This window comes from Equus asinus, chromosome 1 (genome assembly GCF_041296235.1).
Source record: "Equus asinus isolate D_3611 breed Donkey chromosome 1, EquAss-T2T_v2, whole genome shotgun sequence".
NCBI classification, from domain to species: domain Eukaryota; kingdom Metazoa; phylum Chordata; class Mammalia; order Perissodactyla; family Equidae; genus Equus; species Equus asinus.
Genome location: NC_091790.1, coordinates 137,677,378 through 137,786,419, shown reverse-complemented (window position 1 = coordinate 137,786,419; position 109,042 = coordinate 137,677,378). Strand labels below are relative to the sequence as shown.

The window sequence follows — 109,042 nt, the reverse complement described above, 5'->3', positions numbered from 1 at the left end:
TTCTCACTCTCCACTTCTGCGTCCTGGGGTTCGCCAGTTCAGATACCAGACATGGACCTATCACCGCTTATCAAGCCATGCTGTGTCAGGTGTCCCACATATAAAGTGGAGGAAGATGGGCACAGATGTTAGCTTAGGGCTAATCTTCCTCAAAAAAAAAATTTTTTTTTCTTGTGATGAGAATTTTCAGACCTACTCTTAAAACTTTGAAATATGCAATATAGTATTATTAACTATAGATCTCTTCTGACTTGAAAAACCCCTTCTCCCCCTTCCCAAAGCTGTCTCTTTCATCTGTGTCCTTGATTATATGGATACCATTTCATTCAAGAACCTGGCCTCATATGTTTCCCTTCTTTATTTCTACCTTCAATTTTCCCTCTTCACTGTTTGCCCCGTATTCAAGCTCAAATCCTTCCTATGTAAAGCACCTTCCTTAACTCACCACACAATCTCTCTTCTCCCTTAACCATCAAACTTCTTGAGAGAACAGTCTACGATTACTGTTCCCATTTTTTTGGACTATTTATTCATTTTTTAAACACTTGAAAACTGACTTGTACTTATTACTTTACCTAAACCACTTTTTCATATGTCAACCACATCCTAAATTATCAAATCCCATGTCTTTATCTTAGCTTTATCCTTCTTGATTGTGCAGCATTGTTGAAATATTTGCTTTCTTAAAATCCTCTCTTTTTGACTTCCATGCCACTATATCCTCTGGCTCTCTTCTTCCCTTTCCCATGTGTCTCCAAGAAGAATCCTCTTGCTTTTTCAAACCCCTTAGATAAAAATGCTTTTTAGAGTTCTCTCCTTTTCCTGCTTTTTTTGGAAACCTACATGACAAGTTGGCTTCAACTATCATACTGCATCCATGCATGTAACCTGATTGCTTTCATGTGCTCCAGACCTCTTTCACATATTCAGCTTCACTAATTATCTCAGGGTACCCGAGACTCAATGTCTGGAAACCAGTTTTACTTTCCTTCCAAACCCATGCATCTTGTTGTTTACCATTTAGCTCACTGACACCACTATCCTTCAAGTCACTCCTGCTATTTATTTTTACTGAGATAATGTTGGTTTGTAACATTGTATAAATTTCGGGTATACGTCATTATATTTCCATTTCTGTGTGGACTACATCATGTTCACCACCCAAAGACTAATTACCATCCATTACCATACACATGTGCCCTTTTATTTTTTTCCACTCTTCCCTCTCCCCCTTCCCCTCTGGTAACCACCAATCTAATCTCCATATCTATGTGTGTGTTTGTTGTTGTTATCGTCCACTTATGAGAGAAATCATACTGTATTTGACTCTCCAGCTGACTTATTTTGCTTACCATAATACCCTCAAGTTCCATCCATATTGTCACAAGTGGCAAGATTTTGTCTTTTTTATGGCTGAGTAGTAGTCCATTGATGGGCATTTAGGTTGTTTCCAAGACTCGGCTATTGTGAATAATGCTGCAATGAGCATAGGGCTGCAAATATCTTTTCCGCTTAGTGTTTTCGTGTTCTTTGGATAAATACCCAGAAGTGGAATAGCTGGATTGTACAGTAGTTCTATTCTTAGTTTTCTGAGGAATCTCCATACTGTTTTCCACAGGGCCTGTACCAGTTTATGTTCCCACCCACAGTGTATGAGAGTTCTCTTTTCTCTACATCCTCTCCAACATTTGTTATTTCTTGTCTTTTTAATAATAGCCATTAACGGGGCTGGTCCCGTGGCCGAGTGGTTAAGTTTGCGTGCTCTGCTTCAGTGGCCCAGGGTTTCGCCAGGTCAGATCCGGGGCACAGACATGGCACCACTCATCAGACCATGTTGAGGCAGCGTCCCACATACCACAACTAGAAGCACCCATAACTAAAACATACAATGATGTACTGTGGGGATTTGGGGAGAAAAAGCAAAAAAAATAAAAGATAAAATAAAAAAATAATAGCCATTCTGACGGGCATGAGGTGATATCTCATTGTAGTTTTGATTTGCATTTCCCTAATCATTAGTGATGATGAACATCTTCTCATGTGCCTGTTGGCCATTCGTTTATCTTCTATGGAAAAATTTCTTTTCAGATGCTTGGCCTATTTTCCAATAGAGTTGTTTTGTTGTTGTTATTGAGCTGTATGAGTTCTTTATATATTTTGGAGGTTAACTCCTTATCAGATATATGATTTGCAAATATCTTCTCCCAATTGTTAAGTTGTCTTTTCATTTTGTTGATGGTTTCCTTTGTTATGCAGAAGCTGTTTAATTTGATATAGTCCCATTTGTTTATTTTTTCTTTTGTTTCCTTTGCCTGGTGAGCTATAGTATTCAAAAAGATACTGTTAAGACCGATGTTGAAGAGCATACTGCCTACGTTTTCTTCTAGGACTTTTATGACTTCAGGTCTCACATTCAAGTCTTTAATCTGTTTTGAGTTAATTTTTGTGTATGGTGTAAGATAATGGTCTACTTTCATTCTTTGCATGTGGCTATCCAATTTTCCCAACACCATTTATTTAAGAGACTTTCCTTTCTCCATTGTATGTTCTTGGCTCCCTTGTTGAAAATTAGCTGTCCGTAGATGTGTGGGTTTGTTTCTGGGTTCTCGATTCTGTTCCATTGATCTGTGTGTCTGTTTTTGTCCTAGTACCATGTTGTTTTGATTACTATAGCTTTGTAGTATATTTTTAAATCAGGGAGTGTGATACCTCCAGCTTTGTTTTTTTTCTTCTCAGGATTCCTTTGGCTATTTGGAGTTTTTTGTTGTTCCATGTAAATTTTAGGATTCTTTGTTCGATTTCCATGAAAAATGTCATTGAGACTTTGATAGGGATTACATTGAATCTGTAGATTGCTTTAGGAAATATGGACATTTTAACTATGTTAATTCTTCCAATCCATGAGCATGGATTATCTTTCCATTTCTTTGTGTCTTCTTCAATTTCTTTCAACAATGTTTTGTAGTTTTCAGTGTACAGATCTTTCACCTCTTTGTTTAAGTTTATTCGTAGGTATTTTATTCTTTTTGTTGCAACTATAAATGAGATTATGTTCTTGATTTCTCTTTCTGCTATTTCATTGTTAGTCGTAGAAATAAATGTTGATTTTTCTTGTATGTTGATTTGTACCCTGTAACTTTACTGTATTTGTTTATTATTTCTAATAGTTTTCTGGTGGATTCTTTAGGATTTTCTCTATATAAAATCATCTCTTCTGCAAATAGTGAGTTTTATTTCTTCCTTTCCAATTTGGATCCCTTTTATTTCTTTTTCTTGTCTGATTGCTCTGGCTAGGACTTCCAATACTATGTTAAATAAGAGTGGCAATAGTGGGCATCCTTGTCTTATTCCTGTTTCCATTTTTCACCATTGAATATGATGTTAGCTGCAGGTTTGTCATATATGGCCTTTATTATGTTGAGGTACTTTCTTTCTACACTCATTTTATTCAGAGTTTTTATTATAAATGAATGCTTATCTTGTCAAATGCTTTCTCTACATCTATTGAGATGATCATGTGATTTTTATTCTTCATTTTGTTAATGTGATGTATCATGTTGATTGATTTGCGGATGTTGAACCATCCCTGCATCCCTGGAATAAATCCCGCTTGATAATGGTGTCTGATCTTATTGTTGTACTTGATGTGCTAGCATTTTGTTGAGGATTTTTTGCATCTATGTTCATCAGTGGTATTAGCCTGTAATTTTCTTTTTTTGTGTTGTCCTTTTCTGGTTTTCATATCAGGGTAGTGTTGGCCTCATAAAATGAGTTAAGAAGTTTCTCCTCCTCTTCAATTTTTTAGAAGAATTTGAGAAGGAAAGGTATCAAGTCTTCTTTGAATGTTTGGTAGAATTCACCAGGGAAGAGATCTGGTCCTGGACATTTATTTTTTGGGACGTTTTTGATTACTGTTCTGATCTCCTTACTAGTGATCGGTCTATTCAGATTTTCTATTTCTTCTTGATTCAGTCTTGTAGTTTGTATGATTCTAAGAGTGTATCCATTTCTTCTAGATTATCCAATTTGTTGATGTATAGCTTTTCATAGTGTTCTCTTATAGTCCTTTGTATTTCTGTGGTGGCTGGGTGTCTGCTGTAATTTCTTCTCTTTCATTTCTGATTTTACTGATTTGAGTCTTCTCTCTTTTTTTCTTGCTGAGTCTAGCTGAAGGTTTGTCAATTTTGTTTATCTTTTCAGGCAACCACCTCTTGGTTTCATTGATTTTTTTCCCTGTTTTTATCTTAGTCTCTATTTCATTTATTTCCATGTGATTTTTATAATTTCCTTTCTCCTACTGATTTTGGGCTCTGTTTGTTCTTCTTTTTGTATTTCTTCTAGATGCATTGTTAGATTGTTCATTTGAGATTTTTCTTGTTTCTTCATGTAGGGCTGTATTACTATAAACTTCCCTCTTAGTACTGCTTTTGCCATCTCCCATAAATTTTGGTATGTTGTATTTTCATTTTCATCTGTTTTGAGGTATTTTTTGATTTCTCCTTTGATTTATTCATTGACCCAATTGTTGTTCAGTAGTAGTTTGTTTGATCTCCACATATTTGTGGTTTTTCCATATTTTTCTTGCAGTTGATTTCTAATTTCATAGCATTGTGGTCGGAAAAGATGCTTGGTATTATTCCTGCTAATCTTTGACTCATCTTCTTTCTCCTCTGTCTTATCTAAAGTATGAGTTTTTAATGGAGGGTGTGTTCATATGATGAGCCATTGGATAGTAAGGACAAAGTACTAAAAGTTCTATTTATAGTTAATTCCTGTTACAAAATGATTGAAGAAGACAATTAAGGCAATACCAAAAAACTTTATTTAACACTTCATGAAGTAGATAGTCTCCTTTTGGAGAAATGAAAAAATGGGGCTTTCTAGGATAATGAATAAAGAACAAGGAAGAGAAAAATAGAAAATATCAGATTGGTTGGAGCCACATAGTCAACCTCATTTGGAATGAGAAGAAACAAGGATGTAAGTATAGATCCCAGGGTTGGCTTGGTGTTTGAGGATTGGCTGACTGGATACACTGCATTTCTGGTCAAGTGGAACATTTACAGGGACACAAAAGTTATCTAAGCTTTGGTTTGCTGATGTGGCACCCCGGGGAAGGAATGGTGCTGTCTTGGGCCAGAAAGTCATTTCAACGTTCCTAATTATAATAAAATAAGGCTTCATTAATGTTTAATATGAGGACTTCCCCTGGTACTCTGATTTGGTCTATATGTAGAATCATGTCAAGTGCACTTGAAGAAGAATCCTGAGGGGAGAGTGGGAATTCACACTTGTGGAGAGATTGACAGTGGCTCACTTATTTGTTGACTTTCAGCATAGTGCTCCTATGAGCCTATCAAATGGATTCACAGATTATATTATCTACTGTCACTTAAGCTCACAAAATGGAAAGTGACTTTAAAACATGCTATGGGGAATGTGAATTGAAGATGACTCTAATCACACAAGCACTAGCAAATCAGGAGAGTATACAGAATGGAAGCTTCTACTCCTAATAAAATCTCTTCATCAGCTACATTACATGGTTTAAAAAAAGTATGTGTATACATCAGATACATCTGGATTTATATCTATCTATATATATCTGATGTATACACAGTTTATGTATCGTTTACAACATACATATATATGGACAATTTAAATATGCAAGAAATACGAAAAAAATTTTGAAATTATCAAGATAGTTTAAGAATTTACACCCACGCATTGAAAACTGTGGATCTTGCTGTAAGTATATGGTGCTTTGATATGAGAGTTACTTCTGATATGAAGCCATCAAAATTAATGAGATACTTATAAATTAAGCATCCAAACATGAATTAAACCTCTCTCTTTAAGAGCAAAAAAAGTTTGTGAGTGTGTATGAATGTTTCAGATTACATCTATTAGTTCATTAGTAGAGGAGTACGTATTTTATAATTAAATATCAGAAGTTAGAGGAGTGCGTGCTCTAATTTCAACTGGTATCAATACACAGTCAGAAACCTAGAATCACTTGGGAATTCCCATATCCTTTTTCTTCTGTCTTCCTCAAAGCTCTTCCCTTCTCAGAATGCTCTGGTTTAGGCTCCAACCTGACCATTGCAAACAGGTTTCTACTGGCCTCCTTGCCTCTAATTTCTCACTTTTTCAATCTCTTTTGCTCCTAATTGCTGCTGGAATTATTTGTCTAAGGCTTATATTTGATCTCATCATTTCCCTGCTTAGGAACTTTGGTGGTTCCCTATTGGAACAAAATGAATTCCCAGACTTGTAACATGTTTAAAGTTCTCTGTGTTCAGCCTAAATCTCAGCTTCTTTTCTTCAGCTCTCATTTCATCCAGTCATGATAAACTACAAGCCAGGAACATTAGTCATCTGTCATTTTCCTCTTACTATTCCCTTAGCTTGAAATATTTTTTCCCCCACACCTCATATTCTACTTGTTTAAAATGTTCATTTTTTTCTCCATCCAGCTTTATTGAGGTGTAATTGACAAATAAAATTGTTTATATATTATCGTGTACAATGTGATTTGATATATGCATACTTTGTGAAATGATTACCACAATCAGAAAAACTCTCTCCTTTAAAGACCTGCTTCATTTTGTCTCTTCCGTGAAGTAAGCCCCATGGCTCCTTATGGGGAAATAACTCTTTCCCTCTTCTGATTTCTCATAGTACTTTGTTTCTGTCTATGCTTAAGTATGCATTCAACACAGGCACCATCCAATCAGAACAAATATCTTTCTTACTTGTGCAGAGTGTGTGCATTGGGAAATATCAGTTCTGTCTTTTGGGATATGTCCCACTGTGCCTTATAATCTATTTAGTTATTGTATTTATCATCCTATTTTTCATTCCCCTCCCTCCAGATTTTATGTATTGGGGCATAGGGAGTTAGTACTTTTTGTATTATTTGTAGGGAAAACTTGCAAAAGACTTAAAAATGGACTAAGATATTATGGTTGCCTTCAATGGAAAACTGGGCCTTGTCCAGATTACCTGGTTCTATTGGGTCTCTGAATCTTTTATTGTCTTTAAATTATTCTACATTGCTGTAAATTATATAATACTTAGAGTAATGCAAATGATTCTTGTCCACGGAAATGCAAATTGTATCTCATTGGGATTCAGTTGATTATTGCCTGGATGTTGAATAGTTTTGAAGTTTTACATTTGTTAAGCAAACTTATTCCACCATTCTTAATGCCCATATATGTGTGGTTCTTTGAATTCTCCTTTGAACCAGTTGTAATATCTTACTGGTTCCCTCATTAATTAATGCGTTAAATAAAAGCTTTGACACATGTTCATTTTATATCTGTATGAAAGTCATGCTATATCCTTTTCTAAAAATTATCTTTTAATATATGACTGTGCCTTGAATTTAATAAATATTAATATTTCTTAAATTCAGATTAAAGATCATTCCTGAAGAGCACTGGAGACATTTGAGACACTTTTCTTAGAATTTTTAAGATTACTGGGTAGAGAAATATTTCCCAAACTGAATTTTGGCTGGTCTGAACAAGTGAACTATTTCACATAGAAGATTGAAAGCCTGTTTTTGTCGCAATGAATTTGAACATTGGCCTTTGGATTCTTTGATCAGGTTAAGTATATCCAAAACAAATGAAACAAAAACCAAATTTCTGATTTGTATTTACTCAAATATTCAAAAACTGATACAAAAGAATAAGAAATTCTGATGTATTACTCAATTATTTTATTATGTGTTAGTTTTTTTTTTTTAAAGATTTTATTTTTTCCTTTTTCTCCCCAAAGCCCCCGCTACATAGTTGTATATTCTTCATTGTGGGTTCTTCCAGTTGTGGTATGTGGGACGCTGCCTCAGCGTGGTTTGATGAGCAGTGCCATGTCCACGCCCAGGATTCGAACCAACGAAACACTGGGCCACCAGCAGCGGAGCGCGCGAACTTAATCACTCGGCCACGGGGCCAGCCCCTGTGTTAGTTTTTTTTAATCTGGAAGATTTTACCTTGAAAAAAATTACGCAGAAATCTTCTCAGTAATCATTTGGAAGTTGTATACAGTAAAAGTTTCATTCATGATATAATAGTCTTCAATATAAGAAACATCCTGAATGTGCCTTATATTCACACCTGTCCTTCTTTTCGCCAGATTGGAAAGTGCTTAACAGTCAACCTTAGGTCTCTGGTCCTTTGTCTAAATTCTCTGCTTTTCCTGACTGTATTTGTTTCTCCCACCTTTTCAGCTTCTCTTCTGTCTCCTTTTCTTCTGCTACCAATTGTAGTGTTTCTCAAATATCCGCACTTCTGAGAAAGCTCTTTACTTCCTACCCTAGTAGCCTCATTCTCTACTGGTTTGGACAAAGGTGCAAGCAGAGGAGATGATAAAAAGTAGACAGATTGGAGACAGATTTTAGAAGTAAAATCGACAGAACTTGCTGGCGGAGTGCATGTGGGAGATAAGGGAGAAGGACAATCAAATGTGACCTCTGTTTCTGGCTTGAGCAACTGGTGGCTTCAGGCAAAGACTTACTGAAGTGGGAAAGAATAGAGTGGGGACAAACTGAGCAAGAGTATCATAACATTTCTTCAGTTTCTTCTTGTTTACATTGAAGCAATATGTTTAAAAATTAAAATCCAGAAAATATAATACATATTACATTTTCATTTGTGAAATTCTGCCCCACCCCCCACCATCCTCAATACCCTTTCTCTAGGACAGAAAAATGCATCTCCCATTCCATTCCCAAGTTGCACACTGTTTTTTCCAGGTGAAATCAACAGTAAAAAAATGAAGGGGGAGAGGGATGGTAGTGTGGCAATTGTTTTGCCCTGGATCTTCCTCAAAGGCTAAGACAGATTCTCCTTTCTGTAGAAGAGTTGCTTTAAATTAGCTGGAAATTCACAGTTCACTGCTTTTAAAAGGCGCTGTGTCCCTTAGGGAAGGCGAATGTGACTATCTCCCATTGTTTCTAAGGTAAAGGATGTTAACCGTTGATCAGATCAGACTCCAGCAACTTGAGACTCCAGCAACTTGAAAGGAGGAAAAAAATTCTAAATGACCTGCCTGGTTTCACAGCCTTCTGGCCCAAATGGTACTGACATTTTCATTAAGCAGGTTAAGGAAAACAATAGAGGTTAATTAACTTAGTGGTGTTTCAGGTGAAATGGCTGAAACTGCCCTAGGTCCCAGTGAAGTCTAATGTTGTTAGCAGCATCTTGGCCTTCCGCTTTATCCTATATCACCTTTGAATGTCTGTAAACAAATTAGGATTGCTTTTTGTGTAGGGCTGTGTAGCTCATAGGGATGTGTGAAAATGTATTAGGTAATGTCTGTAGAACACTTTAAATGATTTATTCTTTAGCCAGTTTTTCCTAAGGGATACTTTGTCTCACACACTTCTAATTGCCATCTAGGTAGGTGATAAAGAGCAATCTTCAACCAAACACTTAGTGGGTTGCAGGAGATGACTCATAGATCTTTTACTCCAAGCACACAGAACGGGTACTTACATTTCCCATCAAGAAATTCTGCCTTTCTAACTAGCATATTATTTTTTTGCTGACATTTAGATATCATTTTTGGTTTGCAGAAGTGGCAGGTATAACTTTATGGTGGTTAGAAAAAAGTTTTTACTACGGGGGTAGAATAATGTAGTAAAAAGAGCGTAGGTTTTGAAAGAAGAACATTCAGGTTTGACATCTGGCTCCACCATTTACTAGCTCAATAATGTGGCAAATCATTTTACCTGTTGAACTTCAACTTTCTTACTTGTAAAATGAAGATAATAACACCTATCACTCAAGGTTGTTTTCATGACTGAGTAATGTATAGTTTTTGACACTTTGACGCTCTATAAAAGAGTTTTTCTTTCTTCCTTCAAAGTTCATTGTCACTGGTAAATTCACCAGCAGTTGTTCTTAAATTTGTTCCCTACCAGTCAATATCTACCAGTTAACATAGGTCACAGAGAACAGGTGTTTAATTAATGGAAAGTAGCCAAGTCAAGCACAGATTGCTTTAGGTAATTAAATAATTCTTAGTTTGGTCTGTTAAACAATATTGAAAGGTCCTGCCACCACCTTTTTTGCCTTATTTCCAAGTTTTAAATAATTTTGCTTAAGTTCACTCTTTTGATCATAAATAACTTCTAGAAATTATTTTTGATCACACACACAAAAGGCTGCTTTCATTTTGTTTTGGCCTGATTGTTTACACAGTTCAGCAAGAGGTATTAGCTAACCATATATGCCTCCTTGAGCTTTTGGTGGTATTGAGCAACTATAGAGGCCAAAGAATTAAATTTCCCTGAGTGATTTCATTAAAGCATATAGGATTCAATAACTTAAAAGCATCTATTATTTATTTTTTTCTTATCCCAGGATTAGGAAACCAAGCCCAAGAAAATCTCTCCACCAAGATTTCACTTTCATTGCTTATAGATTCCAGTGAATTCCTTTCTACCTGAAGTCCCAAATACCCTGAGGTTCCCAGCCAGCCAGTAAGTGATGTTGCTTATGACCTGTGAGGCTTTAACTGTAAAACAGGTACCAGTTATCTTGGGTGGGACTTGTAGTCATTGCTTTCACACATAAAATACAACACTTGCTCCTTAATGATGGGATTTCCATATCTGATTAAATGTCATTTATTTTCAAATAGGACTCTCAGGTGTGACCTTGTATGACCGCATCAAAATTGAAGACAATAAAATTCTCTGTTGATGTGCAATATATAATTTTTTTAAAAAGATTTGATACCTGGTGAAAGGAAGAGAGGCTTCTTACTGACCCTGAATAGGTAACTTTATTTCCATGTAAGGTATGGAGACTTAGTAAAGGTATTTGGTTTTAAATTCTAAAGGAGGCGCTGAGAATTAGAAGCCATTTTAAAAGTTTCTTTTGATGTTGAGAGTTACATTTGATGTTAAAAGTTAGAGCTCAATTACCAAGTAAAAGAAAGGACTTGATACAAACAAAAGAAAATAGACAATTAACAAATAAATGCCAACAGTATTCCAAACCTAATAAATATAATTAAATTTCCTTTATCAGTTCATTTAGTTTTATGTATTGATTTCTTATTCCGCTGCATCTTGGGTCATCAGGCTACTTTCTGAACTAAAAAGAGTCCTGGAAATCTCAACTTGTTCCTACATTTGTCTCACATTTGTGCAAACAATGGTATCTTTATGGTCCAAAGGTGTTACTCATGAGCCTATTCACTGAAATATCAACAACTAAAAGCACATGGTATAGTCCTTTCCATGAAATTCTGAGATTGTCCTTCTTTGTTGAAGATGAAAGTTTTAACCTGTGAGCCTTTTGGCAAGCATCAGAAATCACCTGTCAATGACACTAAATGATTGTAATTAATTTATTGGGGTAACCAACAATGTCAAAACCAAAGGCAGTAAAATTCTCTGTTGAGTGCAGCACATAACTGTTTTTGTAAAAATTTAATCAATGTTTCCCTGGGAGTAAGAATGTGTTATGGACAGTGAGATCACGGACAAATCTCCAGGGTCTTCCGATTCACTCTGTAATGTGTACAATCTCAGAAAAATATATATGAGTAAGATTTTATCTATAAAATTTACCCCTTAATTTGACCACTTTTTTTGATCCGTTCTTACAATAGTCTTTCACTAATCAAGAGATAAAGAACATGTCAAGAAAACAATTATTTTGGGTGCCACTACTTTTATAAGACAAAAGTATAAATCTTCATGAATTTCCACTGGCCCAGTGGGAAATTTCAAAGAAGTTTTATGTGTAAAGAAAATCCTGAAAATTTTATTTTTCTGAATCTAGGATATGATCATGGGAAAGAAAAATCAAAAGAGTTGTCAGTGCTTGATCTTAGATTGCCTCTGAAGACAGGGTCAGGTGTGCCTGAGAAACAATAAATTGGTACCTATTAATCAAAGTGATAATACAATATTCTAAATAACAGGAAGAAAGTAACACAATTGAAAAGAATCTTAGCTCTTTCAGAAATGAGGAATTTTATGTTTTTGTTGCTTAGTAATCAAGGACTTGACAAAGTCAGCAGAAGACATAGAAAACTATTCTGGTGGGATATAGAGTTTCCACCATGCAGAGGGATCACACAGAATGGAAAAGAATAACTATTTACTATCCCTTGTTAAGAAAAGACCAAATAGGGGCCAGCCTGGTGGCATACTGGTTAAGTTCGTGTGCTCTACTTCGGCTTCCTTGGGTTTGCAGGTTCAGATACCGGGCATGGACTTACACACTGCTTATCAAGCCACATTGTGGCAGTGGCCCATGTACAAAATAGGGGAAGATTGGCTCAGATGTTAGCTCAGCAGAAATCTTAAGCAAAAAGAGGAAGGTTGGCAACAGATGTTAGCTCAGGGTCAACCTTCTTCACCGAAAAAGAAAAAAAAAGACCAAATAGTGTAAGATAAATTGTCATTTTAATATATAGAAGACCAGATTCTAGTTTTCCATTAATATTATATTTAGCAGTAAAAGGATTTATGAGCTCCCCACCCTACTTTTTAAATTATCTTGCAAGTAAACCCAACAAGACTGAGTGAACTTTGTCAAAATTTGAATACATTTCATTGCTTATTTTCAGATTCACCATTTGCAGTGTGAGGCAAATACAATTTTTTTTTTTTGCCATTCTATAACTTTCTATATCTATTCAAGTTTTGTCTTATATATAATGGAATATTAGCCATAAAAAACAATGAAATCTTGCCATTTGTGACAATATAGATAGACCTAAAGGGTTTTATGCTAACTAAAATAAATCAGATGGAGAAAGACAAATACTGTATGATTTCACTTATATGTGGAATCTAAAAAGCAAAACAAAGAAAACAAAACAGAAACAAACTCATAGATACAGAGAACAAACTGGCGGTTGACAGATGGGAGGGGTGGGAGGTATGGGTGAAATAGGTGAAGGAGGTTAAGAGGTACAAACTTCCAGTTATAAAATAAACAAATTGTAGGATGTAATGTACAGCACAGAGGATATAATCAATAATATTATAATAACTTTGCATTGTGACAGATGGAAACTAGACCTGGCTGTGGTGATTGTTTAGTAATGTATACCAGTGTTGAATCACTATGTGCTACACCTGAAACTAACATAATATTGTATGTCAATTAAACTTCAATAATAAAAAGGATTTATCTTACACAATCCTTTTTCACATTCTGGAAGAACCAGGCTTTTTTCTTTAAGACAAAACTACTCTCGTTTCCTTGAAAACAAAAATACATTGCATTACCCTGCATTCATGATTGTGCTTTTCTGCCATTATTGTTTCAGTATAGTCCTTGATTACCTATATGAATTGTAACTTTCAGTCAAATTAACTAGTTTGTATCTCATGGAGAATACTGGAATGGAGTGTAGAAGTATCTATCATACCCAATTTAGTAAATTATCAAAACTCATGAATACACACATAAAACCCTCTAGAGTCACACACATCCACTTTTCACCTTTTTCAATTAGCAAAATGAACACAAAAATGAACATGACCAACAAATATATCTACTGTAAGAAGGAAAAGCATATATATTAGAAATATATTGAACTAATTTTGCTTAGGAATTACCTAGATGTCCAAGGTTATGCATTAAATAACTTGATTTAAGAATAGTCCAAGTTTTAAAGTTAAATAAGGATCTTGGTGATGTTAAGTTGATCTACTACAACTTAGGAAATTATCTATCAGAATTATACTTTAAGAATTTAGACCATTTGTATTCACATAGCTTAATGATTAGGACTGAGAACTGAGATCCCCTGTATCAATTTGACTTAATGCTTGTTCCAGGAAACTCTTGCCCAGAAATATAAAGCTATAAACCAGTGAACAATTTCACTATTTGCTTCAGGAAACTCCTGAAAAGCAATTTACCCATACAGTTTGTTCATTCGGTCAAACAGCTCTATCTCCTATCAGGATAACAGATTGCTCCCTTGGCCAGATAGGTAGCTTAAAAAAACGTTTACTTATCAAGACTCGTGTCAAGAAGCTGGCCTTGCTACGTTCCTCAATCCTAAACTATTATGTCAAGGACTGTCCCCCATCTCAATTAGTTTTCTGTCTTGACAAATCTACCTTCAACTACTTCAGCCCAGATCCCCAAGCCCTATAATTATCCTCCCCATCCTCCCCATTTTGAGACATTACTAGGATCTTTCAAGGGGGTGCTCTCCCTTACTGCAGTAGGCCTAATAAACCTAGCTTTGGTTGATCGACAGAAACTGTGAGTTAATAAATGTGCATTGCCTCAAGCTGAGGAGTTTGTGGTAGTATTGTTACACAGCAATAGCAAGCTAATACAACCACACTGATAAGACCAGGGAAGAATCATATAGCTGTTTTCAAACCAAAAGTTATCAAACCAGCCTAGTTTGTAAAAGATTCAAATTTGTTATATGAACTTGTGTTTACCAAACTGCTTCTGATCTTGTGGTTTCTATAAGAATTTTTTAAGCCTAGTTTTACAGTCCAATTTCTTTATTTCTTGAGAAATTTGGGAATATTAGACTTAGGTAAGTGCTTATTTTTCTTTATAAACCAATTAGAATGGAGCTATTTGGATTTGAGGGACTTCTAATTTAATTTATTTATATACTCCAGAGGTAGGAAAACATCAAACACACAATGAGAGGTAAAGGTTTTTCTTAGTTACAGATACACAGACTTGCTGAGAGCTTGCAACTTTAGTTCAACAACCTCAATCAGAGGTTAACAGTAAACGCAGAATCATAAAAACTCACCATAGTTGATCTCAAAGAGACATTGTAGCTTCAGTGAGCATAAAATGTTTTCTTGACTGAGTTGAGTACACATATAGTCGGAGACAAACAGCAAAAAAAAAGACTAGCAAACCAGATTCTTTATCATCTCTCACTTAACAGATATCCATTATATCCTGAGAGAGATCACCCAATGATCAGATCATAGAACCAGATTCTCAAATTCCGCTGTCACCAATGAGGAATAACTTGCTGGATGTGCACAACCAGACTTACATATACACAGGGTGCATCCTTAACTATGAAATCAAAACTGTCCCAGTGGTCCGAGGTACCTGCTGGTCCACGAGTCCAGCTGTGCAGTCAGACAAGACATGAACAGATGAATAGTCTTGGCCAAGAATCAGAAAACAAAAACAAAATCTCCCACGGTGTACTCAGAAAACAGGATTTAGGCTGTTTTAGTATCAAAGAGTGTACATGGGGAGTAAACACCCATGTATGGCCAAGGGGCCATATTACCGAAGACCTTGAATGTTAAGAAGTCGCAGTGTATTATTGTTGAATACGTTAAAATATACTTCTTTTTAAAAAGATAAAATCATAACTTTCATACCAATAAAAAACGAATGGATGTTAAAGATTTTATTTAACTCATTAATGGGGAAACTACTGAGGTATTACAAGTTTAGGGAGAATTTAAAAAAAAGGCAAATTTACATTTACAAATCAGCAGTATTGAAATCAATGTGCAAATGGAGGTAAAACTGGCCTCATGGGGGCAGGTGGGAAGAGAAGAAAGTTAATGGACCAGACAAAATTTACACAATTATAGACAATAATTATTGTGAATGATTGTCAGTTATCTACAACTTACAGAGTTGTGAAATAACTCAAGGACAATGAAAAACTAGAATCAGATACCTGGACGGGTACGATCTAAATAATACACACTTTTTTACACGGAAGCTTAATTTTTCCCCCATAATGAGCTTGACTGGCTTGAAAACGGGAAAGTGAGAGGACAGGTTTGAGGACTGCTGTAGGGGTAGAAACTGCACAGTCTGGTAGTCGCTTAGACGTAGTAAGTGGGAAGGAGGATTCAAAGATCATCCAATACAAGTGCGGCAGTTGCCAAAATGTTTAGTGGTTGCTTCCTGTGGGCTAGGTTAGTGACCTGTATGGTATTGGGGGCAATAAAGGGAAAAGCAGGGAAATGTTTTAAGAAGGGATCATTTTAGAAACTCAAGTTCTGTGATGGTTAAAAGAAGTCTTGGTGGGAGGACATTGCCATTGTCTCCATCATCATTAGACCCTCCTTTTTAAGGCCACCTCAGATAAATAATCATGCAACCTAAGTGAAAAGAGTAAGCTTGCTCTGCCTGGCAGCTCCTGGCTTTCCCTTTTGGAATTGACTTAGTATATATCACCTTTTTTGATGCATTTGATTAGGAATCATTTGTGGACCTACAGAAAAAATTCAGGAGAGAATTTAGGAAAGTCCTGAAAGGAACTGAGGGAGACATTGCTCAGTACTTTTCTTTTTCCCTGGTGTGCATTTGATAAGAGAATATTCTGAGCTAAAAAAAAAGATGTAGGGAGAGGAACTGAAGAGATATCCTCTCTTCTAGAAGTTTGGGTGAGAAGGAATTATGTAACCAGGGATCTTTTTCATATTAAAGATATAAAGAACACTAGGTTCTTTGTTTGTAGCTATATTACTGTTTGTTTAGCTTCAGGTCCTCTGAAACTCAGTTTCATATTAAAGATCTGCTCTAAACTAGTCAACTTGCTCTTCTGGTTTCCCAATATGTCAAAATTTCATCTTAAATTAATAATCTCTGTTTACCCCACATATGGATATAAGGTACTACATTTTTTTGTTTCTTCTTTGAGAAAGAAAAGAAGGAAGGGAGGGAGGAAGGAAAGGAGAGAAAGCCGAGGGACGACAGGAATAGAGGAAGAAGAGAGAGACAGAGAAAAGGGGAAAAAAGCCTTGATTCTAGCTCCACTTTGGTCACTAGATTGTTACAGAAGAGTTAGTCTGGACACTCCTGAGAACCTAGGATCCCCTTTATCCTGTTCTGAGCACAGAACAGTAATAAACTGTTAGTAATAAAACCCTCAAACTACCACTTTTCTTAAACTCTGTTATTCTTTCATTTATACTATCTGTCGATAAATATTATTCAGTGCCTCATGTGCCAAGCCCTAAACTAGAGGCTGGGGATATGATTGTGAATTAAGACTTCCTTGCTGTCTTTAAACATTTGCTCTGGTGGGAGGTGCTAAGAAATAAACAGACATAAGTAAAATAAAACGTAATACAGGACAGTAAGTAAAAGAGACCTTTTTTTGTTGCTTCTAAATTGATGGCTAGAAGCCAAATCTGAGGTTAAAGAATGCGTTGAGTGCTCTGGATTCTAAAGTCAACAGCAAAGAATTGGAGACAGACATCCCCTCAAGGCTTGTGGTTGCTTAAGTAATTCTCCCAAAAGTCAGGCCAGCTCCCCTTTCTTCATTCCTATGCAGTCTCTCTGAGAGGGAATTAGAGAGGAGAGAGAGAGAGAATCAGCCTCCTAAAGTGACACGGCTTGGTATTTTCGTCTCCTCTATTGGTGGAGCTACGGAGGTATCTCCTGAAAGTCACGTGAGTGTTTGTTAATCCCCAAAGCCAAGAGAGGGGAGCTGCAAGAGAGCCATCCTTAGAGATCGGGGGTATCAGCCAGAAAGCGAGACTGCGTCTTGTTTTTTTATTGGATCTTCTGCTTATACATGTCCTTGCTGATCTGTCTCCATGCCATTTTAACACACAGGAAAAAAAATTGGAAACAAACGGCAGAAGAGAGAGAGAGGGTGTGGCCTGTCCTTGAACCTTTGCACGGCAAATATATGAGAATGTTCCAGTTCAAATAGACACTACAAACTGTCACTGGCCCTGAACTGGCCCCTGGTACCTCAGTTGGTGAGTAGGTCTTGATACCAAGAGCTTTGTGGTGACTGCTAAGGTGACTGCTAAGCTGCTGTGGGAAGTTTGGAAGAAGCTAGTCAGCGTGAGATTGTCTGTCAGAGATCCCTCAGGGTTTTCTGAAGGACCAGCAGTTGGAGGCTTGCTGCAAGGTGAACATCAAAGGCCATGTATTGTTACTCAGAGAAGTCTCAATGACCAAGAGAGAACCCCTGGCAGGCAGCCAGTTACATAAGATGTTGGCTATCTTTCATATTCTTTTCCTTTTCATCCCCAATTCCAGAAACCCTAATATTGGAAGGAATGGAGAGGAAGTGTGAAGGAGGATGTTGGGAAGAAACATCCTGAGAAAGAGAATGAGACTAAAGGTTAAAAATGATCCAGACTGAGCAGCCCAGTGGCACAACCTGGTTAAGTTTGCATGTTCCACTTTAGCAGCCCAGGGTTGGGATGCCAGGTGAGGACCTACTCACCGCTTATCAAGCCATGCTGTGGCAGGCATCCCACATATAAAACAGAGGAAAATGGGCATGGATGTTAGTTCAGGGCCAATCTTCCTCAGCAAGGCAAAAAAAAAAAAAAAAGGGAGAATTGGCAGCAGATGTTAGCTCAGGGCTAATCTTCCTAAAAAAAAAAAAATGATCTAGACTGGATTTTTAACAACTGAAAGTGACCCAACTGCTTTGAGAGCTGCCTAAGTTAGTGTTCAGAGGCAGGAGAGGAAAACTGAACAGAGCAAAGCTGAACGCACTGACTGGGGAAAAATTAAAACCATTTCATGTTTGTTCCTCCAAAGAGTTCAAACTGTAAGTAAACTGATTACAAAGAAGTGGGGAAATGTTTTGTTGGTGTTAATGCTATGAAGCAAATGGAGTAATAAGTAGACAGTAACTATGAAGATGGGAGTGGGTAGAAGGCTATTTTAGCTGTGGTGGTCTGGGAAGCCTCTTTGGGTTGAGAACTTTCATGATGAGAAAGAGCCACTCTCTCATTCCAAACTCAGAGGCAAAGATGCCCCAAGGTAAGATTGAGAAAGAAGGTCAGTGTGGATGCAGTTGGGTTAGTGAGGCAGGTGGCGATAGAAGATACTTCTGGCATAGTGGCAGAGGTCAAGTAACAGAAGGCTCTGAAGGCCATGGCAAAATATTTTGATGGCAACTTTGCTGTCTTCAAAAAAATTTTCAAGTATTTTCTTGGCCCTAGCTGCCTTGTAGAAGGCTCTGGATTTGTTAACCTAATTCTATTACTAGATCACATGTAGCACATAATTCTAAATTCTGGTCTCAGAGGTAAGAAACTACTAAGACGTATTTGTTTTCTTATGACCTCATTGCTACTACTGTATCAAGATAGTTATAAAAAATTCATTCATTTATTCATTTTTATCTCAACTCTGCAGACCTGAGGGTTAAATTCTTGCCCATTATGGGGGTGCACGTAATTAAGGAGTTATAATTGACATCCAGATTCTAGATGATATATCTGTTTGCTGTAAGATTGAAATGATGGGTTGCAGTGTTGTTGTAAATAGGTCATATTAGTCATGCCCAAAGAAAGGAGAACAAACAATTAATTTGTTAGCATATAGAAAATGTGTGAAAAATATTGAAAGCATGGCAGCCAAAAGTTCTATTCTTTGATATTTATGATTTAAACTCCAGAACAGGAAAACTTTCCTCTTGGACTTATCTTTATACTCCAGAGATGGAAATCTCTGGCAGGACTAGTATGCGCTGTCACTCATTAGAGCCCGCTTCTTCCACAACCATGTTAAAGAATGCACAGACCGAGAGGGACATGTGCTCAAACCTCTCGCAGCAATGTGCCTAGTTCTTCTCTAATGTGAATTACAAACCTCTCAGCACAGTCCTTAAACTTCTTCCTTCGACACTTATGCAAATAGTCACTCTGAATCCAACATGATACCTTTTAGTTAATCGTGGAACATTAGGTATTGGAGCTGTCTCATGGAAGAAACTGAGAGAAAAATTTCTGTTCAGTATGGAAATAACTCTATAAAGCTCATGATAAATGAAGGCTTATGAATAGTATATCAGTTATTGCAGTGATCGTTATAGCAGTATATTTCCTTGGGTTCTTATGGGAAATTACTTTCTTTGGCACATTCTTGGGAATTATTTCCTGTGTTCCATTAGCTCTGCGGGATGACATCCTAAGATGACGGATGCAGTTCTATTGTTTTGTTAGAGTGCTCTATAACTGCTCTTAGAGCTCCTTGTTTGAATGCATATTATATTCTCTTTGAATAATATCTGAGAATATGATTCATAGTTTAATCTTAATGTTTTCCAAAAAAATCACCTAATGAACAAGAAGGGAACCTGTTCTGGTGGAAGCAGTAATAAACAGCAGAGCATGTAATTCTTGTTCGAGTCCTGATTCCACTAAGAAAGTGACCTATAGCAAGTTACTTTAGCAATAGTGTCTGTTTCTTCATCGATACCTTTATTTTTAAAGTCTCCTTCAGTTTGTGTTTTCTATTATCCTGAGATTTTCAGCATTTAGTGAATATTAACTCTGTAACTTAAAATGCTGTTGGGGAGTCAAAATTAAAGCACAGAAATCATGGCAAAATATATAACCGAGTACTGACTTATACAGTGTGTTAGTAAGGGATATTGGTTGTAAGCAACCGAAGTCCATTGGCTAAATTAAGCAAAAACTGAAGTTGTTTCAAAATATATCAGAGGCTCTCAGAATCAGTTGGAGGCTAGGTAGGGGAGCAGGCTGGGGAATGGGGAGGCTTCCAGGAAGCTGTGAAGAGCAGAGAAGCAGGAAGTACAGCCACCATATCATGGCTGGAACAGTGCGGTCAGGATTCTGCTGTTATGTTGACGCTGCTGTATATGACTGTGAATCATTCGTTTTGTTCTTGCCTCACTTGCTCAGACTCAAAATGTAGAGGAGAACATTCAATAGGCTGATGGTAGGTCACTTGCCCACCCTCTGGCTGGACTTAGAGATAGGAGCCTGACAGGGCAGGCACCTACAATTACTCTTCAACTACGACCATACAGAAAGAGGGGAAATCATTCCCTAGAAGGATGTTAGAGTGCTCTTAAGAAGTAGAATGGCTAATGACAAACGTCCACTATATATTAAATTGCAGAGACTAGAGAAGCTAGTTCTGTTTTTACTGGAATTATTGAAAGACTTCATGAAAAAGGGTGGATAAATAGAAGTTGAGATGAGGTTGATGAAGGGAGATTAAAAATGCTACATGAAAGAAAGAAAGAAGAAGAAAACAAAGAAAAATGTATCTAAACCACCAAAATTAACTGTGTGGGACTTTCAATATTGTTTCTAATCAGCTACATTGCATCTTTAGTTCTCAGAGGAACTTTATGGTCACTGGTGGCAAAGAGACAGTGTAACTCTTGGCATAGACTATACTTGCAAAATTGTATCTTCTAGTCAGAGATCACTATCACTCTTTGCCCAAAGGCATCCTGAAAATGCACATTTTCCAGGACACCGAGGACTTTATGTTTCCTCAGTCTCCCTACCCGTTCAGAAGATACATCATCCCCTACATTATAGAAACAATAAACACAAAAATAAATTTTGAAAGAGCTAATATAAGAGGTAAGAAATTATACACTTTTTTTTGAGGAAGATTGTCCCTGAGCTAACATCCACTACCAATCTTCCTCTGTTTTTCGTATGTGGGACACTGCCACAGCATGGCTCGATGAGCGGTGTGTAGGTCTGCACCTGGGATCCAAAACTGTGAACCCCAGGCTGCCAAAGTAGAGCACATGAACTTAACTACTCTGCCACCAGGCCAGCACGCAAGAAATTGTATGCTTTTGTTACAGATACCATTTATTATTTGTGTAACACTTTTTTCCCTCCCTTTTCATCAAGATATTATTAATGAATTGGCTTAGGGTGGTTTATATGGTGATATTTCAGCAGCCATCCCTTGATTAACTAGTTTCAAAGGTTATTAATGATCAATAGGACTATACATAGGACTTCTGTGGCTGATATTCAAGTTAAATTTTGATTCTCTTTCACCCATAATGTAGTTAGAACTGAGTCTTATAGATCTTATTTCATTTTTCACAGAAAAAAACACACCTTTTTATGGTAGCAACATGAGAACAAATGAAGATCCCCACGTGTCTCTGTCTCAGCACAATTTCAAATAAACACATAAAACCTACTTCAAATATAACACTTTCTTGCATATAAATTTGGGGATTCCTCTGTTCTAAGTGTGCATATTAGGGACTCAATAAATATCTGTTGATTTAATTCAAAATACATCTGGGAACTGATAGAGAAGTGCTTCTTCATGTTGGCTGTCATGAAATTACATTACTATTGTTTGCGGTAGTCCTGTAAAGTAGAGCTCTCACTTTCCCCCAGAAACAGTAGGAAAAGCAAACAACTCTCTAGGTAACATGGGCAAACATGAATAAAATATTTTTACAGTATCCTACCTTGATGATGGATTTGCAAATCTGTCTGCCTTCAGATGTTCAAGACAGAGAAAAATTGCACAAGACAAAAATCTTGTAATTCCTTATCAAAAATGGTGAAAGTAAACATGTATAATAAATTGGAACAAGGCTGTATGTCTGCAATATTTTTTAAAAATTTTATTGAGGTCATAATAGTTTATAACATTGTGAAATTTCAGCTGTACAGTATTATTTGTCAGTCACCATATAAATGTGCCCCTTTACCTCTTATGCCCACCCCCCAACCCCCTTCCCATCTGGTAACCACTAATCTGTTCTTTTTATCCGTATGTTGGTTTATTTTCTATTTGGTTTGCCAATATTTTGTTGTGGATTTCTGCATCTATCTTCATCAGTGATATTGGCCTGTAGTTTTCCTCTTTTGTGTTGTCCTTGTCTGGCTTTGGAATCAAGGAGATGTCGGCCTCATAAAATCTGCCAGGAAGTGTTCTGTTTTCCAACTTTTTGGAATAGTTTGAGAAGGATAGGTGCTAAATCTTCTTTGAGTGTTTGGTAGAATTCACCAGAGAAGCCATCTGGTCCTGGACTTTTATTTTTTGGGAAGTTTTTGATTACTGTTTCAATCTCTTGTGATTTGTTTATTCAGATTCTTTATTTCTTGTTTATTTAGTTTTGGGAGGTTGTATGAGTCTAAGAATTTACCCATTTCTTCTAGATTGTCCAGTTTGCTGGCACATAGTTTTTCATAGTATTCTCTTAGAATCCTTTGTATTTCTGTGGTATCCATTGTAATTTCTTCTCTTTCATTTCTAATTTTATTTATTTGACTCTTCTCTCTTTTTTTCTTAGTGAGTCTGGCTAATGGCTTGTCAATTTTGTTTATCTTCTCAAAGAAGCAGCTCTTAGTTTCATTGATCCTTTCTACTATTTTTTTTTTTTTGGTTTGAATTTCTTTTACTTCTGCTCTAATTTTTATTATTTTCCTCCTTCTGCTAAGTTTTGACTTTGTTTGTTCTTTTTCTAATTCTGTCAGGTGTAGTTTAAGATTTCTTTTTGAGATTTTTCTTGTTTGTTAAGGTGGGCCTGAATTGCTATGAATTTCCCTCTTAGGACCAGTTTTGCTGCATCTCATATGAGTTTGTATGGTGTATTTTCATTTTCATTTGTCTCCAGATATTTTTTGATTTCTCCTTTAATTTCTTCAACAATCCATTGGTTGTTCAGTAGCATATTATTTAGTCTCCACATCTTTGTCCCTTTCCCAGTTTTTTTCTTGTAGTTGATTTCTAGTTTTATAGCCTTAGGGTCAGAAAAGATGCTGGTTATGACTTCAATCTTCTTAAATTTATTGAGACCTGCCTTGTATCCTGACATATGGTCTATCTTTGATAATATTCTGTGCGCACTTGAGAAGAATGTGTATTCTGCTGTTTTTGAATGGAGCATTCTATGTGTATCTATTAAGTCCATCTGGTCTAGTCTTTCATTTTGTTCCACTATTTCTTTGTTAACTTTCTATCTGGATGATCTATGCATTGATGTAAGTGGGGTATTAAGGTCCCATGCTATTATTGTGTTGTTGTTAGTATCTACTTTTAGGTTTATTAATAGTTGCCGTATGTACTTTGGTGCTCCTGTGTTGGGTGCATACATATTTATAGTGTTATGTCTTCTTGGTGGAGTGTCCCTTTCCCATGTATTTCAGACTACCAATTCAGTTTGGTGGCTCTCTATGATGGCTTTCTCAGTTTTCTCTTTATTTACCATTTGTGTCTCTGTTCTGATTATTTGTTTAGTGGTTACCATGAAGTTTGTATTAAAAAATCTCATAGATGAGATTGTCCATTTTCTGATAGCCTCTCATTTCCTTTGTATAAGCCAATTCCATCTCTTTCTTCTTACCATTCTAAGTTATTGTTGTCACAACTTATTCCATGTTGTGTTGTGAGTTTGTGGTTAAAATGACAAGATTATAGTTATTTTTGATATTTTCATTCCCCTTATCTTTAATATTATAATTAAGTGTTTGCTAACCTGTTCTGACAGAGAGCAGCAATTTTCTGATTTTGTCTGCCTATTTATCTCCTTGCTCAAGGCTTTGTAAACTCTTTTTTTAATTTCAGGTATGAGGGCCTTCTTGATCATTTCTTGTAGACGGAGTCTTGTGCCAATGAACTCCCTTAGCTTTTGTTTATCTGGGGATGTTTTTATTTCTCCAACGTATCTGAAGGATATTTTCACTAGACAGAGTATTCTTGGCTGAAAGTTTTTGTCTTTCAGAATTTTGAATATATCATCCCACTCTTTCCTAGTCTGTTAGGTTTCTGCTGAGAAATCCACAGAAAGTCTAATAGGGGTTCCTTTGCAAGTTATTTTCTTCTACCTTGCTGCCCTTAATATTTTTTCTGTCATTGACTTTTGCCAGTTTTATTACTATCTGCCTTGCAGAAGATCTTTTTATGTTGATATAATTAGGAGTTCTAGTAGCTTCTTTTACTGGAATTTCTAGCTCTTTCCCCAGGCTTGGGAAGTTCTCACCTATTATTACTACTATTTTTGTTTTTGGAGGAAGATTAGCCCTGAGCTGACATCTGCTGCCAATCCTCCTCTTTTTGCTGAGGAAGACTGGCCCTGAGCTAACATCTGCGCCCATCTTCCTCTACTTTATATGTGGGACACCTACCACAGCATGGCTTGCCAAGCAGTGGCATGTCCGCACCTGGGATCCAAACCAGCGAACTCCTGGCCGCCAAAGTGGAACCTGTGAACTTAACTGCTGTGCCACTGGGCCAGCCCCTCACCTATTATTTCTTTGAGCAAGCTTTCTGCTCCATTCCCCCCCTCTTCTCCCTGTAGAATACCTATAATCCTTATGTTGCCTTTCCTAATTGAGTCAGATATTTCTTCATTTCGTTTTAATCTTAGTTTTCTCTCCTCCATGTGAAGCATTTCTGTATTTCTGTCCTCCAGACTGCTAATTCTATCCCCTGTAATATCAGCTCTGTTATTCGGGGAGTCCAGATTTTTCTTTATCTCATCCATTGTGTTTTTCATCTCCAACATTTCTGATTGATTTTTCTTTTTAGTTTCAATCTCTTGTGAAGAATTCCCTCTGTTCATTAATATTGTCCCTGATTTCATTAAACCATCTATCTGAATTTTCTGTAACTTGTTGTTTTTTTTTATGATAGCTATTTTGAATTCTCTGTCATTTAGATTGTAAATTTCTGCACCTTCAGGATTGATTTGTGGGTGCTTGTCATTTTCCTTCTGGTCTTGAGTAATAACGTATTTCTTCATATTGTTTGATGTTGTGGATTTGTGCATGTGCATAGTGATAGTATCTGGTCACAGATTCCAACTGCTGTCACTTGGGGAGAGGGGTCAGGAGCTGTGTATTCTGAGCCTGCTGTGATCTCTGGCATCTGTGTGTGTCCTTTGGAATCTATGCTGACAGGACCTGTCTGCAGTTGCCAGCTCACTTGCTCACAACTGCTACTTTTCTAACATATGCATGGGTACTCTGGTCAACTACCTGAGATGGAGCGCTTTGTAGGGGAGGGGTGCTTTCTTTTGCATGCTTGATCCCAGGTATGTTCTTGCTCTGCCTTTGCTATCTGCTCTCCAGGGGTACTGGCTTGACGAAGACACTCCTGCAATAGCTTGGCCCCCTGTGTGGAGCTTTCCCATGGGCTGTGAGGGAACTTGGAGAGTGAAGGCCTTCCCACAGAAACCTGCCCTTTCCCCCTCTTTTCTCAGAGCTGTGCATGGGTTTCTGCCAGGGTGAGGGAGAGGAGATCCTCTTACCTCCTTCCACTTCCTCTCAGGGGGTCCAGCACCTCCACCTTCAGACGTGTGGCCTCTGGGTCTCTCAGATGTCTATTGTGTTGTGTGAATGTCCTCTGTTGTTTTATGAATGTACATTTCATTGTATCTTATGGGGGAGAGTCTAAGGTAAGAGCTCACTCCACCATGATGCTGATGTCACATCTCCCAAGTAACAGTGTGGAGTAAATGAATCAATAGAAATTCTTCCTTGCAGACAAATGTGCTAGATTGTATACCTGGATTCAATATTCCATACAGGTGTGGAATTGCAGACTTGGAATTGAGTTGGAGGACAGCTAATCTAACTTTTCCTTTCCAGACCTGGTGACTTTGGACATGGTTCTCAAATGTCCCTGGTATGGACTCAAGCTTCCTGTTCTTTGTTGTGGCTGTGCCAAAGGAGACAGGGTATTGTGCAGGACCTGCCTGGAGTCTCAGTCTCCTCTTCTCTGTCACAAATCAACAGCCTCAGCTCCGTTCCACAGGGTGTTTCTGGCAGCATAAATCTCCTTCTTTGTTCGTGGAGAAAAAAGGTGGTGCAAATGCTCACACAGCCAGCTCCTCAAGTCCAGCAGTGATCTCCAATCTAGAATATTTTTTAAGTGATGTTTCTTATGTATTAGCTTTGTGTTCTTGGTGGTGAGGGGAAGGTAATGATTATTGACTTTCCCTTCTTTACATTTTTCTTGCTGAAAGTGACAATTGACATAAGTGGGATGAGAAAACAAGAAAAGTGTGTTTTTCCCCCAATTAAATGTGAAGAATATATTCTGCTTGTGGCAAATTCCTATGCATAAGGCTGATTAGGATGCCAAAAATTAATGAAAATTAACACTGGTGCATGGAAGAAATAGATATGTGAAGACAGACCCAATCTGTGAGAGGTGTGTTGTTAGGGCCAAGGCAGCAGCTGTCTTTTTAGACACCCCACAGAACCCTGTGAGGGGGCTTTATTTTGGTGAATTTATTGCAGTAGATGATCTGGCCCTGAGCTTGTCTAGGCTTGAAGTCCTGAAGCTTTAGTTGACTCATGAGAATGAATGCATTTCTCAGTGACAATTTCATGGAAACCAAGCTCACAATGTTGATATCCAAAACTGAGTGACAATTTATTGATTTGTAATGGAAAATATAGTTGTCACATTAGCCAGAGAACTATAGTCTATAACCAATCCATTCTCTTTCTGTGGATACATGAACATGAGATGTCAAATTATAACCTGAAGCTTACTTGATGAACATGAAATCAGAACAAAGGGAATTGGTTAAATAAACATTCTTTAATTGCTATTGCATTCAGGACACTGTCAATTTTACTGTCCTGAGAGCTTTTCTTCTCTCTTTTATATCTCTTCTTATTGGTTACTGCACACTAGGCTTAACCATTTAAGGTCCATCTTCCCTTGTTTCCCAGTCTTATGGAAAACTGTAATCCTTCAGGTACTGACTTCAGGAGAATTTTGCTTTTAACCTTTACCATAACAAGGTATCATTTATACAGTAAAGTATAAATTAAGATTCCAAGCACAGTTTTAAACATGTGTATATAGGCAGCACACAGAAGTCACAAATATTCTCAGAAGGCTGAGAGTTTTACAAGGTTGAGTAATACTGAATTTCTAAAAAAATAAATTGACTGTTATCCTCTATGAAAGAAAGCTAGAAGGGGTTGTCCAATTGCAGACCAAGAGAGAGACACTAACTCTGAAGGGCAGAGAAGTTCTGTCTCTAAAGAAAGTGTTCTGTGGCAAGAATACATCATGCCTCTTTACAAGCTGGATGAAATATCCATAAACACTGTCCATGTAACTCTCCTTGCAGGCCAGCCCCCACATACCTTAGTAGCTGCAAAGGAGGCATCCTGAATTGTGCAAACTATGGTGGAACTACTATGAGGAAAAAAGTAAATTCTGCTGTGGATTGTGTCTGGTTGGCCTCTGGACTGTTAGAAAAGTTATATTTAGTATGCAGTTTCAAGTTTCTTACCCCATACTCACTTTAATTTTCCCTTACCTCTTTAGTAAAGTCTGATGTGAAGGCAAATGAGAAAGTAGAGGAAAGAACTTGAGAATTGCTCAGTGTCCAGTTCCACATTGCCATCCCCAGATGCAGAGATCCTTGCGGAGCAGCATCTACCAAGGAGGCCTGCAGTCTAGGCATTCTAGGCCATCAGTGACACTTGGGTACATTTTGAGAGGTAAACTAGAGTAGACCTAAACCCAAACTACCAGGATTCATTTGTATTACAAATAAAAATAATGTCTGTTCCCTCCATTACAAAAAGCACATTTTAAAAGGATTTTGTCCTGACTTTGTTGGTTCCCAGTCCACTGTTTTTGTAGATGGGATTTCCTGAAGATGTTCGAGGGAAAACAATTGATTAAAGAGGAGTCTCTCTTTGAGGGGAAGCAAGGATAGTCCAGTTTGAAGGAGAATTCCTGCCTCAAGTAAGGGAGAGGAGAATGAGCTTATACATCTGAGAAGAGAGGCTAGAAGGAGGGCACCTGTTTGTCGGGAGGCAAATTTTCCCAAATGCAGTGGGAAGAGCACATGCTTTGAAGTCACACAGACCCAGGTTTGAATCCCATCTTATTACTTACTAATAGAGTGATTGTGGGCAAGCTACTCAGCTTCTCTGCTTTATTCTCACCAGTGTAATGAGGGAAGAAGACATCTAAGTCACAGCATTTATTATACCATGAAACGAGATCACATGAACCAAGTACCCATCAAGGTGCCTAGACCACTGTGATGTTCAATTGCTAGTTTCCTTCTTCATCTTAACCCATGATGTTTAATTGTAACCAGGTGACAAAAGAGGACTTTCAGGATAATAACCTTTTCTTCCTAGTTGATTGAAAGGTTCTCTTCCCTTAATGTGATTGCCCTGGTAAAACCCAGAGAACAGCTCTTTCACGCCTTGTCTGCAGACATCCCTGCCCGCCATTTCCTTCCCTGATTCACTTAGTGTACTTGCCCTTGCTGTCATCACCCGTAAGAGAGGAGATTGGCTCAGTTCCGCAATGGGGAGAATATTTCACTGTCCCATAACTGCAGTAATGGCCCTTCTGCCCTTGGGGAGAGAGATAATAGGGGCCACTGAGTTATTTGAAAGTTTCATCTATGTAGTTTTGCCCTTTTCCACTTTTGCGCATTTGATCTTAAGCTTTTTTTTCTTCTAATACTTGATGGCGTCCAAGGCTGGGGTCTGGAGGTGGTTTATTTATTGTTATATTCTCCTTTGTTTTTTAGATCTTTCAATATGCGTCTGGCTAACTTAGCTTTTTCATTTGTTTAGAATTAAGTAACTTCTTGGAGCCTTTGTTTCTTAGGCTTCTTTACTTTCTTTATGTGCTCTGAATAACATAAATACAATATTACAGTGAACCAACATTTCCACCAAGGAGAATCAAATCTAATCTTACTAAACTTGTTTTTCAAATGTAAGAGCCAATGCTGTGATTGCCTGGGGGCCTAGGGCATGAAATGAGAATAGGAAAACAAGAGTATTAAATAAGGTAGATTGTTTTCCAACAGGAATATAGACATATAATTAAAATGATTTTCAACCTTACAGAGACAGCTTAGATTTGACTATATCCGGGATGGCAAGGGACACAAAGAATGCCTTGTTCTTTGACTAACAATGAAAACATCTTATTTAAAAAAAAATACATTTTCAACAGTAATATCCTAGACTGCAAAGCCAATCACCCACACAGAAGATATTTGGACAGAGTATGGTTACTGTATACTATAAAGAAATCTAATTTGGAAAAAGTTGATCGCTTGATTTTCAAATACAAGGTAATAATTTGCTGCATTTAATATAGAGGCCTCAAAGAAGCCATTGTATGTTTGTGGTTGAATTTAAGTTACAGAAAATTCTGGTAAAGTGTTTCAAGTTGTATTTAATACACTGAGTGAATCAGAGGTGAGAAATGTTCTAAATCAATAATCAGCATTCTAATGTGACTTTTATATAATTCCTCAAGAGGAGATCTCAGAGACCCAATGCAATGTGACTTCTAGTCAAGCCCAGACAACTTGCCACCTCGTTGTCTCAGGAGACACGATGAACACATGGGAATGACAAAAGGCTACCCGCTTGGGAGTCTATTGATTTTCACACGTTATTTTCCCTTCTGCTTGCCTCCCCAACCAATTTCTCACTCCCTGCTATTTCTTTCACTGGATGGCAGAGACAAAAAAATGTGTTTATTGGTACATGTTGGTGGATATTGTACATATTGGTAATTTGAGTAAGGTTTTCTATTTCTGTTCACAGTGTCAGAGTGCACACAGAGCAGGGAGTTTTTCTATAGTTCAGATGGTCCCTTTGGCCAGAAACTGACTGATATCCAGCTGAATCTAGAAATTGTTACTTAGGATGAACTTTAAATGTGTTGCTTTACAGAAAATTAGGACTTAAATTAGATTTCAGAGAGCTAGCATAGCAAGGTAGTTAAGGAAGAAGCTCTGGAACAGAATCTTGATCCTACATCTTATTAGCTATGTAACTTTTGGTGAATTACTTAGCCTCTTTGTGCCTCAGTTTCCTCAATAGTAAAATGAGGCTAATCATAGTGTCTACTTGCTAGACTTATTGTGGATCAAATATGTTGATAGGTAAAGCATCTGCACCACGCCTGGTGCATGATAAATGCAATTTAGGTGTTTGCTATCACAGGTCCACAATCCCCTATTTGCAGTTCTAAAATTTAAAAGCTGGAAAAAGGATGGCACATATTGTAGTGAACTCATTAAGTGGTAAGATCTGACATGAACTAATCTGGGACAATTTAAGACTTTGTTTATTCTACTTTGTGTCAATATTCACATGTATGCTTGAAGACTTATTATGTGTTTGATTAAGAGCTACTATCAGACCTCCCTAGGGTTGATATATGAGATATCTACAACTTTCTTCCATCCAAGACATTCTGAACTCCAAAAGATGTCAGGTCTCAAGAGATTTGCAAAGAGATTGTTGATCTGTGTTGCTGTTATTTCATCTGATAGGGTAGTAGAGCCATCTTGTTTTTTATTTGTGGACACAAAACAAACAGTTTGAAAATCTGGATGCTTCATAACACAATGGGATTATATAACATGGTGATCCACCAAGGTTGGTGAATGGATGTTCTGGTTAATCAGATCTTATGATTAGTACAGAGTTGATATATGTGATTATCCATGGATTATAAATTTTTAGAATATGTATCAAGTATTGTCAACCCGAAGACTCCTTTACTAAGTATAGCCTATAATTTTTGAGCACATTCTTTGTGCCAAATACTGTACTAAGTAGTTTACATGAATTTTCATTTAATTTTCAAAATATCCCAGTAAAGTGAATTTTATAATCCTCTCATTTTACACACAAATAAATCGAGAGTTCATGTAGATAGTCAGTGAAACTCAAACCCAAGTCTGGGCGCTCAAAAACCTGTGCCCTTATGTGTGAATTGATTCTTCTTTAATGATTCAAAAATTGTGACCCATGACATTATTGTGTTCTAAAAACATCATTAAGAACACTAATAATAATAATAGTTAGCATTTATTATGTCTTTACTATATGTCATTTTACCAAGAGTAGAATCATAACTCAGCTGTGAGCAAGTGCCAGTTAAAGGGGGTTAATTAAAAACATCTCAACAAACATTGTGTCATTATATTTATTCAGTTTCATTAGATTCATTACTTTGTGGTTAATGATTCAGGATGAAAGATGAATAAAAGCTTTTTAGGAGACTATGATCCCAGGGAAAGTGGTTGCTCTGGGGGTTAATATATGTATCTTTAACTTTTTACCTCAGTTTAGAGTTAATAATGTGCTAGTTCATATAAAATGTAAAAACCTTTCAACCATATAGGTCTATTACTTCTCAATCAATTCTTTAAATAGTAATTTACACATTTGTTCACATCTACATACATGATAGGTCCCGCAAGAAAACTTTATAATTTTTAACCTAAATGCCTAGAAGTATTTTAAAGAGATTAAATAGGAAAATATATGTTGTATTAGCTGAGATATTTACATTTCCAAGTATTTTCATTCCTTCCTGAAGATCTGAGGTTTCATCTGAAATCATTTCCCTTTAACCTGAAGAATTTTATTTAGCATTTCAGCAGATTTACTAGCTGACAAATTTTCTTAGTTTTTTAAAATTTGAAGGCATTATTTCACCTTCGTTCTTGCAAGGTAGATTTGCTGCATATGGAATTCTGGGTTGGCACTTTTTTTCTTTCAACATCTTGAAGATGTTGTTTCATGAAATTCTGGCCTCCATAGTTTCAGATGGAAAGTCTGTGATCATTTGAACCACTGTTCCCCTGTGTAATAATGTCATTTTTTTCCTGACTGCTTTTAACATTTTAATATATATATATAGTATCCTGGACATTGTCAGTGTTATGTTGTACATTCTGTTATAGTCTTCTAAAAGTTCTGACTTTTTTGTTTATTTTAGTAGGAAATAAACTTGATTGGAACTCAAACTTTAAACTCTGTCTCTTGTGTGGCAGCTAAAATCATAGTTAAGTTCTTACATCTTTGTCTGAATTTTTCTGACACATGCATGAGTTGAGAGTCAGAGATTAAAAATATGCATTAAGGAGCTGGCCCAGTGGTGTAGTGGTTAAGTTTGTGTGCTTCACTTCAGTGGCCTGGGGTTCACTGGTTCAGATCCTGGGCGTGGACCTACACACTGCTCATCAAGCCATGCTGTGATGGCATCCCACGTATATTGATTTCTAGCTTAATGACATATTAGTCAAATAATTTATTCTGATTCAATCCTTTCAAATTTATGTGAGATCATATGGTCTATTTTGATAAATGATTCATACACACCTGAAAAGAATGTGAATCCTGTTGTGTTAGATGGAGTTTTCTATTTAGTTCAATTAGGTCAAGTGTGGTAACTGTGTTATTCAATTCTTCTATATCCTTATTAATATCTTTGTCTGCTGTCATTATTACTAAATTTTGTTAACATGTCCAACTATTATTGTGGATTATCTGTTTCTCCTTTTAGCTCTTTCAGTTATTGATTTACATACTTTGACACTCTGTTACTAGGTGCATGCAAATATAGATTATTATAGTCCAGTTTTGAATTGACTATTTTTATTTATTTTATTTTATTTTTTTGGTGGAAAAGATTGGCTCTGAGCTAACATCCATGCCAATCTTCCTCTACTTTTCTTTTGTTTTTATTTGGGATGCTGCCACAGCATGGCTTGATGAGTGGCGTGCAGATCCGCACCTGGGATCCAAACCTGTGAACCCCGGGCCACTGAAGCAGATCACGCAGACTTAACCACTATGCCACTGGGCTGGCCCCTTTTTCTTTTGTGAGAAAGATTGGCCCTGATCTAACAGCCATTGCCAGTCTTCCTTTTTTTGCTGAGGAAGGCTTGCCCTGAGCTAACATCTGTGCCCATCTCCCTCTATTTTGTATATGGGATGCTGCTGCAGCATGGCTTGATGAGCAGTGTGTAGGTCCACACCTGGGATCCAAAGTGGTGAACCCTGGGCTGCCTAAGCAGAGCATGCGAACTTAACCACTATGCCACTGAGCTGGCCCCCTTGAATTGACTATTTCTTTAAATTACATTTCCATGTCTTTTTTAATTTCTTCTTATTTTTTCCTTAAAGTTTACTTTATTTGATTTTAGTATAGCTACTATACTTCTCTTTTGGTTAGTGTTTGCCTATCACTCTTTTTCCATACATTTCTTTGAAATTTTGTTTCTCTATGTTTAAGGAGGGTGTCTAGTAAGCAATACACAGATTTTAAAAAATCTGTTTTGAATAATTTTGTCCTTTCATTGGAGTATATAGCCCATTTATGTTTAATATAATTACTATTATATTTGTGTTTACATTTACTATATTAGGCTTGATTTTAATTTACTTCCTCTTGCCTTTGTCTCCCTCTTTTCCTCCTTTCCTAACTTTATTTGAATTAGTAAGTATATTTTGTTATTCTCTTTCTGCTTTTATTAGCTTGGTAGTAAAACATTTAAAAATATTCTTTTGTGGTTAATGTATAGATTATAACATGCACCCTTGAATTATTACTGTCTACATTAAGTTAGAATTTACCTTGAATTAGTACTTTTCCTACTTTCTGGACAATGCAAGGATCTCACAAACATTCTGATTCTATTAACTCTCACCTTTTGTGCTGTTGCTGTGATATCTATTAATTTCCATATATTTTAAATCACAGAAAATACTTTTTGCAAATCACATATGTGATAAGGGTTAATATCCAAAATGTATAAAAAAACTTATGCAACTCAACAACAACAAAACAAACAACCCAATTAAAAAATGGGCAAAGGATCCAAACAGACATTTTGCCAAAGAAGATATACAGATGGCCAACAGGCACATGAAAAGATGTTCAGTATTACTAATTATTAGGGAAGTGTAAATCAAAACTACAGTGAGATATCACCTCACAGCCATCAGAATGGCTACTATTAAAGACACAAGAGATAACAAGTGTTGGAGAGGGTGTGGAGAAAAAGGAACTCTCATACACTGCTGGTGGGAATGTAAACTGGTACAGCCACGAGGGAAAACAGTATGGAGATTCCTCAAGAAGATACAAGTAGAACTACCATATGATCCAGCTATTCCACTTTTGGGTATTTATCCAAAGAACATGAAAACACTACGTTGAAAAGGTATTTGCACCCCTATGTTCATTGCAGCATTATTAACAATAGCCAAGACTTGGAAACAACCTAAATGCCCATCAGTGGATGAATGGATAAAGAAGATGTGGTATATATACACAATAGAATACTACTCAGCCATAAAAAAAGATGAAATCTTGCCATTTGTCACAACATGAATGGACCTTGAGGGTATCACGCTAAGTGACATATGTCAGATGGAGAAAGTCAAATATGGTGTGACTTCACTCATAAGTGGAAGATAAAGAAACAACAGCAACAAACAAACACATAGATATAGAGATTAGATTGGTGGTTTCCAGAGGGGCAGATGGGGAGGGAGGAGGGTGAAAGGGGTAATAAGCACTTGTGTATGATGATGGATGGTAATTAGTCTTAGGGTGGTGAACATGATGTAGCCCACACAGAAACTGAAATATAATGATGTACGCTTGAAATTTATGTAATGTTATAAACCAATGTTACCTTAACAAAAAAATAAATAGAATGCTAAAAAAAAAGTATGATAAACATCAATGTGTAGTTGTAATTTAAGGACAGCAATTATACGTAATTACACAAAATGAAAAATTCCTTAAACTCTAATAAGTAACTTGTAAATTATTTACAAAATTCAAAAAATCAACAAATGTTACTTTAGATTTACTTACATTCGGAACTTTTGGTGCTTTTCCTTAATTCCTATATCACAAAACTTCTATATGGATCACTTTCTTCCTAATCGAAAAACACTTGCTAGTATTTCTTTTAGCTAATATCTACGTTGAATTCTCTCATTTTTGTTTTCATTTTTGAATTTTAATTTAATTAAGTTTACAGTAGCTTTATTGAGATATAATTCATATACCACAAAATTCACCCTTTTAAAGTATGACAATTCAGCAGTTTTTATTATATTCACAGAGTTGTAAATATACTAATTTTATTATATTTACAGACTTTTAAATATTGTCTAAATTTAGAATATTTTCACGACCCCTGAAAGAAACTCTGTACCCATTATCAGTCAGTCTATGTTTCATTTCCTCCCCAGCCCTTGGTAACTGATAATCTACTTTCTGTCACTTTGATTTTGCCAACTTTCAAAATTTAGTATACATAGAATCACACAAAATATGACCAATGTGTGGCTTCTTTCACCCAGCATGGTATTTTCAAAATTTATCCATGTGTAGCATGTAGAAGTAATTCATTTCTTTTTAACCAAATGCTCTTCTATTGTATAGATATACCATCTTTTATATTGACACATCAGTTGGTGGACATTGGGAGTTTCTACTTTTTGGCAGTTATGAATAATGCTGCTATGATCGTTCATGTACACATTTTGCTGTGGACATATGTTTTCAATTCTCTTGGATATGTATACCTAGGAGTGGAATTACTGGGTCATATATTTAGTACCAAGTTTAACTTTTTGAGGAACTGCCAAACTTTTTTCCAAAAGTGGTTGCAAAATTTTATAATGTCACCAGAAATGTATGAGGGTTCCAATTTCTCCACATACTCACCAAAACAAGTTATAGTCTGTCTTTTTATTTTAGTGATATTAACGGCTAGGAGATGGTTTCTCATTGTGATTTTGATTTGCATTTGAGTGATGATTTTGAGCATCAGGTGCTTATCAGTCATTTGTATATTTCCTTTGGAGCTGTATCTATTGAAATCATTTGCCCATTTTTAAATTGGGTTATTTGTCTTTTTATTCTTAACTTGTAAATGTTATTTATATATATTCTGGATGTGTCCCTTATGAGATACATGATGCTAATTTTTTCTCCCATTCTGTGAGTTGTTTTTTTCATTTTCTTGATGATGTTCTTTGAAGTGCAAACATTATAATTTGATAAAATCCAATTTATCTATTTTTTTCCTTTTGTCTCTTGTACTTTTGGTAGGATATCTAGAAATCATTGACAAATCTAAGATCTGGAAGATTTACACCTATGTTTCCCTCTAAAGTTTTGTAGCTTTAGCTTTAGATTTAGGGCTGCAATCCACTTTGAGTATATTTTGAGTTAGAGGTTCAACTTTATTCTTTTGCATGTGGCTATGAGGTACCACTTTTAAAATGACTATTCTTTTCCCATCGAATTGTCCCCATTGAATTTTCTTTCTGACTTTCCATGTGGATGTTTTCTAGTTTCTCTCTTCCAGTTTACTAAACTTTGTTTTTGTCTTATCTTTTAAAGTCACGTATTGGATTCTTAATTTCAATTATTGTTTTTTCAACTATACACTTTCTACTTCATTCTTTTTAGTAGATTCCTGTTTTCTTATAAATGCTCCATTATTTTCTCTATTTTGATGAATATATTAAACATTGTTATTTTAAAGTCTCTAATTATAACTCCAATATCTGGGTTACCTTTAGTTCTATTTCTTTTTCTTTTTCTTTTTCTTTTTTTTTTTTTGAGAAAGATCAGCCCTGAGCAAACATCTGCTGCCAATCCTCCTCTTTTTGCTGAGGAAGACTGGCCCTGCGCTAATATCCATGCCCATCTTCCTCTACTTTACTTTTTATTTATTTATTTTTTTGAGGAAGATTAGCCCTGAGCTGACTGCTGCCAATCCACCTCTTTTCACTGAGGAAGACTGGCCCTGCGCTAATATCCATGCCCATCTTCCTCTACTTTACTTTTTATTTATTTATTTTTTTGAGGAAGGTTAGCCCTGAGCTGACTGCTGCCGATCCACCTCTTTTCACTGAGGAAGATTGGCGCTGCGCTAACATCCATGCCCACCTCCCTCTACTTTTTTTATATGTGGGACGCCTACCACAGCATTGGCTTGACAAGTGGTGCCATGTCTGCACCCGGGATCCGAGCCAGCGAATCCCGGGCTTTCAAAGCTAAACGTGCGAACTTAATCGCTGAGCCACCGGGCCGTCCCCCATTTAGTTCTATTTCTATTCTCAAGTTTTTCCTAACTTTTTTGTTATATGTTCCAATTTCTTGTTTTCTCTGGTAATATTTGATGGACTATTGCACATCCTGAATGGAAAATTGTAGAGGTCCTAGATGATGATGCCATTCCCTAAAGACAATTTAATTTCATTTTGACAGGAAGGTAGTGATATGGCAGATCATCCTGATTAGTCAAGAGTGGAGTCTTTACTTTGATGGGACTCGTCTAGTTCTAATTTGCCTTCATTCCTAGAGCATAGCTCTTATTTCTAGGGTATAGCCTTTCAATGGTCTTAAGTGGAATCATGAGGTGTTCCTTACATCCCCTCTATTCTAGTGAGCCCTGAATTATAATCCACCCATCCTCAAGACCATACTGCCAAATCTTTGCCTATCTCTTTATTATTATCACTACCTTTGGCTAGTTTTCCAGGAGTGTTGCTTTGTGTACGCGCAGTTTTGGAGATGGCAAACTCTTTGCAGGGAAATTGCATGCAGAATTTCAGGCTCATTTTTATGCTTTTTCCCTTCTTCCTCAAGCCTTAACCCCTTTGGCTGCCCTCAACTCCAAATTCTCTCTCTTCAGCCCAGTGAGAGTGCTGCCAACCAAGTTCGTCTTTCTGTCTAGCTTCTGTTTCTCTCTGCGGCAAATCTGCAGGTGCCTTGTGGGAAAACGCAGCGCAGAGGCTCCCCTCAGTGTGCTTACCTTCTCTCCAGGGCTGCTGTTTCTCAGGTCCTGCCTGCCGTCAGGACTCCCTGATGTCAAAATGTTGTTTCATGCATTTTATGGTTGATTTTGGCAAAAGGATTATTCTGATATATGCTTTTCTGTAATAGCTGGAAGCAGTTTCCCCAGCTTTCTTTGGAAAAATATACAAAGAAATCCCTACGTTTCACTGTAATGTAATTCTCTCATATCAACAAGTAATATTTTTTTAAAAAAACCAGATACTTTCCTGGTATTATAATTTAGTGTTTTATTTGTGACCAAAAGACTCGGGATCAAATAAATCCCAAGGAGAACCCCCCAAAATTATATATCAGTGCTATAAAATTTACACAAAGATGTGATAATTTGAAATTGTAAAAGCAGGCTGGGTTTCTTTGTGCTATATATAAAAGACCTCAGCATATGTGATATGTAATATATTAAAGGAAAACTTTATTGTGCCAGTATTTTGTCTATAGTTAATATGTCAGTTACCTTTGGCATTTGATTCACTATATTTTTGTTTGTCTTAGAATGCAAAAAATATTTCAAGAATGACAATTTGTGTGGCCCAGGTCTCTTTAAAACATCTCTAATAGAGTTTGAACTCCTTGCCACATTTTTTTCTCAGTAAGTTTTCTTGAGAATTAACCAAATACTTTGTTGATCTTAGTTCTACCCAGAAACATTGCAGCACGTAGAAAAATATTTATTGACATTGCTGTTGATGACCATCAAGGTGTTTCTTCCACTGAGCATTATTTTTAATGTAATGATTGACAAAATATTTCTCTCTGTCTTTAGCTTTGCCTAAGTTTTTGCAAACTATATCTACTAAGTATCAGAACAGGAACTTAGCATTTCTGCCTACTCACTGTCATTGATACTTTGACAATTATCAAAAGCCTTGACATTTTATTATAATCCACATGAATGATAAACATTTCCTCTAAAACAGACCCTTCAACTTGACTTATAGAATTGCAGAAAGAGCTGTGACAGTTTAAAAATTGTATTCAAGTAATATTTGTAATGGGAAATTTAAGACTTTAGAATAAGCAAAGGAGATTACTGTCTATATATTTAATGCAATGCTAGAGCCTTTGGGGATTATCTGAACCCTTAGGGATATGCAACTTTGTCTCTGACTGAGCTGTTTTACTACTCTGCACAGAGTAAAGTTAAGTTGTAGAAAATGGACAGCAATGCAAATAATTCTTGTCTATAGACATGCAAAGAAATTCTATCTAATGGAGGGAAAACATTTTCCCTTCTGTAGAAAAGTGAATTTCGCAAATTCATCTCAATTTTCCAGTTTCATAAGTGTGTCTTCCTTGAGGTCTCCTTGTGAACCCATTGAAATAGGCCCCTCATTTAATTAATGGGATAACTAACATCTTTGACATGTGTTAATTTTACATTTGTATGAGAGTCATGATTTTATCTTCTTTTGAAAATTATCATCTAACATAATGCTTCCTGGGGCTCAGTCACTTATGGAAACTCTTAAGGAAGGGATGAATTCAGGTGTGGATGGAATTAAGGCAGATTTGAATGGGTGGAATGATGGTCCGTGAAAGTGCTTCCTTCCTCTCCAGGCTTAAGATATAAGCCCACTCAACGTAGGAAATAGGGCTAGAAGATCATAGAGGTTGCTCCAGGGTTTGTTGTTGTAGTTTGTTTGTTTTAGTAGTGCCTATACAAAACCTGTTTTTATATTAAATCTGTTACATATGCTGTAGTCATTTTTAATGTGATATGCTGTTCCACTTTTTATTTCAAAGTCTGTAGATTGGTTCCTAAACTAAAACTACCCACACTTCTGATAGCAACTATCAATATAAGAGGTGTTGGAATACTAGGGGCATGAATTATTATATGTTCGCAAATCATTCTGACATAAGACAGTCTCTTAGGCCACTTATGAAATAAAATCTTCTTCAGTTCTCTACCCCTTCCCCTGAAGCAGAAATGCAAGGAGTGGTTTCCCCATCATGACTACCACACTAGTTGTCCAGGATTTCACCTCTTCTGTCTTGGGTTTAGGGTCCTGAAGTATCACCATCAGGAGGGAGATTTCCTCCATGGGTTATTCAGACAGGGCTTCAGAAGCTCTATAACCCACAAGGCATCATCACTGCTCAAATCAATAGCGAAGTACAGGGTTCTAATTAAGCCCTTTCTCGTTCTGAAAGTGCAAATCAACTGGGGTAGTAACACTCTCACTCAAGGTTCCTGCGTACTCATCTACCCTTCACCATCTGGGCCCTGAAATAGTGCTCTTGGCAGTGGTTCTTAACTAGGTCTACCCGCTTATTTTGTCCCAGACAGCAAGCTCTCTTCTTGGGCTCCAAAGCTCCTGGGTGCCTTCTGTTCCCACCTTTCATTTACTCATCTCTTTCCAACTTCCTTTTAGCCAGGGATGGGGGGAAGGTGTTGGGATAATCCACTCCTTTCTATCCAGACTTCCATCACAGGTACTTTCTCTTCCTCAAATTTAGTTCTCTTGTTTTTTCCCCCACAATATACTTTGGTGTCTCCTTACCCTTAATGGCTGAATCATTAACAACCAAAATATTAGTTCTTTTTCTTAATATTCAAACCCTGCCCATATGCAAGGGAAAATATTTGCATTCCATTATTCTCTGCATGAAAGAAAAGAAAGAAACAATTAAATAGTTTGTTTGCATTTTATGGTAGTCATAAAATTGGAATTCTGCAGAAAAATACTTGATTGGGAAGCTTTAGGAGGTAGAAAAAAGACATTGGAGCTGAAAAGCTTGCCTCATTACTCTTTACTCTTAGGTTCAGAATGTGGAAGAAATACTGTACCGGTCTACAATCCCTGTAGAAACTACTTGAGGTCTGGTGTATGTTTTGGAGTTCAAAAATTTTTACATTTCAGAATAATAACATAAATTCATATACCATGTTATCATATAACTTCTTCTAGAGGGGCCTAGGATAGCACTGCTTACTTAAAAATGTTAATTATTTTTGCCACCAACATATGAATATTCACACTCTGTGGAATAAAGTCTTTCAAAGGCTTCTTGTCAATTCAGAAGAGCTTTTGCTACTGAATGATTTCAGATGAGATCATATTTTGTTGGTGAATGAATTTAAAAGTTACTTTAGATTTTCAGAGCTTCCTGGGTGTTGCAATTGCGAGTAAGAGATTTGGACTTACATTTCCTCAATTTTAAGTGCCATCAATTATAAAATGCACTATCCATGTAATGATGGTTTTGAAAGCCAAATAAATAAATGTTCTATTTATGGTTATTTCATATGTTTTTACCTTTTTTTTGCTATCTTAGTTGTATATATCTAATTTCATTGTGTTGTGGGCAATGAACATGGTGTGCATAGTATCATTTTTTTTGTATTTGGTTGAAACTTCCTTTGTGGGCAGCACACGGTTATTTATTGTAAATTTCTTATTTATGTTAGAAAAGAATGTTTATTCTCTGAGAGTGCATGTGTATGTATTCATATATATATGTATACATATCTACACATACAGTAGTGTGTGTGTATGTATGTGTATAAGTATATACATAGAAACATGTATATATTTATATCTATTAACAAATGTTGTGTTATTTACACATTGTCCACACTTATTTTGAATCTGATTGATCTTTTGCTATCTGAGAGGCATCTTAAAGATTCCTACTATAATTGTATAATTATAGTTTCTCTTTGGAGTTCTGAATATTTTTTTCTTTCTGATAAATGTTATATTGATTGGCGATTAACATTTTATGGCTTTTTATATGACTGAAGTCATTCCCTCATTTCTAATGACTTTTGCCTTAAATTCTTTTTTTATCTGACACTATCAAGTGTCTTGATAGTGCCTGGTAGAATTTGCCTGGTATGTTTTTTCCTACTTTTTAAAACCTGCCCCCATGTCATTTTGTTTAAGGTGTGTCTTATGTCTATAACACTAAATTTTTAAATAAAGGCTTAGTTTAAATTTATTTTGAGAATTTAGTCCATTCATATTATTATAATTACTGATATGTTTAGAATTATTTCTGCTCTCATCTTGAATTTTCAATTTATTATGTCTCATTTTTTTCCCCTGATTTTCTTTTATGTTACATTAAATAAGGGGTTTTCCATTTTTTCTTCCTGTTAAATTTTTCCCCCAAACTTCGAAATAAGGCAGAATAAAGTATATCCTTTCATGTCATACTAGGGGACACAAAGGACGATCCATAGATTGCTTTATAATCTAGGGAAATGTACCAGTGCTTAACTTTGCTCTTTACTATTTGACTAGAGTCTGGACACTTTGAAGTTACATGTTAATTTATAGATTTGTGTCTATTATAAATGATAACTCTCCCCATTTTTTTTTTACATTTAGATATTTTATTTAACTAATCCCCATTTTTTTTTTGCCCCGTAGTATACTTTGTATTACTAAAGTATACTTTTCAAAAACGTAAAATCGTGACTCTCATAAAAAATGGTTACTTGTCAAAGATTTTATTCAACTTATTTATTAATGAGGGAACCAGTAAGATATTAAGACAAGTTCAGAGAACTTTTAAGGAGCTATGTATTTATACCTATTTAATTAAATGTTATTAGAATAAACCTTCTGGGTGAAATAGCAAACTGGTTAATGTTCTACAGGGCAATAAACCATAACTTTGAGGTTATATTTTCTAACAAAAATTATTTACATTTCCACTGGAAAAAAAAGTGCAAGTTAATATGTAAATTAAATATGCATTTGTAAATTCACTAAATATGTAAACTCACACAGTCTGGGACCTTTAATCAATAATAAACAGTGAATCAAACAAAGTATATTTCTCTCTATTGGGGTTTGATAAACTACAGCCTGCAGGGCAATCTGACCCACTATGGGCCAAATTCAACCATTCCTATTAGTTTGTTATCTATGGCTGGTTTTGTGTGACAACAGCAGGGTTGAATAGTTGTGACAGAGACCCGGTGACCTGTAACATCAAGAATATATACTCTGTGGTCCTTTACAGAAAAAGCTTGCAGAGCCCTGATTTAAATTATCCCTGGGTAGATCTTGGCTCTTTGTTGACACTGAAAGGATGTGCTACCTTATTTCCAAGTTTTGGATAATTTTTCTTAATAGTATCCAACGGATCGATTTTATTCTAACATTTTCAAAATGTTTAAAAATAAAAGTTTATAAATGTTTATGTTCTTTCTGTATTTCTGAGTCACGTTTTTTTTTTTGTAAAGAATTTTTTTTTTCCTCCTCAAAGCCCCGCGGTACATAGTTGTATATTCTTCGTTGTGGGTCCTTCTAGTTGTGGCACGTGGGATGCCGCCTCAGCGTGGTTTAATGAGCAGTGCCATGTCGGCGCCCAGGATTCGAACCAACGAAACACTGGGCCGCCTGCAGCGGAGCGCGTGAACTTAACCACTCGGCCACGGGGCCAGCCCCTGTGAGTCATGTTTTTAACTTTTTAAAAACTATAGATTGATGCTTCCATTTTTCTCTGTTATCCTCACATTTTTAGCATATACTTAAACTTATATTTTATGAAGTTACTTAGTGTCTCAATTTCCCCCTTACTGCTTAAAAGACGAGAATCTAGGGTTGTTACATCCTTTTTTTTTTCTTTTTTACTCACCTGTAGTCCCTAACTACTGCCTCACTAAGACTAATTTTTCTATCATTTGCGATTGTAGTTCCAGTTTTTCATTGAAGTCAAGTTTTAAAAATAATCATTACTTGGGGGCCAGCCCTGTGGCACAGAGATTAAGTTCACATGTTCCGCCTCAGCAGCCTGGGGTTTGCCAGTTTAGATTCCCGGGTGTGGACCTACACACTGCTTATCCAGCCATGCTGTGGCAGGTGTCCCACATATGAAATAGAGGAAGATGGGCATGGATGTTTGCTCAGGGCCAGTCTTCCTCAGCAAAAAGAGCAGATGTTAGCTCAGGGTTGATCTTCCTCAAAAAAAAAAAAATCTTTACTTGTATGGATATAACCATGATGATTTACTAGCCCTCTATGCTTCTCACATATCACTAATTCCTTCTAATCTATTTGGGGTTGTTTGGTGTTTTGCTATTAGCAATTATTTCAAGGACGGCCAATGAACGGTAAACTGAGTTCTACGTACAGAAGTGTCTCATTTCACTTTTTGGTATAAATTTGGCTGAATACAGATTTCTGTTTTCAAAGTTATATTCTTTTAATATTCAGATAATGTTAAACTCAAATTGACACTGAGGTAAGATTACAATCCAATCCACAGAGTCCGTTCAGATTTTGTCAAATATCCCAACAATGTGTATATGTATTTGCATTTTCCCCCCTTTATTGTTCAGGATAAGATGTATTTAATTGTCATGTGATTTTAGTCTCCTTCAGTCTGAAGCAATTCCTCAGTCTGTCTCTGTCTTTTATGATCTTGAGAGTTTGAAAGAATATAGGACATTTGTTTTTAGGATGTCCTTCCTGGTCTAATTGATGTTTCTTTGTGTTCAGACTTACACCTAGCATACTGGGTAGGAATACCACAGAAATGATGCTGTGCTCTTCTCAGTTTCTAATATCTGGAGGTACATAGTGTCTACCTGACCCTCTTCTGATGATGCTGACCTTGATCATGTTGGTTTCCACAAGATTTCTCCATTATAATGTCATCATTTTCTCCTTTGTAATTGTTAGGTATATTGGAAGAAGATATTAGATTATACTGATAGCCGGTTCATCAAACTCAGGAGACTTAGCATCTCTTGACTATGCCCATCTAGATCAGTTACTTCTATAATGGTTTCTATAGGGTAATTTTCTATTTCCGTCTTTCAGCATTGGTTAACAGGATTTCTACTAAGGAAGAGCTTGCTTTCAGCACCCTTATATGTATGTGTGTATCAACACAGGAATTTCTATTTTGTTCACTGGGTTGTAATCAATTCCTATCATTATTTTAATGTTTAAATTGTTCAAGATTTGGCCAGGGGGGAGTCCTTCAAAGCTGGCTTCTGTGACATTGTGACATGCCCAGTTATTCTTTAAGTACCTTCTTACATTCTGGCACACCAAGATATTCCAGGGTCATCTTGCACACTTTCTTGCTCCCATCCTGAATTCAGTTATTTCCTCAAGGATCTTGAGTTCCTTTTAAAGGAAGATAGAATTTTGAAACTAAAATCTGGGCACTCACTTGTGTCCATTGTTCAATGACACTGAAGAGGAGGAGAAATAGAAGGGTTTTCTTCTTATCCTTCATGTCTGAAATTTTACTCTGATGTTTCTAGACTTGGATTTTTTCTCATTGAATGATTTTTCTGTTAGCACTTGGCGAGCTCTTTCAACAAAGGAATCTTGTCATTTAATTCTTAGAAATTCTTTGCCTTTATTTCTCCAACCATAGCTATTTTTTTTTTGTCTTTCTTATTCTCTTATGGGAATTCTTTAAGTCAGACATTAGAACTGCTGAGTCTATTTGCTATGTCTCTTAAAATTCTCTCTAGAGTTTACACCTCATTACCACTGTTTTACGTTCTGAAAAAATTCCTCAGCAATGTATTCCAGCTCACCAATTTACTCTGCAGTAGATCCAATATATTTTTCAGTCTATTTATTAAGTTCTATATTTTAATGAGTGTATCTTTCATTTTTAAAAGCTTTAACTGGTTATTTTTATTACTACTTATTCTTGTTTCATAACCACTTGTTCTTGTTTTTATGTATTTGATTAAGTTCCCTGCTTTATCTCTCCTACAGAATTAAATATTCTTTGAAGACACTTCTATTAACTCAGTTCCTCAGGTGTAAGTTCTTTCTTGTGAATTGAGGGCCTGAGTTTGTTGACAATCTTTTATGGTATTGCCGTGGGATTAGTAAATCTTATTTAGACATTCATCTTCTGTAACAGAATTCCCCTGCATATATGCTGGGCTGTGGCAGTCTCCTGCATGGTATCCTAATTGACACCCAGTGGGGATGACGTAGTTCTCCTGATACAACATGATGTGGCTATAGCAAGGGCAGGATTTTCTTTCAGGATGCGTGTCCTGACTTCTTAGCACAGCAGCTGTGACATGCTCCAGATGTAAAGGCCCCAAAGATTTCCTTTCAATAATGACCCCCAATTATGATAGCTTCCAACACAGTGGATGACTCTTAATCTTATGGCTGTGATTTTGGCTCACTGCTATGGCTGTCAGTCTTTCATTCAATGACACCTCACTGTTTCATGCCCACCAAAAGTTTCCTTTCTCTCAAGACCCTTCCTTCCTTCCTTCTTTTTCTTCCTTCCTTCCTCCCTCCCTTCCTTTCTTCCTTCCTTTCTTTCTTTCTTTCTTTCTTTCTTTATTTCTTTCTTTCTTTCTTTCTTTCTCTGGTTTTATGTGTGAGGAAGTGATATCAGCATGTGTTAGTCTGCATCTTGAAACCAGAATCTATAAATAAAATTTAGTACCTGTATGTTAATAAATTTATGTAAACAATTACATTTTATCTTTCTTTTCATAAAGATTCAATCTAACTCTTCTCCATATTTGGAGTCTTAGGGCTCTTTGAATCATTCTCTCCCATGGGCAGTCATATACTATAAATGGAAAATACTTCCTAGAAGACAAACTTCTTTAACACATTTGGGTTCGATATGCTGATAGTATAACACGGGAGAGCACTGGGATTTTGTCTGCATTTCCTATTTGATTAAACTCATACTTTCTTTTTATTTTTAATTGAATTACGTATTTCTGGAAGTTAAATGGCTTCTCTTGAAAGTCAGCCAAAGATTTTGACAGATAGCTCTTTGGGGCACCAATCTCTCCTAGCTTTGAAAATTTGATGATCTATTAAAAAGATCTGGCAATTTCTATTGCGTTTGTTGCTTTGCCTGATTCTGCCAGGTAATCTTTACCTTTTCTTATCACAATATTGTTTCATTTCAGTGCTGTTTCATGATGTAATCATTTTGAAAGAATTTTAAGTTAAAAATTGGAATCTGAATTTAAGTCAACAAGCAGCTGCAAAGTGTGGGACACCTAATGCCAAAAACGGGATCACAACTCCATGGCAAGATTCCTCCTTTACTTGGGTAAGTTTGTCTGTGGGCAGGCAATGCCAGCTGTATCACAACTTACTCCTGAAAGTTTCTTTGGACACAAAGTGTGAAAAAAGTATGCTTTAGTCAAGGAAATATGATATTTTTGTTAAATATCTAATATACTATATTAAAGAGTAGAAACAAAAAGGTTATGGTAAAAAGAAGCAACTCAATTGGTCTCTGTATCAGATAGATCTCCTCTGATTGCATGGGAAAATAAAGTTAACTCCAAATAGCTTAAGAAAAATAATATATTGGCTCTTGTAACAGAAAATCTAGGGGTTTAATACAGGACTCAAATAATATCATCAGGACTTAGTTTTGCCATCTCTCTCCAGTCTGTTATTCCCTGTGTTGGCTTCAAGTTCAAGCCAGCTCTTGGCCTAACTTCTCCAAGGTTCAAGTCCAGAGAAAAAGAGAGAAACTGCCTTCTCTAGCAGTTTCCGCACAAATCCTTGGAGCCATTGTAATGTGACCAACTTGAGTCATGTGGTCCTTGACTCAATCTTTAGGGGATCTGTTGCTCTGACTAGCCAGGGACCTGGATGGTTTGCCACTCAAAATACACAGATTGAGAGTTGGGGGTGAATAAATAGTTTGCTAAGGAAAACTGTAATTTAACTTAAAGAATCAGGAGACGGATACTGGGTAGTCAAGAACAACCACAAAATGTTTTAAAGATATGATTGGATATGGAAGATACAGAGAGAACAGGCTGAAAACTCCCAACTGTAGAGAGTCTGAAGGTGGCTGTGTTTCTATTTGATTACAGAATTTATTAATTTATAAAAATTTTTAAAGGTCTCTAATTAGTCTTCTGTCATCAATCTTACATAATAATTCTATTCTTATATATAGACTAAGGAAAATTTATTTAGGATCAAACTGAAAAAAAAAGAAAGGAAAGAAATATATGGGAGTAAAATAGAAAAAGTAAATGTTTCCTTAATTGATCCAAGTGCACCTTAGACTCTTTTTATTTATTATGATGACCCGGAAAGCTTTAATAATTACATTGCTCCACTTAGTTCTGGTGAGTAGGGAACAGTAGTAAAAAAATTCTGTTTGCTAGAAAACTAAGGGTAAACCAAACTGTATTGTTTGTTGTTCCCATAAATCCTGGATACGGAGTGCTGCTGCTGGTCAGAACCCAATTTTTCCTGTTTACTGAGCCATTTGGTAGCATAAATACATGTAAAATGTGCTTATAGAATGGTATTCTAGCCTCAGAGCTGATGTATTACACCTTCTTCTGAGATCTTAAACGGATAACAATGGAACAGCAAGAAAATCAGGAGCTACTTCCTTTTTTAACCAACAACTCTCTTCGCTTTTCCCTGCCACTCTGCCCCCACACTCACACCGTGGGACCAGATAAACCGCAGAACTGATTTGTTCTTCCCTCGGGTCATAAGATTGTAACTATGCTCCAGGATTATCTGTCTTTCAGTTTCACTAAGGCTTTTGCAGTAATAAATGTAAGGTGTGGTCTATCTTAAGAGTATGTGCATGATAAAAGGAAATGCTGGAGGACTCTAAAGAAGCCCTAGGAGCAGTCCCTGCAACTGTGGAAAGGGAGCTTCTTTGGGGGAGGTGTCCTTCCTCCACATTTTCGGTGGAGTGGCTAACACAAACCAGGTGTTGTTCAGTGTATAGATTTAACCTAGCCGCCTCAGAGCGCATCCCCTTCTGGGCATGTGTGTGTGAGTGACCTGAAGATGCTCCTAGAATCCTTCCCTCCTCCAGCTCATGAGAGAATGAATAAATAAAGACTTGGCAGCCGTCTCACAGAGGCTGCTGACACCTGCTCTGGACAAATCCCAAGCAGTGTGCTTTCTATCTTCATTGCATGCTCTGCACGAAGGACTAAACTTTGTTTATCCTCCATCCAGCTAAAGAGATTATATTTCATGGCCAGCTGGTTCCTTTTGAGGCAGAATTTGTCCCCTTAAATATAGTACGTACTTGTCTAGGTAAATGTTTAAGTTGTTTAACAAAGGACATAAAACTACTTTTTCTTGGTAGCTTTTTTTCACTTTTCATTAGTCTAATAGGAATTATTCATGTTTGTTGACAAAGTTTTTGATTTGCTCCCGCTCTCAGAACAGTATGGAAAGACCAAATATTTTATTAGTGTAGAAGGAACTCTTTCTACTTTATCATTATTCAGAGCACTGTCCTCTTGAGGCTGTGAATAAGATCATGATAGATCTAGAGTTATTGGCTTTCAATTAATGTACACAGTCTCAACTAATTTTGGGGAGAGGTTTTTGTCCTTTTGGTGTATTTCCCTTTGATGGTATATAGTACTTTCCATACTCACCTTGCTCACGATAGCCTTGTGTGCTTAGAATAAAAATCTTAAGTCACAGTGAAAAATCGTAAGCAGTATATCTGTTTCTAAAGATCCATAAACATCTCCCAAAGCCCCGCAGTAAATAAGCATAGCATCTATTGCAGCACCTTGCACACAATATGCATTCTGTCTAGCTTATTATTTGAGTGAAAAGACGTAAACAGTTTTGAATTATCTGTGTTGCTATTCCCAAATCAAAAATGGATCGAAATATCAGCTCTTTTCATAAATCTTCCATTATGGGTTATTTTGATGTTCATGCTGCTCATTTTCACGGAGCCCTAGCCTGCCAACGTGGGCTGGATCCTCAGGAATGCAGTGGACTCAGATGTGACAAAGCTTCAGACTGTTTCATTATGGCCAGCTTACCTGGTTTCACATAAAAAAGGGAGCCTGGAAGTGTGAGTCCCTGAAGATCAGAAAGCAGCCACCATGAACTAAGCTAAATGAGACACCTCTGATTTTTTGGGCATGACTGAGAAACTGATGATGCCACAGCTGTGTAGGGAGAATGCGTCGCAGAACGGAGTCAGGCTGTCTAGGTTCAAGAACCAGATCTTTCCAATTCCTAATGTGTCCTTTTGGATAAACTATTGAACATCTCTAAGCCTCAGTTCCCTCACTTCTAAAATGGAGATAATAATAGCATCTAACTCACAGGGTTGATGTGAGGATTAAATGAGATCATGCTACTAAGAGAGCATGGGTCAGAGCCCGGCACCGAATAAGCAATAAATGTTAGCTGTTAAGTCCTGTCTGTCTGCCGTAGCTACTCCTTGACTGTCAACTACTAACGCTCTTGGAATCTGCAGTGCTCGTTCTGGCACTTGATCATGGGTTAATTCATCTATCATCACCTGTTGAGGTGATTTTAATCCCCCTCAGATTGCTGAATGTGGCTCACATAGGGTTTAAGAGGGAGAACTTCCCATTTTAGTGCTGCTCATATTAAACAGTAAATGATAAATATTTACTCAAAGCTCTAGGTCAATACCAAAAAAGCTAAAGGAATCTTGTGTTCTGTTAATGGAAAAAAACTGTCCAGCTTATAGAAACCCTGCTTTATTCCTTAGTGCTAGAATATTGAGTTTGAATATGGGAATCTACACTGTGAGAACGACATTGACAACAAGAAGCAGGTCAAGGATGGTCTGAAAAGCAGGAGAAATGGTTGAAAAGACTGGATGCTACAGGGGATGAGAATGTCTCTTTCTTTGGTGGTAGGTGCTGTTGGAGAGGTTTGCAGTTTTTAGATTTCTAGATACAGTCAAGCTTTAATATGAGTCCCGGAGCCTGGACTGAGGGTAGTTACCATCCAGACGCACCACACTTTAGAATCCTTACTCTTGCAGCTACTGTGGCTTTGTTCCTAGGTCAGCTTTATTGTCCTCGTTTTTTTTTTTTTTTTTTTTTAGGAAGATTAGCCCTGAGCTAACATTTACCACCAATCCTCCTCATTTTTGCTGAGGAAGACTGACCCTGAGCTAACATCCAGGCCCATCTTCCTCTACTTTATGTGTGGGATGCCTACCACAGCATGGCCCGCCAAGTGGTGCCGTGTCTGCACCCGGGATCCGAACCAGTGAACCCCAGGCCAACGAAGCGGAACATGTGCACTTAACTGCTGTGCCACCGGCCCGGTCCCCTGACCATTTTGTTTTCCCCCAAATAGTTGTCCCTAGAGGCTCCTCAGTCTTTATGAGCTTGAGGGAGTGCCTACCACTTTGCCAGAGGGTCTCAATACTGCTGAATCCTGAGTCAAACTCTTGCTATGCCCTGCTCCCCTGGGCTTAGGAAGTTCCAGAGCTGTGGAATAGAAACAGGTGGGAAATTGGAATTAAAATTGCAGATAACCAAGGGACTAGGATTCATGGCCGGTAAGAGAGGACTGGGTTGGACAGAGAGGATTCAAAGCCCCATCTGTCTCAGCGCATGCAGTTGTTTTGAAGAAAAACTCTACAACTTTGCTGCTAAGACTCCTCTCAATTTTAGCCTGCCTCACACTTCAAAGATTCCCTCTCTCTCTCAGGTAATTTTGCCCTCTCTCTCTCAGGTAATTTTGCTATTTAGTTTATTTTGAGTTACCAGTGCAAAAAAGAGTATGGTGAGCCAGCCCTCATGCCCTAGTGGCTAAAGTTTGGCACTTTCGCTTTGGCAGCCCAGGTTTGTTTCCCAGTCATGGAACCACACCACTTGTCTGTTAGTTGCCATGCTGTGGCCACGGCTCACATAGAAGAACTAGAAGGACTTACAGCTAGAATATACAACCACACACTGGGGCTTTGGGGAGGGAAAAAAGAGAGGATGATTGGCAACAGATGTTAGCTCAGGGCGAATCTATCCCTGAAAAAAAAAGAGTGTGATTTCTCTACAAAATAAAAGAAATTGCCATATTTATAGTATGTTTGATTTGGAGACTGAGTATATAAATATGTAGATCAAAACTATCAGTGAAAGTGCCAAGAACTGCTTTCTTTCATGATCTGATGTTTGGGATTATTGAATTTCACTCTTAAAAAACCAATTACTTTGATTTTATGTTCATTTTTGTTTCTAAAATCAGAGATAAGTGCAATTTCAGACTGCTATTTGCAAGTACTTCCCTGTGTGGATTCTCCTGCCCTCGCAAGCCTTCTACCGGCCCCACTGCCTGTAACTCTAGTGGTGGCTAAGCTACGTGTTTTGATGTTTTGCTGATAATTCACATTTGCTGTTTTCCCATCACAATTACATTCTCCATTACTTTCATTTTGTTTTGTTTTTTAGCAATAGTTGTAATTCATGTAGTCGTAGGATATTTGTTTGATGTAAACTCTTAGTCCTATCTGGAAATATTTAAAACACTGTGATCTTTGGAAGAACACGAGGAATGATATTTTAACACAAAGCTTTTATTTTCACCGAGCCCACATTAAGCCAAGGTAATTTTGTTCCATTTTGTGCAATGTTCTCACTTGTGATTATTCCTGCAGGTTTCTCCTTTTCTTTTTTTAATGACAACAACTAAAGGGCAACAAACAGCTGCTGGAGTTACGGTTGTCAGACATTTTAGATAGTTTTCTTCTTTGCATGAAACAGTCCTATTGAAAATACCAGGTCGTGTATATGTTGAGATTGCCACCCGCTGGTGAAATAGAGAATTTCCATTTTAATGAGTAATTTAAGAAAACATATTTGTTTTCTGTTTCCAGAGTATGAGTTTGTACGTTTAGGTTCTTTAAAATTTCAGACTTCATTAGAAAAACAACAAATTTCATTGCTATGAAACAATTTAGAGCTCCATTGGAAAAATTAAAAAGTCATCATTATGAAATCACTTAAAAACCTTTATTTACCTGTCTTGTAGCCTCGACAAAGGGGGGAAGTGAAAAAAAATCATGGAATTAAATATGCCAAAGCGCGGTCAGCGGTTGCTGTTGAATACTAAGATTAAGAGGGAGCAAAATAATTTTTGTTGCTTCTTTACACCTTTATTTAGTCACATTCTTTTTTTTGTCCACAGAAAGCTTGTATTGCTTTAAAAGAAAATATAAATCTGAAGAGGAAAAATAACTATATGTGTGTATATGGATCAAAATGTAAGTCTTCAATAACAGGACTTTATGGGGTGTTAAAAAAAGCACCGCCCTAAATCAGTGCCACATTAAACTAGACACACACAAAAGGAGCAAAGGCGCGGAGATTGAACTGCAGCTTTCATCACTCCACTGGCACAAATTTTAAATTCAAATGCATACAGAAGAATTTATTATGTGATAAAGATGCCATTTCAAATTCACGTGCAAGGATGCTTGGTTACCTCACATCATTTGCCAAATAAATTCCAGATGTGAAAAATTAAAAATATAAAATGAAACAAATTAAAAACATATAAATAAATATTTAGGTTTAGCATAAAAGCAAAGGAAAAAATTGTAAAGGAAAATGTTGAAAACTTCTGTGTATGAATATTGCCATAAAAGCAAATGATAAACTGGGAAAAATACTTGTACATAGACAACTGACAAAATAAGTAAGACATTTTTTAAAAAGTCTATGAGCATTTGAAAAAGAAAGTTTCATCTTATTACTAATCAAAGGATTGCACATTTTTTTAAGATGAAAAATTCAGCTATACAATTGACAATATTTTAAAAAATTTATTACACTCAATGTTGTCAAAAGTACTTTGTAGTATAGAACTATTCTGTTATTTAAAATTATTTCTTTAAAAGATATTCAATAACATAGAAAAATGTTCATATCAAATTCAGATTACAAATAGAGTTTAAATAATAATCCAGATTTATCTCTCTCTCTCTCCAGAAGGATATTACTCGAAAGTTTTAATAGTGACTATTTGTATTACCAGAGTTATTGATGATAATTTCCTTCTTCATTCATTTCTGTATTTTTTAACTTTTTGAAAATGAAACATTGCAAACGTATAAAATGCTCATTAAAATTCCTTTAAAATTAGGGTATAAAATAATACATGTAGTTTGATTATTATTTTACTAAAAATAAAAGTGTGCGTGTATATACGCTGCTCTCTATTTGTAATTCATATATGTAGATTAAAATTATTTCAGAGTTGTGATAGTGGTTATTTGTATGGTCATTTCTATGGTTATAGGTGATTATTTTCTTCATCATTCATTTTATAATTATTTTACTACTGATAAACATAAATATGCATTATATATATTAAGAATCATCTTTAGGAAGATATTTAATGACATGGAAAAATGTTCATGAAGACTTTAGTTATAAAGAGGGAAAAGTATGTGCAGTAGATGCAGTTTGTTGACAATTTGATAGAAGTAGAAGCATGTATCTATTTTATTCATACATGTATATAAACAGATTTTTAAAAACTTGGAAGGGCATGTTCTAAAGTTTTAATTGTGATTATTTATAATACTATGGATCTAGTTGATAGTTTTCTTCTTTATTCATTTTAACTTTTTCAACAAGAAACAATAAAGTCTGTATATATATATCAAATATATACATCAAGTTTTATATTTTAAATATGTGCAGTTTACTTGGTGCTGATTATACCTCAATAAAGCTGTTAAAAATATATAGTATAAAACTGTGCTGTCTAATAAAAAGTGGAAACTCTCATCTTTTCTTTCTGAAAAGAAAATATTTTAAAAATGCAGTTTTCACTTTTTATTAGTTCAGTATTCATGTCATCCCATTTGTAGGTATGTAGAATACTCAAGACATTTAAAAATATTTCTTCACTGGCATTTGGCAAGTAATGAATTAGCATGTTAAACCAGTTTACACAAATTTGGATCTGCACATTCATTTCTATGGTGGGAGGGTGGGGAGAGTGGGGTAGAGTATTTCCACTTATCAGGATATGTTAGTCCCGAAGAGGAAACTAATGTCATGTGCAAGGAGTCAACTACTTGTGGAAACATTTAGCTGTTTTTTCATCAAAAGAAGATGATTTCTTGTGATTAACAAACAAACAGGCAAGTCAACATGATTCAACTTTTCAGAAGGAAACCACTTACTCAGATATTAGAGTATCTCATTAACACATCCTTGGCTTCAGCAGTAATTTTATTGATTATGTGAACTGTTAAATAGTCTATCTGCAATGCGAATGTAGCTTTAAAATTAAAAACCTGACATCAACTTATTTGCCTTAAGCAACTTCAGAACTAAATTAGATAAAATCCTTGATCTGAGGCAACCAGCCTTTTCTGATAAAGCTTTCAAATATCCATCATATTAAAAGAGTGTCGCTAGGTACATGAAAGATGATGCTAGACAAAAAATGACACTGTCTCAATCATTTTTTAATAAAGGAAAATATACAGATCTCCTGTGTAGCTGCACACTGGCTGACTGGTGGGCAAAACTAATATGTGTCCAGACATACAGTGATATATCTGCTAGTCTTGCTGAGCCATGTGGAGACCTTTTGCACAGATGCTCCTGGGTGACAGCTGGCTGTTTAGTCTGTTCCGCCTTACTTGCAAGGCTAGCACTCTACCCAAGCAGCTAATTTTAAAATAGTAATGCATGGCACAGGCCTCAAGAATGAATGAAAATACTCATCCCCGAGGCATGTCATGAGTTGATTATAATAAAAATTGCTTAATTATTTATTGGTAGTTGCTTTATAAATTACTCACTGTGGTTTTGCTGAAGGGTATAAACTGTGAGATGGGAAAGAAGAGCTAGAGAGAGGAAATTGTCAGGGGACACTGTGGGTAAGAGTTTCGTATACCACACAGCAGCCTTTTGACTTTATCCTGTTAAGTGCTGTGGAAACAGAAATCTTTTAACAGGGGATTGAAAGGTCAGATTTGTATTTTCCCTGTATGATGGAAGATGGATTTGAGGGGGGACGGGAAAAGAGGCAGGAAGCAGTTAAGGTGAAAGACCATGAAAGCCTGAAAAGCTGTGGTACAGGTGAAAAGGAGGGGAAGAAGCACCAAAATATTTAAAAGGTAAAGCATGTAGGAAGAACAGTTAGCAGGATTTGGTAGTTGAGTGAATCTGGGGGCCAGACGTAAAGCAGAGGGAAGAAGTGAGTTTTCTTCTTTACATAACTGAGTAGATAGTAACACCCTTAACTGATATTGAAATCGCAGGTGCTGAGGCTGATTAGAAGGGGAAACGTAAGTGGCCGGTTGACCTACTTTCCTAATGGATACATGCAGTCACTTAGAAATTTACAAGAGATTTACAATTTACAATTGTATGGACAGACATACAATAAACAATGACAGTAAAATTACGGCCAAAGCCCTCCAACTAAATCACAAAGTCCAGGAAAACATAAGAACCTATTCATGAAGCTGATGTCAGGGACATGGACAAAGACGGAACAATTAGATTGCATTAATTGTTTTTGTTATGTTGCAATGGGAATGATTTCACTTGATGTGATAATGAGCTGTGTTATAATGGGCATTCGCCTCGTATCTCACCTATTCATTCACTAGAATGAGGTTTTATTTTTTTTCCTTTTACAAAGTAAACACACAATAAGATCAAATAAATTTTGATGATTGCCAACAGATGGTGAGGGGCTCAACCTTAGACCATCTGATCTTTCACTTTTCAGTTCTTTCCGGCTGTTCTTTCGACTTAATTACCTTCCCCTCACTTCCTAATCCCTTCCCTGTAATTGTACACCGAGACTGGGTCTAGCACTCTCTATTAATTTTCCACAGCCTACACTGCTTTCTGATAAGATATTCCTTCTTTGTAGCCCTGTTGCTAATGGATCTAAACAGTCTGGTTTTAGCAGAACCTTTCAATCCTACTTGAACCGTGCCTTTGCTCAATTTATTAATTCAGTTTAATGCCGAGAATTTAAAACTTGCTCTTACAGTTTGATCTCATTTTGCATCTGACACAATGGATCAACCACCAGTAATTTTACATAATCGAAGAACTAATTTAACTGACCTGTCTTTTAAATCCTTCTCATGTGAGACATTTATTTTTTTCAATCACTAAAACAGACTTACTAGAGTGATATATGTGTTTCAGTGAGAAATTTCCTTTATTACATGAACGCGTCTATGCATCTTTTATGAATGAAGCAAAGTATTGCTGTAATAGGTATTTTAATGATATTTAGGGAAGCGCCTAAAGGGTAGGAATTTGTGGAAGCTCTGCAGGCAGCTCCTGAGGTAATTTACTGCAGATTCTGTATGTATATTTATATAATCCATATCTAGACAGAACCTTTTTTATTCTTTTGACAAGTACATTTAACGTCTGGTTCAATATAAGGCTGTTTCCACGTGCTGTTCAATGCTTTACCGATGGACTAATAGAATTCTGTTGACTGAAACTTCCTGCATTATAGACGTGTACTCATGTTTCTGTCGTGTTTAGCGATAGTTTAACCAAGTGCTTGTTCTTTTGGTACAGAAGTTGCACACCCAAAACTATATATTGATAAGCATTTGTAATAAAATAAGACTTACTTTTAAAGATATCGTCTATGTTTTGTGAATGCCATTTAAAAATAATCAGTATTTTTTTCTGATAATGGAAGTAATAAATGTTCACTTAAAATTTTTTGAAAAATCCACAAAGATAAAAGAAAAAACCTGACACCCATAATCTCATCAGAGAGGATGGCTATTGAAATTTTTGCATACCTTTCTGAATTTTTTATGTGTATCCCTATAAAATGAAAAATTTCAAACAAACTTGGACTTATATCGTATATAATGATTTATACAGATCAATCACTACACACAATTAACTTACATGAATTTTACTCTGCTTATGTGAGGAAGAGAATAATTTAAATAGATTTTTAAAATTTCCCCTTCATTTTGTTCATGAGTTTATGCCTTGGAATAATCAGGAGATGGGGAATAGGAATTTGCTGTTTCCTCAGTCAATCTCAATGAGCCTCTGGCAACAGTGACTGTGATTTTAACAGTAAAAATGCATATTCTTTCTACAACATGGTCAAAACTCAAGCCAACTGCTTTGATGCTCAATCACAGAAAGTTAGTTATTCTAATACTAAAAAGAAATACTATGTTGAAATTATGGTATTTGGTGTCCAACCTGGAGATTTTCAAGGGTAATGTTAACTATAGAAGGTTTTTTTTATCATGTGCTGATTTTGAAACCTATCTCCTGCAAGAGACGTGCCTTCATTGTAATCTACTTGTTTTAGTCTGTAGTTATTAATATTTTCCCATATTATTAAGTACTCTCTGAGAATGCTTTTAATAACTGCATTGCAATCCATCATATGGATGTGCCATATCTACTTTAACCAATCCACTATTTTTAGACATTTGGTTAATTTCCAATGTTTTGCTATAAATAAGGCTATGACAACTGTTGCACCGGAGATGCAAGGTGATGGTCCGCCATTAATTTTGCGCATGTACCTACTGCTAAGAATTTCTGAGAATTCTAATTCTAAGGAATTAGAATAGCAAGTTAAAAAAAATTGCCAATTAATAGCAGATCTGAAAGGACAAACATGTAGAATAGGAATGAGCCAGATTAGTGGTGAAGCCCCCGAGGAAGTCACCCATTTCCGCTCCTGAGATCTCTAAAGCCACCTTAAATAGAGAGCCACCTTCCAGCTCCAGTTTCAGCGAGCTGTTTACCTTTCCCACTCTCATTTCTCAATGTTTGTCCCTGTCTCTCCAGCTTCCTTGAGTGGATCTCTATTATTTACAGTTAAGTGAACCTGAAGAAACAGAATGATTCTGAGGAAAAGTACCTATGATACAAGTTTAAAACTATCTCACTTACAATTCCATATATATCCCAGCAGTCATTTTTATAGTTAATTTTTTCATTTAATAATTTGTTAAGCATAAAATCATGGAACATGCAGTCTATATTGGGCTAGGTGGTAAAGAACATATAGAGATGAGTTAGACAATCTCTGTCATCTAGAAGCATATAGTTCAATCACACTTTTCTACACAGCATCGTCTTTCATTACTGCAGATTGTCAGATCAATGATGACCAACTTGTTGCTAGGCAACTTGAAAGACAGGAATACAGAAATGATGCAGCTTCATTCTGATATGAATTCTTCTTCGAAATGTTTGTCTAGAACTGTGAAGGGTCTGAAATTTTCTCTGCTTTAAAGCTAAGACATTAGAATGCCACAGTTTAATAGACACTGGCAGTAGATGTGTGACTTCAACGTTAGAGACAAAGGACTTTATTATTCACCACATGGCAAGCAATAGAAGCTTAATGTTTGCTTCTGGTCCCCTTGTCTGCAAGTCCCATGAGGGCAAAGTACAGCAAGCCAGGTGGATGTGTCACAACTGAAGAACACCGAGCACAGGGAACCCAAATCTTTTACAATGGGCTGCAAGCAAACCTGCCTGACATTTGCCCTGGAAGGAAACATTAACTTTATTATACTGGTAGTAACCTGCCCTACACTCCAAGAAGACACACTATCTCTCTTTGTCAAGGCTCTTCACTATCACTACACAAATATCCTTGAAAAGATAGTGCAGAACAAAGGCTGTTGGTGCCTTTGCTTGAGTGATGTTTCACAGAAATGCCAAGGCCCGTGGAGAATTGTCTCCCAAAAGTGTTCTTTCTCTGGATACTTTTTTAAACTATCCAAACTTTTATTTATTTATTTGTTTATTTATTTATTTATTTATTTTATTTTTTTTTTAAAGATTTTATTTTTTCCTTTCTCTCCCCAAATCTCCCTGGTACATAGTTGTATATTCTTCACTGTGGGTCCTTCTAGTTGTGGCATGTGGGACGCTGCCTCAGCGTGGCTTGATGAGCAGTGCCATGTCCGCGCCCAGGATTCGAACCAACGAAACACTGGGCCGCCTGCAGCAGAGCATGAGAACTTAACCACTCGGCCACGGGGCCAGCCTCAAAACTATCCAAACTTTTGATTCTTTTTTTTTTTTTTTTTAAAGCTTTTATTTTTTCCTTTTTCTCCCCAAAGCCCCCCCGGTACATAGTTGTATATTCTTGGTTGTGGGTCCTTCTAGTTGTGGTATGTGGGACGCCGACTCAGCGTGGCCTGACGAGCAGTGTCATGTCCGCGCCCAGGATTCGAACCAATGAAACACTGGGCCGCCAGCAGCGGAGCGCGCGAACTTAACCACTCGGCCACGAAGCCAGCCCCCAAACTTTTGATTCTTATTTCTACTAACTTTGAGTATCTACCTACTCTAAGATTGTCCTATGTTCCTTCGTTTTTGCCATATCCTGTTTACTAGGTATATTAGTTAAAACTTTTTTTTTTGTTTTATGTAATAGAAGCCAATTTTCTCCAGCTTAAGCAAAAAAGAGAGTTAGCGGAAGGACATTGGATTATTTCATAATTCAACGAACAACCCAAAACCTAGTACTGTGCTGAGTCTTCAGCAGCAGGAGTTCCTAGTCATCTCTAGAGTGCTGTCATTAGCATGCCTCCACTGCCGCGGCTCCCAATCTGTGAGTCTCCACTCAAGTTTTAAATTCTCAGAAGAGAAGAGTCAATGGCCCAGCCTGGTTGAGGCTCTGCCTCTGTCTTTTCAGTCATGCCCAGGGGGCCAGGGCCATGAAAACACAGATCTGGTAAATCGCGCCTGCTCCCAAATTAGGAGGGGGAGTTTCCTGGGAGCTTTGGAAGCCCTCCCAATTGCTTTCTACTGTATCTAGATTTGTTCTGATCGATATTCTATTGCTTATAAGAGAAATACAGTTATTGTTTTCAGGAGCATAATTCCATTTCTTTTTTAAAAATCAATTAAATAGAGTTTTGCTTTTTGTGTCACTTTCTTGGCCATCTTCTGCCATTTCTCAAAATTTTTTTTGGAGTCATTTCGTGAACTGATCTAAGCCAAGTTAGTGATTCAAGAGTTTTGGGTAAAGATAGGTAGCCTCTGATGGTTGAAGATAGACTGAACTCTGTTTGATCTTCTCAATCTTGCTATTATGTGGTATGCTACAAGGATAGTAAAGCTTAGCCCAAATTTCGTTAATATTAAATGTTTATTAGTTAGTCATACATCTTCAAGACCATTACTTCAACAATGAAAATTTATTTTTCACATCTTTGATGCTTCTTAATATACTCCCTGGTGTAGATTCCACTGATGCTATTTGAAATACCAGAGTAGCCACCTCTCATGCTGTGGATTTTCCTAATTAGGATATTTCCAAGGTTACTTAGTAAGCTCTGGTGTGTGGACTAGTATTACCTTATTGTCTGCAGGCACATATGTACATGAGACCTCATGTGAAAGTATTTTTAAAGTAAATTACCAGACAGACAATATAATAGGTCAGAATTTAGGCATTTAGTCATGCACTCATGCTAATTTTCATACTCCTTTGCAATTAACATTCCTCCTGACTGGATTAATTGGGTTTGCAATAAGTAATCACATTTATAATACTGCAACTGTTCCCAAATTAATTGCTCACGTGTTCAATGAGCCATTACATGTTCTCATTTAAAGCAGCTTAGAGAGCCCATGATTTTAGAGCTGTGGTCCTAAACATTTTGAGGAGAAGGGCACAGAATCATGCAAGAATATGTCAGTAATGTGATGACAGCAACAAGCCAGTGGTTCTCAAACTTTGAGAGTACCTGAGAATCACCTCAGCGTCCTCCTTGAACGTGCGGATACCTTGGCTCCACCCCAGCGATTCTGGTTAGGGAGATATCGTATGGGGTCTGGGAAAACTTTGAGAAGTATTGTTCTCTCTCTTTCTAGAAAAAGGCACATATGCAGGTACTTCCAACTTTACCAGTAATTTTAAGGGAGGGTTTCAGAACCCTGTGGCTTTAGTCTAGTACAATTTTTCTCAAGATTGGTTGCATATTACAATTACCAAGAAAGTTTTAAACAATATTTCAGACCAATTATATCATAATATGAGTGGTATAGGGTGACTAAACTGTTTGCCCGGTTTGTTCCCTAACCTAGAATGGAGACTAGAGATTTTTCGAAATGTATCAATCTATTTGACTGCATTAGACTCACTTGACAGATACCTAGCAAAAGTGATCATAGAAAGAAACCCGGTTACCCTATAAATCTTATAAAGTGCACAGTTTAATTTGTGTATTGGTGAGAATGCACATCATTTTTGGCATTGATTTGTCCTTCTCTCTTCAAAGGTTCAAAGGATTTAGTGGACTTTGTTCTCTGGTTGATAAATAGCCTTCCCAAGCTTGAGAGAGAAAAAGCAAGACTCTTTTTATAATTTATAGTGGCAAGGTGAGTGTTTATTGTGATATTTTAGTTGAAGAAAATCTCAGAAAACATGTGGAGTTTCAAATTGACCATAAGTTTACTATATTTTATAGTGTGCCCAGTAATAACTAAAAGTAAATATTCATTATGAGTAAGGCAGAGAAATGGCTAAATGAGCAATTTTCTAGATGGCATCTGAGGAAGATCTTTTCTCATTCTTGATTAGGAGCACCGCTTATCATGATGAGCAAAGTAGTAGATGGAAACTTTAGTTACACTGATAAAGTTTTTGAAATTATATTCGACTTCTACATTATAAAGGAAAGGAGACCTATAATCAGTGATAGAAAAACCAAGTTGGAAATAACTATAATCAAAGCTTCTTCTATATTTCTTTGAAGTGGATCCTCTTATAATATTACTCATATGGACATTCAAAGCACTGGCAATAATAGGTGATTTAATGGTGTTTAAAGCCCTTGAGTAAATTCACATAGGCCGAGACATTTCCCTGAGGACATGGATTTAATAATTATGATCATTTCTTGTGCTGATAACTCTTGAGCTAGCATTTCCACTACCAGAGACAAAGTTTTAGAAAATTAAATTGTAAAAATTAAGTGTCAGAAGTTTGGCTAATTCAACGTGTGTGAATTACGGTCCACTTGTGTGGAAGAACTGGCTTCCAAGTAGGCACAAGGGCCATTTCTAAGCTCCGAAAGCTTTCTCTCCAAAACTGGATGCACCGTGTGACATAGGGTAGAGACCAGTTGAATGCAAATTTGGGGTTATTTTGGTCAGAAATTTCCTTTAAGAAAACAACAACAAAAAAAGAATGTGATTCCAGGAGGGCACGGACACTATCTCTCTTATTTACCACTGAATCCAAATATTTTTCACATAATAGACACCATAAATATTTAGTAAAATCTTGAAAAAAAAACAAATTTTCTTTTTTTAGATGGAATTGTTAAGGTGGAATTTTTTGTTTTCTTTGTGAAAAAATGAAAAGATGTTCAAGCTTTGATAAAAGCTAGGTACTTTTTTATTGGATTTTGGAGAAGAACTCACCAAAATTGCGAGAGTTTGGAAGTTTGCTGGAATCTATTTGAAGTAGAAGAAATTGAAGTGTAATTGAATTGTAGATGTGCTCTCATTTTAGGCCACTGTTGTCAGAGAAGCTAGTACTTGTGGAAAGGTGATTACTTTTCTTAGCTATGGAGTTAAATGCTTTTAGGGAAGACACAGCCTTGTGGGGATAAAGACTGCAATGGTGCTGAATGCCAACTCTCCACCAACCCTACAAGCTGCTCTGCATTCCTATTTCTGATCCTAACAGTCCAGTGGGTAGTGTCACCATTATCCCCATTTCACAGAGGAGGAAATGGTGGAGACAGGATTCAAAACAGATAGCTCTGCTTCTTAAGCTCCTGTTCTTTCTGTCACATCCTCTTGTTTCTGTTCTATATAATTCCTAAAACTCCTTGCTTAAATCCTGAAGGATTATTCACTACATTTTGGGGCAGCATTTGTAGCATTGGACAGCTCTACTCATCCAATAGGCCATTCTCCTTTTACGATTATGTTTGCCTCCTTGTGACATTCATTTACCAGCTCCATGGGAGAGATATAAAGAATAGGTTAGAGAAGGTAAGAAAAAATAGGGAGCCTGGGGGGCATGAAGGTAGACTGCTTAGGAGGCTGGAGAGAAAGCTCTGTGTCTGGGGCAGACAGGAAAAAGCACAGGAAGCTCTTCCATTTTCTTCCTGGAAATTTGAGTTTTCTTTCTCCGAGGGTGTGCGTGTGGCCGTTAGAAGACTGGGGTGTTCTATTATCCAGTCAGCAGAGGGAGCAGTGAACTTGCCATCCTGTGGGGAGAAAATCCGGCCCCCATTCCATGAAGTGGTTTATGAGTGGGTGTTCTTATCCTGCTTGGAATTAAAAAATTCCACTTTAAAAAATTGTTTCTGTTTTTATTTCATGGTGTTTATGGTTAATTAAGTCATTGGACTCCAAGAACCATGCTGCACTAGAAAATAATACTCACTTTGGTAATAAAGTAGTGCATTTTGTGTTTAAAGATAAATGTGTAGTGAATTGCTTTTAAAGATACCCTTCTACAATCCACCAGGCTTGCTAGTTCTGGACGAAATTACTCTTATACCTTAGGCTCAGAATAATAGCCCTGCTTGGGAGCAGCCAGGTGAGGAGGAGACATTCGATTCCTGAGGTGATTTGAGGCTCCCTGAAAAACATGTTCTGATTCTTGTCCTTACAACCTTTTATGGCACCAGGAATTGCAACATCCTTTAGGTGAAACTTTCTTTACAAAAACAATATAACTAACATATACGTATTTTACCTAAAAGTAATAACTCATTAATCGATCTCCATTATTGAATTTGTCCTTATTTGAAAAGTTTCTGTGGACAGGTGCATTTTGATGTTGTAAGGTACAGGCTGGGTCATCAGACATCTGCTAAGCCTTGTTAAAGTGTAGGGCAGAGGGCCACCTCAGGAAAGTGGAAGAAGGAAAGACAAACCTCTATTTTAATTTGGATCGATGCTAGTTGGTTCTCTCATGTCGTAGGATAGGAGAAGCAGCATGTTCTGAGTATGAGACCCAAGATGAGATATGAAAGTCATAGTTCGGAAAAGTCCAGGGTTTAATGGTAAGATTTCTTTTGTGCAGTAGATCATAACATCTTTTTTGGTCACAGACCCCTTGGAGAATCTCATGAAAGTTATAGACTCTTTCTCAAGAAAAATGCACATATACACAAAATTTAGCCCTCTATTTCAGGAACTCATTGAAGTTGCACCTTCCCGGAAGTCCATTGTGAATCCTTGTTTGGAGCAGTCGTCTCTAAAATGGGGAGTGGGAGATGCTTGCACTCCAGGGTGTGTGCAAAACGATCCGCTGGAGTATGGAACTTTTTATTTGTATTTATTTTCTGTCTTTTAAAGTTTTTTTTCCGTGAGGTTGTGTATCGCACATAGTATATGAATACCATAGTATACGTATAACATTTATATATAAATGGGTTCATGAAATTAGTTGTAAGACCCCATATTTTTACTGATAGGGAAGCACAACTCAAAATTGATAGATTACCGATTTAGAGAGTGGTGCTAATTATATTTAAACTCTAGGCTGTCCCCTCCCTAAATTGGAGGGCCAGGCATAGGATATTAAGCCAAGAGTTGACTACCGGTGACTGAGAATTTTGGACCTAATGATGACTAGCAACATTTGCCCACACTTCACTAAGTACACTCACACATGCCCCATTTGGTCCTCCTGGTGGTTCCATGAGATAGGTAGAGCAGGTATGCTAACGGAAATCTCTGAGAGCAAGGATGTTAACCAGATTCTCAGATAACTTAAGAGACTTTCCCAAGGGCCCTTAGCTAGTCAGTGGTGGAGCTGGTGCTCATAACCTTGGCTGCTGACCACAAATTATGAGCTCATTTCATTGAACCACAGGGATAAGTCAATTGTTATGGGCTGTCTATGGTCCCACTGCTGCAGTTACTAGTGCTCCCTGAGGACACTGAGTTGTTGAACCCCTGGCTGATCCAGGCACAGGGATAGAAAACATATTTTAGTTACTTGATCAGGGGGCCAGGAAGCTGAGCTAACAATTCAGCATTAGCTCCCTCCTGTTGGTGCTGTAATACCAACATATTTCAAAACAGATAGAGGGCTCTGGAAGGGTTTAGATACATCTATGCACAAAAAAGATTTACAATGGGTTATTAAATGGGAATTTTGAGGCTGGCTCCGTGGGAAGTGCCAACCACTCTTTCTCCCAAATTTCCCTTGGTGCCACTGTCAAGGGAAAGTACTCATCTAGATGGATTGTTGTTCTGACCCAAAACGACATTTCCAACTTTTCTTATATATAATCCAATTTCTGAACTTCCTTTTCAGTGATATCAAGTGGAATAGCAGAAAAAATTCTTTTGGCATTAAAGATAATAAATGTGTTCAGCATTGCTCAGGTGTCTTTGCTCTTTGCCAGTGCATTAGCTGTATTGATTTTAGAATTTTAAATGACCCTTTTACCAGACTTGATTAATGTCTCCTCCCCTCATCTTGGCTACCTGCTCCTTCCCTCTCTCATGTGCAATTGTCTTCCCTCTCACACTGGCACATGTTAGAGGCGGCCGACTTTCCCAGGACCAAGGGTCAGGACATGTGCTGAGGAGGGTCTCTTGGGCCCGGAGATTAGCATCTAAAGAGGGGGCTAGTTGTGCAAGGGTCAAGCGTTCAGTACTTTGCCCAGGCCCTGGGAACACTCGCAGCGGATCTCCTGCCTAGGTAAGTACCAGACTGTTCTAATATGTGGTTTCCAAAGAAGCTTTAGCCAGAAAGAGGGCTTGAAGGTGAAATGAGATCTCTGGCAAGAACTGGTCTGCTCAATCCAAATATCACAGTTACTGCATGAGGCTAAGATTAATTTCCTGAGATTCCCTCTCATTAATTAATAGTGTCCTCTGCCATCCTCAGGGGACACTTTGTTTAAAATTCTGTTCACACATTATTTTATTCTCTCTGCAACTCAACTACGAGATCCCTGAGGATGAGGCTGCCTGGTATGGCTTTGTACACCCTTGGGACATGGTGAATGATGACTCTTAGGCTAGGCTTTTCCTTCTCTTCCAGACGATAAATGGGCAGGGGGTTGACCACCTTTTCCTTGGAGACAACCGCTCCTCAACCAGAATTGTGTTCACGTGTTGACCGCTTATTTCTTTTCACAAATTTGAAGAGTAAATTTGTTGTAAATGATAAAAGTAATATAAATATATTACAGCAAATTTGGACACTTTAGGTGTGAGAATCATTCCTGTCGTTACTACACGAATGCAGCTACTCAGCACTTTTATACGCATCTTTAATATATTTCTAAGGACAGTGTACTTGAATATTATATTTTGAAGATTGTAATATTCCATTCTAAGCATTTTTTCTTTTGTTTAATCATCCTCATAAATGTTATTAGGATGTCAAACTTTATTTCACTATATTCCTATTATTATCTCTTAGAAACAACATTATTTATTCCTCATTGGTATTTACTGGATATACCATCATTTATTTTCTTATTGTTGTCTATCAGCTATACCACTATTTATTTACCTATTTTCTCATAGTCTCACACAGATGATTAAATTATTATTAAGTGACTATTGGTTTAGGAATTTGGATTAGGAATTTGAATCCTATTTGGATTCAGTTGGCAAAGATCATTATTATTATCATCTAGCATAGTATTTGGCTCTATAGTTGGCACTCAAGTAATGTTGGTTTTCTTCTTTCTTCTTCTCTTTCTCTCTTCTTTATACCAACCTTATGATTATTTCTTGTACTGCAAGCCTGAGGGCATGGCATATATTTAATCCAGAGATTTCTAACGTTATCATGTAAGTTTGCCCTGGCGATTTCAATTTCTAATTTGTGGGCAGTATTGTTATTCTGATCCCAGGGGTTTACTTTTCTTTATATAATTTGGTCAGGTACTTTGATTCATTCTTACCAGACACAGAATGTTAGAGCCGCAGAGGATTGTGGAAATCACCTTAGCCAATGATTTCCAATGGGCTGCACATCAGAATTTTGCAGGGTGCTTAAGAATACTGATTCCTTACTAAATCTTAATTTGGTGGATGAGGACTGGGAATCTGCATTTTAACAAGCATCCCAGTGTTCTGATTCAGGCGGCAGAAGGACCATAATTTGAAGTTGCCATTTGGCTAGTAGACTTTGCTAACTTTTTAAAGTTAATGTTAGATTTTCATCATGTTCAGTCTTTTGCTTTTAAAACTAATTGAATCTTGAGGCGACTTAGAATAGGAGGCAAATCTTACAATCACAATTCTATTCTGCAACAGGAAATAAGCTTTAAATGAATCTTAACATTTTACTTGACACATTACTATGTTTAAGTGTATTAAAGATGTCATTGAAAGGTGCAGGGGAGGAAAATGAACTTGATTTGGCAGGTAGGTGTTCACAGTACTATTATCTACAACTGTCTATGCTGATTGACAGCACACACATTACCTCTTAACAGGCATTGTACTCTCTTGCATTAGATTTAAGTGTACGGCATTTTTACTGAATATTGGAAACTGTTTTAGTTAATAGTATTAATTGTGCATAGACCAACTTTCAGCCACTCTTTCAATGTGCTTAATGGATAATAAACCAAAAGGTTCCGTGGACCTCTGCTCAGAGTAAATTTAGGTCAACACTGTCATGTTGCTTAAGCATTATGCATTTTGAGTAGGGCAAATGTTTAGTAGTTCAGAGAGGGAGTCTTACCGGTATCGTAGGCATGGAAACTGAAACTCAGAAAGGCGAAGCGCTCCAAGTCACTCAGCCACAAGGAGCAGAGTCAGAGTCGGAGCTCACATCTTCTGGGTCCTGGTTTTCTGCTCTTTCTACCATATCAAACTGCCTTTTTTGCATAGTTTCTATCTAACAAGAAACACTTGGTCTAATAGCTGGTAGAAATGCTATAATCCATCTTTATATTGCAAAGAGCATTGAAGTAAGGAATTCTACTCAATATTTTCTTTTGGAAAACCAAACATGCTTTATTTCATTTTTTTCACAATTTATTTAAACATCTCACATATACAAAATAGGTACAATTTAATTTTTCTGCTTGTCTGAGAAACAAGGCTTCTTTGGAACCATGGGAAAGGATGAAAATGAGACTGGAGAAGAACAAATGCTGAATTTAAAGAAGAGGACAATGTTGGGCAAATGCTCTGCACACTTTTATTTGGGGTTAAGATGTAAAATACTGATGCTCAATCAAATAAAAAAAATACACAATACAACTCAATACAGAGCAGTATTTCTTCTCAATTCTTCTAGCACCATCAACATTCTTCAAGTATCTGAAATACTATTAATTAGCACCTTTGTATTTTGAACAAAACAAAACAAGTACCTCAGCTCATCTTGGTCTAGGTCAGCACCTAATGGTGTGGATCACACTCACAGGAAAGTGTTTTGAGGTAGTTTAAACCTTTGGAAGTTTGGGTTTTAAACTTCCCTCTGTGGAAGATATTCAAAAGCCACAAGTGGTGCAAATGTTCATGGTTTTTATTTTATTTTTCAATTTTCATTTTGGTTTTCTTACAAAGGTTGACATTTTCCACAACAGGTGTAAGAGTGCTGAAAAAAATTCCAAATCTTTTGGGGAAGGGGAGAGGAAGAGGGGATTAATTAAATTGTATTGCACAAGGCTCTGATCGATCCTTCTCCTTCTCTTTCGCCCGCAATTTAAGCAAGTAGATGTGCAGAAGAAATGGAAGGATTCAGCTTTCAGTTAAAAAAGAAGAAAAAGAAATGGCAAAGAGAGAAAGTTTTTTCAGATTTCTTTTTTTTTAATTTAGGTTGAGTTCATTTATTTGAAACAGACTGGGCCAATGTCCAAACCGAATTCTTGGTCAGCGCCACCGATGTCCAAAAGTGCAATGTCAAGGATGGGCAGGCGAGATGGCTTATTTGTTTTGTATTCAATGATTGTCTTTCCCCATTCATTTGTCTTTCTCTGTTTAAAAAAAGAGAAGAAAAAATATGCATAAAGCAGCACTATTTCCAAATCTAATATATTATATAATACTAAATTATTATTAAATACAATACAATTGCATTTATTATATTATATTATTACAAACTATGTAACTCTATACTATAGTATATTATATAATATTATTATATAATAATATATTATAATATCATTAATATATAATATTGTATATTATTTAATGTTATGTAATGAACATTAGATATCATGAAAACCACTTTTTGGCTTATGTCATTCTGAAGATATGTGTCCCAGATCAACAAGCTCATCTTTGAAAAACCAGCATTAGGAGTATCTTTAGGGTGAGAGGTTTCCTATCAGTCTAATTTTAAAATAAACATTTCAATACATATGCCAGGTGATTTATTTCTATATTTCATTTTCCAGATGTGTGTGTATGGGGTGGGGAGAGTTGGGTGGGTATGCATGCTGCTATTAGTAAATTTTACTTTTTCTTCAATCTATAGCATATCGTAGAGAAAGCATAAAGAAAAATTAAATGTAGGCCATACTAATAAGGAAAATAAAGTACACATAATTATAAATTTTGGCTTGGGCCCTTTTAACCTCAACTAATTTTAAGTTATGGGCACACATCATCATTTAAGAAACTCATGTTAAAAGACACACAACTAATACATGGACATAGTATATATTTTAGGATTTCAGATAGTTTCTTAAGGCAAGATCTGATAAGAATACTCTGGATCTACTATCTGAATTTAAATAAATACCTTTATGAAGAAAGATCAAATAAGTTAGATCTCTCTCATTCATCTGTTCATTTAATGGTCCAAGCTAGAACTCCACCTCTCCCAATTCCCCAAATAAATGCTATTCCCATATTTCACTTTTACTTACAGAGCAGCCATCTACAAGAACAGTATAAGTGAACCTGCTGTTGCCCTCAGCAACAAGTTCAACATCATTGGAGCCTTGCAGAGTGACAGCCTTTTTCAGATTGCCAGTTTCCTCATCCAAGTAGGCAATGCTGTTCTTGCAGTGGTAGGTGATGTTTTGAGAGGCATGGTTAGCCAGCAGGCGCATGAAGGCAAGTTGGGTAGCCATTTCCTTGGTGGTTACTCCTTCAACATTATATTCAAACTACAGAGAATAAGATGGAAATTCTAGTTAAATGGAGAAGGACTCAGATACTAAGAGTCAAATTAAAAAAAAAGTCTGGATAAGGAGGAACAATGGACTCAGATCTGAACCTTCTGAAAAAAGGTACGATTCAAGGAAACTCAATTCACTTGGCTTTGAAGTATTAGGTACCGAGAAGGAACACAGGAACTACCTGGTTGAGACAAGGTCATCTCAAAAAGGTACCTGTTTCAATAAGCTTTCATATGTACGCTACTTCTTTAGAATAAGAGAGCAAGGAGATAGAGATTTCGACCTCTTTCTTTTTCTGTAATTCTCACCAGTAGGCATTCAATGAAGTTGGTGAAAACATTTGATTAAAAATTCAGAAAGGCTCATGTTCTGAAAATCCATATGCATGGGTATGGGGCTACATGCTGGCAGGACTCCTACACACTAAGTGACATGAGTTGGTTTCTCCAGTGATTATCAGTTAAGTCAAATCTGAAATAATAACTTTGAATTGTATGGATATGTCCAATCAATCCATCGTTAATGTGCAATCCTGGATAGAACTGGGATCCAAGAAAAGAGCAGGCTCTTTAAATAAGCCTATTTTGACAGGGGATTAAAATGTAGATAATTATAAAGCAACCAAACCTAACAACATATTATTTAGTAAGAGAAGGAATGTTGGTAGGATTCCTCACCTGTGTACCACCATTGATAGTTTCTCCTAACCAGATGTGCTTCTTGGCCTTGGAACTTCTGTACCAGTTCTTGGCTGGGATGTTTTCAGGTTGAGCCCGGATGCAGGTTTCACCAGTAGAGAAATCACAGTATACTTTGATAGCATCCATAGTGCATCCTTGATTAGGGTCAATCCAGTAGTAACCTTTTAAGAAAACAAGACTCAGATCATAAAACCTCTCATTAAGTGGAGCCTAGGTTTTAATAACTACTAGTCAAAGATTTTGATTCCCATAAATAACATTTTTGATTGTACTGCTATATTGTCTAGCCTACTTTTAACAGAAAGAGTGGCTATTTTCAAGATTAGACAGTTCCTCCTCTCCTCTCCTCTACAAAAAATCAAATCAGGGGACATACTACCACGAAAAGGGCAAAACCATATATTAAGAGAAGCTTGCGAATGGGTGCCAGTTGGGAGAAGAAAATGCTTTGATTTCACATAACGCAATTTTTACCCAAATACCTTTTCATTCTAAATGTCACTGGCAACTGATTTTGAAAAGCTCAACATGTGAGAAGGGTCAGTCTGGCTTGGACACCTTGACCTACCGCTGCTCCACTCTGGGTGGCTAAGTCTCAAGTCACGGCATGTGCGAGCTGGGTTCTTTCTAGAGCCTTCGGGAGTAAGAAGGGTCTCGATCTGGTTGTTGAGAGATTTCAGAGTAGCGTCAACTTCATAATCCTTAGGCCTGAGAGAAGGTGGTGAGCGAGGCTGGTCAGCCCTGTAGAAGTCTCCATCATAACCAAAGTCATAACCACCACCACTTGGGCCAGGAGGGCCAGGAGGGCCAGGGGGACCAGGAGGGCCCTGCAAAGGTGAAAGTGAGAAAGAAGAGGCTTTGTATTTGGTTACGGCGAGACACATCAATGACAGCAGGTTTTCAGTTGAGCGTCACACAAAAGCATGTTCTAATAAGTGAAAAAGAATCAAGTTCATGTAAATAAACAACTTGCTCCCAGGCATACTTGCAGGGATGGGCTTAAGCAGCTCATTACATACAGACAATTTTTATATATTTTAGAAAACATGGAAGTGGAGAACTACTTTAATGTGCTGTCATAATTATCTTGTTTAGTATGAAGAAAATATTCCTTGAGTTAGTGATGCCCTTTATTATTTCCCAAAATCATACTTACAGCGGGACCTTGGCTACCCTGAGAGCCACGAACACCAGCAGGTCCAACTGTACCAGGCTGTCCACTGCGACCATCTTTGCCGACAGGGCCAGTAGGACCAGCAGGGCCCTAGGGAAGAAGGACATCAAGCCTGTGTGAGTCAGCAAAAACCCCACGAGGGAGCAGAGGCTGGGGTTTGCTGCCTGTAGCAGGCTCTGTTTCAGAGAGAAAGTCTCAGATTGACTTACCCTAGGACCAGCGGGACCCACAGAGCCAGGAGCACCTTGATCACCGTGTTGACCCTTTAATGAGAGAACAGGAAAATCACACTTTCAGAACATGTGTCAATAAATAGATTTTTGGAAACTGAATGGAAAACTTTAGTTTCAATGGGCTCTGGATTGAGAAAATTGAAAATGTAAAATGGGGCTCTTTTCTCCCATTATGTCTATTACATTCAATTATTTTTTCTACAAGTAATTTCAGCAGTGCAATATTAGTCATTCTTCTAATTATATTTATTTTAAGTGGGGTTGAAGGACATTGTTGCCAAGAGATTTTAATATCTGTATATTTCTATCTCCTGTGACCTTCACCTTTTCATGTTGGGATGAAATAGCATTATCTCCGAGAGATGGAGTTAGCCAGAAAATGGGAAATGGATATAATGCAGGACATTTTAAAACAACAGCAGTGAAAATTTGAGGAAGATCATTCTGAGTTGAAGGTCTTTAGGATCCGTATACATGCTGGATGTCCACATCTTACTTACAGCAAGACCAGGAAGACCTTGCAATCCATTGTGTCCCTTTATGCCAGGAAGACCTCTGGGCCCCTTATCACCAGGCTCTCCCTTGTCACCTCGAACACCTTGTGGGCCCTGTAAAGAAAGAGGACAGATAGGACATTTACCTTCTTTAAAAAATGACACTCACTTCCCCACAAATATTGTTTAATCTGTTTATAAAGATAACTTAAGACATTCAAAAGTCTAAAAGCCATGTGGATGCTGCTCCCATCTCTTCCTTTAATCTGCTTTAGTTGAGCTATCTGTAAAGTGGCTAGATCTTCTTGAGTATTTGGTACAAACAAGCAGAAGAGATATGAAATAGAAGAGATTTAACAGCTATTTGTAGAAATTCTCAACATGGATTAATTTTGTTTTTGAAATATGAAGTCTAGTCTATATTATGTATTTTCTTAATGGGCAGTCTGGACCGATCCTCCCTAAATGTTAATTTGTAAAGAAATCTTCACCATGTACATACACTAGGACCTCTTGGACCAACGGCACCGACAGGACCAACAGAACCAACAGGACCCTGTGAATTGGAAAAGAAAAATGCAACTCATCAGCCAAGCCCAAGATCCTCCTCTCCAGGCTCCCATAGTTCCCAAGTGTGGGGGAATCAGAAGTGAAGCCTATGAGGATGACATCAGTAAGGCACTGGTATTTACAAACTTACAGGTTCACCACGGTTTCCATGTTTGCCAGTGGGACCCACGGGGCCATGAGGACCAGGCGCACCCACAGCACCAACGGGCCCAGCGTTGCCAGGGTAACCACGTTCTCCCTACCAAAGACAAAATGAAGTTTAGCATCAATCTGGACTGTATTTTAGTTGCTTTGAAATTAGGGAGAGATGACGACGTGTACTGACCTTGTGTCCAGGTTGGCCATCGCGGCCTGGAGGACCATCACTTCCAGGGTTGCCCTGTAAAGACACCATGCCAATTAAGAAACTTAGTGAGGCGCTGTAGCCCATCAGCCCCTATAGCTCAGCTACTTTGCCTTCATCATTCCCAGTGCTCAATAGTGAAACCCCTTTCAGACTGTTAAAAAATAGGAACAAGAACTTGGTAACCTAGATTTTTCTTAGAGGTGTTTCTAATATTTTGGCCAACTTCAACGTACGCTAGTTAAAGAACCATTCCCAAGCCCAAGTAATTTTTCATATTTTCAATCCTAGGAGTGGTCAGTACATGTTGATATTATGGAAAAACAGACCATCTTGTCCAGAAACTTGGAACAAGAGAACCTCAGCTCAGGACATAAAGTTTCAAATAGTGAAATACTCCTAGGTTTTATTTTACAAACCAAGTGTCAGACTCACATCACGACCAGCTTCACCAGGAGCACCATTAACTCCAGGTGCACCCACAGCACCAGGGGGACCACGGGCCCCAGGTGGGCCTGCAATGCCGAGAGGACCAGGTTCACCCTAAAGAGGCAGAGAAGACAAAACAACATTTCTCTCATTGGATTGAATGATAATATCATCTTCCCAAAACAAACCTAGCCAAGAGATTCCAGATTGAAGAGAGAAGAAATTGCAAGTGAATGGGCCACAAAGTAGGGTAAGGTTGGCCATTGTGGCCTGACCTGTGCCTTAATTGGCACAAAGATAAGAAGTGTCATTAGTGTCATCTTTGCCCTCCTCCTACACACTTGAGATGGTCAGCTTTAGGTAATTTTGGAACGTTGCTCTGTACAAAGTGAGGCTAGTTTCATTCCATATCCCAAGTGAAATGAATTCACAAAGTTGAGAGAGTTTATGGAGATGAGATGGTACCTAGTTGCTGTCACATATAAGGTTTACTGGAATGATTCAGAACTTCCAGAGTTTCATTCTTCCTACAGGATAAATGATGCCAGCATTTCATAGTGCAGAGGAGTAAATGCAATTAGAGTTTATATCATTCTTAAGCATGTAAAAGGAACAAAAATCATTCTGCATAATGTTAAGCTGTGTCTTTGTAGCTTGTGTCTAAGTAAGGTGGTATTAAAGCTTCTTAGATATGTGATCTGTATAAAGAAAATGCCATGAATAAGAAAATCTTAAGTGGAGTTATTCAGTGATCAATCTGTCAGATTTGAAGTGGCAGCTTTTAAAATCTTTTATTATGTTAAGGAGAATAAGAATGGTGTCACACACTCACCAGAGATCCAGCAACACCTGGTAGACCACGTTCACCTCTAGAGCCTGGGAGACCCAGAATTCCGGGAGCGCCGAGAAGACCTTGAGGACCTGGGGTGCCAGGAGGTCCCTGAACAAGAGGAAAAATACTGAGTATTACTCATAAGACCCTAGATGATAACAGAGGTTGGCCTGAGGATTGTGAGAATGAGCTATCTTCAGTTTACAAAAAGGCTAGTGACCTCCTATTAGCAGGACATATCCTTGGATATCTTCTCTAGTGATGAAAATGAGTTCACATCTTGGCATGTATATTTCTTTGTGCATAGTTCCTCCTTGAGACCAGTGGAACAGCATTAAAAAGTATGTGGTTGAGATTAATGAAGCCATCTTGAGTCATGGAATAGTTTTTACGGAATCTATACTGGGAAGCAAATTTCAATCTTGGCCTCTAACTCTACCAGGGCTAGTAAAGCCATGTTCAGAGTAGCAATAATATCGGACAGCACATGTTTAAGGAATTGGTACTCACTGAGATTGATTAATTTACAGTAGGATGAGCACAGCAATGGGATTCTGTTCTAATCCCAGTACCAGTAAGGTGCCTTCAACAGCTTAAAGGGCCATTTTGATAAAACAATGAGTTCTCTCATTTATTGTCATCCCCATCTAGTGCTTGCTGAGCATCTGCTGAAGCTATGACACCTCAATATCTGTTGGACGGATTTCCTGGCTCAATTGAACTCTACTTGAGAGCCCGCAATACTCGTCAATGAATATATGCCACTTGAAGATTTGTGGAAGAGCTTTATTTTAATTCAACACAAGGTATTAGGAAAGAGGACTTTGAAATCACTTACAGCAGTACCAGGCTCTCCAGAGGGACCCTTCTCTCCAGCAAAGCCAGGGGGGCCAGATGCACCTGTTTCTCCTGCTCTGCCAACTGGACCTTGGTCACCACGAGGCCCACGAAGTCCTTCTTTACCAGCAGCACCAGGGGGACCAGGGGGGCCAGAGATACCCTGTGAGCAAACGTACAAGGTCATTTACTTTTGGTTAATCATCACGGACCTGGAAAACAGATGCTGAGGTTCTACTTAGTAGTAAGATGCAAACAGTGTGAAGCAACAAAATAATATCCTGGCCATTTGGGGGAAATGTTCAGACTTTTTAACATTCTGTCTTGTAGAAAGAAGCAACTCCTGTCTTCCTTCTTATGAGGCTGTAATAAAGTGAACGGCTGAGACAGAGGCTATGGCAAATGTGAGGGAAAGCAATGCTGTGCCACCAGTAACCTGGCATATTGGAATCAGAACTGTGTAGCGTTCTAAGACTGAATTGTAAATGAATGAGACATTGTGTTTTGGAGGACTCCGCTCATTTCTTTTCGAAGAAAGCCAATACTGGCATTTTGTTCATAATTGAGGAATCACATATGCTCTCAACTAGCTTTAATTAAATGCCTATAGGGATGAAGATTTTTCTGTTACGAACCTGTAAAAGGATTCCAAGAAATCAACATCTTTGCCATTTTTTTCCTCTGAAACCTTAACCGGAAGACTGAATCCTTGGTAATTAATTAAATTCTCTTGAGTCCTGACAGGAGAGTCTGAATCAGAATTAAATTAGAGGCCAAACCACCTTTAAATTCAGGAACAATTATACCTTAACAATGGAGGCAGAATGTTGGCCATAAAGGGTAATTAGATATAGAAATATCTGATATGTGACTAAAACTGTTTTGGTTTTTATTTTTAACAGAGAGACTTGCCCCTAAAAGAGGACTTATGTTCACATGAATAAAAAACCTCTTAAATTGATATTATAAAATATAATTTGTGATGATTTTGCCTTAATGGTTCAGAAAAAGTGATTTCAGATCAGGAAAGTAATAGCAAAGTACTAGGAGCATGTTTTCATAGAGTTTCTGAGCGGTTTCCTACTAAAGGCCAGATCTTTTGGCTAGAGTGAATGAAAATGTATTTTGAAGTGATTTACTTACAGAGGGTCCAGGAGGACCAGTCCGTCCAGCAGCACCAGGGAAACCAGTAACACCCTAAGAACCAAGCACATTAAAATTCCACAGTCAACACCAACTCCAGGGCTTTGGGTAAGACAGAAATTTCTCCTCTGGCAAATCCTCAAGCACGTGACCAAGAGTAGTTAGTGGCAGCCTCATATATGGTATTATTTAACCAGGATCCCAAAGACCCTCCACCTCTACACATCTTCCTGACCAGCATGCTCCCAGTTGCAATACCATATTTTGCATTGAGGCTCTGATGATCCTTTTAGAAATGCTAACATATTACCCGATGGTTGTAAGAGCAAGAAGATAAGACACTAGGCCCTTATTACACATTGATGGGTGGACATTAGCAACTGTCTTAACCAGGCTGGGTGCTAAGTGAATGGACACTGAATAAGTAATTTTGTTTACAGAGGAAGGTACAACAAAAGATGAAGAGTATTAATTGCTGTCCAATGAAAGAAGGAAGGAGTCAGTGGAGTTCATTCCTAGGGAGCTCTGAGTCTCTAAAAAGTCAGTATGCCAAGGGCAAGGACTTCATCAGGCAGAAGGGAGGCATCTACAAAAGGATAAAGGGCACCAAAAAAATATTTTATGCATCTCACAATTAAACTACCTGAGATTATCTTTGATTATTTCCTCAAGTGAGGTGGTAGCAACATACACTGCACTGGAATTCAGTTAACATCCCGTGAACTTGACCTTAACTTCAATAGCAGAATTTCTTTGAATAGAGTCAACTTGAATTTCAAGAGTATCCTTTTTACAGTCCAAAGTTACCAAAAATTTCCAAACTCTCAAGTTGTCCCTAATAGAGTCTGAAGAAAAAAGTTATGAGAGTCCATTGTAAATACTCACAGGGGGGCCACCATCACCACGACTTCCAGCAGGACCAGGGGGACCATTTGGACCCTAAATGGAAACAAAAAAAAGATGAGATCAAATCACAAAACAATTCTTACAAATGTTACTCTTTTCTTCAAAGGGATCATTCTTATGTCCATTAAAAGCAAATCCAGAAATTTAAAATGACTATCTGTGTCACATAAAATAAACGTCCTTACTTCAATATTATCATCCTTATGGGGTTACTGAAGTAAGATAAGACAACATTTATGAAAATTTTATAAATTGTAAAGCAGTATGCAAATGTTAATTCTTATTTTTTCAATCATCTCCTATCTGGTACATAGTCTAGTGTACAGCAGGCACTTGATTGATTTATGTTGAATTATAAGATTTCACAGGCTGTGTTGACCACCAAGGAATTCAACTTACAGATGGGCCAGCAGCTCCAACGGGGCCTGTGGGACCAACAGGACCATTTTCACCCTTGGGTCCTTTGGTTCCTCTCTCTCCTTTGGCACCAGGTTGACCAGCAGCACCCTGTTGGAAAGGAACAGTTATAGTTCAGGTATTCCACGTCGCTCTACTTGCCAACTTGAGATGTTTTCAGATTAACCTTCATTACATGATACTCACAGCAGGACCAGCAAATCCATTGGGACCAGCGGGACCAACTTCACCACGTTCACCCTGGGTGGGAGAAGAGATTTAAAAATGTTTTAGCAATCTTAGATTCATCAATATCTCAAAGTTATGAGTGTCCAAAATGACCCAGGTTTCTACTTACAGGGCTGCCACGAGGACCAGCAGGACCAGCAGGACCGGCAGCACCCGCTTCACCCTACAATGGACCAAAGATGAGTTTGTTAATGTGCTTCACACAGATCCTCAAAGAGGTAGGCAAGAAGGAACAGTGGTAGACAGCGGGCTCCTGTCAGAGCCTGCAGTTGTACGGGAAGAGATAACGAATACACATCTCACTGAGTAAAATGAAGTGAATTCTTACTCTGCCTTATGTTGCATTTATTTTGGGGGCTGAAGTGGTATTGTCACATACTTGCAAAAACACTATAAATCAGTGCCCACAATACCAGGGGGAGGACATTTTAATTTTCAGATGGACACAGGGCTGAGACGTTTGCTGCAATCTGTGCAATACAATAAATAAGGTCTATTTTAAGTGGACTGCTCGATGTGAAATGGGCACACTATGTATTTTATTGATTTTTTTTTTACAATTGAAGGCTTTCAGAAGGCTCAGTGCATTAGGATATTGTTAACGGGCAACAGGGAAAGACTTTAAAACAAATGATAGGGATTAAAGTATAGATCAGATGGCTGGCACATCTACAGGAAGGGAAAGGCAGCTTTAAACACGCAGCATTTGTTTCCTGCTGCCGCATCACAACAGACAGGTTTTTAAATAAGTGGGCTTTATACCAAGCCACATAAATGAATTGCTGGGCCTCTTTGGGGCAAGCAGGAAATTTTAGATACTGCTCTCGGTTCAAAGAGATGCAACTCAGTGAAAATGAGTGCTTACCCGGTCACCATTGGCTCCAGCAGGACCAGGGGCACCTACAGCACCAGGAGCACCCTAGTACCAAAAAGGAAACAAGTCTTAGTAATGACACCCCCATGCCATCAAAAGTGAACCTTGCCATTCCCCTTGCTACGCTTCTACAGTGACTGAACGCTTTTACAGCACACTTTGGGTGGACATCAAGAAAACCGTTGCTGCATTTCAGTCCTAATTACCAAGACTATTAGAAGCCACTCTCAGGATGACAGTACCCCAGCGACAAAGGTTACGGAAATGTGTAAGTCAGGGGCAGGTTAGGAACTGGGGAGATCTGAAGTCTCTGCACTTGTAAAATTTCCTGGAGAGCAGAAATGAGTAGCCTTGTTTGGAACTCTTAGGATGCGTGGTTCAGAGAAAGGTCTGTTACGAATGTGCCACAGCAAGTTATCCTTTCTGAGAGAGAGGTGAGGAGAAAGAACCAAGGCAGCTCATGACCCTGAAGAGTCATGAAGCCAATACTCTAGGTACGGTTGTGACACCTGCATGGGATTATCTTTGGCATCTCCATGGCATTAACAGCCCATCTTTGGGACTGCTCTTTGAGTGGTAAATTCTTTGAATTTACACATTTGAATAAATAGGACCTTGTTAGAGGTTCCGGCATCTTCAAATGTAAGAATTAGTGTTTTTTCTAAAGTCCCACAATAACTTAATCATTTAAAGTTCTATTAACCTAGGGCTTTCGGTCTGCAGCTTGTAGTTGGAAGAGTTAACACTAAGGAAGGTAGAAAATTCAGGCTCTGATTTTCAAAGGGATAAGTCCTGTTGAATTTTTCTTTTGGAACACGTAAAATGCTGTTATTAGTCATAGGTCCAGGAAGGAATGGAAACTCTTTTACTAAACCTGAATCCATCTTTCATCAGTTCTATTTTGGAAAGCTTCTCCACTCAAATTGAGTGAAATATAAAAACAAAACAATCTAAGTACAAATAAACAAAGAAAATTCTACTCACTCGAGCACCGTCTCTGCCTGGGTTACCGATTTCCCCTCTGAGACCAGTCTCACCCTGAAAGTAAAAAGCAAGAGCAACTTTTTGTTTCTTGGCCAAATTTTTGAGTCAAAATTATTCTGAAGCATTTTTATGGAAGATGCTATAATACCGTCAGTCATTTAAGATCTTTAGAAATGTCTGGATTCCCTACCATTCTACAGGACATTGAATGAGGAAAAAAATAAGGAAAAAATCATTCAGGGCCCTTTCCAGATTATCGTTCAATATTCTTTTCCAATTTCCATACACCCTCCTGAAGCATAATCAAGCAAGGTAAAAATTCATGTGGACAGAATTATAAGGCAGCACTACAATGGGCTGCAGTGCCTGATGGCTCTTACGGCATAGCTAATGCAGCAGCACGGATGACAGCTGTTCAATATAGCTTCTTCCCATTAATTAGGGCAGGATGAGGCATTATTGTTAGTGGCATTAAAATGAGCCTCATGTATTACTCAACACCATCTGTTTGTGTGAAATTCCATGGTAGCAAGGAATTTTGCCAGATTAGTGAGTTTAGAAATGCGTAGGTGCTAGGTGGCAGAGGGAAATGTATATAGATAGATATCAAAATGCTACCAGACCACCTGCCAAAAATTGTAAAAGTTGGACAACCTTGTGCAGCCTTCTTTGCTAGAGTTCATCAACAATGTGTATCAGGGTCCAACACTGAGAGGGTACCTTTTCTCCCTTGCCTCCAGGTATGCCAGCAGCACCCCTCTCTCCTGGGAGTCCACTAGGACCAGATGGACCAGCAGTGCCTGGAGCACCAAGCACACCAGGTTCACCCTTGAATCAAAGACATGTGAAATCAATTATTTCAATGGCAAAAGAAGAAAACGAAGACTCAAACTCTTGAAGGATTCCAATTTAAACATTTAATAGAAAGCATTCTTGCCTGCTTAGAGACACAAAGGAAGGCTATTGAAAGAAGGGAGAATATAACAGAGGGAGATGCTATTAATGACACAGTGACTAAAGAGAAGAGGGTAGTGGGAGTGGGTGGCCGTGATTTTTTTTCTATAGTCTGCTCCCAATTCTTTTAAGGCAGGCAGGCATGGAAAAAGAAGAGGATAGGACAATGGGAGGCAGAGAATGAAAAATATTTGCCCACAAATATTTTTCAAGGATAAGACTCTTAGCCCAGACAGGAAATACGGAAAGAGACCTCATCAACTGGTGAGATGTTTCTGTTTTAATCTCCCTAAGAGTGGGGACTAAAGGTCCCATTTTTATATATACCCTACAATTCCATATACTTAAAATCTGTTGACTAGCTTCTGAGATATAAAACCTTTTGAAAGTACTACCTAATAGAATCATATTTCCTTTCTTATTTCCTTTCTCCCTCTTAACTTGTTTTTACTTTTTTCCAATATCCTTCCACATACCAAAATATCTTTTTGTAGCTAATCTTTAAATTCTTTTTCTTAAGGGTAAGAATAAGAAGTCACATGAATTGCCTTCTCTTTATTGTGGTTAAAGTAATTTGTTTTCCAGAAGTATGTAATTCCATCTATTCTAAAATTGAAACCACAGATTCTATTCCGAAACACAAGTTTTCAGGCTTATGTTTCTGGGGTGAATACACTGTTCATTTAATTTTTATCAGCATAAATTCTCTTATTATTAAAATTTAGGTTACTTTTTGAAATTTTATTCTACTAAGTAGGATGTTGAGAAGGTAAAAGTTTATTCTCTACAAATAGTGTCCAAATGTATATGATGTTTCTGGATTAAAACAAAAGTATGAGCGGTCTGATGAGAAAAGAGCGAACACCCATACTAATTCATTTATGTGGCTGGAACACTGGGATTTCCCTTCTTTTGGGATAATTCAGGTCCACTGGAATCAGATTATTTACTGAGATGGAAATCATCACAGAACTGGAAATAAATTAAAATCCTAAAAAATAATTCATGCACTATTGTAAAGGAGCTACTTATTCCAGAGCGTCCTGGGCTAAAACATCAATAGAGAACATATTACCTTGTTTCCATCAGGCCCTGGGGGTCCAGAAGGACCTCGGCTTCCAATAGGACCAGCAGGACCAGCAGCACCACTTTCACCTGGGGGACCACGCTCCCCCTGTAAAAAAGGGATTAGAAGAAGTGTTCTACTGTTCCTCGCTGTGGAGACACTTTACACCTCAGAGTTCACACTTGTTGAGCTTTTGAATCTTGGTTCTGCTATTTCTTAGCAAAGTATAATTTTTTTTGCCTTAATTTCTCTACTAATAAAATGAAAGGATGGGATGAGATAATCTCGAAAGTTTCATTCAGGTCTAACGTTCTGTGGCTACAAATCCAAAATTTGTTGCTGCTAGAGTATAATATTCCAACTTGGGAGCTCATTTCCTTTTTGGTCTTTTCTGTGATAGATCTATAGGTAAAAATAGAGATGCCACTTATGCATAGTATTCAAAGGGAAAGATTGTGTCGTTTTAGGTGAATAGCAATGCCAGGTGTAGATAAGATCATATATTCTCATATCTGTGCTTTCCTTTTACAATTCCATACAATAATGATACAGCAATTATAATATTTAACACAGGACATATATATATATATATATATCTGTGTATTTGTATATATATGTGTATCTATCTATCTATCTATCTATCTAAATATTTCCAAATTTTCATGTAAATTCACTATGGCATGGCATTTGATGGCCCAGAATATTTAACATGGAAATTCACATTGCAACTGTTTCAAAGGTCCTTGTTATAACTTGTTACTATGGTACTAAACTTGTTTGGGCATCCTAGATATACGGTAACTAGTCACATAACAGGACACTCTAGGACAAACTGATCATTCCAGTTATTTTAATGACAACAGACAAACAATCTATTTTATTTTTCTTTATAAGAGCAGACTCAAGATTTCAGCTTTAGACTTTGAACATCAACATACATTGCATAAATTGGCTTTAAATCTTAGTAAGTCATTACTTTTCTTTGGCTCAGGTTGAGCCACTGTCATAAATACTTCATATTTGTCTACATAAATCACTGAATATAATACATATATTAGTTCATTTATATTTCTTATAATCATGTGGTTTTTGAATAGGAAATATGAGCAATTAAGTAAAATAGTCTACTATCAATTTAGAAATCAAATGCTTTCTAGAGATTATGTTTGACAACAGAAGAGTGTCAGGAACTTGATCAATGGTTTTTAGGACAAAGTACTCCTTGTTTTAAATGCACATCACCAGAAGTTTATGAAGGTTAATCAAGTAACACTTACTCTTGCACCAGCAGGACCAGGGAGACCAAATTCACCAGGGAGACCCTAGGAAAAACACAAGAATAATTGAAGCATGAAATTTATGTATGTTCTCTAAATCCACTTATAATTATGATATTTAGAAAGGTTTTGAAAGAGTGAAATAAGGCCGGATAGGCTCTACCTACATGAGTGTATAAGTACTCAGGCTAATAGGAATAAGAGAATTTTCAGTTGCATATGGAAAGATACAAAAAGTGAGAATTCTCTTGGTATCAAAGATGCATCTATCCCAGAAACTGGTTTCAGAAAACTTAAGTTTCCCATTATTTAGTTATTGCTTTTAAAAAAACTGATAAAACAGACTATCTCCCTTGATAATATGAAAAATAATGATGAACAATATGAGACATTGCCTATTTTTAGCTATATAACAGACTGCTTTCTTAATAGAAATGATCATATTCTGCACATTACCTAGTTAATTGTATACCCAAGTGTGTCTCCTTTATTACTGACCAGCTGTCTCCTTAATGTGTCCCACTGTTGACAAAGGAGACCAGGCCACAGAATGTAACTGAATTGAGGCACATTCATCACAATTACAGAGAAAATGACTCAGAACTCCTGCCCTGATTGTGGATGGCAGTGTCATGTCTGAATGCCAAGAAAAACATTAAAAGCAATTTTTCAGGGTCTAGTTTGGTGGAAAATCAGTGCATTTACTTTCTCTATGGGGAAGGAAATAATTTGTATTTTAACATTACCACGAATAGCACAAAAAGTAAGGCTATTAAATGGAATGTTCATTGATATATTTACTTCCATAATGTGATGTTTCACTCAATCCTTAAAACAAAGGAATGTGAATGAAAATGAGTAACTTGGCTCATTCTCTCCATCAGTACCAACATATGTGAAAGAGTATCACAAACATATGAAATATGAAATTTCCTGTTGCATATTATAATGGCACTGCAGTAAGGTATTAAACAGGGAGAAAGTTCCAATTTTAGGTGAATTTACTATCTCTTGTGTTACTCACCCTTTCTCCTGGTTTGCCAACTTCACCAGCTGTACCTGCGGGGCCAGGCAGACCCTAGATGAAAGAAATACAAATCTCAATCTTATGGCTATATTTAGGGAATTTGCTAATCACTGGGTTTTGGGGGGAACTACCTAATAGCAACATGATCACTAACTATTGTGTGTTATTGAAGGATTACACAAAAGTTTGCCTGTTGCACCCTTCTTTGCTTCATTTCTGAAGTCATGTTGTGTGTGGTGGCAGAGAGTGGTGTGGTGACATACAGCTGGATGGTCTGACCAAAGGCAGTGTTCTGTATGTTTTAGTTGACTTACTTGGAAGCCTGGAGGACCAGCGGGACCCTGTTCACCTTTTCCACCTTGGACACCCTGAAAGTGAGAGAAAGATAGCATAAATAGAAACGTATGCCACCATTTCTGTCTAGCTATATAACTTCTAGACTGGAAAAAGGAGATGGTCCTTTTGCGAGACTAGATTCATTTTAGGGCAGAAAAGAACAGGAGTGGGAGAAATACGCACCTGTGGTCCAGGAGGTCCCTGAGCACCATTGTTTCCATCAGGACCTGGAGCACCCTAAAATGTTTAACAGAAAGGCAGTTTAACATGCCTCAAAACCTCAGGTGTTACTTCTTCAAAACCAGCTTGTCATTTTAACATGAGTTAAACTCACTGTGGATTCCCTGCCAATGCCCAAATAGTGCCTACTAATTTTAATATGGCTCATGGAAGTCCATGGACGGAGGGCAATTTATGAAGGTCAGAGAATGCTACTAGCATATTCATAGCCTTTTAATCACAAAGTTAATTAAACAAAAACTAAACCAGTCCATAAATATTTTTGACTTAATATAAATTCTGATTTGTTATAGCTGACTGCCTTGTAAGTGTGGTTAAAAAAAGACATTTGTGATGCTGAAAAGAGGCTTGGGGATGCCATCTTGGGAAGAATGACATCAGATGGCCTCAAAGGGTGTGTGTTTCCTAGGTGAATACTATGTGGATGGATACGTACAGAAGTCATCACCTACCCGAGCACCAGCAAGACCGGCATGACCTTTATCACCAGGTTTGCCAGGTTCACCCTATAACAAACATTAAAAAAAACACCTTACACATTTAATGTCAAATTAACCACGACAATTTTGAAATGTTAATTGCTTGCTTGCTTTTTTTTTTCTCTGACATTCCTAGTCCTTGAATTCTGTTATCTAAGGCATAATCCATCCTGAAGCAGTTCCATGTACAACAAGGTACACCTGTGTCTACAGAAGCATATGACTCAGGAGAGGGATTTTCAGCAGGTGTACAATGATATATTGGAGATGAGCTGTTAACGTACTAAGTGGCTTGCAGTCTTCCAGTGTTGAAAAGAGCTCCATTGAGGTAGAGTGAACTGAGCCAGGAGAGAAATACTAGAGTTTTGGTGAAATATGGCAAAAAAATGCTGAGAGAAAGGAGGTTGTGGTGATTCTTACTGTGGGGCCCTTGGGTCCAGGGAATCCAATGTTGCCAGGCTCTCCTCTTGCTCCAGCTGGGCCAATTGGTCCAGGTCTGCCGTCTATACCAGGGAGGCCCTGAAACCAGAGTTTATTTAAGGTTTACTCAGCATCGACAGGGTCTCACAACCTCAGGCTTGTGATGCTGCCACGAGATGAAACAGAATCATTTTCTGAATGCATAGAGCTTCCTGTATAAAGTGTCAATAAATTACGAATACATTTTCCTTTTCTAAACAGAATGTCAGGACACACAGAGCCAAGTCAATCTCATATGTACACAATTTCCCTCTCCCCTCTCTTTCCATACCCTTGTCACCGTCTTCAATATTCTTTGCCATGTTTTTCTTTTTCCTTCTTTTCTTTCAGTCCTTGTGTTCATTTGGACTCCATAATTACAATCTATTATTTTGCATTCCCAGATGATGTATGTGGCTGATATTTATTTTCAATGTGTTCACGTATAAATGGGGTGCAGGACAGACTTGATAAAGGCACAATAAGTGTCCTTGAAAATATAATGGAAAATGGGCCATACTTACCACAGGTCCTTCTTTTCCAGCTGGGCCAATATTTCCAGGAGAACCAGGGAAACCCTATAAAATAAGCGAGGATGTTTTCATACTGGCACTTTCACACACATACTCGAGGCTCTGATTAATTGAAATCCCACAAAAGCACTTTTCCTCCACTTTTTGTTTGTTGCCTATGGCAAATCATTAGGGGTATTAGCCACTAGCTGGGAGGTATGAAATCTTTCTTCTTTCTATTCTTTATGCCTTTTTTCTTATTGAATTTTTGTGCCACTGATCTGTTTACAGATATCTCAAGAAACTGTTAAGCAACATACTATATGGGCAAAACATATCATGTTATTTACTTCATAATAGAAAAACAAATACTTTTAGTACGCAATTTTCAAAGTGGAATTTTTATTGCTATATTTGGTGTATTTATTACTTGTTTATGGTACAATTACAGTTTATAATCATCCATAAGAGATAATGGAGGCAAAAAAATTACTCTATTGCAATGGATTAGAGTGTCTACAGATCTAAAGGTCATTTCTCCACAGCTAGTGTGATGCTGAATACATTACAGCACTTTGTGATTGCTGGAAAAATGATTTCTCCTATGAATCTAATAAACTGATAATATATAGTCCTAATACATTTCATGAACACCTTATATAAAACTCACAAATTGAGATAAAAGATTCATGCTGATAGGAGAATCAACCTAATTTGGATATATATTAAAATAAATTTATTCTTCCAAAAACCTCACAGCCATTGTTTTCAAGTAATAAATAGGAAATTTATGGACTCACCAAATTTGTAAAAATATCTACTGGGCTTTGATAAAGTTAAACTAAAAAGGCAACTGTTAGCAAGCCTACTAACAAATTTACTTTTGATGTTTTTTATTGTTGTCTTCAAATATTAATCAGGCCTTTTAAAAAAGGAAACAGTGCCATGTGTGACTTGCTCAGAATCAATCTGAAACTTACTCGGGGTCCCATGAGGCCAGGCTCTCCAGGGCGACCAGAATCTCCATTGGGACCTCGGACACCAGCAGGGCCAGTTGCACCACGACTACCAGCAGGGCCCTATCAAAAAGAAGGCGGAGGAGGGAGCCCAAAGCAAATGATACCCCCACCAGAAGCATCAGGTTCCTTCCCAGCAAATGAGTAACGGACAACTTACCATGACACCAGCTCTGCCGTCAGCTCCAGGAAGACCGCGAGAACCAGGACTTCCCTGTAAGAAAGTACATGAAACAGAAGAGAATTGGAGAAAACCCTTAAATCAGATAGTGCCGAGGTTACTGAAACATGGCACGTATGCAAGAAATCTTGATCCCCTTAAGAGGGAGATATAAACACAAACCGTGCCAAAAAACTTCACCCAAACCCCAAAGGAATGTGTGGAGGAGGCATTCTGCAAAAGTAGGTCAATATTGTTTCCAGGCCAATTTTATAACACACCAAGTCGAGAGTCACTGATTTAACAAAGCAGATGGAAAGCAAATACTTCCTTCTTCTAGAAAATGTACTCAGTAATTCTGACCAATTCCCAGCGAAGGGGTGTCATCATCTGCCTCCGGTGTGTCTGAGTGTCAAGAGCATTTGGAACCTACTCTCAGTCCAGGAGGTCCTGCGGGGCCAGTGGATCCAGGTTCACCATTGGGGCCTCTCTTTCCTTCTTCACCACTGGGACCAGGAGGACCTTGGGGCCCAGCAGCGCCCTGTTTAATAAAAAAAACAAAAGAAGAGGAAACAGGAAAAATAATTTTTGTCATATCTAGCTAGAGAAAAATGGATTGAAAATGTAATAATTTCGTAAAGTTGTGATTATAGAACTACTTACAGGCTCACCCTTGTTACCACTCTCTCCTTTGGAACCAGCTGGACCAGGCTCACCCTAGGGCCCAAGACAAAACAGTGGTCAAAATGACTAACATCTGTCACAACTCTCTCGCAGGCAAACATCTTGAAATACTTATGGATCAAGGTAAAGAGAAGCTCGAGTTCTCTAAAAGATGTGCCCAGTTCATATTTAAGTGACTTATCGGGAAATGGTCTTGGTTCAAAGGACATGACCGATACTGTAGAAATGTGCCTCACTGACTTTTGGGTAATAGTATAGGATAGCAGGAGGGGTGTGTGTGTGGGGGGGGAGGTTAGAGAGGGAGAGAGTGTACGTGTATGTATATGCACTGATAGGAGAAATACAAACCAAAAATGCTAAGAAAGGAGAAAATAAGAATGATAAAACTACAAGAGGAAGTCTAGATAGTGCTGAAATGAAGGTGGAGTTGGTACTTCAGGATGATGAAAGCCTCTGCCATGACCACTTACAACGAGTCCTCTGGCACCAGTAGCACCAGCAGCACCAGCAGGGCCAGGAATACCACGGGGTCCAGGGAGGCCAGGAGCCCCAGCAACACCGGGCAGGCCCTGGGAAGGAAACACAGCATCATTCATCATGAGGCGATCGGCAGGAGAGGCAGCACTCATTTAAATGCCTTTAAAACCACAGCAGCACATCTTAGCCACCCCCATATACTCACAGCGGCACCCTTAGCACCAGTAAGGCCGTTGGCTCCAGGGTTACCCTAAGAGGAAAAGGAAGGGAGAAGGATATCTGTTAACAGGAATATTTCTTTTCTTTGTCCTCATCGTCATTCTTTTTTTTAACTTTCTTTCACTCAATAAGGTTAACGACAAGGCTACTTACAGGAGGTCCAACGGGGCCAGAAAGACCCGGAAGACCCACTTCGCCACGGGGACCCGCGGGGCCAGCAGGACCAGGGTTACCAACAGGTCCAAGTTCACCCTAAAAGAGGAAACGACACTGAGCCATTAGCCAGCAAACAACAAAACAACGTATCTCTGTTTTTAGAACACCAAGTTGTACGAATTTCTTCAGTTGTAATCATTTCCCTTATCTGGTTTGGCAGCACAAGATTTAGGTTTGAGTTCCTGCTTTCCTGGCCTGCTTCTGTCGTCTTGGCAACGTTGCTATCTTCACCTACCTCTGTCTCCCTGTGGTAGAGACTCTGGTCCTCAGTTGGTCAGCCCTGACTCGTTTGGGAGTACATCCCAGAGGGATCCCATGGAATCAAATTCCACGCCGCCATCTATATCTATGCTCACAATGCTCAAATGCAGAGAGATGATCTACCTCAAGCTTGGAGTGAGAAAACCGGTCATTCTATATCCTTTTTTCAGGAGGGACTAATTAAAGTACCTGTTCTGTAATTATCCCTCCATCTGCAAACACAGTCCCTATCTTTCACAGCACAATAAAAAGCTTATCAAGGTAATGACAATGGTCATCAGTGTTTTTACCTTGGGGCCAGGGGCACCTGGGAAGCCTGGAGGGCCAGCAGACCCAATGGGGCCCTGAAATCAAGTAGAAGAGTGGTAAGAATCTTAGTAAATTAACATAGCAACAACAGAGGATCAAAATGGCTTAGAGTGGCTTCACCTTATTTAATATTGGCAAAGGAAAAATTGACAGATATTCCGTTATTAGTATCTTATCAAAGGGAAGACATTGAAGGTGTCCAAGGTAGGGTAGATTTTACTACATATATCAATCAAAACCCCCAAGGATAGTAGTCCTTACAAATGAAACCTTCGAAATACCTCATAAAACATTTGGTAAGGTGTCTAAAACATTATTATTCCATAGGAAATTAATAAAGAAGATAGCTCCCATCTCACAGGCTCAACCCCTCCCAAATTCTTCAGTGTCAAAACTTACAGCAGGACCCACAGGACCCACACTTCCATCGCTTCCACGGGCACCCTATAAAGAAAATAAGACGTCAAGTGGGAAGTTAAATGGAAGTTATTAGAAGATTTTTTAAAGGTATAAAAATGGATAAAAATGTAAGCACTCACAGCTGGGCCAGGAGCACCAACACGTCCTCTCTCACCAGGAAGCCCACGGGCTCCCTAGAAGCAGAAATATTTTCAATGAAATCCAGAATGCTCATTTAACAAAAGGCACAGGCATCATTTACTTTGTCCAATTTCCAACATGTGCAAGAATCCACTAGCAATAAATAGGTCTTGTTCTAATTCCAACTAAAAGGCAATGGATTTCAATTAAGTATGCAGAAGGCTATTAGAAGAATTGCAAAGAATACAAGGCTGAGGGAAAGAGTAATTAGCAAAAACATTAAAGAAGTTCCAGCTTGCAAAGAGTGTACACATTTAGATTTACAATAAGGTAATCCGTACTTACTGCTTGACCTGGAGTTCCATTTTCACCAGGGGCACCAGGTTCACCCTACATGGAAAAGAAGGATTGAGTTTTTGTTCATTACATATATTGATTATTTTTTTCTGATTGGATAATTTTTATCCTATTATTTCCATTTGAACCATTCATACATTTTGTAGTATTTCTTACACATATAGACTGTTTCTCAATTATGCCAAACACATAAATTTAAAAAATTTCTAAAGTAAGGGTTGATATTTGGATAATACCACATATCACGGTACTAGGGAGATGTGGTTAAATTGAGTGTTACTTACCCCCTCCCCAATTTTCCCCTTAGATTTTGGATATCATTTACATTAGGCTTATATATCAGGAATGATATCATAAAAAGCTATGGCAGAGGGTAAATTTGCTTTCAATAACCATATTTACCCCCTTTAAAGTTATTTTGAACACGATATTTTCATTTTTGTAAAATATGCATGAAAATTTCAAGCCTCATAATATTTCTTAGAGCTGTCTTATTTATTTCCAATCTATATTCTTGAGTAAAAACCATGGCAGTGGTTGTAGTGGTGGGGTAATTTAATATAATGGCACATGTCAAAGAACTTAACTTCAAGATAATCTGATTTAGATACAGAAGAAACATGGTTTGAGAGACCATTTAAGGACCCTTCATTTCTAGAATCCTATGTGAAGTATATTCTTTGGGCAGAAGCTGTAGCATGGGGGTCAGGAATTCTAGCCTATGCCTTTCTAACTACCAGATGTTTGACTTTGGGCAAGTCATTCACTCTCCCTAAGCCTCGGTTTCCCTTATCTGCAAAATGAGTAAGTCTCCAAAGCTCCTCGCAAGTGCTAGCATTTTATGATGCTGTGATTAGTAGTCTGAGCTATTATATTAGGCTCTTGGGAGAATGAGTTTGACCTTATCCATTTGTGTGGCAGCTGGAAAGTTAGAACAGATTCTCCATATTCATGTTCATTTCTGGTCCCACTAGTATTCCTTACTCATTAATTTGTAATTACGTTGGTATTCACTTTAATATCACATTATCTCCTTAATAGGAGAGAGAACATTTTATAGTTGAAAACGCTGTCAAAGAAGAGCCTAGCCAAGAGATAACACACTTCTGAGACTTTAATTACCTAATTAAAAATTTTTTGAGTGTGCACAGATAAATCACAGGAAAGAGGTTGAAAAGTGTATTGTGACATGAATGTATGTATCTAATTAGTGCATGGCAAAGGAGAATTTACAGTTTAAAATCACACACAGTGTTCTAATATCTGATTATATGTTTATTTACTTTCATTCTGGCTGCCGAGAACAATGGAAATTATAGGACAAAAGGAAATAGAGAAAGAAACTACTGGCATTATTTTTTATCTCAATTGTTTAATAGATATTGAATTAAATAAATATTACTAATGGTTGGCCTTTGGTCACAGAATCCCATAGTCCCCATCATTGAGGGATTTGAAGTACAGAAGAGGAAATAAGATACTCTTCAGAATTTGAGTACCTTCAGTAAAAACATACTTCCTGATGGTGACAGAGAATTACAAAGAATTGTTTTAAAAACAATGCTCCTGTTTTAGTATCTACCTTCACACCTGGAGCACCGGGCTGTCCCTTCAATCCATCCAGACCGTTGTGTCCCTAAAAGGCAAATTCCTATTGTTAAAATGTTGTCCCATTAGACAGCTTGGGCAAATCACACATCTTATTTATTTGCAGTTAAAATCTCCAGGGTGAATCTTGTGACTGCTTCAGTAGAAAGAAGCCCCGTGCTCCAGCTCCAGGCAAACTCGCTCCACTGCTCTAGCTAAGTTCTGTTCCCTCCCTGGACTTGAAAGGGAAGGATGTAGACTAGATGCTGTCTTACATCCTTTCCATCTTCAGTAATTTTATGATTTTCAGATGGTTGTAAACATCTCAAGTTATATGCATTGTATACCATTTTCTCAGTGGGGATCCTCATCTGTTGGAAGTTTATGAACAGATTGGAAAACCTCCACCCCATTTTACTTTCCAGCGATCTTACTCTTTAACACTCTCTCCACTTTGGCGAACCCCAGAAATTTGGAAGCAAGTAAGTATCATATAGAAGTTTAAATATAGTTGAGGTTTTTCCTAAAAATAATCAACATTTTCTCTCATGGGGTAAAGAATGTGCTTACCCTAATGCCCTTGAAGCCAGGAAGTCCAGGCGTTCCGGGGAAACCACGAGCACCCTTAAAAAGTAAGACAGAAGAAGATGAATAATGTGTTTGTTGTAAATAAAAATACAACGATTTCTTCCCTCCAAAGTATTTCTTCTTATCAAAGTTTAAACTTGGAATCAAAGACTGGTATGTTTTTAAGCACAGAACAATAAATTAACTTGCTCTAATGTGAGTAACTAATACTATGGTATTTGAGATGCCTCAGACGTTTGGACTATAAACTGTTGTAAAAAGCCTTACCTGTGGTCCGACAACTCCTCTCTCACCAGGTCGTCCGGGTTTTCCAGGGTGACCCTAAAACACGAAAGAGTCACAGGGGAAAGCTCTTCTTGGTAAACAGATGGAAGTGGGGGCACCTTAGTTTTTACAAAAGGGGAAAAAGCCATCACATAAAAATGCGGATGCAAATATACATTTAAATAACAATTATATTTCCTTAAATACAATCAAATTAATGAATACTTCATTAAAATAATATTTTCCACGTGAGGACAGTATGTTAGGCATGTTCACCTCTTGGCAGAAGACTTAGTTTGAATCTAGAAATTCTCCTTGAGGCAGGAGTGTTTAAAGGGTGTTTTGGAAATGCGTAAGAGTAAATACTTACATCTTCACCAGCCTTGCCAGGAGGGCCAGGTGGACCCCGAGCACCTGCAGGACCCTAAGAAAACAGGAGACGCATCATTTTGTTAAGGCTATAGTAATAAATTTCTTGAAAAAAAATTTATCACAAAGGGAGAAAATGTACTCACAGTTTGACCAGGTTCACCAGGCTCACCAGCAGGTCCTTGGAAACCTTGAGGGCCCTAAAAGAAAATAATATGTCATACCCCAAGCTTTTATTTAATTCTCTGTCTTTTTACATAAGAGAGATGACAAGCTTTCGGTACTCACAGGGGCTCCAGATGCTCCGGGAGGGCCTCTGGGTCCCATCAAACCCTGTAAAGAGGACAGATAGTTAGAGCTGATGAGCTGTCATGGCCTTGGCTGGAGTTAGAAAGGATTAGCTTAGGAGTGCCCTAGACATTTTGTGATGGACAGATGAATAGAATTGTTCTGGTTTTTTGTCATAGTTTTTGTCCCTCCCAAGGAAACACTTAAGGACCCAAGTTTCCTTCACTATTTCTCTGTCTTTGCTTTTCGTTTTCTCCTAACCCAAATCAGCAGAACTCAGTGAGAAGTGGATGAGGTGGTTCCTTAAAGTCATGCACAGTGAACACGTGGAGATAGTTCTCATGCGATGAAGTGAATCAGTCTTTGCACGGTACAGAATATACAACTACCTTGTATGCAGCTGATGAAGCATTTCCATTTGGATTCCCTCAGTTGTATGTCATCTCCCTATGTCATCCTTGGCCAAGAAATTGATATTTTTATTGCCACAAAGGGAATAAATTGAAAAGGATCAAAAGTCCTTCTTAGTGATTGGAGGGAAGTTTCCTATAAACTTACAGCTCCTTTAAGGCCTGTTGGTGACTGATGCAAATGTCAAACAAAAGTGAATGCAATGAGAGATGAAGGAAAAATAAAATATTATTGAAATATCCTACTGGAAGAGTCTATTATATGGTATTATTACTGAAAATATGGTCTAAATGTCAGCATATTGTTCTCCCTTTTGTCCTTCATTCTGTAGCACACAAGTAGAGAAAAACAGCTTTACTAGTTTGCAAGCTAAGTACACATTCTTGACTCCCCTTTGCAGGAATCAATGCCTGTGCAAGCTCTTCTGTAGGGGCCTGTTTCTCTAATGCTGAAAAATTGCACAGACAGGTCTCGAGAAATTTGTTCATGACACATCAACCATGGTATTCCGCAGTCAAGCCTGCCCCACTGTATTAATGCCTAGAGTGAAATAATAAGGATTTTATTAAAAAGTACATCATATTAATTATAAGAATTCCTTATTTGGTTTTAGAAATTGCTTCAACATTAAAAGAAACTGTCACTTTTCAATCAAAATAATTTTTTTAGTCATACATTAAAAATAATTTTCTTTGACACCATGAATTTTTAATTATATTTATTCATTCTTCCGTGCATTTGCAACAATTTCATTTACATAAAAGGCAGTTTATTTTGTGGAGGCTGTGAGATGGATGATGATTACTCATTAATTCAGGGAAGAACCCTGTGGGGTTTTATAGTTATTGATTTTTCAACATGGAAAATTATTTTGATACTTTATTGCTGCCTATATTTGCTATTTGTGAAACACATATCTCTTGATTACATATGTCTGTGAATTTATGTGGATGTGTAAGCTTAAACTCTATTTCACCAATATTTAAAAGTAAAACACTCTGCTTTAGGCCTCACAGAGAGATGTTCCAAAGTCAGGGGAATCTGAAATCCATATTAATTTTCTGGGCTTATGTAGGCTTTTTTATTAACACTTTACTTTTTTTTTCCCTTTAGCTTCTTCTTGAAATATAGGTACTGTTTTAAAACTGACTAATGTCCAGCGTTAGCTGAAATGGCTAATTTCAAACATCCAATATAAACAAAGCCAAAAGAAAATCACTACTTCTTCATTTCATACGAATGTTTTAAATTACCAGGAAAAATCAGGAAATTGGAAATCATCAATTAAAGGCATATTACTTCTCAAGTGAGAGTTTTAATTTACAGAAAATATTATCTTGCCCATATAGTGTATTAGCTTATTGCGGACCATTAGCTCCAGCAGAACATCTTCTTTCGAAGATAGAGCACTGAATGCATGGTCCAGGTAAAATTTGTATTTTCAAGACCATGTTAACTTCGGGCAGATAAATACCTTTGTTTGGAAGTAATTAATTAAAATCACTAAATTGTGTGTGCATGTGTATTGAACTGCAGTGTTTGATTAACTTAAAGTTTTTACTTCTGGCAATTTTCCCCTCTATCTTATACCTACTAGTAAATATTTTGCATGTTCATATCAATTCTTTCCTAACATCTCACTAATGCTTGTTAGAAGGTTTGCTTATTAAAGATAGACCATCGTGATCATAATCACATATGAAACTTTTCTAAACGTGATTCAAATTATAGGATATACTGCTGAATATTTGTTCTGAGTGATTTAAGTGCTTAATTTTCCTCATATTCTCTCTTATGTTGATTTATAATTAATATACTAAAAAAGGAATTTTTATCAAAACAGATAAAAAGAAACATTTCCTATACTGTTAACTCCTTGAGAGAAGATAAGAATCAGTGAGAATATTCACTGCTATCTCCACAATGCATAACACAGTTTGGGGCTCATCGAAGACAACTGATAAATATTTGTCAAATAAATTAATGTTTTATTCAAGTCCTAGACACATGAGCCATGATGTTGAATCTCAGACATCTTGCCTGGCGCTTAGTCCTAGTTCTGTCATTAACGACCTGCATGACCTTGGGGAAGGGCTTAAAATTCTAGCTATAAAATGAACGGACCGGACTAGAACTGGTTGATCCTTTCTAGCAAGTTCACAGGATTTAATAGTTCTGCATCTCTAAGGGTTGCTTAAAATTCTAAGCAACGTTAAAGAGTAAAAAAACTATCAGACTGATCACTCTTTTGAACTTAATTGATTTACCTAAGTTACAGTTCCTATGTCCAGAGATTATTTCTTGGATATAAATATCTAATCTATCCTAAGGAGGCATCTTTGTAGAGAAAATTGACCCCCCTACCTAGGCTTAGATTTTCATAGATTTGAATACAAAAAGAGTTGCTGCTTTTATCTGATCTAAGTATTGAGTGTAAATCTAAGTAGCTAAATAAATGGCAATGTGAAATTTAACATAAAATAAGTTCTCTATTCAGTATTTTTTTTGGCTAAGATAAAAAAGATAAGCATACCATTGGTCCAGGGCCACCTCCTTTTGCATCAAACTGAGCAGCAAAGTTCTAGAGGGGGAAAAAACCCATATATTACATATATATCATAATTATACTTGATGTAGTTCATTTTCTCATTCTCCTAGTAAAGACTTTTCTGTTATTTAAAAAGGAGCGATATTTTTGATATAATTATGAGTTTAGAATTCTATATTCAGCTAAATTCCTAAAAGGTCAGGAGAAACACAAGTTTTAAAACTAGTCCACACCTAGTTTGAGGTGGGCAGCTTCCCTCCCTTATTTTTCGAACCCTTTCCTGCCCTGTTAACCTTCTCTCTCCACTCCCCAAGCCCCCCCTCTACACTGAGGAAGGGGAGATTTCCAAACTTTAGAAGTCGCTGAGCGTTCCTTATAAATTAAGCAGAGACCAAGAGGACAACTTTGTATCTCCACCTGTTGCCCGGCTCCTCCAGAACTACACAAAATGACTAAGAGACCTTTTTCTTGCTGGAGTTTCAAAAAAGATACAAAGAATTTTCAAGTTTAGAGGAAAATTAAATTAAAATGCCCCTTGGAAGATTAAACTTTTAAAAAATACTTCACAGTAATAACTTTACTGTTAAAGATCTCTCTTATAGCAGTAGATCTATTTAAAAAGGTGCTTTTTAATACACTCAGTAGATAAGCAATCATAATAAGATCTTTGGGGCAGAAAGGTCTTCTTTTACAGGCATACAGTGGGGTATGAGAACCAGGCTTCTGATTCATAGTGCTAACCAATTAAGCAAATATGTTTTCCTTCCTGCAGCGAGGCCATTTGGCGCTCATACCATTGTTAAAGACATAAAGCTAAAAGAAGATATTAATGAAAAAGGGAAATGTACTTTTCTCAAATTAGTTTCAAGCAAATTAAGCCTAAATCTGCTTTGAATGTTGGTTTAGCAGACTTCAAGCCAAGGAGAATAGAAAGAGTAGGATGTTTGCGAAATTGCTTAAGATCAGGGATTTCACTTATAATTCAATCTAATCAAACCCTTTAATAATGCAACACCTCTTATTTGTGCCCTTTTGATAAAAGATATTAAATCCCCAAATTAAATAATGGTTGCAAAGGCTGCAGCTACCTTCAGTGAACACAAAGGTCAGTCCTGTAATTGACAAGGGCTCACAAAGAGAATGGGCAAAGCAGAATCTTGAATGAAGAAACCAAAGTAATGAAATAAAATGTACTAATATCCAAATAGCAGACTCTCCCTTAACTACTAAAAATAAGTTCCACAATGAGCCTTCTTCCAATAGAGGTATAAGAAACCAAAGTTAGCTGAAAGTTCACAATACTTGAAAAACCTTACCCCGCCAAGACCAGGGGGGCCAGGAGGACCAGGTGGACCAGGAGGGCCCGGGATACCATCATCACCATCTCTGCCTGGTGGGCCTGGTGGACCCTGTTGTGTAAAAAGTGAATTAGGTGAGGGTTAGACAGACCCTGTAGAAACCCATACGTGAAAAAAGGAGACCTAAGAATGCATGTGGTAAGATCAGTTGTTCAGGCCTTTCAAATGTGCAAGTGGTGTGGAAATGTAATATGTCATACTTGTCACCGATTGAAATTCACTTATGATATGGGTCTATTTTAGGAGGAGGTTTAGTAAGTGATGTTCGAAGAAAGACATAAGACTGGATAGTTCCTCTAGGAAGAAGAATATCTCAGCCAATGAATATTAATTCATAAGGGAGCTCCAGCATTCAAATAAGATAGAAATTATACCTAAAATTTATTATTCTACAAACTGCATATGGTTAACAGTGCACAGTGATGTATTATGTGTATTGATTGACTGTCAGAATTTGTCTGGGATGAACTTATTCAATTGTTTTGGTATGTTACGTATGAATAGCAGATTAACTGAAATGATAATAAAGCAGATTTCCTACCATTAACATTATTTATGTTGTTAAAGTAATTTACTGACATTACACCACCTCTAATAGATTGTGTGAGCCGAGTACATTTACATCTGCGCTTTCCCATAGATATAAGATACGGGTATTTATATTTTGGCAAAAGTGTCATATAATGCAAACCATGTAGTTATACGTGCCATATAAGCACAGAGATCTAAAAACACATGAATAAAACGTAAGTGTAACTTGCACAATTATGAATGTAGACAGAAAGATGTTGTTGACTGCTGTTTCACTACCATTTCAAGGCTACGTAGAGATCTTACTTGAAAAGCAAACAAAATATTTTAACAAGAGAAGGACTGGGTGGTGGTAGGTAGATACATTTCTATTATGTACGTGTTGGACAAATCAACTAAAAACAAAGAAAGATAGAACATGCAAAGAATATGGCTGTCTGTAATAGTTTTGCTTTTTAAAAGGATAATCTTGACCGAAAAAGAATATTGATTATATATAATAATGCCCAGTCGCCTCTTCTGTAGGGTATTATCTGCTGAAAAGGTGGTGCAATTATCTGGATACACAATATTATTATAAATTGTCAGTCTCTTGTAGTTTCTAATATGTAGTTATTTAAATATAGGCCGAAGCCCTTTAATAGTTCAAAAATTACACACCCTTTCTCCGCGTGGTCCTCTATCTCCGGTTGGGCCCTACAGGGAAGATGCAAGCAGCACAGTCATAAATGTCTAAGCAATTTCCAGTGAACGAGCAATGCATTCTTGATAATAATCAGTCGGTAAGACTGATGTAACAATGCTATTAGATAGTAGCTATAAAAATGGTACCATATAATAGATAAAAGTATATTGTTTTTATTATTATTAAATGTAATTTTTTAAAACTCAGAGACGAAGCTATGGTCTCCAGTTATTAGGCCAATATTATAACTACTCTTCTTAGAAAGATTTCTGTGGATAAAATTACTATTTTGTTACATCGTTAATGGCATATTTATATAGTCAAAGCCTTGTAAAATAAACTTTCTTTTACTACCTATAATTAACACAATACTCATTCTATCTCCAGAATAAAAACAAGTTTGTTTTTTCTTTGGTATGTAAATCATCAGTTTGCCTAATATAAGTGTAATCAGAGATGATTCTGGAAGATAATAAAGCTTTGGTATCTTAAATATCAAAGCTACTTTATTTTATGGTTTAACTAATGCATATTCATGTGGGCAAAATCTTGACAAAGCATTTTCCTTCTATAGTATACTATAAATTTAGTTAAATTATAACTTATCTCTGATCATTTTAGATATTATGGAGAAGTACTAGACTCTTACCTTTCCTGCAGTTGCCTAGAAAAGAATAAAAAAAATATGATTATGAGGAAAATTGTATATGCATAGGTTAAAATAGCTCCCATTTCTGAGAAGTATACAAATATATCTACAGAGTATATATATTGTGCATAACTATATCTTAATAGTTCAAAGTACAATTTAAAATTTTACCAATAAATCAAATAAAATATGGACAGAACTGAAATATATACTTATCTGTAATTATGCCTCAAATTCAACTCATGAGCTAACAATTTGTTCATAATACTCTTGCAAATGATTCCAAGGGAACGACAGGATTCTCTAGCTCTGGGAAGTCTTGGGCTTTGTAGTAGCTGATGCTAACCCCAAACTTCCCCTGGAATATTTACTGTCTATTTCTTATGAGTGTTCTGAGGGTGGGCTTTTTCAGTAGCCCCGCCCATTTTGGAAATTGGGGTGGGTACTTTCTACGCAGCCAGAAAGGTTTGACTACCATAACCCTCGATGATTTTCTTGGAAATCCAGGTTGGTCAACACCAATGTAGCTTCCCCTTCCTTCCCCAGGGAGGGTATTACTGTGGCCAAGGCAATCTAAGTATAAAAAAAAAAATTCTAAAAATAATTTCTCTTACCTCTTGTAAAGCTGCAGAAGAAAAAGGAAAGTAGGAAATGATTATTAGTATCATTTTATTGATCAATAGCACTAATTAACAAATAGATATATTAGTCTACAAAATTGACTCACCTAATTGAAGGCCCAATTGTTCTTCAATTTTTTATTAAGAATATTCTAATAACTTGGAAATTATGCAGGTCAAAAGCATGGCAGGGATCAGGGGTGATTCGTTTACAATATTAATACGTAAATATAATTTGAATTAAATTGTTAATTATTTACTATTTTATAAATGCTGTGAAATATTAATGTGTCTGAAGGATATTTCTAATATTTAGTAATTAAGCCGATAAATTGAACAAGTGGATCGTTGAAGTGAGCAAGACCAGAGGCAGAATGAGGAAATAATTTATGGTTTAGATAATTTTTGATACTTAAAAATCAAAAAAAGAGAAAATTTAGGGAAGTATGTTACCTAAAGTAGACTTTGTTTTTCATAAAACATTAAAGTTAGCACTTCACTGAGTCTGTACCATTTTTAATGTCCTTTTTCAAAAGGTCTAATTTGCAAATTATTCACTATGATAAGGGATTCATTCGGACATCTGAAATTTTACTTTAAATTGGTTCACTTGGGTAAGGTCATTTTACCAGTATGTATCACTTTTGTTCCTGAGAAAGAATTGCTCTGTATAAATGGAAAAGCTGTGGATTAAAGATCTTGAAAAATAATGGGAAAAAATAACACCAAAGTAATATCCCCCCCTTGGCCATAATTGCTATAAATCCTTAAAGACTGAATTCCTCTCCTATGGTATAAAAATTATAGGCTAACAAAAGATATACATGTGGCCAAGCTGGCAACAAGATGAATCACCCCTAAAAATTGCTTTAATTAGGTGGCCGAGAAGTGTGTCATTTGGAGTGGGAACATCTGTTGCCACAGTCACAATTCAGAAGGGTGGACCACATCCAGCACTGACATTTAAGGGCAATTTATGAGAATTACTTTTAAATTAGGAAAATGATATGTTTACTTCATTGTGTCCATCAGTAGGAAGAATAATTATGCCTGGACTTGATTAACGGAAGTCCTTCTGATTTTGGAAATTTGCCTTTTAATTACTCAGACTGAGCCATTTTGAAGAATGTGTGTTTGGTAACTTTTATTCCAGACTCTGGCTGGCTGTCGATCACAAGGTGAGCTGCCTTTTGTACCTTCAAACTTCCCTAGGTTTGTCTTCATCTTTTCTCTAGGAATCAACACTTTGCCCCCACCCTCAGATCTCATAAAAAAGAACTTGGTAAACTTGGAATTTATTCAATGCAATTATGCCTTAGTGTCCACAGTAGTGTATATACCAAAGTGGAGGAAGGGAGAGAACACACACACACAAATGCACCAGTAATGATGCAATGGTAGACACCGTGGCATGTGGGTGGAGCAAACTTTGGAGTGTTGGGTGTGGCCAGATACCCCTCACACGGCATCAATTCAATATCTTTGTCTTGTAATTAGGCAGCCATTTTCAAGACAAAAACGGACTGATTTTCTTTATTCTATCTTGGCATGGAAGTCTGGTTATAAAACCTACAGCTGGAAAGTGGCCTTGGAATCCATTTATTTAATCTCTGCATTTTAGAAAAGGCTGACTTGCCCAAGGTCACATGGTAAATTAGTGGCAAAGTCATGGGAAAAACCCGGGCCTCTTGAGTCTCAGATCAGTGTTGATATTTCCCAACTTGCTGTGTCTGAATGTCTGATTGTCCTTGAGAACATGCTGAAGGGGTAACTCTCAGGCTCACCAAAGGGCAGAGCAGATTTCAGTTGAATAATGTTACCATTTCCATGACCAGGCAAGGAATTGAGAGGCTAATTTTACTTTTCAGAATGTATCCATTCCACGTAGCATCCATTTTCCTTCCCAGGATACAATGACTAGTTATTGGGAATAGCTTCAATCAGAGTGCAGATCACTTCCCTGTATAAACGTGTGGAGTATTCAAAGGGGAGTCAATCAGCCTAAGGCCTGGTCCCCTGTACTTTCATTGTCCTCCCTCCAGAGGGCGCCTCATAGTCATCATCACCATCGGGACAAGTCTTAAAACGTCCAGTAGAGAAAAGCCCTTAGGGGATGAATTTTATATTACCAAATTAAAGAGCTTTCTAAAGCAGGCCTCAAATTTTACAAGGTGGGCATCAGTGTAGTGCTGGGGCCTGTTAGACGGAGGCGCTTATGTTCCTTCATCACGTCAGTTAATATTTCATTCTCAGGGAAAAGACTTTTTGTTTCCCTTGAGCTTCACTAACCAGAGGACCCAGATCAAGTTAACAGTCTCACTCCGAGTTAAGAGTTAAGAGAAAAGTTCCCCAACTTTTGGCAAGAGTTGAGCCTTTTATGCTTTCATTTCTAAAGTAATTTCCATGTTTCTTATCAATGCTGGCGTTTCTCCACATGCCAAAGAGCCTTCCCTTCGAGCTGTACCTCGGACTTAGTTTAGGTTTTCCTTTTTCAGACCATGGTGCCCACCCATCTAACGTCTCTCCCCCGTCTGCCCCAAAGAAGCCGAAGGCACTTACATTGGCATGTTGCTAGGCACGAAGTTACTGCAAGCAGCAACAAAGTCCGCGTATCCACAAAGCTGAGCATGTCTACCACTTAGACATGCAGACTCCTTGTGTCGCAGAGCCCCTGGGTCACCGGCGGAGGTATCACCTGGCGGGCGCAGGCATGCAGTCGTGGCCGGTACCTCCAACTTAGCCGAAACCTCCCGCCGCCTTGGTGCTAAAATAATAAAGCCCGGATCTGCCCTATTTATACGGCCAAAGTTTCCCTGGCCCGAGGGTGCCTCCAAAAGCTCCTCCACCAATGGGAGGGCTGGGGCTGGGGGCCCGGGCAGCCACAGCTGGGAGGAGACTGCGGGGGCGCAGAGGAGGGAGGGAGCGAGCGAAGCGGGGCAGGGACGTGGCCACGGGGCTGGCTTCTTAAATTGGTTCCATTCTTTTTGAGGACGTGGACACTTTTGAGGCTTTCAAGGGGAAACTCTGACTCGCTGTCTGCATACCTCCGCCCTCCCCATCCCCCCGCCCTCCCCCGCCCTTTCCAAGTTTGGAAACACTTTTGGACACGTCGGAACGCTCTGCAGATACCGACGTGGGCAAAGTTTGCACATCCTGGGGCGGCCGGGCAGCTGTAGAGGGCACGAAAGCCCGGAGATCAAAGCAGGAGCTGTCCAGCCCTGCCTCACCTTGTGCCCTGCGGGCCACGGGCAGGGTGCAGGGGGCCCGGCGGGCGCAGAGCGGACAGGGGAGGAGGGGCGAGGAGTCGACAGCGTGGCGCAGCCCGAGGCCGTCCTCCCCCGCCCCCTCCACCCCGCCCCCCGCCCCCCGCCCCCTCCTAGCTTTTCTCCAGCTTTGGGGGGTGTGTGTGCCTACTTTTTCAGCAGTAACCCTCTCTCTTTCTTCTGGTTCCAGAAGAGGGTGAGAGGGGGGGTTCTGTCTGTGGAGGGTTGGGTTGGAGTACGAGGACGCCTACTGTTGGGGGGTGGGGTGGGGAGCAGGCTAGGGGCGGCGTGGCACCCAGCATGAGGGAGGATATGCTTTGCGCGCGCTAGGCTGGACCAAGCCGTCGGGCAAGTCCTTCGACCTCCTCGCTTCCCTCTGCTGAGGCTGATTCTAAACTGAGGCTTTGGGGATTATATGGCCCTGCGAAATGACTACAACTGACCGACCTGGACACCTCTCTTACTCGGTCTCTCCTTTCTGAGGTTGCGGTGGAGAATGCGCCCCCTCCCCTTCAGGTTTCCAGTCTCCCCCTTTTCTCCGTAGACTCGTTGTTTGGATTTACCAGCTCCATCCTGAGCCTGGACGTAGATAACCCTCCAATGAGCCTCCTAATCCCTCTTGATGTCGCTGCCCATTCGCTGACCCTTCTCTTACAGGCAACGCCCTAACCTTCCTGCCTGTGTCCCGACTCCTCGCTACACCTGGGGGAAAACGCCAAGCCCATCTAGAGGGGCTTCTAACTAGAGCTTGGGGTAACCTGTAGTCTTCTCTGGTAACACCCCAAACAGTGCCCCCACCAACCTGGATGTTAACTCTCTCCCCAACACCCAACCTCCTTCTCCTCTTGCCACCCCATCCCACTCTCTACTCCCCACTAGGGGAGAGGAGGAGCCGAGACCTTGACCCTGATGCTTTGGGAGTGAGGCCAGAGCTCCTGAGAATCGTGAAATACTGAGTGCAGGCAACTTCAGTGGATGACCCTTTTCCCAGCCCTCCTGAGAAGTCATTCTAGGCACGCAGACAAGGGCTTGGGTCTGGGACTACATCTCTGCTTGCCAAGCACCCCCAATGAAGTAGCCATGGCCCACTCAGAGTGCCATCCTCTCCCCGAAGTTAACGCAAAAGGGGCATCTTTAGGTCAATTCTAACTCCACCAAACAGAAATGAGTGGGCTGTAGTTCCTTGCTAATCTTTTTTCCTTTCTTTGCCCTGTCTCTCTCTCTCTTTTTTTCCCTATACTTTCAGGAGGAATTTCTGCCCAAGTTAACTCCATCAGCAGCTGCTATGAACCAAAGCGATTGAATATCCTTAAATTGGTTACTTCTTCTAAACTTAAAAACAAACAGACAAAAGTGTAAATGAAAATAGAGAACAACCAAAAACTATAATAAACTCTTCTTTTATCCTAATCAAAGGCATTGAGTTGGGATATAACTTTAGAAGACTTTTTGAAATAACTTGGAATGAAGGAATTTGAAAGGGTGTCTGGTCAGTTCTCGGAGGGTGTTTACAAGGAGGAATCTGCAGTCAAATCTGATCGTTTAAATTTTTTGGAAGTGCGATTATAATTTCCCTTTTAGCATAAAAAAACATTCAGTTAGTTGTTGAGAACTAGAAAAATTGAAGTTCAAGCACACATTTATAAACTTAAAGGAAAAACATCTCTGCAGAGTAAACTGATAACTCAAAAAGCATTCCTGGAAACTGATGCAAATACCAAATGCTGCCGGGCGGGCGGGCTCCCTCCCTGCTGATGTGGCAGGGTTGCAGCAGGCAGTCCGTCATCAGCGTTTGGTGGGAGGCCCTGGGTCTAAATGGAACAATGAAAATGGAGAAAACCGAAGAACTTTTTCCTTTTTAAGTGGGAGACATATTCCAGTTCTAGCAGTTTTTACACGTTATGTTGACCCTCTCTTTCTCTCTTTGGGGAAGATAGTTAATTAAATGTTTGTGTTATAGGAGGAATTTTTTAATGCTTACATTTAGATCTCTGTTAAATATTTTGTGTCTCCAAACAGTGAGAAGCTTCTATTGTGGATTGGGGTGGGGCTGGGAAGAGAGCTGACCCAAAGCCTAGACTGAGCGTCCTGGTGATGGCTGTGATGATGTGTGTGAGTGTAGGGGAAACCTTGGTCCTGGGGGTAGGGGGGTTGGAGACTGAGTGGGAGGAGAAAGGAGGAAGGGAGTAGATTGGGTAGAGGGTGAGAGTGGAGGAGTGGAGGCATGGAAAAGGGAGGTGGAGATCAAAGATTTCTGCATTTTGTTGCTAGACAGTTAACACCTAAATTATTCTCTGTTGAAAAAAGATGATCTCTTTAGCTCCCTACAACACACAAATGAGAAGCTGGGCCACAACTTAAGTATGGCAAGAGAATGGCTGAGAGTCTGACTCATAAAGGAATAGAGAACAGCCTGATAAGGCTATGTCCTCTTATACTTTTGTTTCTTTCTTTTCCTTGATCAAAGTAAGCATCTGACTGACATCTCCTTTTAAACATTTTTTGAGGAGCCACTCTGTGGAAAGCACTAATATTACACTATCTCATTCTAGTTCTAGTTGAGTTGTTTGTCAGACAATTGCTAAGAAGGTGTTAGCTGATAATTAAGTGGCAACTGAAAAGGTCTGAGGGCTGACAACTCTGTGTGATATTAGTTTGGAAGGCATGGAGATTCCTGCTCTGCATCATGTCAGTTGGGTTATTCAGTTCCCGCTGGTTATTTAAATGAGAACAGATTATATTCACTCACATAATATTTAGTGTTGTGCCAGACACTGTACTAGTTTTTGGGTATATAAGTGTGAAATAGAATGACCTGGTCATTGCCCTCAGGGGGCTTATAGTCTATTGGAAGGTAGAGAAGAGTGTGGGGAATACTGCAGTAGTTCGGAGTGGGGGGAGGGGACGGTATAGGCTGCTTCTGTGTTTATGAGGATTTAGGATAGGCACCTCATCTAAATTTAGGTGGGTGGGGTCAAGGACGGCTTTCTAGTGGACACAACAAGCTTAAGTTTTAACTATGAGTAGGATTTAGTAGAGATGAGGGAGAGAAGCAGGCACAGAGGCCCTGGAAAACGTGGCCATTGTGAAGAATGAAAGCATTTCAGCATGGTGGGAGTGTGGAGGGAAGAGGGGAGAATAGAGGAAGGAGCTAGAGATGAGATTGCTGGATTTAGCAGGGACCAAATCAAAGTGCACATTTTAAGCTGTATTCCGGTGTTTGTGTTTTCTGAATTGTGCTATGGGGAGTGTTTGGATGAGTTTAAATAGAGATATTATGTAATGAGAGAGTGCTTTTACAAAGATGGCTCTGGTGCAGTGTACAGAATTGCTTAGAAGGGGGACACCGTTCAGACAGAGAAACCAGTTAGGAGGCTGCAGCAGTAATTCCGTAGGAAAAGCTGGTGGCCGGAAGTAGGGTAGTTCTAGTGGAGTTGGAGAGAAGTTAGTGGGCTTTAGAAATATTTTGGAAGTAGAAGAAAAAGACTCTGTTGTTTGGTTATGGGGAGTGAGGGAGAGGGAGGACTCAAGGAGCATCACCAGGTTTCTGGCCTTAGCAGCTGGCTGCCTGGAGGTATCACCCGTTGGGCTGGAAACATTTGAGGAGGGAACAGCTTGGGTTGAAGGAGGGGAGGATAAAGAGGTCTATCTGTGTATGTTCAGTTTTGGGTGATTGTGGACCTTCCAAGTGGATAGGTCTCATAGATGATTAGATATTGGATAAAGGAGTCATCAAATTATTGATCCAGTCATGGGACTGGATGAAATCCCCCAGGTTGTGTCTGGAAGTAGACAATAGTAGAGCCTAGAACAAAACCCTGAAGAGCTCCAGCATGTAAACAATGGACAGAAGAAGAACAAAATCCATAAAGACTACTGAGAAGGAGCAGCCACATGGGATGGAGGAAAACCACAATGTCTCTGTCACAGAAGGGAACCAGTTGTTTAGA

The 109,042-nt window shown here is 37.8% G+C and overlaps 1 protein-coding gene and 1 long non-coding RNA gene across 3 annotated transcripts; one reads left to right on the top strand and one right to left on the bottom strand.

Moving 5' to 3' along the window:
• Positions 1–17,270: 17,270 nt before the first annotated feature.
• On the top strand, positions 17,271–54,731 carry LOC123288050 (uncharacterized). Of its 2 annotated transcripts, XR_011499659.1 has the most exons (4): positions 17,271–17,404; positions 17,571–17,719; positions 47,260–47,405; positions 53,273–54,731. It is a non-coding gene; the product is annotated as an uncharacterized lncRNA (long non-coding RNA). The 2 variants fall into 2 exon arrangements; XR_011499626.1 differs by lacking the exon at positions 17,271–17,404 and having other exon boundaries at positions 17,441–17,719.
• Positions 54,732–69,745: 15,014 nt separating this feature from the next.
• Positions 69,746–104,497, bottom strand: COL1A2 (collagen type I alpha 2 chain). Its single transcript, NM_001323780.1, is given in 52 exon segments — positions 69,746–70,025; positions 70,923–71,165; positions 71,855–72,039; positions 72,447–72,705; positions 73,035–73,142; positions 73,262–73,315; positions 73,786–73,893; positions 74,282–74,335; positions 74,480–74,587; positions 74,675–74,728; positions 75,128–75,235; positions 75,954–76,061; positions 76,792–76,953; positions 77,934–77,987; positions 78,819–78,872; positions 79,239–79,346; positions 79,443–79,496; positions 79,594–79,647; positions 80,350–80,403; positions 81,343–81,396; positions 82,063–82,170; positions 83,372–83,470; positions 84,640–84,684; positions 85,664–85,717; positions 85,981–86,034; positions 86,186–86,239; positions 86,695–86,748; positions 87,142–87,240; positions 87,705–87,758; positions 88,673–88,771; positions 88,869–88,922; positions 89,302–89,409; positions 89,532–89,585; positions 90,023–90,121; positions 90,235–90,279; positions 90,402–90,500; positions 91,016–91,069; positions 91,434–91,478; positions 91,574–91,627; positions 91,920–91,964; positions 93,514–93,567; positions 94,089–94,142; positions 94,374–94,427; positions 94,741–94,794; positions 94,886–94,939; positions 95,028–95,072; positions 97,972–98,019; positions 99,303–99,395; positions 100,536–100,571; positions 101,210–101,224; positions 101,824–101,834; positions 104,389–104,497. Coding segments are annotated over 52 exon segments (4,095 nt in total). The 5' UTR covers positions 104,459–104,497; the 3' UTR covers positions 69,746–69,878.
• Between the last annotated feature and the right edge of the window lie 4,545 nt (positions 104,498–109,042).